The sequence below is a fragment of the Spea bombifrons genome, chromosome 12 (genome assembly GCF_027358695.1).
Source record: "Spea bombifrons isolate aSpeBom1 chromosome 12, aSpeBom1.2.pri, whole genome shotgun sequence".
Classification (NCBI taxonomy): Eukaryota; Metazoa; Chordata; class Amphibia; order Anura; family Pelobatidae; genus Spea; species Spea bombifrons.
The window spans coordinates 16,642,184-16,786,362 of record NC_071098.1 but is presented as its reverse complement, the minus strand read 5'-3'; the positions used below and the strand labels follow the sequence as shown (position 1 = coordinate 16,786,362).

Here is a 144,179-nt window from a genome sequence, read left to right as displayed (position 1 = left end):
TCCAATCCGGTCTTAATTCAGCGTGGGAACTTTCCTTTCACCACATTACTACTGCATTGTGGTCTGTCCATGCTGGAGAACTTTTTTCATATCTAAGAAAATTAAGGACATAAATTATATATTAGCTGACGAAATAATAAAACTCGTGGAAAAGAATCCTAACATCACAAAAATTGTCCAAAGTGGCGTAGTTGATATAAAGCAAGACCCTAATGTTAAAAATAAGGCACACATTAACTGAGAAAAAGAGCTAGGAAAAGAAATACAACAGGACGATTTGTGTAAAATCATGGTAAATTTAAGAAAGAATACACGTTTTTAATTTAATAGAGCTTCAATTTAAAATAATGCATAGGTGGTATTTGGTCCCTGAAAGATTAAAAAAAATGTTTTCACAATGCTCAAATACATGTTGGAGATGTGGAGTAGAAAAGGGCACATATGACCACATTTGGTGGAGCTGCTGTAAATTAAAAACATGTTGGCAAATGGTCAAGTCCGTTTTAGAATCGATGGAAGTCAATAAAATTAGGAAGGACTGTGAAGTAAAAGAGTATTTAACCTCACATATCCTAATAGTGGCTAAAATTTCTATAGCTAGACAGTGGAAAAGCCAAGATATTCCTTCTTGGCTAACTCTAAAAAAACAAATAGAATACCAGCTACAGATGGAAATAGGCTTGATAATGGGGAAGTTCAATGACACAGCAAATAAAGCACATGAATATTGCACCTCACATTGCCTCTGAAGGGGACGTGTTCTCCCCCCCCCAACTAAATAAATTAAGCAACAAAAGGGGATCATAGATTGCCGATACCCAGTCGTGTGTTGTGTGTTATAGATTTGTGTTAGTAGCAGTAATGATGTAAAAATACTCTACTATGAGATTACATATATTTATCTTTATTTTTTATTTCTTTACAACAGTATTTATTGATAAAATGTCCGTAATGTCTTTTATATTTTGACTATATATTTAACTATATTACCCAGGAAAGAAGAAAAAAAAACCCCTAATTAAGCTACTTCGAATTCTGCCATCAGGGGAAAAAAATTCCTTCTTGACTCCAAGGGGCAATCGGATTTCTCCTTAGATCAAGAAGCTCTAAAATATTAATGTTATTCTATTTATATCCCTGTATGTCATGCCTTTCCAAGAAAATATTGAGACCCCTTTTGAAGGTATCTAATGTATTGGATAACACCACCTCCCTTGGAAGTGAATTCCATACCTTTATTGTCCTCACTGTAAAGAATCCCTTCCTTTGTCGTCTATAAAACCTGCGCTCTTCCAGTCTCCAACTTGAATAACAAAAGGAGACATCAAAATAAAAAAAGACATCAGTCTTAAAGCTATACATTATATAATGTGTTTTCATGATATTTATTCATCTCTCCGAGGGACGATGTAGTAATATATAGCCTCAACCCTTTTATGATGTAATCCCCATAAATATAGATTTGAACTTGAGTTTGGTAGCTAAATGTAGAGATCATTTATTATGCTCTAGGACTAGGTGACTTTAAAATAAGAGAACACTCTGAACAATACAGGAAAGGCACATTAATCTCCAAGTTAGGCAATGGCTATAAACTTTTCATAAAAGTCTTAATCTATTAGTTTTCGTTGTAGTGTTTGTTATTAAGACGTTCAAGGCCATTGGAACAATTGTTCCCTTGCCAAGAACAGAACGCAAGATAATATTGCTTCTGTGCATTTTGAAATAACAATAACTCAGGAGACAAAAAATTTTTTAAAACCTAATTGTTGGAGATCTGTTTGATGTTATTACATCAAGAAAAGACAATTTGACAAATACCACCAACAGATTACATGTGTAACATTGATCACAGTGTTCCAAAGAAAAAACTTTTTGAGAAGGTTCGGTGCAGTAAGGTTGCCGTGCATTTGCTAAATAAAATCTCAATTGTTGTATTTTAATAGATTAAGCAGACTAAGCATTTCCAATGTTAAATTCAGATCTAAGAAAAACACTGGTACTTCAGACATGATAATGCATATGTTTTACTTTATAGAACCTTAGCATTTTATTGTCATAGTGCATTTATATGGGTATAAGGCCAATTTATTAGGACATTTGGTATTTTTTTTTAACAATAGCTGTAAAACATACCAACATGTAACTAGTAAATGGCAATATGGTGGAATACTAAGCACTTATCAGAAACACAGAAACATACGTAAAAACACATTTGTAACAGTTTCATTACCCAGAACTAAAGGTCACCACATGTTTAAAAAAATCATTCCTGTACTGTGGGATGAACAACTTCTGGTTATTATGCAGGTCAAGCCAAGTCTCCAGGAATCACCATGTAGAGAGTATATTTCCATGACCTGTTGTGATAAAAAATGCATGGTTCTGTGATTGAAACATAATGTGTTTTGCAACAAAGTAAAATCTCCTGTTTCCATGCTGAAAGACCTGGGGTAGATCTGTGACATCAGGTCTAGATGCTATTTTCAATTGCTACTGACAAGTGTATCAATTAAGTTGCAGACAGTTTGGTTAGATTGTTTGATTTGCCATGTGGTTGATCATTTCTGGGAAAGTTCCCCTCCTGAGGAGATGAGTTGATTGTACACATTTTGAGCAATTTTTCTATAAAGAATAAGATGAGTTGATGAGAAATGTGGCCAGGTTGTTCTTTGAGTTGACTTCAGACTTTAGTGATTATTCAAGTTGTTTCTTTATCCCCTTAACAACCGATGACGGTTTAAGAGCTTAGAAGGTGATCAATGATCACTATTCTCGCTTAAATGGCGTTGCTGATAGTGAGGCATTCAGCAACACCAAACACCCACCCTAGGACGCGTAGTGACCACGTTGTGACCGCATTGTGACCGCCACTGCAAGAGACTTTGCCACTCGCAAGATGGCGACGTCCTTTAAACAAAACAATGAAGTTGAAAAAGTTTGCCAGACGGTCTGGGAACTCTGGCTTCACTTGCAGGTTGAATACAGGTACTGCATTCTATCGTGCAAGTGAATGGAGCCCAGCATTCTAATCACAATGTGAATAGTAAAATACCACAAAAAATATGGAAAAATGTAAATTGCTAAAAAAAAAAAAAAAAATGTGCTAACATTTAAAATAATTATTCAGTGATGTCTCCAGAGGAACTATCCAGTACCAGCAGAACAAAAAAGTCCAAAAAAGAATAAAATAACAAATTTATTATTATGAGCAAGTGCTAAAATTAGCGCTGTCTCTTCTCAAAACTCTCAACATGGAAAGAGTTAATATAAATGCATTTAAAATACCCAAGGGGTGTCTAATTTAATAAAAAAAATGAATGGTTTGATGAGGTAAATTGGAGTGGCCGGGTTGAAACATAGGGCAAAGGCACGGACTGACCAAAATGGAGAAAAAGTGCACTTTCCAAATGTGGCATTTTAAATCCCAAACAACCTGACAAACCCATGCATGTGGGGTATCACTGCACTCGGGAGATGTTGCTGAACACATCTTGAGATGTTGTTTGATAGTGATGCATACCAGGAGCTATGAATTAATTCCTGAAGTACAATTTGTGCGAAAAAATACAAAAGTAATTACTACCGCAAACTTTGGCAAAGGCTGGTGGTAGAATCACATGCATGAAAAAGGTTAAAATACAAGCTTTTGAAATACCTTGGGTGTCTGTTTGATGGGGTAGATTGAATTAGCCAGCTTCAAAGATGTTCCAAAGAGGAGATGGAGGCAGAATGACCAGATTTGAAAAAAGGTTTGAAAATCATAAAACTCTATTTGTACTTATTGCCCCATAACTTACAAAAACAGCAAAAAACATAAAAACATTGAGTATTTCTAAACTCAGGACAAATAGTAGAATCTATTTAGCTAGTTTTTTACTTGCTTTTGTAGGTGAGTAAAACATTTTCAAATAAAACAGTGTTTGTTTTTTTCAAATGTTCACCGTGTTTTAGAATATTTTTTTTTATAGTAAATAAGATGCTATCATCAAAATAATGGAAGAAAGCCCATCTTGTCCTGAAAAAAACAATATATAACATGTGTGGGTACACAAGCAACACAAGTGTTAAAACAGCTTTGACCCCTAAAGGTACAAAAAGAAAAAAAAAGCCAGGTCCTTAAGGGGTTAAACCCAGCTCAACTCAACTGACAACTCAGTTTACACACACACACACACACAACGATCAGCCATAACATTATGACCACTGACAGGTGACGTGAATAACACTGATAATCTTGTTCTCATGGAACCTGTCAATGGGTGGTAATTGGGAATCGGTTCTATTCTGGAAAGGGAGCCTGAAAAACGGCTTCCGCATCCAAGGAAGGCAGCAGGCCCGCAAATTACCGACTCGGGGAGGTAGTTACGAAAAATAACAATACAGGACTCTTTTGACGCCCTGCAATTGGAATGAGTACACTTTAAATCCTTCAACAAGGATCTATTGGAGGGCAAGTCTGGTGCCAGCAGCCGCGGTAATTCCAGCTCCAATAGCGTATATTAAAGTTGCTGCAGTTAAAAAGCTCGTAGTTGGATCTTGGGATCGAGCTGAAGGTCTGCCGCGAGGTGAGCTACCGCCTGTCCCAGCCCCTGCCTCTCGGCGCCTCCCCGATGCTCTTGACTGAGTGTCCCGGGGGGTCTGAAGTGTTTACTTTGAAAAAATTAGAGTGTTCAAAGCAGGCTGGTCGCCTGAATACCTCAGCTAGGAATAATGGATTAGGACTCCAGTTCTATTTTGTTGGTTAAGGGGGCAGGCAGGGGTATTCATATTGTGCTGCTAGAGGTCAAATTCTTGGATGGACACAAGATGAACCAAAGCGAAAGCATTTGCAAAGAATGTTTTCATTAATGAAGAACGAAAGTCAGAGGTTGAAGACAATCAGATACCGTTGTAGTTCTGACCATAAATGATGCTAACTTAGTTGGTGGAGAGATTTGTCTGGTTAATTCCTATAATGAACGAGACTCCTCCATGCTAACTAGTTACGCGACCCCAACTTCTTAGAGGGGCAAGTGGCGTTCAGCCACACGAGATCGAGCAATAACAGGTCTGTGATGCCCTTAGATGTCCTTAGATTCCTGCCGGGCGCGGGAAATGTGGCGCATGGGGACCGGAACCAAACAGCTTCTCTGTGCCATCTTAGCCCCAAACAGCATTTCTCTTTCATATTTGCCCCTAGAACAGCTTGTGCACTCTGCACATCTGCCTCTTACATCTTAGCCCAGAAACCGCTTGTATGTACCACTTTTGCCACACAACAGTTTGTCAGTGCCCTTAAACACCCTGGCTATTTTTGCTAAACAGCTTGTCAGTTCCTCCAAACAAACTGCCTGTGCTATCTTTGTCCCTCTCAAACACTTACACATCCATGCTCACGCATGCAAACGCCAACATAAGTATACACTTATACATACATTCTCATTCTAACATACATTCATACATACTCCCTCCCTTACCCTTCCACTCACTAATTCCCTCCCTGTCGCACCTGCTTTCTCTCAGGTCACGTCTGCCAGTCATCACTGCACTGAATATGACATCATATCCGGTGTGGGGCTGACTAGCATACGCACAGTGGGAGTAATTATACGTGTGCGCACAGCAATCAGTCCATCCAAGTGCAAAGTCTATTTTGATGCCGCAGCTTCATTGGTGGCCGTGTTCACTGCCGCACAATTAGATGGGTGACATTAAGACTGGCCCAAGGGTAGGCTGCCTAATGGTAAATCTCCCAGGATCCCATAAGGCCAGTCACCTTTAATTATAAAGTGATTGTTACAAAGAAATAATGTTTCTGCTTTAGTTTGTATGTTATGACTAAAAAGTACTCAGTGATAGCTTTGGGACTGGTCATTTATTTGGCATTTTGTGAAAGAAAAAATATTTTTTAGAGTGCAAACATCTGTTGTGTTCTTTTATTAATGAATACACCTGTAAAGAGGAGCATGTGGTTGTTCTACAGAATACCCTGATGCCTGATTGGCAAGTATTACAAAACTTTGCACATTTCTAGCTATGTATCTTTTGTATATAATATACTACAACATCTTTCTGTCCATTTCCACACCTACACTTTTTACCTATATCACAATGTGTCTATGTGAATTTGGTCTGGTTGCCATGCTATGCTATATCCTGCAACCCAAAGTCAGCTTCTAATAATAACATCACCACCTTCCTAAAGACTGTGGTTTATGTTTAATTGCCAGCACTAGTACTGTTTAATATCATATAAAATATGGCCAAACTGCCACTTATACTTAATAGTACATCCTGGTGGAGCAGATTTCTAATGACAATGTATACATTTACTTTAAGCAAGTGCCAGCATTCTGATGAAGTTTAACGGTACCCTGTTACACCTCACATTGTTTAATTGTCTAGACTTCCACTTAGGCATTTTCTTCCACATTGTAGAATATTAGTAGACAGGGCCGGCCGAAGACTTAACGCCGCCTGGGGCGAAGTTTAAAATGCCCCCCCCCCGCCAATTGACGCCACTTCTGGCGCCCAGCATTACAAGCCGGCACCGAGACCGAACAGGGAGACTCGCCGTAGCTGAGAGAGAGAGAGAGGGGCGCCGAGCGGGTAAGCGAAAACCACTCGGCGCCCCTCTCTCTCTCCTCCGCTTTAAAACGAACAACAACAAAAATTGCCCCAGTCGGCTCCATTGTAGGGCCGGCCCTGTTAGTAGAGATCCTAGAAGATTTGTCCAGACCCTGATGATATATCTGATCTCTGATACTCCCCTACTTTGCAGGGAGGTACCATAATTTTGTATATTCATCAAATATAATAATACAAATCAAAAGTGAAGTCACTGTTGTAAATATCTGGCTAGCAGAGAGATCCCTGAGTTGAATAAAGACACCAACAAAGATGTGAACAGGGAAATTATAATACAATTATGATTAAACAAACATATGTTTAAAGCTTTTTAGTGCATACTTGCCACAAGGGGTTAAAATCTTCTCTGTTTTTCTTCTTTTTTGGTTATACGGAAAACTTTCCCCATTCATATTCTCCACTACTAACAGGAGTAGATCTACAAATATTTGATTGGGGAAACAGCAGCATCATCACATTGCCTTGTAAGGATGTAGAGTAAGCATCTGTATATAATTTTGCAGAAGTATACTTGCATTCGTAAAAACAGAATCTTTAAAGTGATGGCTTTCAAAGATTTCCTAGCAACGTACAGCATGAACTGGGAGAACCCTTTCTCTAACACAGGTCTTTTGTAGGATGATGCGAGGAAGAACAGTATAAAAGAGAATATTAGAAACATTTACAGCCACCAAACAGCTTGGCAGTTGGGGTTTCTGTCTGTGAACTAAGTAAATATTTTTATCTTTTCATTTACAAAGTCTTCCTGGCAGATGGGCAGGTATTTTGAAGATATGCAAACAGTCTCCTGTGGAGTAGAGTCTTGCACAGAGAGAGAGGGCGGCTATCAAGATATGAAGCAAATCTATAAACGAAAAAGCTCGATTTGTTTGGGAGAGACAAGGATGCTGGCAGCTGCATTGTGAACTCTGACAGTTTCTCTTTGTATGAATGCCAGGCTATTTCTACTGCAGTTTATATATTCACTGAGGAACATACATCATACTGCTGCAAAGTATCCTGATGTGATTTAATATTCTCATGCTTTCTAATATTTCTCCTGGATTGGGAAGCAGGGAAAACACCAGTGCACAATAAAAGCATAATTATCATCAGCATTAAGTACTAGTCATCTGCACCTGCTGAATATTGCTTGAATTAGAGGCAATAAAACCAGGCACATTCCGTGTTTAGAGGGTACGGAAATAACGGTTTCAGAAACATCACACCTTATTTGAACTCTTGTGCAAGAGTTGAATATCTTTAAAAAGTGGGGGCAATTTTACAGAACCAACAGAATTAAGGCTACAGAAACACCAGTTGCTTGTGGCAGATATTTATCAAGGTTCAGTGTGCTCAATACTGGAAAGCTTCTATTTTCATAGACCTGTTGTCTTACTTCTATGCTGTATCATAGGAAGCCTTTGTGATATGGACTTTATCATCAATTTAAAAAAATGTTTTCAGATAACAGTCCTTTAATGTCAAATATCAACAGTCAACCAGATGAAGTGGAGCTTGAGTACTCATTTATATCCAATACATGGAACGTGGCTTGTCATATGAACAGGAAAAGTCTGTCCAACAGAAATGGAAGCCTTGATGTGTCCTGAATCAGGTGATGTTGGAATTCCCCCAATCATTAATGTTATAAGAACGTTACATGCAATACAGAAGGCAGTGGAAATGTTGTTTAACCTGGGCAGTGACATCTATTTAGCTCTGGAAAAATAGGGTTACCATCTGGTGTCAGATAGCAAGCTTGACTTTTCTTGTATTAAGAACTTAGAGTCGCTCATACGGACCTTTGACTCCTGGAGCAAGGAGACTAATGGTTTCCCCGGGCGGAGTTTCGCCTTCAGGAGCTAAAGGTCCATTAGAGCGACTCTATTGGTCGCCGGCAGGGGCCTCCTCTAGCATCAACCAATTGGTTGCACCCTTCGTGTTTGTTTTCATGTTCGCCAAAAAACAAATATATCTAATCTCAATTTAGAATTATAATTATTTTCTGGATGCTACCGCTTGCGCAAAATCTTTATTTTAGGGAACTACATTTGTGGGTGGAACTTATTATATTGTAGCCGAATTACATTTATTCTACTCATTCCAACTTTGTTACATTTTTTAATTTCAAAAAACCTTTACTGATAGTATAAACTTTTCATTACACAAAATGAGCACAGAAAAGGGTGGTTTATATTGTTTAAATTGGTTGATAAAGAAAATTTAAATATATACAGCTCCCTTGATTTTTATTACTGTATGGTTCTATTTTAACTAACTACAGCACTGTGTGAACAGCACGGCAGTTTCCTTATTGGCAGGGAACTATGCAGTAGACTTCAAATAAGGGGATAACCGGAGAAGAGGATAAACGGGGGACCTGCAGGAAGTTAGGCAATAGCTGCGAGGAGCAGTGTAAGTGGATTCAGCAGGTTAACAAAGTAGTCTGATTCTGGATGTGAGCAAAATTGGTAGATTTTTTGGTTGGTAGAATATGGCTGAAGGACTATAGCAGGGAACTGGCTAGGTAGTGGCAGTTCCACAAGGTAGGCTTTGACCAGTTCAGAGGCGTTAGTCTTACTTGGGGGGGCTACCAACCAATATCAGAGTATTTAAGATCAGCAATTCATCAGACCTCAGGGCTAAAGGGTATTCACAATTGTTTCACCACCAACAGATGCCTTTCTTCGCCCAATCCGATTTCAGTTTTCTTTATACAACAGGTCAGTAAATACTGGACACTCAAAATTGTCCACATACAAATGGAACCCGCGTCCTTACAGAGGTTACTCAGATCCCGTAAGTCTTTCCACTTGTTTTATATTACTCTCACACAGTTTTTATAATTGTATATTATGCTCAGGAAGCTTACTGGGTGATATGTACTACTGCAAGTAAACTCTGCCTGCATAAAGTAACAGAGATTTGTGGGAATTCGAGAAGGCTTGTAGTCTTTGAAGAATTTTGTTGACAGGGTTTCAAACAGTATTACTTTATACAGCCTGCCATGTTAATATCTCTTTCTGGTCATGACAGAAGGAAAAGAAAACAGAAATGGTTAAAAAATATGCCTAATTTTATTAATGTGTGTGTATTTGTTTTGATATTTGGTTGTTTCTATTTGGATGCTGGCCCCCTATGAAGCTGACTACAAAGACACCTACTTTAGGGTATTTGTGTAACGTTACTATTTTCTTCTGTGGAAGTGACCAGGGCATTAAAGACAGCCATGGCGGTCGTGCGCTGCATCGGTCACATCAGTGAGCGGCCACACAGCTGTTTAGTTTAGATTTTGGGGCGGCTTGGTTCGGGGGGCAATTGCTGCCATGCGCGATATATATGCAGTTGCCCCCTGAGGTCTACTTTACAGCCACGTCTCGAACATGGTTGCCACTCAAATGAATAAATAAAACACCTCCAAAAAAACCAACAAACAATGGGTACTTTTAATAAACTAGGTGAATAAAAAATGTGTTGCACACAAAAGAAAAAGACACTGAAAACTCCAGAGGAACCTTTTTCAGATGCAAACCATGTTTTATTGTCGAAAATGAGCAATAGTAATCTTTTAACACTACATCATTTCTGTACTGAGAAGAAAAATAATCCCTTAAACAAGTATCTGCACAGCCATATTTATGGGATCTCATCCACCGCCCATGTCCATCCTGTGGCAAAATGTCTGTGATGTTAAACCTAACATTAATAATTTACATCAACTTCAAAGTACTTGGGTCTGTCAAATGAAAGACATTTAATAGTTCCAGAGCATTCCTGAAAGAAGACATCCTAAACTTTCAAAACAGATAATTAAGGAAGCTGATAGTTACCTCTGTAGACCTCTTTGAGAGAGGGGCAGGGAATAAAAATGCTTATAAAATGATTCAGTGACTATGGTTTCAGAGAGATAATGAATAACTACTACGGTGAGAAGGGTGAAAGAAAACGTACTGAAATATTTAACAGGAAAGCGATGAGGGAGAGGAAAATGTGAGTGTAAGAAAACATTGAATATGTAAAACTTGAAGAAAAACACATGATGTGGTAAGGGAATGTATAAGTAAGGAATGGGTGAATTTGACCAAGTGATCAATTTAATAAAAACAATAATAACAAAACAAGTCCTTCATCCCTTAAACACATAACACTATATGGAATTTTAGTGAAGTAGCCTCAATTTTTTTTATAAATACTAATTCATTTTATTGCTTATGGACATATTATCATGATCAATATTGATTTCTTATTTAACACTGTATAGTTTGAGTATAGGGAATACGTATTTGTTTAGAAATACTGTATTATAACACACTGGGATCCTGTGTGTAACTTTCAGAGCTGTAAATATAATCTTCCCCTCACTACATCACCTACACCGGAACCATTTTTGGTTTGTAGAAATGTTATACAGAAATGCCCTTTAACCCCTGTAATGTGTTCATCAGCCCTTGTCATGTCCCTCCAGGCCCTGCCATGTCCCCTCCATCCCCTGATTGTCCCCACTAGCCCATATGTTGTCCCTGACAGCCTCTGTCATGCCCCCAGCACCCTGTATTGTCCCCACTAGCCCATGTCCTATCCGTCTGCAGCACCTGTCATGTCCCCTTCGGTCCCAACTATGTCACCCTACACCCTATAATACCCCCAACTTGCCTAGGCAAAATTAGCATAATCTCCTCTGATACTATGAATGACTGTTTTACATGGGTCTAGAATAGAAATCTTAAATTCTTCATTTGCTATTCTGTGCATTCTATACTATTCTGAAATATCCAATTTTTGGACCTAGTACAGTACAATGCTATTATCTCAGCTACCTCCTTTCAAGTCTTTAAACTATTTGCTTGCAATGTACAGTATATCATACCACCACCACACTGATGACAGATCATTCCAGGAGGAACATAGAAATATGTAGGTGATCACCACAGGATCAAGCACTGTGCCCAAGCAAATAGGTTTATAATCTAGTGTAGTGCTACTCTTCAAACAGCTGTATAGGTTTAGATTATCTAATTAAACACAGATTCCTATGAACACAAACATGAGAAGCATGCTCCGTAATATGTGAGCCCCTAGTGGGGTTACAAGCAAATACAATGACTTTTTTTACCTGGCCGGGAACTAAGTTGTCAACATTGCAAAGCATTGCTGAAATCAGCACTTTGTACCTTGCGTAGGCACTGGTATGAAAACATTCAGGCTTTAAGGCACCATTAGTTTGTTTGAAACTAATGGGAACTTTATTGAGGGAACATGTTGTAACAGAAATCCAACCACTCTCAGATCAATAGTAGGGAATTAATTGAACTATACATGACAGCCTGCAAGGTCCCAGTTGGCAAGTTATATGTTCTGGCGTTCTGAAGCAGAGAAGTTGAAGAGGAATTCAGGGCAATCTAGAATACACATTTTACAGGCTCCCATAGACACTCACTGGCCACTTTATTAGATACACCTGTTCAAATAGCTAATCAGCCAATCACATGGCATCAACTCAATGCATTTAGGCATGTAGAGGCGGTCAAGACAACTTGCTGAAGTGCAAACCAAGCATCAGAATGGGGAAGAAAGGGGATTTAAGTAACTATGAATGTGGCATGGTTGTTGGTGCTAGATGGGGTGGTCTGAGTATTTCAGAAACTGCTGATCTACTGGGATTTTCCTGCACAACCATCTCTAGGGATTACAGAGAATTGTCCTAAAAAGAGAAAATGTCCACTGAGTGGCAGTTGTGTGGACAAAATGCCTTGCTGATGTCAGAGGAGAATAAGCAGATTGGTTTGATATAGGCAATAGTAACTCAAATGACTACTTCTTACAAACCAAGGTATGCAGAATACAATCTCTAAATGCACAACACGTAGCACCTTGAAGCAAATGGGCCACAGCAGCAGAAGACCACACCGGGTGCCACTACTGTCAGCTAAGAACAGGAAACTGAGGCTACAATTCGCACAAGATCACCAAAATTGGACAATGGAAGACTGGAAGAACGTTGCCTGGTCTGTTGACTCTCGATTCCAGCTGCGACATTCAGATGGCAGGGTCAGACTCTGGCGTAAACAACATGAAAGCATTGATCCATCCTGCCTTGTATCAACAGTTTGGGCTGGTGGTAGCATTAGTACCAACTGAGCATTGTTGCTGACCATGTCCATCCCTTAATGACCACAGTGTACTTCCAGAAGGATAATGCACCATGTCGCAAAACTCATATTCTCTCAAACTGGTTTCTTGAACATGACAATGAGTTCACTGTACTCCAATGGCCTCCACAGTCACCAGATCTCAATCCAATAGAGCACTGTCGGGATGTGGTGGAACGGGAGATTTGCATCATGGATGTGCAGCCGACAAATCTGCTGCAACTGCGTGATGCCATCATTTCCATATGGACCAAAATTTCAGAGGAGTATTTCCAGCACATTGTAGAAAGTATGCCATGAAGAATGAAGGTAGTTCTGAAGGCAAATGGGGGTCCACGCTAGGTCAAAATGGCAATTAAAGATGATTTTCCCACACCTGTGGCTTTTAAAATTGCAGTTAGTTTCTCTTGCAGACAATTTGCATTCTTCCGCTTGAAACCCTTTGTAGTTGACTTACCTTCCAGAAGTCCTGCGATGGGAACCCGAGGCCTCTGTCTCCCTGCAGAGCGATTGCTGAAAACTTCATGAGTGACCGCTCGGCACCCCTCTTTCTCCTCCACGTCAAAAAAAAAAAAGTCGGTGTTTCAATTTCAATGCATTGTCCCGGATTGAGGCTGCCCAGGACCTGGGACAGTCCCGCAACGGGACATGTGATCACCCTAGTGGTCACCCTAGGCGCAACCCACAAGTAAGTAAAATATAATTTCTCACTGAAAGGCTACTTCTTGATTTGTAGGGAGATGGAAATGTAGAAGAGTATTCTGCTGTAAAAGAGGTGATCTTATATCATCCAATGGATTGAGTCTCCTGGCTGGACCAAGGGAATTGTCCTTAATATGCAATGCCCATAACTTGCTCCAATGAACCCTGACATAACTTTCATGTCATATTTCTTTTTTTTGTGCAAAGCCATTCATTATACATTGAGAAAATAATTTTAATTTCCCTTTTATTGAATGTAATGTAAGTGTGCTACTGGAATAATGGAAAATCAGATATGAGTAAAAGATGGAAAAAGATGAGGGCTGAAGTCATTTTAGCAACCAATCTATAAATGAAAGATGAATATGTAAGAACCAGTTCAGGGAAGCAAAGGTAGTTAGGGATTCGATTCATTTACATGTTTTGAGCCAGCATCTGCTTTCTGTGGGCATACAGAGATCCTCTGGTAGGAATTATTGTGTCAAGAAGACTACCAGGAAACCTGCCCACTGCAAATACAAACTAATTAAACTGAAATGCAAATGTCACCAAAGAAACACTGGGGAGTTGAATGGAAATAGATTGCAAAAGGTTAGAAATGAAATTGAAAGCACTAAAGCTGAACTGGCTATATGCATGTTATATGTCCAATAAATGTTGTGTTGGCTGAATGGAGAAATGAATAATATCAGTGTAACCATTTCTAGATGGTAAGCATTTATTGAATTGTCTGTTAAATGCTTTTCTTGTCAGAAAGGTAGCTACAATTTGCAAAATATTTTACACCCATAGGAAAATAAGGAAATAAGGTGTTAAAGGACCCAGAGCAGGAACTTTTAAAACACTGCTTTAGAGGAATGTGACCCAGGGAAGTAATGCTTCACCCGGAGACTTTCAGCCAAAGTGGGAGTGTTTTCATGTATGGTATTACCGGTATTTAATAGCAAAAAGACTGCCCATGGGCGGTATGCCCATATAGTGTCTATGGCATAAAGAACATGTTTTTTTTCTGTATGAGAGCTCCCTGATGCCTTCAGTGTCCCCTGAATAGCACACATTGGTTCAGAACCTTTGTGTGCACTAAGCATGTGTAGGTTTTGAGGGCATGCACAGAATGTCCAAGTTGTGAATGTGTTTTACGTAATTTTTTACGATATTTACGTAATATAAATAAGCACACGTGACTGCCACAATCACATGTGTACTGGCAAATTGTAGAAAGCATTTGTAAGGGGGAAATCTTTGTGTTCATAGTAAGGGGTATTTTGTAATGCTTCTTACCCTGTGAAATGAAAAAGGCTAGTACAAAATTGGTATTTGTCTATGGAAATCAAGACAATGGTAGAAACATCTAGTTAGGGGAGGGATATACCCTGCTTATGGGACTTTCCTTCTTAGATCAGGAGTTTTGGTTACTATTTCACTTTCACTAGAGTTTTACTTTTTATGGTTGGAGAGGTATATGACAATTCAGGAGCGTTATCTGAGCTGTTAGATTACATTTTTGTATTTAACTGTGAAACTTCCACTGAGAGTGGAAAATTGCTGCCAATCAGCAACCCCTCTACACTACAAAAAAAAGAGAGGACCCTGAAATACTATCATTTATGAGATAGACCGTTGGCATTCTGGGTCCACTTTGCCAATCACTTATAATATGAATGATTGACACTGAATGGGTTAAACACTACACTTGTATCTGTATTTAGTCCTCCATTATTTGATAATTTTCATGTTCAAAAGCTAAGGAGCGACACTGCTGAGCTACAGTTTGTAATTAAAACTCTATAACATTACATATCAAGAAATAAAAAACAGCATAAACAAATATTTAACTCATACAGATTGCATAACTACAATGAATTAGCATTGCTGGCTATTGTGATGATGGGTCACCACCCTTGCCTTTATTCCCATGAACCTCCTGACTTCTACTTTTTCACCCAGCAGTTTCAAATTTAAATATTCAATTAAATCACAAAGGTCTTTCTTGTCCAATCATTCATGAAAGAACCCTATTTTCTTAGTGGCATCACTCGGCACAGCCACATTACATAATGAATTATCCAATTGAGAATGTTGTATCAGTGTCCTAAAGGTATAATAATACTTTAGCCCAATAGTTTACCCTTGTAGAAAGCTGAATAGGATGAGCTTTCTCCAACTGTTGACAGTTAGTCTTTTGGTTGTGACCATGACAGAGATTGTTCTATGACAGTTCTATAGATTTCTTTCAACCATATGATAGCCAGAAACTGGATCCCTGTACTTCTTTTAGAGGAAAGCTACTAAAATGGTAAGTGGTTTGCAGGAGACAAAGGTATCTTAATATGTACAGCTTGGAGGAGGGAGAAGAAAGAGAAAGAGGAGATCACTTTTTCTGATCTCACCTAGTTGTTTCCCCCACTCCCTTTCCATTGTCTGGTCTGGCTTATGGTCACTTGGGATTTGGCACTAGAGCAGGAGGTAGCACTCACAGGGAGGGATTTAAGAGCACTAGCCTTGGGGCTGTAGCTCACAGTATCCTCATGGGGTGGAGCCCCCGAGGAGTTTGGAGTTTATTGCACCACTGTGCTAGGAGGATTGCAGCCATTGGTTGAGCTTTCATTGAAATACACTGTTACACATAGGCCTAGGCCAATTTCTCGTGGGATCTCGCTGAAAGTTGTTCCTTATAGAGATGGTTTTGTTTTATAGAGGTTGTTCAAAAATAAATGTTCATGAGTGTTTTGATGCCAACGTTACAAAGTGTTTTTAGAAATCAATAGCTGTGGCCTCTTCGAACTCCAACTCTGTGTTTTGTCTTTGTTGGGTTATGGGTTAGTAGGTTATTTTAGGTCCACCTGATTCGATGATGCCTGAGTCAGAAAGGTGACAGAAACATTTAAATATATAAAGAGAGGGAAGAGGAAAAATGTTAGCATAATAAGTCGTAGTCTAAAACTAGAGGGTCAGAGGCTTAGATTAGATGTAATATAAGGAAGATGATAGCTAAGTGGAACCGCCTCCCAGCAGAAGTGGTAGGGGCTAATAAAGTGAGAGAATTTAAATATGCATTGGACATACATAAAGCTATCCTGGATCCAAAATAAGGCCAGGTATTGATTAAGGTTTTAGTCTTTACATCAGGAAAAATGGACAGACTAGATCGGCCAAATGGTTCTTATCTGCTCTCCGGTTCTATGTTTGAATGTCATCCAGTCCCAGTGAGCATACAGTGTATATCTGGCATGATGTCTAACAGTGGCAGGAAAACACTGACAGCTTCTCCGATATGTCCATTTCCCAAAGCAATAACATATTTAATGACCCATCAGGATGATTGTGCTTGAGTTTCCTTTTATATTTACATGTCTGCACATTGCTCTACCTATCTACAACTAAGCAACATAATTGCTTCAGAGTGCGTTCTATCATTTCTTCCTACGGTTCTGCTAAACAGAGCACATAGCTGGGGAAACAGGTCAGCAATTAACAAATATCTCATTCAGGACATTAGCAATTTCGTAAACAACTGATGTGTCTGCTCCAAACTTGGCCTGGTTGGGAACTAGAGTGGCACTGTTGTGATGTTGCTTCTATGCTTACTAATTTATGCGCTACAGAGAGATCTGCAGACTCTTTCAGCTGTTGTAGAGTTCTTGCCAGCAGACCTCTGTAAAACACCTGTAACTTCCATGAGTGGGTTTTTATGTATTATCAGTGACTTCCCAGTGTGGGATGATGCCACTACAGACATAAAGCATTCTGTTTTTTATTCAGTCTTAGTCCAATACAATCCTGAGTGAAACATGTGCAATGTTCAATTAACAATTCTCAGCACTGCAGTCTAAACAATGAACATTATGTTTTATAGAGTTAAATAACAGTATAATGTTATAGTTGTAGTAGTTTAGGTCGAGAAAAGACTTGGATCCATCAAGCTCAACCCTTTTCCTATTCCTTGTTTACCGCTGTTAATCCAAAAGAAGGCAAAGAAAATACTTATGTCATAACCTTATCATATCCCCTCTAAGATGCCGTTTCTCTAATGTGTACAAATGTAAATTTTCTAGCCTTTCTTCATAACTAAAACTTTCCATTCCTCTTATTAGTTTTGTGGTCCTCCTCTGAACTTTCTCTAGTTCCTTAATGTCCTTTTTAAGAAAAGGTGCCCAGAATTTAAATGCATATTCGAGGTGGGGGTCTTACCATGTGTCACGCGCGCTGCCGCGGCTCCCTCTCCGGCTGCTACCGCCGGCTCGCCGGGCGTCGGCAACCCCACCTCCGTCCCGCACGCGGGTTGCCGACGGGTTACCCGCGCTGCCGCTGCACTCACCTTGGCCGCTGGGTCCCCCGACGTCGGTGGTTCCGCCTCCGGTGCTGCCGCGGTGACTCGAGGGGCTTGTGGTTCTTCTTCGTCGGGCGCGCGCACCCGCTCACGCTCCAGGCACGTCGCCACGCGCACACGCCGGGAAACCGGCGGAAGTGCGCCATCTGGTGGTGGTTCCAGATATCGCACCTAATATCAAATTAGGGCGCGACACGCTCTACGGCGCGGCTGATGACGTGAGTGTTACCTTTCCTATTTTAACCCCATTCGTTTGCCTTGTCTTTGCCCGTTCTAAACGTTCTCTAGCGTTGGGTGTGCTATTGTTCTTCTTCTAGTTTGATCTCTGCTTTGTGTACCGAACCCTTGCCTGTTTAAACGACCACGATTCTTCTCTGCCTGCCTACGAACCCGGACCTGTTTACCGTTTTGCACCTGATCTACCTGCCCTGACCTCGGATTGTTTTTGACCTTGCTGCCTGCTGTTGCCCTCGACCTCGGACTGTGTTCTGGACTTTCTTTAGCTGTGCTTACCTGCATTGTTGGATCCCTCGTCTACCTGACCGTAACAGTAGAACGGGCCAACACATGGATCCCGCGGATATGGCACGGCTGCAAGCCCGACAGGATCTCCAAGACCAGCGTCTTGCCGCACAGTCTACACAGCTCCAAACGCTGGAACAAAAGGTCGACGCCATGACCGATCTTCTGCGTTCTCTGACCGCCCTCCCGTCGGTTCATAGGGAGGCCTCCCACGAGGGCATGGGGGCTGTTGCTAGGTTCCCGCTACCCGAGAAGTATTCCGGGGACCCGAAGGAATGTCGCGGTTTCCTCAACCAGTGTATGCTCCACTTCCGAAACCATCCCCAGGCGTTCCAAACATCATCCAAGAGGGTATCATTTATCATATCCCTACTTAAGGGTGATGCATTGCTATGGGCCTCGCCTCTGGTGGAGCAAGAATCCTATCTGCTTGAGGACTGTCCCGCTTTTATGGAAGCCATACGAACAGTTTTTGATGCTCCGGGTCGTAAGGAGACCGCTGAGTCCTCTCTGCTTGACCTCCAGCAAGGCCGTAAAACCTTGGCCCAATACACTGTGGAGTTTCGCACCCTAGCCCATGAGACCAACTGGGAAGAAGGCGCCCTCAAGGCCGCCTACAGAAAAGGGCTCAACGAAAAGATCAAAGACGCCCTAGTGTACCACGACACACCTATGGATCTCGAAGAGTACATCGCCCTCTGTCTCAGGGTGGACAAACGAATCCAGGAAAGGACATCAGAACACAACAGAGGAAAAAGACCGGGGTCCTACACTCCAGGCCCCACAAGATCTTCTTCGTCTCCTCTTCCGTCCGTTTCCGCTTCGGATGAGCCCATGGAAATAGGAACCGTCCGCAAACTCTCCGAGGCCGAGAAAAGATACAGAAGAATACAAGGACTCTGTCTCTATTGCGGTCAAGCCGATCACCTGTTGCCTACCTGTCCTCTCAGACCGGTAAAAGAGAACGCTTAGGGATCACAGGAGGAAGCTCCCTAAGCGCATGCCGTTTCCCTATTCCTCCCAAAACACGCATGACAGTACCCATAACGCTCTGTTGGGAGAACCACTCCGTGGCCACAAGGGCCTTCCTTGACTCCGGAGCAGCTGGCGTTTTTATGGACCAGCAATGGGCACTGACACATCGCATACCACTCCGCACCAAGGAAGCACCCTCTCTGGTGGCTTCTGTCGACGGCTCTCTTTTGGGAACAGGGATCGTCACTCAAGAGACCGAACCATTGACCCTGCAAGTAGGGGTCACACACCAGGAACGACTCACGTTTGAGTTAATCAAATCACCTCACGCCCCTCTTATCCTGGGATATCCGTGGCTCCGTCACCACAACCCGATCATAGACTGGCAAAGAGGCGAGATCTTATCATGGAGTCACCAGTGTCACAACCACTGCATCATACCTTGTCGACGCCTTAATCTCATACTCGAGATCGCTCCTACTGACCCCAGGTCTCTCGTTCCAAGACACTACTGGGACTATTTGGATGTGTTCTCCAAAAAAGACGCAGAGAGACTACCTCCACATCGGGCCTACGATTGCGCCATCAACCTGTTGCCAGGCTCCGATCCACCACGGGGCCGCACCTATCCGCTGTCTGAACCGGAGAACAAGGCTTTAGAACAGTACATCAAAGAAAGCCTGGAAAAAGGCTTCATTCGTCCGTCCTCATCCCCTGCTGGTGCCGGGTTTTTCTTCGTGGCCAAAAAGGAAGGCTCATTGCGGCCATGCATCGACTACCGGGGATTAAATCGCATCACTATAAAAAATCGTTACCCGCTTCCCCTCATCACAGAGATCTATGACCTCCTAAAAGGAGCAAAGATCTTCACCAAGTTGGATCTCAGGGGTGCGTACAATTTAATCCGTGTCAAGTCTGGAGACGAATGGAAGACGGCGTTCAACACCAGATTCGGGCATTACGAATACACCGTTATGCCCTTCGGGTTATGTAACGCTCCTGCTATATTTCAGACTTTCGTCAATGACGTTTTCAGGGATATGCTCCTGTCCCACGTCATCGTGTACTTAGACGATATCCTCGTGTACTCTCCTACGCTTGAAACCCATCGACATCATCTGAGGGCCGTGTTACAGAGACTACGGGAGAACGGTCTGTACGCCAAGGCCGAGAAATGCGCCTTTGAGAAAACCAGTCTGCCCTTCCTTGGATATATAGTCTCTTCCGACGGTCTCCATATGGATCCGGCTAAACTCGAGGCCATCACAGCATGGCCTCTCCCTCGTACTCTCAAAGCCATCCAACGGTTTCTTGGCTTTGCTAATTACTACCGGCGCTTCATCCGGAATTACTCCGCCATAGCGGCTCCCATCACCGCCATGACAAAAAAGGGGGTTGACCCAACCCTCTGGACTCAAGAAGCCAGAAAGGCGTTTGAGAACCTGAAACAAGCCTTCATCTCGGCTCCTGTCCTTCTACGTCCGGACCCAACAAAACAGTATCTCCTGGAAGTCGATGCCTCTGAAACCAGTGCCGGGGCTATATTGTCACAACGCAAAGAACAAACCACGAAATACCATCCCTGTGCCTTCTTCTCCAAGCGTTTTTCCGCAGCCGAACAAAACTATGACGTCGGCAACCGTGAGCTTCTGGCCATCAAAATGGCATTTGAGGAGTGGCGTCACTTACTAGAAGGTACCGAACAACCTGTGGTCGTTGTGACAGACCACAAGAACCTTGCGTACATTGAAAGTGCTAAACGGTTATGTCCTCGCCAGGCACGGTGGTCGCTCTTTTTCACACGTTTCAACTTCTACATCACCTACAGGCCAGGAACCAAGAACATCAAAGCTGACGCTCTATCCCGTCAATTCGATTATCAACACGATCGGCGCTGCGATGACCCCATCATACCCTCCACGCGGCTCATCGCCAGCTTATCTACGCACACGATGAGTCGAATCCGTATGTCCCAAAGGACCATCCCGGCCAATGAACGTCCTCCTCCAGGTCGTCTCCATGTGCCTCCCAAATATCGCACGGACGTCCTTCGCTGGGCTCACGATTCCCTGCTGGCGGGTCACTCTGGCTTCCGGAAAACGATGTTCCTCATCCGTCGTTCCGGTCTTATCTCGCTGCCTGTCATACATGTGCACGACAGAAGTCCCCCCGGACGCGTCCACAGGGCCTCCTGCATCCACTTCCCGTTCCTACGGCTCCCTGGACACACGTCTCTCTGGACTTTGTTGTGGATCTGCCTAGGTCCCAAGGAAACACCACCATCCTGGTGGTTGTTGACCGCTTCTCCAAGCAGGCTCACTTTATCCCTTTGCCGCGCCTGCCTACCTCTATGCAACTGGCCGACATCTTCATCAAAGACATTGTCCGCATACACGGTCTTCCTCTACACATGGTGTCCGATCGAGGCACGCAGTTCGTATCCAGCTATTGGAAACACCTTTGCCGTAAGCTCGGCATACAACACCACTTGTCGTCTGCCTACCACCCAGAGACCAATGGGCAAACGGAAAGAACGAACCAAACCCTCAAGCAATACCTGAGGATGTACAGCAATGTACGACAAGACAACTGGTCATCTCTTCTCCCGCTCGCTGAGATGACGTACAACGGGTCCCTGCACGAATCCATCGGCAGTACCCCGTTCTTTGCGGCATTGGGTTACCACCCGGTGATCCTGCCTCCTCCGTCTTCTCGTTCCTCCTCTGCTGTGCCGGCGGTCGACCGTCGAGTGACTGACATGCGGAAACATTGGAGTTCCCTTCGCAATGTTCTCTCCAATGCACAGCATCGCTGTAAGCGAGCGGCTGACGCCAAGCGATCATCTCCCCCGGATTACAAAGTGGGTGACAGGGTGTGGTTGTCGACTCGCAACATCCGCTTGCGTCAACCATCCAGGTCCTTGGGTCCCCGTTACATCGGGCCCTTTCGCATCAGTAAACGTCTTAACGACGTGTCCGTGTCCCTTGACCTCCCCCCTACCATGCGGATTCCTCGGTCCTTTCATGTCTCCCTGCTCAAGCCTTGCGTCTCCAACCGTCACTCCGTTCCTTTCCGGCCTCCTGCTCCGCTTGTCGTCCGGGGCCATGACGAGTACGTCGTCGAGCGGATCCTCGATTCCCGTCGCGTGCGGAATGGTATCCAGTACCTTGTTGCCTGGAAGGGGTACGGTCCTGAGGAGCGGACGTGGGTGCCTGCTCGCTTTGTTCACGCTCCCCGCTGCGTCGCTCGCTTTCATGCTCTTTGCCCCCTTCGTCCCGCTCCGTCGCGCTCGGTGCGCGCTCCTGGAGGGGGGGGTACTGTCACGCGCGCTGCCGCGGCTCCCTCTCCGGCTGCTACCGCCGGCTCGCCGGGCGTCGGCAACCCCACCTCCGTCCCGCACGCGGGTTGCCGACGGGTTACCCGCGCTGCCGCTGCACTCACCTTGGCCGCTGGGTCCCCCGACGTCGGTGGTTCCGCCTCCGGTGCTGCCGCGGTGACTCGAGGGGCTTGTGGTTCTTCTTCGTCGGGCGCGCGCACCCGCTCACGCTCCAGGCACGTCGCCACGCGCACACGCCGGGAAACCGGCGGAAGTGCGCCATCTGGTGGTGGTTCCAGATATCGCACCTAATATCAAATTAGGGCGCGACACGCTCTACGGCGCGGCTGATGACGTGAGTGTTACCTTTCCTATTTTAACCCCATTCGTTTGCCTTGTCTTTGCCCGTTCTAAACGTTCTATAGCGTTGGGTGTGCTATTGTTCTTCTTCTAGTTTGATCTCTGCTTTGTGTACCGAACCCTTGCCTGTTTAAACGACCACGATTCTTCTCTGCCTGCCTACGAACCCGAACCTGTTTACCGTTTTGCACCTGATCTACCTGCCCTGACCTCGGATTGTTTTTGACCTTGCTGCCTGCTGTTGCCCTCGACCTCGGACTGTGTTCTGGACTTTCTTTAGCTGTGCTTACCTGCATTGTTGGATCCCTCGTCTACCTGACCGTAACACCATGGACCTATAAAGAGACAGAGCAATATCTTCCTCTCGTGAGTCAATAATAATGCCAATATCATATTTGCCTTTGCAGCCGCTAGCTGGCACTGTGCACTGCTGCTAAGTCTATTGTCTACAATTACTTCCAAATCTTTTTCATCAGTAGATTTCACCAAGGAAACACCATTTAAATGATATGTTGCATTTTTATTATTATGGCCAAAATGCATAATTTTACATTTGTCTACATGGAATCTCATTTGTCTACAGTGAATCTCATTTGCCATTTATCAGCCCAGTTACCCAATTTGTCCAAATCCTCCTGCAGTGAAGACACATCTAGTTCAGTCTTTATTACCCTACTTAATTTTGTGTCATCTGCAAACACTGAAGCCTGGCTCCCTATGCCCACTGGGAGATCATCAATAAAAAGAAGAAGCGGACCCAGGAAAGATCCTTAAGGTACTCCACTTATCACTCCTGTCCAGTTTGAGAACTTACTACCACTCTTAGTGTTCTATCTTTCAGCCAATTCTCAATCCACAGACAAACATTTGGCCCTAAGCCTATTTCAGTCTATGTATTGTGTAGGTAACCAACAGGAAGCTTCCCAGCAGACATTAAAAATGACCTCCCATCATAGAGTTCAGTACTACTACATTCATAAAACCAAATGTAGTTTTTACACAATATTTTATGTATGTATGGGGTTTTCTTTTACCTTGGTCCTATCTGGTATCATATCATGGTATCATATACTTCACTATATGGGAAGTGGGAGTGTGTAGTTTTCAACAAAACAACCCTACTATGCATTATGAAGAGTCATAATGTATCTCCTACGAGAAGCTCTCAGCTGGCCCTGTATTAAACAAACTCATGTTTTAAAGAATAAGCTCTAAGTCCTTCTAATTTTTTGTATTGAAACTAAATAACTGATTAAAATACTGCTACATTAATGTACACAATACTGTAATTTTCAAAATAAAATGTATTTTTGTATGGGAATTCACCTTTAAGGGATAAACTTATAATATTTTAATACTCACAGGAGCACTCCTGTAAAAGAACAAAGAAAGCTACAAATTTAAGAAATAACTATTTAAAAGCAAATTTTATTCTTTAAAATTAATAACTAACCCTATGATAAAAATAAAAATGCCTTAAAATATTAGTGCAAATGATGTCTGTACACTTGGTGCAGTAATTGACAGAATTAAACACTAAAACAAATATATTTATTTACCGCTAAATCTGTGTGAAATTATATTAATGATTTTTAGCGGTTTTCAACACTTTTCACTTTGGTTACATTTTTGTATTTGGTTTATACACCTGTTTGTGTTTCTATGCATTTATCTGAATGTATTTCTATTTTTCATGATTTACAACGTTATTTAGAATAAATATTTATATCTACACTGCATGTAACCTTAACCCTTTTGTTTTTTATTCTATGTACCCTTCGTGACAATGGTTTTCACATTTCTGTGGTGTTTTTAGCTGTCAATTTCTTCTTTCTCATTTACTGTACCCACACACATTACATATTGGGTTTTTTTTCAGGACAAGGAGGGCTTTCATAAGAACTTTTGATATCATCTCATTTACTTAAAAAATATTGCTATTTCAAAACCATGTTTCTTTCAAATATGCTCCATATGCTATTTGAAACATCTTTGAAGCTGGCCAATTCAATTTACCCCCATCAGGCCATTTATTTTTGAAAACTATACACAGCTCCTCTTATGTGTCACTGCCAAAAACCAACATATGTGACCATGTCCTATTTGGGATATCTTTGAAAACGGCCAATTCAATACACTTTTGAAAAACATAGTATTTTAAATGCTAGTATTTTATTTCAACATCTTTTTATTTCACATATTTATTTATATATATATATAAATATATATATATATATATATATATATATATATATATATATATACACACATATATATATATAGCACAAAACATAGTCCCATATCTAGAACAGTGACAACTGCATATTCATGTCAGTCTGTACAATGTACATATTGGTAACATTAGTATAATATAGCGTAACAGAAGATCACACTGGCCCCAAGGAGTACAAAAAACATTGCCCAGATTCTCCGTAATGTTTGACACATTGCACATCAAGTTAACGCCCCATTCTATACCTCACTTAATCTCCCAGAGCCAATATACTGACCCCAAGCCAACCACCTCAGTTCGTTCTCAGCCTCAGCCCCTCTGGATGTATGAACCAAATTTTCCATCGCTTTTCTTCTATCCATCTCTCCCACCCATTCCCTGATTGTGGGAGACGACACCTGCTTCCAGTGTCTAGATATAACCGCTTTCGCAGCATTAAGCGAATCGTCAATGACCTCTTGTAATATCCTAAGGATCTAGATGTGTGATGCAGTAAAACTGAGGCTGGGCTCACCTCAAAATTCATATTTGGAACCTCCCTCACGGCCCTAATCACCCCCTCCCAGAAGGCAATCAACCCCGGACATCCCCACCACACATGCAGGTAAGTCCCAAGTTCCTTCATACACCTCCAACACCTATCCGACCTAGAGGGAAAAACTTGATGGATATCTGCCAAGACCTGATACCATCTAGTAAGGAGCGTATACACCTTCTCTTGACTGGCTACGGATACAGAACACTTCTGTGTAATAAGATAAAGCTTGTCTCTCTTTCCCTGCATGAATTCAAGTCCCAAATCCCTTTCCCAGAGCCCCATATAATATGGCACCCTATCCAAAGTCCAGGTATCAGACAGAAATGGGATCAATCAAATCGACCGGGTCAGAGCACATCTTCTCAAACACTGTCATATCTGCTGGGAGAGTCGCCGTATGCTGCAAATCATGGATGTAATGAGTCAGCTGGTGATACGTATTCACGTATCTGGCATTCACCAGCCAAGCACCAAAAACAATCTTTCTAAATATCCTGAACACATGAATGACTGATGAATGCCTGACAGCCAGCCACTGAGATCCACTGTTTTTAGCTGATAAATGTCCAGTTTTCCAAAATGCTAAAATGTTGAGACTGAAGCTCATTCACACAGATGTTTTGATAAACATGTGAATGTTATTTGAAACACAGATATGATATAATACACCAACCTGCAAAATTCACACTATAAAAATCATTGGTGCATTGTAATAAATAAAAATATTACAATGTGGCATGTTATTCATTTACTATTAATATTTGAAGTACTGCTTTTTTTTAATAAACACCCACAAACCAGACTACAAGGCATAATATTTTTTCCTGACTCTCCTCCTAGTTCCATTAAAAGCCCTGGTTGAAAATATTAAGTGACTTATTCCAAGGTAGGAAACCTGCCACACGCAATCATAAAGGTGTTGCTGAGAATGGTGTCAGACACTAGATGGTGCTAAGCGAGTTTCCCCTTACCAAAATAATTTTGGGATCTTGAGAATCCATAAAAACGATTGGCGAAAATATTTGTGGGAATGACAGACGTAAAGTTAAAACTTTTTTTAAAAATCATAACGTGAAGAAGTAAGATAAAGTAATTTATCGGTTACTTGGTTGTATTTCAAAGATAGGATGCAGGGGATTTGTAAAACCCTTAATATTAAGCATAAATAATATTTTCTGTCTTTGAATACAAAGAGACACAGGCTTCATATTGTGGATGCATCAACAACTATCATGAGCTGTATAATGAAGAAGGAACTCTCTAAAGTAGCAGCACTTGCACAAGTAGTAAAAGGCTTTGTTTTGTGTTTTCATTTAATTCTATTTACTTAAAAATATCTCAATATACACTACTGTTCAAAAGTTTGGGGAAAGGAGGAAGGAAAGGTGGGAAGGAAGAGAGGAATGAAAGGAAGGGATGAAAGGGAGGGGATAGACAAGGCAAGGAAAGAGAGAAAGGAAGGATGGGAGGGGATGGAGGGGATGGAGGGGAAGAAGGAAGGGAAGGGATAAAGAAAGGGAGGAAAAAAGGAAGGGAAGAAAGAAGGGGGAGGAAGGGAAAGGAAGGGAGGGATTAAGAAAATAAGGGAGGAAGGAAGAAGGAACCTAATGAAATTAAGGTCATAAAGTAATTTAAGGGGCAGGTTTACTACTATAAGACCAACAGATAAAGGGGGGGGGGCATTGTGGTTCAGGATACTAAGCAATATCTCTCTGAGACTTTTAAACAGTTGTCTATGAAGCCACATTATAGAAGAGTTGAGATTGATTCTACTAGTGAATTACAGACTATTCTTTTTTATCATTAATATTTTGCTATTATAAATTATATAATTACTAGTAAAGCCTTGGTGCAACAACCAATTAATAAAAAAAAATCTTCAATTTTTATTAATTTATTTTATTTCTAATGTTAAGTTTCCAAAAATTCCCTTTTTTATCTTTTTCAACAAAAGATTGATTGACCCACCAGGGTTGCCCGTTGTTTCAGGAATGGGCTCAGTTTTACAACTTTAAAAACATTTCCTCATCAGGAAGATATAGAGGCAATTTCTGCTGCTTTCCAAGAACTCTATTTCTGAAGCTTATCATTTGCTTTTGATCAAGTTACTGTCATTGGTCCTTTTTAAAAATTATTTTATGTTTTAGAATACCTTTTACTTGCACATCCAGGGGACAACCATGGGGTCAAATATTGCCGCTCAATATGCAAATTTGTTTGCAGAATCCTTTGAAGGAGTGTTTGTTTACTCTAATGAATCTTTTGTCAACTTTGTCCCTCTTTGATTTTGTTTTGTAGATGGCATATTTTTCCATTGGACTGGCAGTATAGACCCACTGTTCGCTTTACTCTTGAATATGACTTCACAAATATAGATTTCTATTTTACTACGTTACTGTACAGGAAATTTATAACACATTCAAATTAAATTTATATAAGAAAGACGCTGATCTTAATTCTTTCTTACATGCCAAATGCTTTTATTCACAGCATTTACCTTATCTTCAGTTTGTCAGAATCAAGAGGATTACATCTGATTATGATTCCTTTGAAAGGAGAGCCAATGAATTGGTAACCTCATTATCTTTGAGGGGCTGTGAGCCCAGCACCTCACATGACTGTAAAGACAGCTGCCTGCTATAGTGACCCTGGATTAACCCTTTGTTTGCTGTCAGCTCATAGTCCCACTGCATTTGCACACATATATACAGAAAAAAATAATTGCACAACATAAGTATTCTGCACACTGCAACTACTAAAAATAGAGGGAACGTCGCTACCCAGTCTCTCCTCTCATCTGATGATCTTTGTCTATCCTCCGCACTGTGGTCTACTTCTCAATCATGCATACAAGACTTCTCAAAGGCTGCCCCATCTTCTGGAATGCCCTTCCCCTAGCTTATTTGACCCTCCTATTGCCTTCAGTCCTTCAAGAAATCCCTCAAGTCCCAATTATTCAGACACTTAGCAACTAATAGGTTACCTCCCTTCTTCCCATCAAACTATAGCATTTTTTCCTGCTATTGACCTGGACTTATGTTCAGCAATATTATTATTTATTTTACAATGAGATGACAATGCGACTGGTTCATCACTAAGACTGTCACTTTTACCTCTTGTGTAATACACTCCAACTACTTCTAGATTGAAAGTTCTGCCGAGGCAGGGCCCTCCCTTACCTTTTCTGTTTCTGCAAGTCCAAGTTCTTTTGTAATACACCCTTCGTACAGCACTGCAGAATACAAAGGTGCTATATAACTTAATAATTAATAATGCAGGGCATGGCTAATATAGACAAATGGGGCTAACCAACTGCAATAAGCAGTGTTAAGTGTAACATGGCGCTGATCACAGCAATGGGAGATATCTGGTGCTGATCACAGAAGTCAGTCACCTCCTACAGTACTTAAGTAAAAATACGGCATCTGCATACCTGGGAATTTCTGGGCTCCGGCTACCCGGAGCCTTCCCTTGCGGGACACGTCCAGGACTGCCCACTAATGTCAGTTGGCGGTCCCGTGATGTCGGTGGGAGGTCCTGCTGATATCGCTGGGTGGCCCCATGCCGAAGATTGGGGGTACCGCTGATGTCGGTGGGCGGTTCTGCTGACATCAGAGGCATTGCCGCTGACATCACAGGAAACACCCCCTTTTAAAGGGGAAATGGGCAGGAAGCGGGGGGCGTGTCAAGACCCCGAAGGACCAAACCCCAAGAGTTACCAGGCATGCAGATCGGGCTGATGACAGCCTCACTTTTTTAAGTTTTTGTTTACTATCTAGACTAATAAAGTTAATTGTATTTGGTCACCTTTTATTCTCTTCATTGTACAAACTGCAAATCCTAGATCTGACCATTTTAAAAATGATTGAGTTGCTACACTTTGACTTACAATTCCACAGGCCTTACGAGTCAAGCAACTTGAAAAGTCAGTTCATTTGGCAAATATGCTCCAGTAAGTTGACCTCAGCAAATCAACCTTTAGATAACGGATGCCAAAATGTTTATAGCTCTTGTCTGTAAATAGCCAATACCTTATTGATGACTAGCGTTGTAATGGAAGTCCTACCAAACTGCTGTGCTCTGAATCTACTTCTAAGAAACAATAAATAAAGTTGCTGTCCAAGCTTCAACTGCCAAACTAGGCCATATCTGAATTCAGCAGGTTTGCTTCATAGTCCTCAGCGCTGTTGTTGCATGGATGCATCAATTGTGTCTGTGCGTTCACTCCGGATTTTTCTTCTTAATTATCATCCGACAGAACAAAAGACTGGAGCTTGGGGGAGGGCCTCCATATAATGGGAACAACAGAAGGTTATGCTGCAACAGGTGGAGCGCTTGCAAAAACGCCTGACACATCAGCATGACAGACAGGCAAACAGATATTAAGACCATCTACATTTTGTAGGTGCAGCGAAATATGCACTTCAATATAATTCTGTATAGAAAAGGGATAAAAACTGGCCATCCTAGTGATTGCAGTAGTACAGCGGCACGCACAATCTATTAAAGGGGCACTCCAGAAATCACTTGCACATTAATTCATATGATAGTTGTGTGCCACCTTCACAGTGAAAGTGTTAATGCATAGGATTCATCCGCGCCCCTTCTATGCATGTGTCCCTGTCCCGCAGCTCCTCAACTCGCAGGGAAACCAGCCAGCTGCAGGGATGGCTAATGCCATGGGGGCCCCATAGGAGCCAAGGAGACCCCCACGTGAATATAAATAAGCATCTAGTGCGAAACATGTAAAGCATGTCTGGCTCTCTGCCTCCTTCAATCATGCATGTAAACTAAAGAAGATTTTTATTATTACAGGAGAGCTCATGGAATTTGTTTAATTTAAGTTGAGTGCCGCTTACCTTTGTTGTTTAATCATTTGAAAAAAAAAGTCTGATTCAGTTCCGCAAATATCTATAGAAATGGTGCATTTAAACACAGTAAAAGTATAACTGGTGTATATATATATATATATATATATATATATTTCAACATGGAGTGTCATTTATGGAAAAGTAACCCTATACAGCAGTGTTAAAGCCATCTGCCACTTCCTACAGTCATTATTAATTAATTTGTTTGTAGCCTATGATTAATTGTTTATTTAAATTCCTATTGCAACATATTTATAGATTATTTAATATACAGAACAGGAGCTGAAAACTATGTATATATATATTTATATGTAACAGTATCACATTTATTTGGACACGTAGCATAAAATGGCTATGTTTATGAATGAAAATACTTACATTAGAACTACTACTAAAACCTGTCAAACCAAATAATAAAATTACCGGTTTGTTCGAAGTCCAAGTCTACTACCCCTGCCTTACAACTTCGTTGGCAAAGGGATGCTGAAGATCTTGTAGGGTTGGTGTAAAACCTTCCGCTACTCTATCTGTATTACACATGAATTTATCATCCATTCTAATTCTGAACGTGTCGATTTCTTACAATGCTAAATGCACGGTATTTTACAGGGTATACTGTATGTGCTGTCAGTCTGTGTCAGTGCAATGTATCCACATCAGTAGATCGGTGAGGAACAAATGAACAGTTACGGTGAGGTTGCGCTACGGCTTTTCCTATGGGAAGGCTTAGGCTGCCGCTCTGTAAAACTGCAATCTCGTCCATGTGATTTTTAAACAGCTTATCAAACAACACATGATGTTTGTTCATCACAAGAACATGGATGTGAAGATGTAATCCCGACTATTTTGGCAAGTAGAGTGTTGCTATAGCTCTTCAGAGTCATCTTCCCTAAAAGATTTAGAAAAGGTTAAAATCTCAGAGCAGCAACAGGTGTGTACCGGTCTGAATAATGGATAATGTGCGTCTAACATGCTTACTGACTCAAAATTATGCATAAAATAGTTTCACCGGTTGTCTGCTTCAACCATTGGGATTTTACTACAAAAGGGCACACGGGAAAACAATTATGCCATTTTTGTACTTATCATTAATACTTAATATTATTAAGTAATATTAATTAATATAAAACATAATATTCCCTCAGACAGGATCACCATCAGGAGGGTGCGGCCAGTGTTGCAGTAAGAGGCTTTAGTCCCTCTGTTTCATGGTTGCCGTACAGCAATGCCTTAAGTTCCATACTGCAGTTTTTCTTCCCTTGTAACCCTCACGTTCCAGCGCATGGAACATGACGGCCACAAGGGGGAACATGGGGAACCTGGGCCATTATGAGCAGCCTGGGAGCATCTTTGGACTTGAGGAGCCAGGGGGTGATGGCTGGGTTGTATATAACATAAGGGATCTGGCGTGTGATCGGGCAGCATTGGACAAGGGGTGATGGCTGGGTTGTATATAACATAGGGGATCCAGTGTGTGATGGGACAGTATTGGACAGGGGGTGATGGCTGGGTTGTATATAATATAAGGGATCCAGTGTGTGATGGTGCAGTATTGGACGGGGTGATGGCTGGGTTGTATATAACATAAGGGATCCAGTCTGTGATGGGGCAGTATTGGACAGGGGGTGGTGGATGGTATGTATATAACATAAGGTATCTGGCATGTGATGGGGCAGTTTTGGACAGAGGGTAATGGCTGGGTTGTATATAACATAAGGGATACAGCGTGTGATGGGGCAGTATTGGACAGGGGGTGATGGTTGGGTTGTATATAACATAAGGGATCTGGTGTGTGATGGGGCGGTATTGGATAGGGGTGATGGCTGGGTTGTATATAACATAAGGGATCTGGCATGTGATGGGGTAGTATGGGACAGGGGGTGATAGCTGGGTTGTATATAACATAAGGGGTCTGGCATGTGATGGCGCGGTATAGGACAGGGGGTGATGGCCGGGTTGTATCTAACATAAGTGATCCAGCCGGTGATGCGGAGTATAGAACGCACAGGGTTGACGGTGTTACCCCCGCCCTGAATTGGTTCTGGGCCCCATAATTTGTGATGGCAGAACCCCTGCGCTCTATATGATATTTCTATGAGAAACACTCTGCAGAGCTGCAATGCTCCTCCGTGTAAATGTCATGTAAATGAAATGTTACTGTCATCCATCATTTAACAGAATATAAAGGAAAGAATAATATCGCTGTGGCAGGTAAAGCAATCGTGTGCGCTGGGCGAGGGATTGTTCATTAAAAGTAATCCGCTGGGCCATGGAGGTGTCCAGCAGCAAACTGCATGAGAGGCACAACTTGGTGGGAAAAAAGAAAGAAGAGAGGGAAAGAAACAAAGGAGGAGAGAGCAAGAGGCTGCGAGAGAAGAGACAAGCGAGACATTTCTGAAAGTTGACATTAGTGTTATGGATGAGACTACAGAATATAAAACAATGTGGAGTGAAGCAGCGGACAGAGGCATTTAATACATTTAAAGTCGGTATCTGAGACGTGTTTGAACACGGTGCGCCTCAGACCCTTCCTTGAGAAAATACGGGGCACTCGGCGAACACATTCCGAAATCCGGAGCTGCGGGAGGACAAGTTCGAACAGAGAAAATATTCGTATTGTTCGACGGGAACTGCATGGGGAGGGCTGTATACTTTAACCGTTTAAGTGTCACATAACTCACGCAAACAAACTTCATTGAGGGCTATAATAGGGTCAGTTGGTTAGTTCTTGTTCCAGTGACAAGAATCACAGAAACTTACGGGTGCGGCACATTAACCCTTGCAGGAGCCAGCATTCAGCGCTTCCCCGCGGGGATCGTTAACGAAAGGGTTAAAACCGTGAGAGATTGCCTCCCAAGCCCTGCCCTCCCGCTTTCCAATCACTGACATCATACGGAGAGAGGGGGAGGGGAGAGGAGGCAGGAGACACAGAGGGACTGGCGGACGAGAACAGTGACTGTGAAAAAGAGCCTGAAGTGGCCAGCAGAGCAGCTCCGAGCCGCCGACTGCCGTTAACTCGTAAAGAATAAGCAGGGAGGGCGCGTAGGATCCGCGAACAGGAGCGGCAATCCAACTCAGTTGGGGACCACAGGCGCAGGCTAGCCGGCAACTGAAAAAACACGAGTGGCTAACTCAGTATCCACGCTCACTTATTGTGCTTTTATAATCTGAGGATTAGGCTGCACTCTATACAGTGCGCGATCTTCTAGGGAAGGGGGTGATGCTTTATTAAACTGAACCCCGGTTTTTCTCATCTGCGGGACCCCCTGTTTTCTGCACATGTTCGGGGATCTGTGTGTCTCTGCTTTCCCGTGACTTGTCCCCCAGATCGGGAAGCCAGTGCCAGAAAGTCGCTCCAGCTTCTCTTGCGTGGATTTGATGCTTATCCCGTGGATTATGGCTCCCAGCCGGAGGGGATCCTGCTGCCGCTGCTATCCCTGTTGGCCCCTAACCATCAGCCTGGTGATTTCAGTCTTCCAAGGTGAGATCCTTCGGAGGGTGATGTGGGCTGTTTGGGTAGTAAATATGTCACCGTGCGAGTTCCTAATTAGTTTTGCTGCTATCGGGAGGGTGGGCTTACAGGAAGGTGCTTGCTTACTTAATGGGGTTCCTCCAGCCCGATTTGGGGGTCCCATCGTGGGGTGCGGTGATCAGTACCCCCTGTAGACACCGAAACACTCCTGATGTGAGTCACGGCGATAGAACGGCGGAGATGCAGCGGGAATGGAATTCACATGACAGCATTTATCATATTAAGGACATATTTCCAAATTCATGGTTCGAGGCAAAATACTTTCATTGGCATGCAGTCTGCTTTCTGCATTATATATATACATACATACATATATATATTAGGGAAACCGATGTAAAAAGCATTAGTTATGTTGTTAGGGAATTTGGGAGTCGCATACACAGGGCATCCAGCAGAAGGATATATGCTTCATATAGAAGGTCCCTAAACCCATTCATTGCTGCTGGTCCCCCTTGTAAGATGTGGGGGGGGCACCTGTTGATTAAAGTCAAATGACAGATTTTTTTGTTTACCTATATCTAAAAGTGTAAATGAAAGGAGCCAAGAGATTCATAGCCATTCCCTGGTTCATGTAAAATGTTGGATGTGCCTGGGATTTTAAGGGAAGTTTGAGTGTATGAACTAGGATGGTAGGAAGCCATCCCTGGGATGATGTGTTGGAGTAACAGGATTTGCCATGGGCTAATGAAGGGGCACACGATTGCCTGCTCTGTGGACTGGAAATGAAATCTGGAGGCAAAGATGCAAGATCTTTGTGAGTAGCCCTAGAGGGAGAAGGGAGGGTGAATTAGGAAGTGGCAGCCAATGGCAAGAATGAGAACCCCCCTTCCCTGACAGTAACATAAAGGGCAGGAGAGAGGACATATACATCTTGCTGCTGATGCAGTATGTACAGTTTGAGAGCATGATGAAGATTATGTAGTTTTGCTGTGTGGCGCCCAAAATGCTTTGATGTGCAACCTTGCAGCAAACTTTAGTTCCACCCTATAAAGTGAAGAACAAAGGGATTTAGATGAAAGCAATTTAACCATAAAGAAGAAGTGACAGATCTTAATGAAAGGAGAAACGCCCCCTGCGCTATAAAAACTCTTAATAGTAATTGAAGGACACACAGGCAATAGATCTTATAGCCAATATATCACATAACATCTAATATACAAGGGTGTTAAGTTATCCTCTAGACTGTAAGCTTCTGATCAGGGCCTGTTTTACTTAATGTATCGGATGTCTTAGTGTGACAATTCTAGTTTTGTCATACACTTTGAATGCGTGTACTGCGAGAAGTGCTACATAATAAAAAAAAAATATATAACCCCATACACTGTAACTAGGAATGCTACAAAGGGGTGATTGCGTTATACACTGCCCTTCGGCAAGTCTGCGCCAGCAGTAGGGCGAGCGTTTCAAAATCGCCATCCTCACTGATAATTCAATTATAGTTAAAAGGAAACTGGCCGAGTGCGTTAGATTGGTAGGTTACAGCTAGCCTCTAAATTCTAGCGCATATGGATGAGTTTGGAATCCAATTTGCTGGGATGCCATAAGAGAGCGGTTATAGTACAGGGAGACTGCCGAGGCTTGCATAGTGCTGGAACATAGAATGTTAGAAATTCTATGGCGAGGTGTAAGGTTAAGATGCTATAGTGCTTTGGGAGGGATGGTTTAGATTGCCGTAGTGAAATTCTAACATAGGGATAGGTTATAACATTTTAGGAACGTGTGAAATGTCCAGAGAGGGATAGGTTGAGATGCCCTAAAATGTATGGGCTGATTTATACAGTCTTTAAATTCTGTGGCATGACAATGAATATATCGGCGTTAAAGACGCTGCTTTGACACATCAGCACACTAATATACAATATGTAGGTATGTGCTACCAGAGCATGAAATGCATTTCTTGTTGAGTAACATAATATTTGTTGATTGAAAGCCTTTTCGTGCTAAATAAAAACATTAAAATAGTTGAGATGGAGGCACAATCTGGCAGATCAGAACTATCTTCTTGTTTTATCCCTGGCCATACATTCTCTACCAGACATTTAACTTCAGTTTCTCCTAAATCTTCACCTCAATTGAAATGTCTATAGGATGATTTTTCTTTAATTCCCCCCCAAAGCTAACCTCTGCCTCTGTTGTGGAATATCTGATCGGTTAACCCTTAAATGTTTAATTAATTCTCCTTGTATCATGCTGCGGAATGTGTATTATGTCTTATAAGTAATATTTCTCAGGAAATTACGATTCTAACCTAAAAATGCAGTAGACCCGGACTCTGTATCTCTATGCAGCACACTGTTTTTGGATTATTTACTATGCTCCTGGTATATAAGGAATATTCTAGTTAACCTCCCTCCATCTCCCATTCGAACATTTTCCTGATTCATCGTCCATGTCACAAAATCCACCATGACCTCTAACAACATTAGGGTGCCAGGCTCAGTCCCATCACTCACACCCCAATCGGTTTTAATCAGATTGTTCTATTAATGATGGAGCACACGAGAACGTGGCATAATAGGACAGCATCATCGCATATTTGAGAATACATTTTGGATGTCATGCCCATGCCATAGTGTTGTGTATGTATGTATGTATGTATGTATATATATATATATATATATATATATATATATATATATATATATATGTATGTTGTTGAATATACATAAATTGTGACTTTAGAATCCTAGCTTTAAGTTATCTAACAGCAAGTCAGATAACAAATAAGTCCCGGTCTACCTGTAGCTTGTGCCTTGACATTTTCTTTTATGTGATGGTAAATAGTATACTCCTGAGCTCCCCTGCATTGAAGCAGTACATGCACAAATGTCACAGCGACTTTCATTCATTCGCTTCACACGTTTGAACCTTTTCTGTTAGCCTCTATGGATACACTTACCGTGGCAAACACATAGATTAGTACCCAGTCTATTAAGTGACACAAAGGTCAGCGAAGCCTAGGGGCATCCAGGATGAATGGAACGGGCAGAGTGACCTCTAGGGGAAGATAAGGAGAGTTTATACGATATGGATTTGTTTATCCAATGCACCACGCATAAATACACGGCTCACTTCTTTAGTTACATATCGCATTATAACTTCTTATAGCTTCCTTGAATGTATCAGCAGTGAGTACGCCAGTCGGTAAAATCTTTTATACATATTTTTATTTTATTTTTTTTGCTCATTATGCTCTCCAGTATCCGTTTTCAGTAGTTCATAAAGCTCTCTATACTCTCTCGCTGTCATAAAATGCAACAATAGGTGCGTTCAGAACACACACGTATCCTGCATGTTTCTGCCTAGGATGTAGAAATTTTGGCAGTTGTCATGACAAACATGTCCTATCAGTAATGGCTGGTAAACTCCCTCATTTAATTCCCATGACAAGTCCAACAACACGTCTTTCTCCTTTCTCTTTCTCTTCCCTCCTCCTCCTCCGTGGCAGGAGGGCTGAATGTCTGCGTCTATGCTGCGGTTCTCTGCTACGGTTACCCGGTGTCTGGTCTCTGGGTTAAAAACAAAGGGAAAATGATCATGTAATACAAAGATCATGTCAAACAGCAGTTGTTTGGGCCCCTCAAAAAAAACGACATATTTTTTTTTTTAATGAAAAAATTTGCCTCGTCTAGCTTCTAGTGCTCCGTATGGATGTCGGGATTATTCTTGATGCAGCATGCCACCTGCTAAATGTAATTACTCCTTTAACTGTTGTGAAGAGTTCGGTAATTTCTTTCACACCTCGGAGAGTTGAAAACAAACAAGACTAATTTTTCTGTTCATTATGTTATAGAACTTGTTCAGAGAATCCGGGAAATCATACTGCTGAGAAAGTGGATGGATAACTTGCGTATATTAGACCGAGCATTGGTTTGAATATCCAATTTTTTTTATTTAATTTTTTTAGTAGATTTTCAGTTTTTATTTCAGTTTTATATGCAGAAAAGGATCAGTCTGTTTTAACAGCTGTTGGCGTTTAAGTGTGCATAATTTTCAATATTTGTTGTGTTTATGATGAGGTAAGCAACCCAACTGCTGTTTATTGTTCGACTAGATTGCCATCTCATATAGGAAAACTTAGCCCAGGGATTCAGAGTAACAAACTATCCATTGACTATATTGATTCAGCTTTCACATCAAGTCAAAACAGGTCAGAGCTGTGGTATAGATATATTTCGCTGGCACGTGAATCAAACGCTTTGGCTTATAAGAATATTTACTGCCTCTGTTTGTAACGTGCCTTTCTGTTATACAGACAGCATGCTGTTCTACACACAGGCACATTCATGGCGTGTAACAATCCATTTATACACAAAGTAACAGCACTCATTTCACAGCTAGATGCTGCGGATTGATAAACAAACCGTGCCGTTACAAAATCACAACATTTCCGTTGCATACAAAACAACACTGAAACATGTTGGGCTTACATAGATGCCGGGATTAGGCAGATGGAGCTTGTGAGTTGTTAGTGATGGGGATTAGAGTGTCTGGGACTCACACCCGCACTACAGTTTATGGTATACGTCTTCTACGGATAGATGTGGCAAAAGGGCGTATATATCTTCAGGCGCTAGACACGCTGAAAGGCCGTGTATATCTGTAAACAGAGGGATGTGGTGACAGGTATACTGTGCGGAGTCACTGATATCGTTGCCCATTATCAGATCTTGCATTTACAGACGCAGTACGCTTGTATACAAGTCTCCAAAGACCGTGCCAGGGGATAGGATACGGTGAACAAAGTGGAATTATTGGATCTGCGGTGTCGCGTTCCACAAAGGCAAATTCTATGGAAAATGTGTGCCAAGTCTGGCAATGCACGATTTTTGTAGAAGAATAAAAAACTTAAGAGTGCAGGGGCATGCCCACAAAGGTTTCCCAGCAGCATAGCACTCATAAAAACTATAATTCCTTTAAATGAAGCTCCACGGGGCAGTGACCGCCTTTGCTAATGTATTCATACTTATTATACCCCTATCAAAAGATCAGTGGACTATGTTACTAATAATTAGACCGCACTTAATGCACCTTCCAGTTGTTATACTGTATAGAGTGATATAAATATGAGTGCGCAATAAATAAGAATGTACACAGGTTTTTTCGGGGTTCTCTGCAACACTCCTCTGGCGTTCAATTAGTCGATATATGTACCGCGTTTAGTAAATGTACATTTCAGAGTATTTGCTATACATACAGACATTGTAGAAAGAATGACCGCTTAGACCTCTTCTAATGCTGTCTGGTCTTACGTGATTGTTTGCCTTTAAGGCATCCATTTTATCTATCTGCTTGTTTTAGTTTTTGCTAATTAGCAGGACTTTGTGTAAATTGCTTTCATATGCAAAATCATGATTTCAGTCCTTTTCAGACTTGTGCCTCACCTTGCATAGTTTTGCAGATAATGCTGATGTTTTTTTATGCAAATTGACAGTTAATCAGCTAATGACAAATGCATGCCTTTTGAAACCATTCTGGATCAGAAATGGAGTTAAAACGACAAAACACAGCAAACAAATCCATACATTTCATCTGACTCGCTTATTTGGCATTCAGAGTCCGTCTAGGACTTTGCTATCCCCTAGTACTAACATACACTGGATTAGTAAGCAGTTTTGTTTATACCTTTCCAATATACCTTGCCACTTCTTAGCGTTGACGCTTATACAATAAGTGGGTATAACCGTCGGACTTGTAACTTCCATTTTGAAGACATAATGAGACATGGGTGTCTACTTGTCCTTGAAAACAGAACACACAATAGGTTTTAAGATGATGCATATCATATTGCTCAGAGCTGAACAATAGAAATCCGAAAAACGGCATGTTTAAGCCCCTTGATGACACCGTAAGACACCCCTATGGTGTGGTTGTCCTTCAAACTGAAACATTGAGGTATATTTGTGACAAAGCTTGTTGTTAGAATTGCAGCATATCTGCAATGTCTATGGGGCCGGGGTCTTTTCAGACATTGTGTAAACACTAGAAACGCCATTAAAACATCCCCATTCATATGGAAGTAGTATAAATAACCCTTTACATCTAGTTGTAAAACACAATGACCGCTTTTGCAGTTTTCTCTTTTGACCATGTTTGCTCAATCAAATATATTGGGCTTACGAATGTGTTCATAGAGGTACCAATTATGAATGCTGTGTTTGTAAAGGTAGGTGACTTGCCCTTTGGGAACTTGGCAGGGCCTGTACCGACTTACTATAATATTTAGATCTGACTGGGCACTTCTGTTACTGAGGCTTTTCTTAATACCATTAATATTATTTTCTCCAGCTCACCAAGCAGGGTCATCTGGTACCTGTACCCATGCCACATTCAATGCCAAGTGCCGTATGTAGATATACACAGCCATATCTCTTTACCTATTTCTGCTTCATTTGGGTCTGCTTAAAAGCTGTACTGGTTCCGTTAACTTGCAGCATTTTCAACCCATCTGTGCCAGACAGCACTTCAGCCAACCTGTATGTCAGCTATTGAACTCTGTATAGTGTGGGTAAGGTTATCTCATTTAAGTGTTTGCTGTGAGGGCATGGAGTGTTTAGTTGAAGTTCATGGATTTTATTGGACCAGCATAGAAAAAGATGTACGTTACAAAAGACTCCAGGACCTCAAGAAGCCTCTTCTTCAGATTAACTAACATATAAAGCAAAATAGTACCCATATACAAAAAAAAAAAAAGGCTATGCTTAAAATGCTATGGCTATATCCATTTTAGAAAGAGTTGTAAACTTAACACCATCAAAATAGTTTAATATAAAATCACAGGTAACAGTACAAGCCTGAGCTGATGTCAGAAACGTTCAACGTCAATCCCGCTCGTAAGAACTCTATTCTCCCATAGCAAAGGATCAAGGGTAGGTGAGCGCCCTCTTTGAAAATGACATAATTTTTAATTTCATTCACGCAACTTTCTGCAACAAATACTACATACATATTCCTTCCATCCATTGAACAATAATGAGATTTCACGGTATGTGTGGGTGTTCCTCTTTAAGAAGGATTGATTGCTTCAATTCAGTGTGGATGTTCTGCCAATATCTTTGTATGATCAATTGTTCCAGAAATACAATTAATGTAATTGTTATGGCCTGCTGTGCAAACAGATATTGAAGGACGGGTAATAAAATTTATAAGCAACAAACAGGGAGGTACCATGTTAGCAAAGCCAACGCTTCACAACAAGTAGATGATCTCATGGCTATCATTTTCCAACGGATTTAACAAGATACATAGCTTGTTTTTCATAGAAAGAGGATACTAGGAACAAGAGGCTTTTCCCTGGAATTCTAGGATGTGAACTTTATGGACTTTTTTGAACCACTGGCACTAACTAATGAGACTGAGGACATGTATCACTGTGCCACAACGGAAATAACATGCCCGCTGGAAGCCATCTTAAATGGAGGGTCTATGTATTTCAGTGTTAAATCTTTCAAGGAGGCATCCTCAATACAGTCATACAATCTCATCACCGCTTGTGTTATTGTTTCCTAGGAAGGCAATCCAGTGTGGCAATGAATGTGTTAAATCAATTTGTGGTCATACATCCGCAAGCAGCAATTTTCTCTCCTTATTCCGACCATACTAGTTTCTAGATTTTGCTGTAAACAAGAAACAATCATATTAAAAACCTACTAAACAGCGGCAATGGTGGCTGTTAGTATATAGGTCTTCTCCGGATGCAGCATAGGATATAATAAAACAAGAATTTTGAGATGCTACCGTAATGAAGGTGCTGTATACTAAATTTAAAAAAAAAGACATTTTTTAATGTTACTCTAAAATAGTTTGCTCCGTTTTAGTGTAGATCATCATACCCCCTCCCAAACCTCCACCCTGTATAATTGGCAATGATGCTTTTTGAAGTGGAACCATCATCTAAATAGAGCACAGAACATTGTGATGTGCAGGACATAATAAATTCTGGTTTTAAAAAAGGTCTTGGGTATCTAACATAGTATGTCAAGGAACAAATTAGTTGGGAAGTGATTTGCTTCTCATGGAGCTGATTTTAAACGTCCTGTGTGTCCTGAGATCTGGAGTCCATCATGACACTGTGCTCTCTATCGCTCAAGTACAACAGGTCACAGTAATAAATAATATCCATCTTTTGTTTACAGCGGCACACTGCGGACCTTTAAAGCGTGGACAGATGCAGATTGGCAGTTTCTTTCTGTTTCTTTTTCTTTGCAATATACTTGCTGCTCTCTAAGTCAGGACCCAACATACCTTAAAATGATGTAATGTTGTAAAACTGATGACCAATTTTTGCATTTAGTGCTATGAATACACATAGCTGGATCAACGGTTCTGTTTTAATTCTAGCTCATTGAGTTCTGGGTCGCTATTAAATAGCCTCTTGTGTGACTGGGATTCATTTGCATTACAAAATGCTCGTTCCTTGTAGGCAAAACACAGTGGTATAAAATCTTGAGTAAACCATTGCGTTATTTGAGTCTCTTGGCAAACAATTAGAAATAATACTTTCAGTAAGTGATTTGTTACCTTGTACAAACCGTAACAAAATGTAGATTGATTTTAATATGCCACATAACGGAATACGGTGTCACACAAAGCAGAGAAAATTCTATGGAGAGAAACTTCACAGCATGCAGAACAATAAAATAACAAAATATGGCAACATACAGAAAATTGACACCTATGGTGCTATAAAATATACATAGATATAATAGGCATCTCTGGGAACACGGTAAAAACCCAGAAACTTGGGATCAAACAGGATTCCATTATATTCTATTATCAATTCATTCTCAGCATCCCAGCTGATATTTTTCTCCTTGATATATCACAATTAAAACCCTTCTTGAGTACAGGTGCAGTAATATATTTACATTGTATCGGGTTATAGTTTTAATAAAGACCATTATTAGAACTATTTGCATTCCACAATAACCAAGTCGCTACAGTAGAATCTTTGAAAGAATTCATTATCGTTCAGTATCCCAGGTATGATAACTAATCAACTTAAATGCAACATGGAATAAGTGTAGGTTGTTGTAGTCAAAGAGCGCACAGTTGCAGGTAAACCCCAAGAGCCCCTAGTCTGGCATTAACATGAATCCCTCTTCTGCTTTCTTGCGTGTGTTGCGACACACAGACAGAAGACACTGAATGGTGACATCATATTTCAGACTTCTAAAGTCTCCACCTGGCAAAGGCTGCGGAGAATAGGGAGCTCCAGTTATATACATATACACTTGTATACACGTTACCAATATCATCTGATATAGTTTAATGGCTTGCAAATTGCTTCCAGTAGTCTTACAGTTGCTGTGACCCCGGTTATGATGGAGTGCTGGGGTTTGTTATTGGAAATGCCCAGTCAGCATTGCATTGTAGCGAGCCGGTCGTGCTCTGGGACATAATGTATAATTCAGTCGGCCTTGCTATGTGACCGGGGAGGGGTTTGCTGCTCGTGCGCAGTGGTGGGACCGTCAAAGCCGAGGGCTGACACAGCGTGTACATTCCAAAGATTGATAAGGTATATTTGTTTATCAAATGACTTGTGACTTTACTTCACCTGTTGGCTATGTGGCATGTGAACGTTACACCGAATGTGAACTCCATAAACATGCATGCATTTACAAAGGCATATATGGACATAAATCTATATATCTGTTTGCTGTGCACAAATATAGTTATGCTGGTGTGTGTGTGTGTGTGTGTGTACACTAAATTCAGTTTGTATGACTCTTAAATGCCCACTTTAACTCTTTACTGCATACACCGATCTTAGGGTTTGTGTTCCCTCTTAAATATAACTTCTGAGTAGAAAACTGCTCGGTGTAAGTGTCGCTGCATTTAAAGGAACCAGAACCATCAATAAAAATAGATTTTCTTTTAAGGGTTTTTGTTTCTTTCCATTTTACCTCATGCTACTTCTTGCGGCTGCCTGGGGCTCATAAAGTGCTTGTGTGACCAAGAGGTCCTTTTACTTGTGATGTTGAGATGCACATTGACTATTAATGAAAGGTTTGAAATGGTCCACGTACGATAAAATCTCAATAACATGCTTTGTCCTGTGCGTAAATATATCCACACTTAGCATAGTCTGCTTCATACAAGTAATTATTTACATACAACTGTGTTTTTTACTACTGAATTTGCAATTCCTACTGTAAAACATTGGTATTTTTTCCAAAATGTGTTCCAAGAATAGAAGGATCTTATCAGATCAATTAACTGATGCAGTACGGAATGTATTACATTATTGATCCCCTGTAGCGATGATGTCTTCATGAAGAAGAAAATTGGCTTTTCAGAGACAAATTGGTACATCAAGCAAACTTCTTTCCATTGTTACTTTCCTTTCCCTAATTTTAGCATTCTTCATTACTCCATGTGTTTGCAAAATTGATTGATACCTTGTGGTTAGTTTGTCTCAAATCAAAGGCTGGGGAAAGAAAAGGATAGGTAGTTAACGTGTATGTACAATTATAAACTAAATAAGAAAACATTGTGTAATTGGATTTTGTAACAGAAAGAAATGCAAGAAAACTGAACATTTAGTATAAGGGGAAGGGATAAATGAGCACATTGTTCTATATATATGTACTGTGTTGCATCAAAACAAGAACATTTGTCATACAATTATTCTAGAATAGACATTATAGATCATTTCCTGATCATTTATTTACCCGTCTCCAGACAGCAGAAAGGAAATACAATCAGACATAGAACAATCCTGCATAATCATGCTATGAAATGCAAGCAGCATCTCACATCTCATCTCAAGAAATGTTATCCTTTGTGGCTTTGAACCAAATTTATCAAAAACAACTATAGCTTGGATTTTTCTTTATGTAAAATGGTATTTTACCTCTGAGAAGTTGTCAGAAGTTGGTAAAACAAACTTATCAAATCAATTTCGTGGCTCGAAGATTGGCGATTTATATCCTGTTTTTCTCCCTACTCTCAATCAGTAGTTTAAATAAAGTTGCAAAGGAAAAGAAGGTTTAGATGTTTACATAAAAGGTGGGCTTCTAATATACATTTATTTAATTAAATCATTAAACTTCATTACATGGAGTTAACAAAAAAGAAGCCTTACATTTGTATTTATTTTCCCAGTTTTGGACATCAACACTTTTAGAACCAAATTATAGTGATGTGAGATTTATTACGCACCTTCCATGGATAGGGGCTCCACAAACCAATGAATGCTGCTTATAGTGTGGCGGCCCTGTGTGAAAAGCACCAGGAAACGCCGAAGCTGGAGTACAAGACTGAGACACAAGTGCTTGAAGCTCGAAGAGCTAAAGTAAGATGGCGGTCCTGTGTCAGGCACATACAAATGGCAGTTTAAGCCAAGGACACTTTTTTGGCTGCTGCTCGGATTACCTCACTCTGACTCACCTGTATTTCAACCCCCGTGGCTACTTCATGCATTATGTCACAATATCTGCTCCTGCCAAGTTTGTACAACAGTTTCAGATAGATCTGACCTCATGGTAGAGCAAAGGACAGGAAGCAAATTGCAGCCCTGAGCATTCAGCCAGCCTCTATCTATATGCCAACATTTCCTTCCTTTTCTGCCTCTCGTACATTTTTTTTACACTTAGTTTAATGGTGAAAACTCAGTGTTATTTTGTTGCGCTTCATTATCAAAATAACAATGGTCTGCGGAATAGCATGTAAGGTACTTAACCAGTATCTCACAAAAACTACATATATGGATTTATGACATTTATTCTTTACGTTTAATTCTTTGGTAATGCTTCAAAACATGAAAGTTGAATTTTTTGCATAAATTTTTAATTCTGTCTCCGACTTTGAGGTACCTCAAACAGAATCATGCCAAAATAAACATTTTGAACGACGTAAGGTGCTAACATTATTGCATTAAATGCACAGCAATGTAGTGGTCAAAAACTGTTTTTAGTTTGCATGTTCTTTTCAAATTTCAACCACTGCTTGTTCTAGTATGTAAGAATCCAAATCCCTCTCTTCCAGCAGAAAATCTCCAATTCCTTCTTTTGAAATGCCTCTTCACTTACTCTGGTTCTTTAAGAAATATCGGTAGGTTACACAGAAGTCTCAGTAAAGTCCCGCACTTCCTGGCCTTTTCCTTTGTTGAAGTGTTGAAAGGAACAGGAGTGCAGTCAGGGGTTTTCTACCCATTTGTTCATAAGGTCGCAATATCTTACATTTTAAAATGCCTACTTTTGGTTTTCTTCTCAATACCAAGGTTGTATCCTTTACCTCAAATTCTTTCTCATCCAATCTTCCACATTTCCCGCCTCGTCATTTTTTTTACAGGTCAGATTTTTTTTTTCTCGGTTTAAAAAGCTGAGCTTGTAGGTTTTGTTCTTTGAGGCCTCCTTCATTTCTTTGTGCTTACGGCACAAGAATAGGACACTAGATAATTCCTACTGGGAGCTCAGCAGCTGTTTTAATCCAACAGTCCAGCTGTTATGTACTCTCGTTATCCATCAATTTCTCTGATTTTCATTTCTTTCAACTGTTTTCCACTTTTTTTCACATAATGCCAAGTAGCAGGCATTGCAATAGAAGGACATCTTTGTTTAAGGGAATTGGACAAGTATATGTATTGAAGTATTCATGCATCTGTGCATGCTTTTTAGCATAGCTGGAATTACCCTTTCATTTTGGGATTTACATATTAAATTGTGAATGTTTAAATAAAATTGTAAACTTAGGACATGATTGTGCCTCAGTAATCTAAACTGATATACTGATACTCTAAACTGTACACGGAAGGCATGGCCCATTAAACAATCAAAATGGAATGGGGTTTTCAGTCTGACCAATGTGGACAATACATTAATACTGAAAATTAGACTTTATGGGCCAGACTGTGGTACCATAGATATATTTGTCCCCGGTAATTGCATACCAATTTTCAAACAGCCTGCAATATAAGAAAAAAAATTGGGAAACAAAACAGTGATAAATGTTTAATCCGGTAATAGAATCTAGCCCTAGAATGGCTACTTTGCCTTTCAGCAGCACACAAATACATTATATTCATCTTTCCCATTTTAAAAGCTATTAGTTTCATAGTGTATAAATAAGGTAGGTACCTTGCAAAAGGGGTCTATTATGAAAAAAACTATCATGTGGGCATTAGAGCATGAACAGGAAAAAGCTTTCTCTATAGAAAAATGAGTTAGCCTTAATTATCTGCCATAGCGTGTAAATAGTTGCTCATGCATGCTCACATAGCAGCGCCAAAGAAAAAAAAAATGATGCTCACAGCTCTCATTGCATAGTATGAGGAGAAAACCGACTGGATATAGATGCGTATAAGCTATCACTTTTAATGTTGTCCAAGGCAACCTTGTTAGATATTTAGCAATTATTAAATCGACATCGCCTATGTCACAAACACTCAGTCCACCAAAGTCAGAGATGCTTATTCACTAAAGTAAAAGTTTTCGTGAGAGTCTGCAGAAATCTTGACTGTCAACCCTGCAAGAAATGCAGAGCTGACCCTAGGTGTTGCTTAGTATATTTGGTTAAACAATCTCACTGATTTTAAGTATGTATTTAAGCACAGCCAGTTCGGTCCTCCCTTGAAGGAGAAGCTCATTGTGGTCGGCTCCTCATAAAGCATAATGGAAGTGAGCTGGAATTCCAACTTCTGCTTTAGTGAATAAACCCCAGTGAAACATTTGCAGAGTCTTAAGTATCTACAAATTACTGCAATAGCCATTGCTGTAGAACTGGGTTCTTCAAACTTTGGGATCACCCAACAAAACCCAGCATTGTGTTATGAAATGGCAATTACTGAGTCCCGTCTGGTGATTGTATGTTTCTGCGTAGGTGGGACTGAGTCACAGGAAAAAGTTTGATAAACCCTGTAAGAAAGCCTCATAGCACACAGCTTCCATTTTGGCCCAACCTCTTCATATCTATCTCTTGCTAGTTGAGTACTTGCAGTTTATCCATTTTATACTTCACCTACTTTCGTTCTAAATCATCATGAATGCATCATTCATAGCAGCTGGAGTGCCAGTGTTTTGCATGAAAAAATGATTCATTAAGAAGTAATTGCAATTTAATTTGCATTCTGCATTGTCTTCTTGTAGGTGTTTCTACTTTATTATTTCTTGGTCAGTGGGATGGATTCACGCTGTTGTTGAATGTTTTGTATTTGTAATATTGCACTATATGGATTGCATTATTAGTGGAATCCTAAATGTAATTTGTGATATGAAGCCACTTTGTAGCTGTGGGTCTGTGTTGATGTTTTCAGCTGTAGTCATGACCTGCCTCTCCAGCGCTCTCTTAACCTTTAGTGTTCTTTCTGCCTTTCAATTTTTGTCCCCTCGCCTTGTTGATGGAATTTCAATTAGTTCCCTGGCATCGTATTTTGTTCACAGAGGCAAAAAAATAAAAAAAAAATAAAATCAGTTTCTCTTCATTATAGTAAGTAATTATTAGTAAGTATTCAGAATTGTACTCTTGAATTGTATGATGGCAGGAGGCCTACGTACAAATTCTGTGCGCAATTACAATGCTAGTGGTTTATAATAGAGATCACTAAACTGGAAATGGCTTGAAGTGGGATTTGTTGATCATGGTAAAATGCAGTTAGCAATGCTTCAGGCATAACCAGGCAGTATGTATTTCGAAAATATATATATTCCATTGGCAAAAAATGGTTTTAATAAATAGTATAAATGCATATATACACACTGGAACAAATGCCTATCAATATATTTCGTTATATTAAAAATGCAAAATGCCATTGCTTTCCATAAATTCCATAAGTGTTCCAAAGTGTTCAGAAGCTGCTTTGTGTTAATTAAATAAGCAGTATATGGAATACCAAGCACACATAATGACAGATAAATAAAGTAAATAGATATTTACTAAGCATCATAATGAAAGTAAAATCAGGACAATTCAATGACAGAACATACTATAAGTAAAAATTGACTTAATTGCCAGGTTTTGTTAACTTTAATTTATACAGACAAAAAAAAAAACCACTGGCATTAAAAACTGTACAATGGAAGCTTCATGGAATGGGATTTCATAGCCAGCTGGATGCAGGCCTCACATCAAGTACAATGCCAAGCGTCGGATTGAGTGGTGTAAAGCACGTCGCCACTGGACAGGGGAAACGTGTTCTTTGGAGTGACGAGTCACGCTTCTCTCTCTGGCAGTCTGATGGGCGTGTCTGGCTTTATTGGATTATGCCAACTGTAACTTTTGGTAGAGGAGGGATAATGGTTTGGCGCTGTGTTTCAGGTGTTGGCCCTTTACTTCCAGTTAAGATATTTTGGACAATGCTATGCTTCCAACTTTGTGGGAACAGTTTGGGGAAAGCCCTTTTCTATTCCAGCATGACTGTGTCCCAGTGCACAACGCAAGGTCCATAAAAACAAGGTTTGGATGAGTTTGGTGCGGAAGAACTTGGCTGGCCTGCACCGAACCCCAACCTCAACCCCATCGAACACCTTTTGTAATGGAATTGCGAGCCCGGTTTTCTTGTCCAACATCTGTGCCTGATGCCCCAAATGCTCTATTGGAGGCAAAGAGGGCAGACCCCACCAATGATGTAGGGTCCTTATTGCATGAGTGGGACGCCAGCAGATCCCCATAAATTTATGGCTTGATTTTAAAAAAAAAAAACCCTGAGCGGGTTGAAACATCTTCTCACATTTAATAAAATTGCACTCGTTTAACCTATTGCTGAGCGTCTTTCGAATTTGTTCAAATGCTGTACTGGATGATTTGGCAAAAATTCCCACAAACCCTAAGAACCAAAGAGTGTATGTCTGTGGGTGGAGAAAATTTGGTGCTACTTTTAACATTTGCATGGTTTATCACATATGTTTAGTCATTGATATATATACCGTATTGGCTCGGATATAGGCCGCCCCCGTATATAGGCCGCACCCTAAAAGTTTGGTGCTTTTTTAAAGAAAAAGTTTTTTTTCTTTAAAAAAGCACCAAAAAAAACATGCTGCCACTCTGTCCCCCCCCGAGATATGCTGCCACTGTCCTCCCTCCCCGAGATACGCTGCCACTGTCCTCCCTCCCCGAGATACGCTGCCACTGTCCTCCCTCCCCGAGATCCGCTGCCGCTGTCCTCCCTCCCCGAGATCCGCTGCCGCTGTCCTCCCTCCCCGCGATACGCTGCCGCTGTCCTCCCTCCCCGAGATCCGCTGCCGCTGTCCTCCCTCCCCGCGATCCGCTGCCGCTGTCCTCCCTCCCCGCGATCCGCTGCCGCTGTCCTCCCTCCCCGCGATCCGCTGCCGCTGTCCTCCCTCCCCGCGATCCGCTGCCGCTGTCCTCCCTCCCCGCGATCCGCTGCCGCTGTCGCTGTCCTCCTCTGCCCCCCCTCCTCGACTTACCGGAGCAGACTCCCGGGTGTCTTGCGGGGCCGGCGAGGGACATCTACGCAATACGCGTATGCAACTTCCGGTACCGGAAGTTGCATGCGCGTATTGCGTAAATGTCTCCCGCCGGCCCCGCAAGACACCCGGGAGTCTGCTCCGGTAAGTCGGGGGTGGGCAGAGGTAAAACGCTTAAATAACCTCCCGTGCCGGCACCCCCCCCCGTGGGAAGTGCTGGCAGGGGAGGCTGTCTGAGCGTATCGGGGAGAAGGATGCAGGTCCCCTGCACCGCTGCGGGGGATCTGTATCTTAACCCCGCTGCCTGCCCGGCGCCCGGGACTGCATGTCCCGGGCGTCGGGCGCTAGAGCCCGAATATAGGCCGCACCCCCACTTTAAAAACTTAAAGTGGGGGAAAAAAGTGCGGCCTATATTCGAGCCAATACGGTATATATAACATGTCATGCGGAGGGTGGCAAAAATATTATGTATATATATATATATATATATATATATATATATATATATATATATATATTAAAAAGTAGCACTTTCTATGGAACAGAAGAAAATCCCAGTCTTGTCATGGACGTGTTGCAATGTTTAGGTCATATGACACAAAGTGTCATGGAGGTGTGTGCAATGTGGGTATTTGCAGTGGGTGGGTATTTGCAGTTTCTGCCCACTTTCACAGGTTGTGAGAGGAGAAATCATGAGGTTTTCCGAAGGTAGCACTTTTAGCCCAACTCGGTCCTTAACGTAACAGATGTGCATCAGTCTATGTTAGTTCCTGATAATTATCTATAATTAATACGTTTTCTGAAGTACCATATTGGCGTTCACAAGTAAAGGTTTAATTTAATTTAGAAAACTATCTGCTAATTATTATTGGTAATATTATGCAATTAGCTATTATAAAAGATGGATTTTGATCTACAAGGTGCGGTCAAGAGGAATATGACATTTGCAATGGCTGTTTCCTCAGGTCTCTTCGTTGTGAGATCTAGCATTGACTTTAAGTATATTTGACACGTCTTCGACGCAGACAAAACCTTTGAGCCTTATTTTCCCAAAGTGGTTTGATTCTGCTTAGTGCAGGAAGCTTAGCATCTGCTAAGATGATGTGAGCTTAAACCTCATCTTACAGGAGTACCTTATCAGTCATGGGGTATTTAACTAATGGATGTTTTAGGCATGATTACATGGGGTTATCAAGGACATTTTCCCACAGAAGGATTCAGGAATTTCCATTGAAGTGACAGATTTGCCCTGCCCTAGTGGACTCAAATCCAACTCCCAGCCTAATTATACTGTAATTAGTTGATAACTAGAGGATAGGACCAGTGTCCCCTCTAGTATTCCAGAACTATATATTAAAAAAAAAAAAAAAGTACCAGCCCTTATTTACTTTTCTAAATGCGTCCCTGGGCAATGTATTTTCTTTTTGCCACTTTGTGTAATTGTGTACGTGTCTTGGGGAAAAAATAAGGTATGCCCGTTATTTTTCCATTTGGTGATGACAAATAGCATAGTTTAAATATACTTAATCTTTTGGATAGTCTGTTATCACCCCTTCTTTGCAAGGTATGCTTTACTGCAGGGGTGTCCAAACTGCGGCCCTCCAGCTGCTGCAGGACTACAACTCCCATAATGCTCTTTCAGCTAAGGGGCTGGCTGAGGAGTATGGGAGATGTAGTCCTGCAGCAGCTGGAGGGCCGCAGTTTGGACACCCCTGCTTTACTGCAACGGATACAGGTGCTGCCCTGTACAATATCTATTGCTTTTCAGCAGTATGAAAGAGACTGCAAGGGCTACATAAAAAAAAAAAAAAAAAAAAGCACAGAAAATACATTGAAGTAATGTCTATTTTTTTTTATTTATTTACTTTTTTTTTTAGTGTTTTTTTTTTTTTGTCAAAGCAGTATTTTTGCTTGAAGTTTCATCTGCCAGTACTTGACAGTTTACGTACAAACCATCTGAAAGAACCATTAATTAAATCCCAGGGATATAGCATCATAAATTTCCCACATTTACGAAAATGAGTTGCAACATGCTTATTATTTCCCTAGGGGAAAATATATTCTCCACCCCTTTCAGTATTTTTTTTGTTGTTGCTTTGATAAAAAGAATACATTACAATTTTTTACAGGTGCTGATTAATCTGAACATAACTCGCTAATTAATGTTTTCCTCCATCTCGCCAGTTAACATTGGTGGTCTAATTGCTTAAAACAAAACAGCAGTTGTCGAATTGTGAAGATTAACGGTGCACCTGTGCGTTACAAACTATGCAGTGCTGCTCTTAATGAAGAATATTGACTAAAAAAAACGTAAAAGCTGGTGAAATCGGCTATTAACTGTTCAATGAAAATGGTCTATAAGACATATTTTAACTGATACATTTGTGTAGATATTATGAAATGGGGGTTATTTTGTCCCATTTTTATCATTGTTATGCCCTACATTAACATGGATTTTTGACAGGTGCTTTAACTAGTAAGCATAGTTGGTTTTGATTGATCAACGGCATCTTTTGTATTACTCAGCTATTACTGGTCATTTTAAACGTTGCTGAGATTACATTTTATATTAACTAGTTTTAGTAACATAACATAAAGGAGTCCTGCAGCCCCGTAAAATACTACACACATACATAGATATTTCTGCATAGTCTGATTAACGAATTAAGAGAACCTGTATGAATGATGCCCCGTGTGGTGATATCTGAAACTGCAGTTGGTACAAAGCAGCTGCATCAGGAAATCTATCTAATTTATCCTAATAATAAAAAGCTATGCATGCAAACCTTCTAGCTATTTATTATAACTTCCTTTTACTAAGGCTTAGTTCCATAAATGTGGAGCTTTATATAAAAACATTTTTTTTCTGTACAGCGAATTTGAGGTGTAGCTCTCTTCAACACGATATTCTACTGCTATAGTAAAAAGAAAATGTATAGATCTGTAACTGATATATTTCAAACTAATTTTCCTTAAAAGCAGAACTTGGTTTTCATACATCCTGATTCTTAGCTGATATCATGTTATATCCTGCTACATAAAGAGGCAATTGTTCAGTTTGGCTGTATATAGATATAAATCTATTGCCCCAGCGCAGTACATAGGCTACATATTTTACAATATACCAGCATTCATGTGTTTCGCAAAAGCTGTTTAGATTTTAGACACAGGCTCAGACACATTCTAGTTCCTCCTTCATCTCACACACCTTTGTTCTCCCCCCACATGAGGACAGGTTTCTCTAGACAGGTTACAACAAGAGACCTGGAGGAGCCTGGGAGAGAGGAAGAGTCTGACAAAACCGATTTTTGTTTTTCTTCCCCTATTGATACATGGAAATACAGCAATTATGTATCCTTGTTGCCAACTTGGCATGTGTATATGCTGGTATTGTGCAGTAAAAGCTTCCAGTGAGATGTTGCTGAACAACCCCTGAAATTTGCAAAATTGGGGATATCTATACAGGTGTCACAAATGCACACTGGGTCCAGTGCCTAAAACCGCTGCAACATAATGGCATTTATAAACATACCGCTGCCCTTTATACCTTTATACATACAGATGTGATACTGCAACTTAGGATGTGGGGTTTTTTTTTCCTCTGGCCTGTTTTTTTTTTTTTTTTTTTTTTTTGCATGGGTATTGCAAACCCTTTTGTCACAAGAGTTTATACATTTTAGGGCAATTACATTTTTGGTGGTCTCTCCCCTAATTTTGCCCCTACAGCAGTTTTATACATGTGTTCAGTGTATCGCATAGTGCCAACAGTTCGTAAAGGGACACTTAGCGGTGCACGAGCAGCAAAACGACAGGCGTAATTCCAAAACACCAGTTACTGGAGGCCTGTTTGTATGGCGTAAAAATCAAAATGGCCCTAATTAAAAAATAAAAAATGTATTAAGTGAAAATCTGAAAGGTTAACGTGGCATATTCCCGTATTGAGGCTCCTCAAAAGCATTACTGATGTGGGGGCCTGGGATCCTTTAGCACATGTAACCATTAAGGGTTGAGGGGTGTTAAAACTAAAATTACAGTATCATAGACTAGTGGAGTGATCACAAGGGATAAATCCGAATATCAAAGAGACCACGGATCAAACGGGTTTGATGCTTTGAAGTTACTCTGAAAAGGGTTCTGAACATAGCAAGCATGCTTTAGTCATACCCCATAATATAATACTTTCAAAGACTTATGGCTAAGAACCACCGCTATCCCCAATGCAGTTTGATTGCTGATATGTTGAGACGTGGCTAACACTTCTTAAGATGTGGAGCAGAGAGGGGTTTAAACTTTTATTTCTTTGTGGTACTAGAAGCTTCTATGAGATACCTGGCTGACCAGCTATAAACAAATTGAAAGTTAATGTAGTCCTATTGAGTCTAGAGATGATGTTCTTGATTTTGAAGGTAAAACCTTTCAATGTTACAATATGAAGAATTGGATTTGAAGAACCAATGAAGCCTCAAAAGCTTATATCTCTACATCGTTTTCTATGAAATGAGAATTATTCAGATTATGTGACTACCTACTTATAAGTAAGCCCTGAATGCAAATACTTGCAAAGCAGTTGTGTTTTCCTAGTTGGGGGGGGGGGACATCTCTCTTTCTTTCTCACATAGCCTGCTTTTTGGGGACCTTGTATTAAGATGACCAGAATTTTAAAATTAAATCTGGGTACATTTTAATGCTTTATTGAGTGTCTGGTGTTTGAGCCCAAGTGGTTCATTTTATAACACATGGAAAGCCAGGGACAGATGAAAAATCAACATTACCTAAGCCGTCCCATCATAAAATGTAAGTCTCAAATGTTTACTTAGTGAACATTTCCACATTATTAATGTAATTATGAAGAATATGTCCACATCAGAAAGTTCAACATTTGTTTAGCAACCCTACACCCTGCAAGCTTTCAAGACCAAGTTGCTGTCCCTTCCTCAGACTATTATTATTATTATTATTATTATTATTATTATTATTATTATTATTATGTTCAAACGTAGCCAGTAGATTTTGTCCTGTGAGTTCATGGAAGGGCATACTGGACTTATTTGCTTTGCTCCTCTTTGTGAGTCACAAATTGGTTTGCTTGTTTTGTATGAGATACATATAGATGCCACAAATAACAGAATTACTTGTTAATACGCTAAGTAAGATCATTTTTATGGCGCTAGGTCAAGGGTGTCCAACCTGTGGCCTTCCAGCTGCTGCAGGACTACATCTCCCATAATGCTCTGCCAGCGCCTTAGCTCAAAGAGCATTATGGGAGATGTAGTCCTGCAGCAGATGGAGGGCCGCAGGTTGGACACCCTTGTGCTGGGCTAGGTGGTCGATACCACCACAACTTTCTCTAATCGAGTTTCCCACCTTATATGGTCCTTCCTGTGAAGTTGCGCTTCCTCTCTGTACCCGTATTAGGGTGAGATCATGACCTTTTCTCTATACACGTACATTTTTTGAGAGATGGACAGCTCTGAGGAGCTTTCAGTATTTAAATCAAAGTAATATATTGTTCACGTATATGGAGCAGGATGTGAGAGACACGGTGAATCACCCTCCCCATCCTGAGTTAATGTGTTGGGAAAACATGGTACAGCAAGTTTCATTGTATGTGTACGTGAAGTTCTCAGGACGCGTTGAAACCCGCCCAGCAGCCCTGCCCTTCATTTACAAGCGTTCCCTGGTCTCCTCTCTCAGGCCTGGAGGCATCAGACTGTATAACCCCCCTCCCCTTACTTTCTTCATGATGTGATGTTAGATCTCCCATTATGCCTTTACCCCCCACCATGATGAGAATGTGGGTGAAGCTACCGAATATGACTAATGTGCAGTGTTACTCACAAAAGACCGATGTTTAACATAGGTGTATATAATTTCCAAAAGGATTTTCTAGTATTTTTAATATATATATATATATATATATATATATATATATATATATATATATATATATATATATATATATATATATATATATATATATATATAACTGATGCAATGTAAAGGAATGTTTTTTTTAAAACAAACACTTTGAAGACACAGTAAAAATTGATCCATTGAGGATGACTTGTGAATGAAGTTTAAGCACATGACACTCACACTTTTTGGCATTATGATGTGTATGAATGGACTAACCGGCCTTCATATATATTTCTGTTTCAGACTCCGTGACACCTCTTTGGATGTAGTGGTTAATTCTATCAGTTTTTCAAATTTCTCATAAATCACCCCATCCCTAAAATACAGGTTTCAGTCCATTTTTATCTGTATGACGCTTCACATTGAGGTGGCAGTTAAATCCCAGCCTAATTTTTAGAGTTTTTCCATCTCTTAAAAAGGCGAGCAAATTTACAATTCTAAACAATATGGTTTGTGGAAGTTCAATAAAAGAACTTATAAAAGCACTGCTGGTCAGACAAATGTGGATAGGTCGAGGTTAGTTTTTTCCTCAGTATCCATAGTGTATGTTTACACAGAGTAACAACCTGTCCATGTGGTGCTACAGTCCCCATTCTAAGAGTTAAAGGTCTTTAACCCCTGACTGCGAACCTACGGATTTCCGCTCCCATTATCTACGCAGGATTGCAGGGGTTAATGGGAGCAGAAATCCGAAGGTTCGCTGTCAGGAGTTGGAGTAAAGAACAACTTTATTGGTTACCGGCAGGGGCCTCCTCTAGCATCAACCAATTGGTTTATGGCAGAGGAGCCCTCTGCAGGCCACCAATAGTCGCTTTCACGGCCCTTTAACTCCTAATGGCGAAAATACGGATTTCCTCTCCTGTTAACCCCTGCGATGCTGCCTAGGTAAGGTAGGCTACATGGGGAAAGGACCAGGGAGATTTGTAAACCAAGATTAACACGTGTTGTCTTCGTGTTGTGTCTTCGTATACGTTTTGCCGTTGCCGTGTTCATATGTTCGGTATTCGGTCTGAACAACAAAAAACGCACACTTCAAATCTAAAGTGTGATGAAACGGAAATAAGGTATACGTTATGGAAACAGTATGATGTAAGCATTATGTCATAAACATTTTTTTACAGGATGCTAAATGCTTAACAAATGTATTTATATTGATTTCCTATATAACATAAAAAGTATTGCTAAATTCCTAGGTAGTACCTAATAATCAGATCACTTGCTGCTGATCGGAATAACATTTAAAGCGTTGTGGTATAAATCAGAAGCCAAGGAATATGGATTCTAAGGCACACACTGCCCTAGGAAGGTAGTAATTTATCTCTAAAAGGATATGTTTTATGGTAGGAAATTGTATGAATGCTAAATGCACTGGAAATGTGATTTATAACAAATTATTGTAGGAATTGTAGTGCAATGGCTTCATTCATAACCATTGTTCTGGCTGCTCTTTCCTTCAGCTGTTTCTCCAATAGTACAGAATTATGATTGAAGCAAATACCATCTGATGGGATGCTCGGTATTCAGATACCTAGATCATATGGTAGACAAGTCACAATTACATCCTTGAACAGTTTTGGAGGAAAAAAACTATAGAAGTAGCCATGATATACATTGCATAAGAATAAACATACTATGCAAACATGATTGTTACTAGAAATTAAAGTAATTTTATTCCCAGGATATATTTTATATTTGCTCAATGTCGTTCAAAGTTATGGCTTCAAAACACATAATATAAATTAACCTTTTAAACACACCCTTGTATACACGGCCAATGATTTGTATCGGCTGCATTAGGGATTACAACGCATACACCCAAGAGGCAGATTTGGGCCTTGGCGGCACCACCCTAGAAACTATATGGAAATATAAGGTTTTTTTCGTATCAGATGTTTGAGTAATCCATTTTACAACATTTTTCTTGTCACTGTTGGACAAATACAGTTTCTCTATAAAATATACATGCAGCTCCTTGTATTCTAGATCAGCTGCAATCATTTGTAAACATGCAAAGAAAATTTATTTCTAAATGCTTGGAGGCTCACAATAATACAGGAAGAAAATGCTACATAAATTTACTTACGAAACTGATACAGCCGCTACTTTCATATTTCTTTTTTTACTGCTATTTCCAATTGCTAATAATACTGTTGAATTATTTAGTATCTCTCCAAGGTTAAGCGCAGAACGCATCACTAAACCTCATACACAAATAATGTACGTACATGGAGTGAAACCGGCCATTTGGGTTGACCTTATTTTAGAATGTAAAGCAGGATGTAATGACAAAGATGCTGCCGGGAACATAGTCCAGGGAAGGGACGGTCAGTGATACCGCCTATAGGTGTGCTCGCTGTAACTGACATCTTCCGAACACCTGCTCTTTGTGTCCTGTTGTAGACGACTATTGTTCTGCCACACCGCACTCGGTGGCGCACACCTCAGCACCTGCAGAGGTTATTATACTAAACATGCAGTCTTATTGATCTGTTCCAAGTGGGACTTAATAATGCAGATATGGGTGACTTGTGATTCTGTTAATGTACTAGCGTCTCATATCAGTTGACCGTAAGCTGGCTGATGATAAAGGGAGCTTCTTTTCTGTAGGTGTAGCCACAGGTGGCTAGGCGCTATTGCAAGAATCTTGCATGGAAAATAGACATAATGTGACATTTAGTTAACCCGTTCCTTCCTTTTACACCATCCTATACTAAAAAATCCACATCTAGATTTCTCTCTCTATTCTGTGTCATCCTCTTCTGTCTGTGCATTTTACTTTACTCTCCCACCCCTCCCTCAACCCTAACTGCTTTCTACAGACACAGAACCAGATTTTCCAGTTGGCTTTTGTTTAACAATATTTAAAACATAAATAAAACCAAATAATTGTTGAGTGTGTGATCTGTAAACACAGGATCCTGAAACACCCAAGACCTCAATCCAGACAAAATATATGGACTGGTCTATCCCTACAGTCCAGACGTTTGAACCCCACCTTCTGGCTTTTAACTTTTTACTATTAAAGGGACTCTTCATCTATCATATGCGCTTTAATGCAAATAATAAAAGCGGCTTCTTTAAAATTGTGTATGTCCCCTATTACAAATGCATGGAGGTAGTTTGGAGAATCTTAACCCTCTAGTTACCCCCCCCCCAAAAAAAAAACCCCTCAGTTCTGGCCATCATAGGTAGTATTTAATATTCATCTAGGCTGACTTAGCAAACCAACAGACAGATTAGTGACTCACTTAGTTAATGTTTGCTTATGTTCATGTATCTTTCTTTTACATATAATGGTTACAAAAAACAAAAAACATATAATGGTTTTAAGGTGGTATTAATGTTTTAGGTTACAAACAGATTAACCCTTTATGGTATATATATACAACTGGAAAAGGGAACGATGGCTGGAGTGTTTACAGGATAGTGATGGTTACAACACTGACTTGGCAATTCATTATGAAGGCCTGAGCTACCCCTGTTTAATGCATAATTCAATGAGGAGACTGAATAAATCTAAGGCTTAACTATACATTTCACAGGGCCAGTCAAGCACTTTATGTACTAGAATCAAACTTTTCATAATGAATATACAAGTGAGGGAGTTGAACCGACAACTCTTGTTAATAGACCTCTATTGTAAGAGGTGTGTCACTGTTTAAGTTAGCTATTCACAAAAGGCAGATTTGACAGGAAAGTTGTGGTTCTGCTGTAGGAAGAACTTGGTTGGGCCCGTACATGTGTAATTATTTCTTCTAAATCTCAGCACTTCTTGCTGGGAAAACTTGAGTGTTGTCACTTAATAATGAATAGTGAAGTGTGAGAGTAGGAAACCAAAACTCTCTCCTGCAAACTTTCCTGACAACTCGCTTTAGTCAATTAACCCCAGTGAGATTCAAGAACAGCCGAGATGTACATAAAGTTAATATGTAGAACGGAGTATAATGTGTATTATGGTTCACACAGATTAGATAGGTGAGCGGTTCTTATTAGACTTGTGCATTCAAAAAAAGGCAGATTTTGGCATCTTCTATGAATACCTGAAAATGAGGAGTGCACCACCAACGAAATAAACGAAAAATGAAACAAAGAGTTTCCAATTTTTGTTTGCGTTTTGTTGGTACTTTCACCCACGTGCACTCCTACTCTTTCATTCACGCTCTCGCTATGATTGCCACATATTCAGTCTACTGAAAGCCGGTAGTTTTTAGAATGACAGGAGATATCTGTTACTGTAATCAGAAAACAATTATTTTATTCTATGTAAAAATATTCTAGAGTGCGATAGTTCCCTAATAACTAACAGTTCTCGTAAGTAACTCTGATCTTTCAGTGTACATTGGAAGAAGTATCCTGTGCTAAATACTCCTTGAGTGGTAGTTCAGGAGTGAATGCGTGCTCTGACGTTCAAGGTGGATATATTCTATTGGCATGACAAAAGTAGTGAATACTTTCATTTTTCCCTGCTTATCAGGTTATCCCTTCAAATTATTAATCGACAGGAACTGTAGATGGTGCCTGTTGTGAAAATAGAACCCTGCAAGTTAGTGTGCCTATTACGTGTCTACTGGAACTTTTGATTCATAATCACATATTTTTAATCTTGCGTACCTTTTTTTAGTGTTTAAATATAGAAAGGTTTGGTATGCTGATTACTGGCTCAGGTGGGATTATTTAGCTTTTTGACAGCTGAAGATCATTAGTATAAAGCACCCATGGAGCTTCCTGCTAACTAGATTGACATGTCGCTGAAAGGTAACTGATACAAATGTACCAAGGTGATGTGAATCTCAAACCCAGATGCACAGAGAACTTTCCATCAACAATACGTATCTTTAATATGATATACAGTATTAGACCTATAGGAAAATACATTCTATAAATAAGTGTTAAAATTAACCATGATTATGTAAGGTGTTGGTGATAAGTTTTTCACCTTGAATTTATTTTACTTTTCTCTCTTTATTGCATGGCTTTACGTCCCCACAATGGTCTGGTCTTTTTTCCTTGATTCCCTATTCTGGCATTAAGTAATTATTAATGTTCATAATAATAGGAAGGATGCCATAATAGGTCTTTAACATTTGCAGCTTTAGTCTGTCGCAGACCCTGCACTTTCCTGGATATTCCACCCTCTTCACTCAGTGTATATCAGTGCTTTCACAACATTATGCTAAAGGAATACCTATGTTATTTCCATGATCCTATATACTAAGAAAAGTTTAATGGTACCTCTTTAACATAAACCAAAACACCGGTGACCACGCCCAACACATCAATAAGTGTGACGTACAAATAAAATATAATACCCAAACGGATGTAATACACATTATCCAAGGATAAATCGACCAGATGAATAGCCGAATCCAAATATAAAAAATAAAATTGGACAGAATAAATGGTACCTCTCCCTGCCAACAAAAGAGATGAGGCCTGCACACACATCCACAGCACAAAGAAAATATTAATACCAGGCTCACACTTGTACCACAAAATCAATGGCTTTAAGTGCAAATCATCCAACGTGGTGTACCTCATTGTGTCCGAAATGCCCAACAGCAATGTATGTGGTAAAACCGGCCAAGCATTACACAAACAGTTTAATTCCAACAGACATATTATCAATCAGAAAATAAAATAGATACACCTGTTGGAAAGCATTTCTGTCAGCCTGGGCACAGCATCCAGAATGTGACTTTTGGTGCTGATGGGATTGTTCCGCAGCCTGAGGTCAAACTGATATGTCTGTTTAATGCCGTGCTCGATGGCCTCAGTAGTGACAGGTTCATTTATAACCTTATGAATTAATTCTTTCACAAACACTGAATTACTGCAACTGACTTATTTCTGCTACCGTTTGACACCTTCATGGATCTGGCGTGTGTCAAGTAGTTTTATGGCCCCTCTAATCAGGCAGTAGATTGATCAAAGATGCTCTGACTGAACTCTATCCATCTGTAAGTCTGGCTAATTTAAGGCTGAGACAAATCTCCAATACCTCTGTTTATTTTGCCTTTTTTCAGAAGCTTGGGACTGTGCTTTTGTAATTGGGAAATTCTGTTTTAGGTTCACTATTGCCTGAGGGAGCGACCTAACAACTTGGTGTAGCAAGCTTGCAATCAAGCTGTTAGCCAAAAATTTGTATTTTAACTCACAATTTTCATATGCTGAGATATACGGTATGTTTTAAAGAGGTCAAGCCTGATATTTTTTTGATATGACAGATACTGTGTGTTGGGAAGCAGCATTGACCAATGCTGATCAACAAGGATTAGAGATGGCAATTTCTTCTTGGTTAAATAAGATAACTGAAATACACATTATAGTCGAAATCAATGAATTAATAAACCAGTGTTTTTCTCATTTTGCTAAAATAAAATTTAAAGTTAAGCCATAGGCTCTGTTTTTTATTTTGTTTTCTAAAGTCATGATTAATCGGCATAAAAAATAGAGATAAACATTTTATCCCACCAACTTAACTTTTATACTATATATGTATTTTTTTTTGATGCTAGAGCTGGACAAGCTAGCGTCGGGGTGGAGAAGTCTATGCCTAAGCTAAACCTTCTGCTTTCCATCTTTGTGTTTTCTGGGCACATGTAAGGACCCTTCATTTCCAGCGCTACAGTCTTTCTCTGCCTCATAGGCTGGATTAGCTTTGTGCTGAGCCATGGTCCACTTTCCCAAACTCGACTAAAATGGGTTGGGTTGGCTTTTATCTTCCTAATGTTTTTTTCTTTTTTTTAATTTGTGCAGGAAATCCAGTCAGGCCTGTGTACATGCATGAGCTGACTTGCAAAGGTTCTCTCTCTCTGTTTAATATTTAAAATACAGGTCACATTAGCATGGCTAGACGTTGGAAGAAGCACTGTTCATCTTGCTAATGCAGCGCTGGGTTCAGTTTTCAATTTGTTTTTGAATGAAAATTTAGCTCAGTGTTAAGTTCAGGCAGGCCCGGACTGGCCATCGGGCACACCGGGCATTTGCCCGGTGGGCCGGGCCGCGGCAGGGACGGATTGACTTTGGGGCTGATGGAGCTGCAGCTCCAGGCTCCTACCTTAAAATAGGCCCAGTCAGGACCGGACTGACTGGGCCTATGCGGCCTCTACGGCCGCATTAACGCAGGGCATAAGGGGCACCTGCCCCTTAAGCCCACCGCAACTGCGACCGTGTCTGCCACTCTAAGGTGCCGGGAAGCCCCCACCAGGGCCGGCCTTACGGGTGTGCAGCCACACAGGGTTTAAACTAAAAGATCGGGGTTTTTGGTTTTTTTTTTACTTTATTTAACATCCTCCATGTTAAATAAAGTTTTTGTTAACTTTATTTAACATGGAGGATGTTAAATAAAGTAAAAAAAAACCAAAAACAAAAACCCGATGTTTTAATTTAAGCCCTGTGCGGCCGCAGACCCCTAAGGCCGGCCCTGGTGGGGGCTTCCCGGCCCCTTAGAGTGGCGGACCCGGTCGCAGTTGTGGCGGGCTTAAGGGGCCCTGCGTTAATGCGGCTGTAGAGGCCGCATAGGCCCAGTCCTGACTGGGCCTATTTTAAGGTAGGGGCCTGGAGCTGCAGCTCCATCAGCCCCTAAGTCAATCCCGCCCTGCTGCGGGCCCGGTTGCAGTTGCTGCTTGCTCCGGCAACAAGGTAAGTAGGGTGAGGGAGGGGGGTGCAGTGAGAAGGGGCAGAGGGGGGTTAGATAGTAAGAAATGGGGAGAGGGGATACATATTGAGAAGTGGGGAAGGGGGTACATAGTGAAAAGGGCGAACATAGAAGGGGCAGATAAGATGGGGAGAAGGGGTAGTGTGAATGCGTATGAGAATGAATGAATGAATAAATGTGTGGATGAATTGTGTGAATGCGTATGACAATGAATTCATGTGTGGATGAATTGCTTGAATGATTTGTGAGACTGCATTAATGAATGTGTTAATGATTTGTGTGAATGAGTGAGTAAATGCAAAGATGGTACATGAAGGGTGGGCTTTAACAATAAATAAATAAAAATGGGCTGCTCTGGCTTAAATGCCCGGGCCTATTTTTTGTCCCAGTCCGGGCCTGAGTTCAGGTATTACCTGACACAAGAAAACTAAAATGGCCCATGTTGCACCTTAATCAGATACACAAAGTGATATGTTACATTGCGTTATTAATCATTTCCATTGGTTAACTGTGGGCCAGACATATCATTGTGTTACTTTATATAAACAACATGTTCATTAAGAATACATGCTCAATACGACTTTGCTGCCAATTTTTCATTTTGGGAGAAGAACGAGTTCAGCACCCTGAAGGTCCACCCTGTGTCTACTAAGCCAACAACATTAGCAGTTGAGTACATTCCACCCCATTGCAAAACTATCTGGCATGGCCTATGTTGACAGTACGTACTAATTAACAACAGCTGCTTTTGTGCCCGGTACCCAATTCCAATGCTGTAAAAATATCATTCAGCATTATAACAAGCTATGTTCATATTCTATCTTTGCCAGGGTTTTTTTTTTTTTTAATGCAGTTTTATTCGTTCTTGGGAATTTACAGGAGATGTGTTATGAAATAATAATTCCTTAATGCCATAAGGAGTACGGTATAAAAACGGTGTATTCTATCTACATCTCTGAAGTGAGTACATGTGAAATGTCTTTAAATATTTTTAAAAAAACGTTAAACCTAAATTAACCAAGTCTTGTTTCTGTAAGTCAAATTATGTTTTGCACTACTTGTTGTCTTGTTTACCCATTGTATGGTGGTGCGGAATATGATGGGGCTATATAAAACAATAAATAATATTTAGGTGTATAGTGTGTGTGCTTACAAATGAGCAGAGGGTGGGCCCCATACACATCCTCCACACAATGATCCCAAAATACAAATGGGTTGCATTGCAGGATTATGATTGCTGCGTACAGGAAATGTTACCTACTGCCCCACTATAAGCAGAGTCTCAAAGTAGAGGACCACATTGGGATGCGAGTCCCGCCAAAAAACTTGTGGGAGGTTTTTCGGGTGTTGCAGATGGGAGGGGGCGGTCAGACAATGCATCTGCAGGTCCCGGTAATCCCACGCATTCCCACAAGGCTGCCTTTGCGTTGCTCTCTCACATCGTTTCTCCTCTCTTGTTCCACCCAGCGGAGTCACGGGAAGTGACGTAAATTCACGTGACTCCGCTTGGTTCCTGGGCGGAACGAGAGAAGAGACGCTGTGAGGGAGCAACGCCAAGGCAGCCTTGTGGGAGTGCGCGGAAAACCAGCAGTTCAGGTAAGGGGGCGGGCGGGAGCGGGCAGTAATGGTCACACAATCAGCAGGAGCGGGATTTAAAAAACAGTCCCGCGCTCGATCTCAAGTATAGAGAAATGAGACGTCTTTCGATGTATACATTTGTTAACAATTGGGCTGCTATAGATTAAGTTGAAATATTTGTGTTCTGTTTTTTTCTGTCATGCTTTGGTATTGATATTAATGTATTCCCAGTTGAAAGGTTTCTCTCACACTGTCCTAACTGTATGGACTCACAGTATGTTTTCCTTCTTTCAGGTGTACATTCTCAGACGGTCCTGGTGAATGACTCGATTTCGGGATACATTGGTTCTGATGTCATCCTTCACTGTAGCTTCATCAATCCTCTACCCAGTGTAAAGATCACTCAGGTCACGTGGCAAAAGTCCACCAATGGATCTAAACAGAATGTGGCTATTTACAACCCTGCCATGGGGGTATCCATCCTCCCTCCTTATAAGGGACGAGTTGACTTCCAGAATCCATCATTTCGAGATGGTACTATCCAGCTGAATCGTCTGCAGTTAGAGGATGAGGGCGCATACATCTGTGAATTTGCAACGTTTCCCGCTGGGAACAAGGAGAGTCAACTTAACCTTACAGTACTAGGTAAGAATGCTTTTTTTCTTTACGATATATACCAAATGAGGCGGTGGCTGAGTGGCTCTGATCTGTCAATTTTTGGTGTTTTTTTTATTTTATTTTATATATGTTATATGTGTTTGTGACATACATGATTGCTTCAGGCAATGTGTGAAATGCATAAATTCTTTCATACTTTAAACAAGTTTAGACAAATGTGTGAAACTGGACAAAATGGAAAAACAAACAAGGCATGATTAACGGTTAGATGGCTTGTTTCAACTTGAAGCCCATGCTTTTCTACTTCTAAGCAATACGTTTAGTATTTGATAGCCAGGCCGCGCTGTGGTTTGTGAAATATTTTTAAAGATTTTGTAGTTTTAAGAACCATAGAACGTTTTGCAAACATGTTATTCATTTGCTGCCAAGTGCTGCTGAATATCATGGAGCTAAATACATTTTTATTCCATTTATTATAGCAGGTTCAGTCTCTACCTACGGACCCGAAATATAAATATGTAGAACACCATAACATATCAACATTTACATCAATCGACACACAGACATGTACGCATTGCAAATCACCACCAGAGTATGTTCTTTGCTTCCTTATACTCTGGGTTTTTTTATATTTAAAGAAAAAGAAAAGTAGAGGAATGAGGAGAGTCGATGGAGAAATAGATTTGAAAGTAAAATCATGTAAAGAAAAAGCACAAACTACAAAAAGTAACCGGCTCAAGCTAAATACAACACCTGAATGTTACTCTAAATGTCTGTATTTAGATATGTAATACATGCAACTGTTAATTACTTTTTAAGTGGCTCAATAGATTTTATTATATTTGTTTTAAGTTAATGGATGTGATTTTAGTAGTGCTGTGGGCATGTTGGGCTCTCACTCAACCCTCCACATATTTTATAAAATAGTGATGAATTAAATGGATAGATAGTATAGAGACTTGCAGATATCCTTTCTATGAAACTTATTTTGCTATAAGAATTTAAAAAAACCCTGCGAGCATCACTGTCTAACTGAACCCTTCAGTCGGATTATATATATATCTATAGATATATATATCTATAGATATATACCGTATTGGCTCGAATATAGGCCGCACTTTTTCCCCCCACTTTAAGTCTTTAAAGTGGGGGTGCGGCCTATATTCGGGGTCTAGTGCCCCACGCCCGGGACATGCAGTCCCGGGCGCCGGGCAGGCAGCGGGGTTAGGATACAGATCCCCCGCAGCGGTACAGGGGACTCCCCGATACGCTCAGACAGCCTCACCCTGCCAGCACTTCCCACGGACCGTCCGCACGATGCGTTTTACCTCTGCCCCCCCCCCGGACTTACCGGAGCAGACTCCCGGGTGTCTTGCGGGGCCGGCGGGGGTCATATACGCAATACGCGTATTCAACTTCCGGTGCCGGCACATCCAGGGCCGGCACCGGAAGTTGTATTGCGTAGATGTCCCCCGCCGGCCTCGCAAGACACCCGGGAGTCTGCTCCGGTAAGTCCGGGGGGGCAGAGGAGGACAGTGGTAGCATATCTCGGGGAGGGAGGACAGCAGTAGCATATCTCGGGGAGGGAGGACAGCGGTAGCGTATCTCGGGGAGGGAGGACAGTGGTAGCATATCTCGGGGAGGGAGGACAGTGGTAGCATATCTCGGGGGGGGGCAGAGTGGCAGCATGTTTTTTTGGTGCTTTTTTTAAAGAAAAAAACTTTTTCTTTAAAAAAGCACCAAACTTTTAGGGGGCGGCCTATATACGGGGGCGGCCTATATCCGAGCCAATACGGTATATCTATATATATATATCACACAAGGGTTGAGTGGGGTGGGGAGATCCCACAGGAGTAGCAAATAACTGTGAAGGGCTGGGAGCTTCCAGCCAAGAGGCTAAGCCCAAAACACCATTGAAAACTTAATTTAAGACACTAAAATCGGGAAAAAATCTAGTGGTGTCAGAAAATGTTCAAATAAGAACAGTCTAGGGGACAGCCCTTCCCTGTATAATAATATAGCCCAAAACACATTTGGCCGATGACACATTCTAGGCCTGTCCAAATGAGAAAAGTAGCCCAGAAAGTCACCCTAGTGACTTAGTGTCTTTAATTCATGGCAGCAAAGAGGCAATTTATCCACTATGCCCCTTGCCAGCCCTCATCTAAGCACAAGCACTCTTGTGCGGTAACCTAGTCAAAGTGTGCAGCCTTGTGTGACATCGCATGCAGACATTGATCGCTTCTCCTCCTGTCATCTCTTAACAGGGTTTTGGAGGTGAATGCTGCATGATTCAGCATCACAGAACATTAAAAACACACAGGTGTCTTTACTGTCATCTTTTTTGTTTTTATTATGTTCATGTTTTCATGACTCTTCTTTGAAAATATGCAAAACCGAGCAACTGAATCTTTGGAAGAGGAGTCTTGGTGACATAAAACTATATATTCAGAGTAACTTTTTAATGCAGAAATGTCTATTTTTTACGTGACAATTCCATTATAACTAATCTTAGTTATTCCTGATGTTTGCCGCTAATTGGAAGGGGTTGCTGACAATCCACAGTATCTTTTGTGTTCGAGCAAAACAAGGTGACCTGCAGTAATGTTACCATTGCTTCATACATAAAAATTGTCAAAGTTTTGTGACCACCATAAACCTCCTGAAATTATATATAATAAACAACCGAAGCAGTTACGATTCTGGTATTGCAAGTGTGACTAACAGGCAGTACCCAAGTCCGTCTAGCACCAGCAGTTTCGGTTTGTGCCTTGATCCCTACTTCATTATTTGTGTAAGGATTGCATGCAGACAGTGAAGGACTTTGTCATGTTACCATTTTCTCACCTGGTTCCACATCCGACTTCTGTTTTTTTTTTTTTTCCTTCTTTTTATCACCGGAGCAATTTTTTTCTATGTTCCAACCATACAAATTCTCTACATTTCTTATTATACCCATTCTAAGCATAATACTTGTTAGACGGAAATAAATATCCTGGCTAGGACGCGTTTCAATTTCCATTGTAACCTACTGGTATTTATAATAGCGATCCATTATCCTTGCAATCATTCCCTAATAATTATTAAAATTAATAATTGTGGACATATTTTTGTAGTTCAGGTTACATAATAAATACAATGGAGGTATAATATAATTTTATTACTAGCGACTGACCATGAAAGAGGGGCAGTCTATGACACTGTATTGACACCCAGGCATTTTTGGCCTCAGACATTGCCATTCCTTACTTTGGCTTGTAACAAAATTGTGAGGGCACAACCCTACTTAGCCCTGCCACACAATATCAAGTCACCTCTGTATAACGACCTACTTTGCCCAACTTTTCTCTGAGAAAGATGTATACACAGCAGAAAGCACCAATACGCTCCCGGAAACACACAAACCACGCACCAAATGGGAGCAGTGCAGGGGGAACATATAGAGATGTGTCCCTGAAATGTGGTTCTCAACACTTCAATCACGGCTTCATCGAAAGGAGGGTTGAGACGTATACATAACACCCAGCTTCACTTCTGTTCCGACTTGCTTTCCTCCATAAAAAATAATTCCCAATTATTTCACTTCCTCTTACATTCTTTTACTCCATCCTGCATTCATAATTATGTCTTGTTTTAAACAATGTAACAGTGTGTGCTTTGTTTCACAAATATGATAATCACCACTGTCTCACTGGTCGAAGCAGTAGTAAAAAAAAAAAAAAAGGTGACTGAACTTGAAATGACACGCAAGCAATTCTATGCCCGTGTGGACAGAGATGATCACGTACTGGGTTTATGCTTGAAAATGTGAGAAGGGAGTTTGCAGAGGAGCTGTAGTTTCAAACTCCCAAATTAACTATGCATTATAAACGGTTATCTGTGGTAATTATCTTCAAAGAACGGCCGAGCCGGAGATTTTCATCATGTTTCAGTGATTCCAAAAATTTTACACGGGGCTATTCTAGCAACACAAAGCCACTGAGGCTGACCCTTCTTGATGGGAAGTGATACTACAACTCCCCCAAACTACCTCTTTAGTCAATAAACCCCATAGAGAACAGTCAAAATAAGTCTGTTTGATTTTGAAGTATTCAATCTGCCAAAAACGTAAAATGAAATTAGCTTGAGGAGTAAGAGGGCTTTTTATAGCGGTGGTGAAAAGGTAACTGAGCTCAAAATGACACGCCATGACACGTACATTAATGGGGAGTGCCATTACTTGGATGGCATATTACAAATGTAAAACTGCCACCTATGCTAGTTAAAAAAATAAATAAAAAATACATACATAGATATCTATCATTATATTCCAGTTTTACTTGTGAGAACATTACATAAATTGAATTTCAAATGCATTTAACAGTTCACCGTGTATGCACGCATAACAGAATCTCAGTATCTATGCCTGTCTCTGCGCATAAAGTAGTATACGTTTTACAGCTATAGTGGATTATGAATCCCAAAAAACAAATCCATATCTAGCATATCCAGTAAAAGAATGCAGTTTGGAAAAGCTGTCTTCCAGATTCAAAGCACATTCCTATGATTCAGTGTCCTTTGCACTGACATGTCCCTTCCAAGGTTTCTGCCATAGTCAGGGACACAGTCCAAACTTTCCATCTGTGTATTGTTTACTTTGCCTGAGATTAGCTCTGTCTTCACTGTTCCCTTTTCATCCTCTTTGCGCTTGATATTGTAATTCAGATTTCTTTCCATGCTTCGTTCATTTCCTGATATTCATTTTTTTTTTTTTTTTTTAAGGAAAGATCCCACGTTTAATTCCTTGTGTGTGGCATATTTATATCAGCTGGGAACATAGCGATATCTGCTAAGTAGGCTTACATAGAGAAGAGCAGGGAAACTTGCAAGGGTGTGCTTAGAGCCGGTTATTGCCTCCGTGCGATTCACAGGCAGTACCTCCAATGTTCTCCTTGGCCCTTTCCTAGCTTAACTTTGGACAGTAAGTGGTGGTACTAGCCTGGGGGGACATCAGAAGTGCTGTATGTGAATCCAGAGTATTTTTGCAACAATACATGGCTTGCATCCATTTGTGGCATACATTTTTTCGTGATTACTTCACACCCTGCCTCAGGGGTGACTCAATCGGTGCTGTGTTCTGATCTCTAAGAAGCTTCCAGGTAATAGCTTCTCAAATAGCTGGGAGCATGGGTAGGGGAGTACTTACATTACGTTTATTTATATAGCACCAGCAGATTCTGTAGCGCTGTGACAATCAGTGGAATAATTTAAAGTCACACAAGATAACAAACTGATAAAAAAAGGAGAAGAGATCCCCGCTTTTTCGAGCTTACAATCTGATATGTTCATAGATATCATATATAGATTCATATCTTTGCACGAACATCCTTCAAGCATTTAACTGTTTAGTAACACTCCCACCTATTGGTTAAAAATCTACCTTCTTTGTGCTGCATAGGAATGTATTGATCAGTTTCTTTTTTCTCTACTAAACCAAAGTAGGGATCACTGACAACCTTTAAAGAGTAGATGTATTTACATAGTAATCATTTGAATGTGGTTTGTTAAATTATAAACTAATCGTTTTATTATTTTTTTCTTAAACCATAGCCAAACCAACCAATCAGATGGAAGGGACTTCAAAACAATTGGTTGCAGTTCCTAGATCAAAGGAGAAGGTAGTCGTTGCAACCTGCACTTCAGCAAATGGGAAGCCCCCAAGCAGTTTGAGCTGGGAGACCAAGCTGAATGGAGAGGCAGAATTTCAGGAGATAAAAAATGAAAATGGCACTGTGACGGTGATCAGCCGCTACAGGTTGGTTCCAACCCGAGAGGCCCACAGACAGCCGCTGACATGTGTCATTAACTACCTGATGGACAGGCAAACGGAGACCACCACTCTCAATGTGCTATGTAAGTATTGCACTCGCACCTGTTTTCCTGGGGAATCTTACAGCGTTTACCTCCAAAAGTGGCCTTGAGATTTTAGTGACTACACAATGTTAAATACCTTGGGTGGAAACTTGAACACTATCGCGTTTTGGGTCATCTTACTTCACTTTTTTACTGATGAGTAAAAAACTACAATTATGCAACCCTAATTGTACCAAAACCTAAATATTGATGTGTGCTAAAAAGCAGCATTGTGAGATCCATAAGCTAACCCTACTTTATCGCGTTTTGTATTCTGTACAGCAAAATGAATTGAATAGAAAACTTGCTTTCATTAAAAGTTCAAACTACAAATCACATTAAACACAAAACACTTTTTTTTCGTTTCCTCCTAGATGAGCCCCAAGTTTCGATTGAAGGCTTTGATGGGAATTGGTATGTGAAGCGCGCCGAAGTGAAACTGACCTGCAAAGCAGATGCTAACCCTCCTCCTTCTTCATTCCACTGGAGGATGTAAGTGTCAAATAATGGTGCAGTGCCTCCTAGCCATCATGAAATCATTAATTAGTTAAAATAAATACATAACCTGCACATTTTAATACAATTAAAAATAATGGAACAAAAATAATTAACTACAAGTAGTGAATATTGTATTGCATCATTCACGAGAATCCTTAATTAACATCATAATAAACATGCTAATTATATTTATGGCAATATGATTTTTCTGTTTATCATAGAGGTTAACTAAGGTTTTTTCAGCCATTGAAAGTCATCTTTGTATGAATTCAGTATTAGTTATTTTACGAATGATGCTTAGCATTAAAGCTATACACACACACACACACACACACACACACACACACACACACACACACACACACCTTATACCTCATACATGCGGGGGTACCTTATGTGTGTCATTCTTCTTGTAGGGCAAATGGTTCACTTCCTGACAGTGCTGAGGTGAAGAACAGCACTCTATATTTCCGAGGCCCAGTAACGTACAGCCTCTCAGGAATCTACATCTGCGAAGCAAGAAATACTATCGGTAGTCATACTGGCCAGGTGGAAGTTAATGTGACAGGTAAGAAACAAGTAGACTTCATCATGGTAAATACGCCTCCATACATTCTCGAATTTAAACTGGCATACACATGCTTCCACACTTTTTTTGTGACTTGATGTTTTCATTAAAATTTTTGCTTTTCAAAGTTGTGTCAAAATAGATGCAACACATATGGTGTACAATCTGTCATAGCGTAGCACAACACAGTTTAACGCGAAGAAACATAACAGAAATACAACATTTTGTCTCACAAGTCATGGATGTAGCTAGGCAAACAAAATATACCATACATGTCAGGATTCTACACCTTCTGTTTCTTGTCTATATTTTTCTTTACTTCAGGGAGGCTTAAACCAGCAATAGATTTGGTGTACTTCTGTTGCACAAGTAAATGAGCGATGTTTTTTTTTAATATTTCCTCTTGTAATTTGTACACATTGTATGTATAAGCGAGAGAGAGAGAAAGAGAGAGAGAGAAACTTGTCATAGGAGTTCCTCAGGGTAAAGATAAAGGTTGAAAAGAGTAGGGCATTGATATTGAATGTGGAAGGGAGAGGCTTTTATAAATTACTTTAGATTCTATTGTACAGCACTCTCTAATATGATAGCGCTATATAAATCAATAGGGTAAAATGCAGTGAAAGTGGAAAATCTGGTGTTTTGGATAATTCCTCCATTTTTCAAAATATATTTGACCGTTATCCCCCTTCATGTTATATATATTTTATATTTTTTTTTTAAGGATGTGTGCCTAAGGTCTACATCTGTATGACTGTTTTTTTTTTCTCTTGTCCGTATCTCCCCAGGATTTGGTTGTCTGTTTACAGGACATCCATACTATTTCAGTGCAGAAGTGGTAATTTTGGCAAAGTTAAATATAGTATGCTAGCTACTAATAAAAGTACATAAATTGAAATGGCTGTTAAGCATTCTTGGTATGCACATTTTCCCAGTAGAAAAAGCGAAATGTTGGACCGCTTACAATGCAGACATCTCTTGTTTAATGCAAAGTACCCGAATTAAAGTACAGGTTCTGTGGCTTTGTTTCACGGTGTAGAAATTGTTCCCTTTGTTAACCTGCAGACACTGCAGCAGCTCTGAATAAATGCTGCCTACACAGTTGTATCACAGCTGCCCCACACCTATGCGTTTGCACAGAACAATAGAGTAAATTTGGTCCGTGCCCTTAGGCATGGATCTGTGGTCTGTTCCAGGAAATGAAGGCATTGAAGGTAACACACAGATCGTTCTCAGCCTTTGTTACAATTAGGGAAGCTCACAAGCCTGCACATGCCATACACAAAGACTTTTATATCAGGAATTGCAGGGAGAGGCAGCCAGTCAGAGGCAGAAGCCCCCAAGGGAGTGTTTTGCTTACCCCCGTCCTCCCTTGTGTACATTCCACTCAGTCTGCATACAGTACCTTATATGTGAAGCTGGCACAGTGCGGGAAGTGTGTGTTAGGTGCAGTATGGTAAGCAGCTTTAAAGGGCACAATAAAGAAAAAAAAAATCCACGGAAATGTTTGCATAGAGCAAAATCATTTAATAATGTTTAAAGAAATTATTGCTATATTCATATCATACTCATCCCTTCTAGTTGGCTGATAACTACTTATCTGATTATATCTGGGTCCTGTTTGCCAATTGTTGTTTTACGTATTTTCATCATATTCATCATTTTGCACCGGACTGGCTTGTTATCTTTAGAGAGTTTATAAATTCCAATAAACTAAATTTAAAATCAATTAAATTTAAGCCTTGGTTAAACAGAATACTGGTTACTTAATAGAATATATCGATACTCATGAGTTATTAAATAGAAAAAAAATGATTGCTCTGTACATAATAATATTTTTACACAGTGAAATGTATTTTTGTTTCCAGTTCGATTCTCTACTTGGTTATGTCCACATTCCCCACCTGTTTTCTAGGTATCTTAGATTTTTTGCTTTAATTTTTTTTTTATTATGGATGCTGACTTCCAGTGGGAGATCTGTCCCTGAGAAAGGTGTTAATTAGGTGTATGCCATGAATCACAAAAGAGTCAGTTTAATGATGGCTACATCGAATGTTACACAGTTTTCATGTCCTGCTAATTAAATCCATTTTTTTTTACTTTACATAGAAATTAATCCAAATTGCTCTCAAGTGAGAAGATAAAATAAAAATATGGCAGTTTGCAAATTTGACCGTAATACTCTAGATATTTTTCCTTTGTGCCCACTATTTTGGACAGTCTTGCTCATGGATTATGTAAACGTTAGAGGATGAAACCTGAGAATCCAATCAAATGCAGCCATTAGAACAGAAATATAGGCACACAAATGACCAGGTTTTTTTTTCTTTCCTAAGAACCACTATTCTAGAGCAAGAAGGTATTATTTATGTGCTTGATATAACATGGGTTAAATATTGTAGCACTGATCATACACTCTCTCTATTATGCTGAATGAAGTGTCCCATTATCTGTAGTGAATTTAATGAAAAAAACATGTATGGCTGTCATGTAATGGGCTTTATTATTTCACATTGTCTTCATGGTAGTTTGGATACTTCAGTTGGATTATGCTAATATTATGACTTTTCTGCTTGCTGACTGAAAAAGTAACAATTCTATAAATCTACCTGAGCTCTGGATATATCCTTAGCAAGTGTCTGTTGATCTGAAAGCTGTCTAGCTTATTTTGATTGCTTGGAGCTCACTTGATTGTCTACTGGTCACTAGTGGTCTGTGCATCACCTTCTCCATGAATGGTGGCATGAGCTGCTTCTCATCATTTAACGTTGTACTAAATATTTGACCAGAAGTCTCCGGAATTTCAATGGACACATTCACTTCCTTTCCTGCCTTCCTCCAGTCCATATTATTTCCCTTTTATTTTCCCTTCTACCTCTCCCCACCCAAGCAGGGACGCAATTAATAAAGGTTTGAGAAATGGTTACAAAAGTTACAAATTCTTAGATTTGATTAATTGATGAAGCAACTCAAGTTCTTCCATTGTGACTAGACAAAATTTTGCTTTACACCTTTTTATCATATTATGCAACTGAAAAAATAAATTAAGCGTATGGGAGAAATTTATGAAAATAGTTTGGACAAATGTGATGGGGAAAACATCAGGTATACTGAAGGTGATGGTTAACCTAACAAGAGATACTTTTTGTGATTCTTGCAAAGCCTACTCATAAAAAAGAGCTCTTGTTTGCACAACCTTGAAGCCACTAGGTGATGTCCATAACTCTACAGTAAAAAAAAACAAAATATTCACTGTTTAATACTGTAACTTAAGTTGATATAGGGCACATCATTCACTATTCAGAATGGTTAGGATTAACATTGCTGGTAAACTCCTATTTACAGAAATTGTGGATGAAATAAATAATTGAAACAGCTGCACTTGCGTCTCTGCTTTTGGGTTATAGCATGTAGCCAAAGCCTGATGTTGTCCCTTTCCTTGTCTTTTCCTACCCAGAATTCCCTTTCACCCCAACTCCTACACCGGGTCAGAAACGGAGCGAGTCATCCATGTTATCAACGGCAATCATTGGCGGTGCAGTGGGTGGAGTCCTGCTTGTCCTGGCAGTATCGATATTCCTGTTTGTGGTCCTAAGGCGAAGGCATCATACCTTCAAAGGAGACTACAACACTAAGAAACATATATATGGAAATGGGTACAGCAAAGCTGGAGTGGCACAGCATCCACCTATGGCTCAGAGCCTTCAGTACCCAGATGACTCCGATGATGAAAAGAAGCCCGGCCCAGTGGGCAGCAGCTATGAGGAGGAGGAGGAGGAAGAAGATGGGCGCAAGTTGGGTCCAAAGTATGATGATGAATCTAAGCGCCCCTACTTTACTGTGGAAGAGGGAGAAAGGCGTGGTTATAGCGAGGACAGAACTCTAGGGTACCAGTATGAGCCAGAAGATCTGCCAGACAGTCTGGTCCCCCAAAATGATGGTTCCTTCATTTCCAAGAAGGAATGGTACGTGTGAGAGGTGTATGCCAAAAAACAAGGACGTGTTGCTGGATGCATACATATGTCTCATCCCATCTGCAGGTTAAAAGCCAGAGACTGGTGGTTAAAGAGTTGATTACAGGATCAGTGCTTTGTCTTGTTTCTTGATATATGTATATATAAATATAATCTATCTTTTTTATGCCTCAGAACTGCAAGGTCATTGTGACCTATAAGTAATGCAGATACCTGAATGCCCAACATCCACATTGATACAGTGTACAACATGTTACATTAAGGTCCAAGTAATGTAGATTTTTGTATGCACAATGATATTGTAATTGGTTGAGGTGCATTAGTATATGACATAGGATATACAGGTATATAGCATTTACACTATTACACAAGCAAATTCTCATGCACATACAAAGCAGCTTTCCTCATAGAACAATGAAACTGGCAAAATTACATTTTTACAGCACACCTCCAATGAGACACAATGTTCACATTCTACTGATGTGTAAGAAATACAGCAACATTTTGACAAAAAATGGATGGCAGTCATACTGACTCACATAAACTACATTCCCAAAATACATTTTCCATCACACTATTTCTTTGACACAACAAAACACAAGCACACTCAAACACCAGCAGAATTCTCCAACAGACATCTCACAGCTGTCCAGGAGGCACATTAGAATTGTTGGATTTATATTCCTGACACCCCTGAGCACAAAAAATGGTACTTCCTATGTTTATGTATGTGTATGTGTGTATATATAATATATATATATATATATATATATATATATATATACATACACAAAGTGGGTGATTAATGAGCAAAAAAGGGCCAACCATTCTCAAAAACAGATCATATCAGCCTTCTTAGCACTCATTGTCTATATGTCACACAAGCCACTGCCTTCCTTTATTCCCTAACCAAGACACTGGAATTCATTGTGCTGCGTATAATTGGGGTACTTTTTTTTTTTTTTCCTGAATGTTTTTTATATATATATTTTGAGAATCTTGGTTTATTCCAGGGACTAAAATGAGGCTGCTCAACCTCCTCAGTATCATCCTGATCCTGCATGGTATTGGGTAACTGACAGTTGGATATATGGCTTCTTTAAGGTTTGTGGGTTTTTTTGTATTTTGTGCATATTTTTTTTTTCCTGTTTGGATTACAATTAATTTTTTTGAACAAGGACTATGTGCTGAAAAACACTTAAGAAAAAAAAAAACTTAAAGCTGCCAAATAGTACTCCTCAATGTCTGTTGAAGCTCCATCAGAGAAAAATAGGCATGCCAAAAGACCATACTGGTAAGGCCAGTTGACATCAGCAAATAGCTGGTCGCTCTTGTGTCCTTGTGGTCTTGAGTCTCTCTACGCAAACTTTGTCCTCAGCCAATCTGCTGGAGCAAACTATTTGAAGTTCTGCTGAAACCAGTCAACCTACTTGGAAACACCCAGAAGCATGTCATCTTTTTACTGCTTTAAGAAAGACACTTTCTTGTTTGACTAATCTGCCCAGAGGCAGGCCAATTTATAGTTCTTATAGTGCTTTTTATTTTGAAAAGACAATGCAAAAGCAAAAAATGAGATGCCCTGAAATACACAAGGAGAGTATATGTTAACAGATAAGCATTATGGTTCGTCAACTGATTCACTCTGATTTTGCCCATCTAGTCAGTTGCACATTCCATGCCTCAATTGTCACGCATCTGTACAGTGCACTTCCAGATATATTGTGGTATATTATGGTTCTGATGGGCCAGTTCAATCAGCAGGTACATTCAATTGGTAGCTATAGCAGTAAGAAACATTGCATCACAATTGCTGTTTATAAATATCTGCCAATACGTCTATGCAGGCAGTGTAGCCGTACCATTAGACAAAACATACTTGTGCAATGTATGTGCGTATAATGAGGGGTCAATTCACACATTTTTATTCTGGTTACAGAGATGGTTCCTTCACCACGCATCTGCAGTCTCAGATCTTGTGACCTATTTCAAAGGATATTTCCGTATAATCAGTTCTTATCTGGATTTAAAGGTCTTCATTATTAAATCATGTGTTTATAACCATAATAAATTGTGTATGCTAATCAAAGCATCTATATTCTTATACACATAGCATATCTTTGTGAAGATGCTGTGTCTGCTCGCTTGGACCAGTGAGAGTACAGTTATTGATCATACAGAGCAGTGAGGGTACAGATCAATGTAAACCAACAATGTATTTACATGTCTTCAAATGGGTTCTTTAAGCAGCCTCTTCCACTGAAATTTAAAATATATGGTAATATCTACCATGTTAAGTTATAGGAATGCCACTATTAATAATGTGAGTGGCGTATTTCTGCAGCTCAGTTACATTGCACTTTACAAAGACAAACATTTATAGATAAGCTGCTGGCAGATATTGAAAGTCTGCAGATGTACTGAGCAGATAGTCTCTAATTCTGACCACTCACATTGAACACTATGCAGTCCATAGAAATCTTAATTCATAGCAGCCCAAGGTCCAAAAAATCTATGTAGATCCTGACCGCTAAAATCTTCTTGTTTTGGCAACAGGGGCGAATCCATCCATAGAGATCGCCCCCCCCTGCTGTGCTGCTGCTCAGCGAGCTGACTATTAAGTGATCCATGTATGCTATGGAAGAAATCGGCACATCCTTCATAGACTGCAATAATAGGCGGTGCATGCATTTAAGACATGGAACACTGGGCTATGATGTCATATCCTGGTGCTCCACAATAAAGCGGCAGTGGAGGAGGTGACTGGGGGTGTTGCCGTGGGTCAGGCCTAAGCAAGCACCCCAGATAAATACACCTCTGACCAGCAGTAAAACATTGGAAGACATGACTACCTCACTTACAAGCTTTATTTAGCATTTGTGAAAAATTTTTGGCTGCCTTTTCTCCAAATTTCAACAAAGAGGGTAGTTGTAATTTAATTTTCTGAACCACAATAAAATAAACACATAGTTTAGTATAAAAGTTTATTTGACATAACCTGTTGCTGCCAGTGCCGTAAGGGTAATAGAACACTTTTTCCAGTATGTTAAGAGTGCCGCAAGGTTTACAGGGTAATAGAAAATTCCACCCAGTATGCTTTATGTCTTAGGGATATTCCACTTTACACATGTAAATACATTCAGGTGTTATATGTTATATATTTGTGTGACAGAGGGGTGATTTAATGTAGTTTGCAGCCCTATGGCTTTTGAGAGTAAATGGGATTAATATCATTAACAAAGAATATTGTAGATCATTTGACTGAATTGTTGGGAGATGCCTCAATGAAGTTATACATTTTTAAAATAAATAGGAAATCTAACTGAATTCACAATCCTTCAATGAACTGGAAGCTATTTTTCTTGTAAAGACCTTTTGTAAACCGTATGAGATTGAAAGTTCTGCATTAAATCAACACCCATCGTCTGTCAATAATGCGATTGGTTTCCCAAATGAAGGCCAACTGTTGATGCTGGGTGATTAAGTACTTCATAATGGGCAAGGTTGTAACATACAAAAAGGGTTTCCTGGATAAGCAAAGTTAGCTGCAGCTTACAACTGGTGCCTTAAAGTAGACTATTTTTATCCCAAGAAATGACTTTAATGGTGAATTAACTGAAACACAAATTATATCTGTATCAGAATGTTATGTGAAAATGGCAAACCTTTATTGGCAAAAACATTGGGTATTTATTTTAAAGTTAATTTCTATTAAATAGATCTATTTTCTTATATCTGAATGGGAACATATCTTCTGAATTCCATCAACATATTCATATATAGAAATGTTAGCCATTGAAGAACAGAAGCATAGGCCTCCCAAATTACATGGTAACTAAATGTTAAGAAATCTGTTAGTTGGAATTACATTTCATACCCGTGGTATATTAGGATATAGAGAGAGACCAGGTGTTACCCACTGGCAATGTTCATTAATTACTTTTAATCACCAAGTAGGAAAGCCACTTTAGTAGATCCTTGAAAATTTAAGGTTTGACTGAAATGGTCATCTTGTTAATTATACATTATGAAGGGCTATCCCAAATGAGTTTGTTCTGCAATAAAATCCTGTATAATGTATAGCAGAGTTGCAGTCTCAAATTGTAACTGTCCTGCAAACGCCTATTTTAAACACAACAGACTGCGATAGAAACATTTAAAGACATGTTTGAAACCCATACAACGAGACACTCAAGGAAACCCACGCTATATGGAAAAAAGTATCGGAACATTCTTCTGGGAAGGCATTCCGCAAGATTTTGGAATGTTTCTGTGGACATTTCTGCCCATTCATCCAGTAGAGCATTTGTGAGGTCAGGGAATGATATTAGATGAGAAGGTCTGGGTCACAATCTGTTCCAGTTTGTCCCAAAGGTGTTCATTGGGATTGAGGTCAGGGATCAGGGGCCAGTCAAGTTTTTCCACACCAAACTCATCCAACCATGTCTTTATGGGCCTTGCGTTGTGTACCTGGGCACAGTCATGCTGGAATAGAAAAGGGCCTTCCCCAAACTGATCCCACAAAGTTTGAAGCATAGCATTGTCCAAAATGTCTTGTGAAAGCTTCCCCAAAAGAGTGGAAGCTGTTATAACTACAAAGGGGGAACCAGCTAAATATTAATGTCTATGTATTTATAAAAGTACCTGTTGGTGTAATGGTCAGGTGTCCCAATAATTTTGTCCATATAGTGTATATAGATATAAATGCAGGCAAGTTGTTTATAGCTCAGTGTAATAGGATTCCATTGCTACAGACTTTTCTTCATCAATATCCAATGCCTTCAAATAGTGCTGTTTCAGGCAGGATTTGTTACCCCCACCATATCAAAACTGCTATTTGTTCGCCAGAATAGCACATTACAAATTTTAGGGTAATCTGACATTTTTGCAGTGGTTATCTATCAACTGTTTTATGGTTGTAATTGATCATGCATATAGCCAATGTTTAAAACAGGTTATATCTGCCTTTTGACACAATAACTCCCGTTTGTAATCATTTCTTACGGTTCCATTTACTGTCTCTTAATACGTTTTGCTAAGGGAAAATGCAACCACTTAATTTAAACATGTCTCATGCAGAATATACATGCTCCCTATGATTCCACATTAGATTATAGGTACAAATCTCAGGGCTGTAATGTAGGGTGACCACCTATAATTTTTACATATTGACCAGCCCAGATAAAGTGCTGCCCTGCAGTATGTGGGATGCATAGATTTATGGAAGGGAGCCATTAGTCGCATATACATCCCTCATACTACCGGCAACGCTTTTATTTTGGTTGGTCAGCAATATCTACCATATAAAAATTGTGTCCTGGAAAACATGGCGGACGTGCTCACCCTACTGTAGTGATACAAATAGGAACCCTGATATAGCCACTGGCTGTGTGTTTGCACATTACCTCATGTCACAATTAAGTAAAGCTTGATGAATACAGTGACTAAGTTTATGAATTACACCATATAAAATGTTCTGGTGTACTCACAAATATTGCGAATTGTAGGCCATAAGTACTATTGATGCATTTATGTCAAAGTGTTTATTATGTTGCCCCAGTGCTTGTACAGGTATGATTGTCCTATTCAGTTCTTGGGGCTTCACGTATACATAATGTGTACATACAGGCCGTATGTCTGTAAACATGTATCTCCTCCCTGATGAGAGAATACCTCTCAGTTCAATGTGTTTTGGGAGCATCTCCCTCCTTCCTGTTTTAGTTTTATTTGGAGTGGAGAGAGGGCCTGCGGAATATTCTGGTATATTGTGATGTAATTTCTTAATGGCACTCAGAATTCTGTGTTTCTCGATTTTGTTTTTCTTCTGTGTTGTTTGTTCTGTTGAGAGGCTGACTGTCCAGCTTTGGGATTTGGGAGGACTGTAATTTGGGTCTTGTATATATTTAATGGATACTGTGCAAAATGTGATGTTTTTTTAAATAAAGAACTCAAAAAAAAAAAGTGTGACATTTAATAAACTCTCCAGAAATATATCATGGTTGGGTGCTGTCCTAGGCCTGACCCAGTGCAGCACCCCTGCTGCCCCCTATCAACACGACTGCAACCTCCATCTACCATGCTGAGTGACGCTGTATCGTATATGACATAGTACTCCATAGTGTATTTGGACTGGTTATAAGGGGGATCTCCCCAACCGGCCTAAGGATAAGTAGGGTCCCGGGGAGTTTGATTGCTCAGTAGGGCAATCAGGCACCCAGTTATATGGCTGCCGTCGCTGTGGAAGTGCTGCCCTATGCCTAGTTAACCTAGACAAGACTACACAACTGCCTCTGACCTTGTCATGTCATGCCTATTTACTGAATTTCCTAATTATATTAGAAGGAAACCTTGTTTTAAAAGTATGTTTCCTATTTTTTGTTGCCCTTCCAATTAAGTAAATAGTTGTAACATAGAGAATTCTTGAAGAAATCAGTTGTTTTACTGCATACCTTTTTTTTTGTGGCATCACTACATTTTAAAAATGTAACTTCGGAAAAGACAATAACCCGAACATAAATTTTGAGTATTGCGTTATTCCCAAAACAAAACATTTCTTTAATAATCACAAATAGTTCTCAAACAAAAATATGATTTTCACAATTTTTTGCAATGTATATACATATAATCTATACCCTCTCTTTTCTCTAGCGAGTATGAAACGCCATGCAGAGCTTCTTGGTATTATTCTAGCCTGTCTTACATGTAAGTTTGTCATTGGCAAGCATGGTTACTATCCGAGAAGGATGCATTGGGAAGCACATATTGCACTTCTCTCAAGAAAGTAGCGACTGGTATAGTAAAATAAAATGCTTGTTTCATTGTGACGGAAGGAAAGTGATGTCTGGGTCACTTATGCATAGAAAAAAACAAAGTAGTACTGTCCCTTTCATAGTGACAGACACCTCCCCGTATTAGTAACTTTACCCAGTATCTATGTTGCATATACATATGGACTGTATGCCCATGTAAATCACAGTGCACAACAAGCGTTAAGTAGACATAAATAACATGGAGAAACACATTCTCGCTATACAATATGATGATAACCATTTCATTATTCTGGCTAAAAAATGTGGGACGTTGAGTCAATGTGCATTCAGATGCCCTTGTTTATATAATACTATAAATGTACATATGTGTGTTTTTTGTATATTTTTGTTATGTATAGGTGGCATATGATGTCACAATTGTTGTTGCATGCTGCCAAATAAATCTGTACTCAACTGTCTGAATGCAAGATTTCCTCCATTGGAGGCTTCGCAGATGATTATACACGTGAGGCTTCTCTATATAGCGAGACCTTCAGTGGAGATAAGGCAACGTGTTTTTTTTCGTTAAAGCTTATGCCAAATATGACATGATTTTTTTTAAAAAAAGTTATTGAAACATCTTGCTTCAACTCTTCTGGACTTTATATTTCAAATGCAAGACTGCAATTGTCAGATATCATGCATAACAAGTAGAGGTCCAGTGCAAAATCCAGAATGGAATTACTATGTTATGGCTTCATTAGAATGGCATAAATCTTGAGTACTGTATGGATTGTTTCAAATAACCGCTAACTAGATAAGGCATATATTGACACTCATTTCACACATTTGAGCTGCTGTGTAATCACATTTGTCCCTTGATATATCTACTTATTTGCATTCAAGCAATTACTTTGTGTCCATAGACACACAGACATGGATTAGATTACAGTTCACAGCACGTTATTGATCATGACTAGTACCTTTTTAAATATTAAAATAGTAAAATTGTATTTTATGGTAAATGTCTCCATGACAACCGTTGAAATTAATAATGCAGGGTATTCGGGAATGAATCTGTCATACCACCCAGTATTTCAAATGGCAAACATTTTATAGGATGTGGTTATCAGTAACTAGTTTAATTAGCTAAAAACAATAAATATATGAATATATAAGTTAATTTCTAAAACATTTTCTTCTAATACCCCCAAAATATCATGTGTCTAAAGCAGGGCACCTCTGTCCTACCATAAAGAGCCAGATAGCGATGCTCGGTTTCAGAGTGTAAAAAGGCAATGTCGGAGCGCCAATGGAGGTATGTGCTCTTTCAGCAAATAATTCCACAAGCTCCCTGGACCAGTCAGATCAGTGGAATTAATGTCGTTTCTATACATACAAATATAAGGTTTGGATATATAAAATTCTAAGCCCGTAGAAATTCATATTACCTTTTTATCAATAGGAGTTATCGGTTCTAATGTAATCCATAAAACTTGTGCCTGACATATCGGGTTATATTAAGTCGATATGGTTAGTGTACCAATGGTATATTAGTCTGTGAATGGTACTAGCAGCTGGTTTCAGAGTAGGAGGGGTTGTTAATTGGCTTCTTTATCTGACTCACTAACTGACTCAGAGCTTCATTGAAAGTTATAGGTTGTGCCTCAACTACAGCAAAACCTTGAAGTGATGCTTTTAAATAATAAATTTAAATTATACATTCCAGGTATGCAGCAAAGGGAGTTGTGGCAGACATTTCAGTATATCACGTAGGAATCAATGTCTTCTCACAGACACCGAAGTCCGGTCATGGATGCTTTCGATGTGTCTTAATACCAGTAAACCTTTAGAAAGCATTAAGGCGCTACAAGATGGAATGGCTATTAAAGGATTTAAGCTACAGATAGGGCATTTTAAGTACTAGTGTTTCAAATCTAAGGTATCATCATCCGTAACATAACAATAACTGAGCAGCAAAGGCTTGTTTGTTTTACACAGAGGCTCTAGAGAAAAAAGGCATGGACAATGCTAAGAAGCACGACATCTGTGTACACAGCTGCATGCCTAATGCTGACAGAAAATACCAAGCTGATATGTAAAACCCATATGCGCAGACAGAAATATTAGGCTATAGAGCTTTTATATTTTTTTATGTTTTGTCACATCCTGATGTTTAATATCGCAGTTTTGACATAAGTCAAAAGCGAAGGCATGTTAAAAAAAAAAAGCAACATTGATTACTGAGGTGAAACCACAATATTTCCAAGGTCTCCCTATGAGTTATACATTAATTGTTCTATTATATTGCTTTTATTGACAGGACTTGTCCCTAAAAACGACAAATACTTCTAGTAGGATAAAGATGGGAAGTAAAGGGTTACATGTAGCCACACATGTCTCCAGCTGCATAATTTCTAGTGAATGCCAACAGCTGTTGGTACATTAAACCCTAGTGTATTCAGCCAGCAAAAAAATGTCCCCCCTTCTTTCTCCCCGTTCTATGCATCATGGCCTCCAATGTATGGCTTCCTGAACAGGGATTTTTTTTGCACAAGAACTCCGTGGGATTAAAAAGGGATTTAGGAGAAGAGGATAGTTGTAACAAATGCACAATTATAAAAAAAACAGGTAATTAACGCAATGTTCAAAGCACTGGGAGTGAAATTAAGGGGGTGCCAGGGCGGCTAGGAGACTCCATTACATACTTAAGAGACAACATTTATTCTTGAAATTCTGGTCTCTTTAGTGCTATGTGTGACTGATAGGCATGTTCTTGTAATTAGAAGACAGTTGGAGGTGACATCATTGGTTCAAAGGAAGAAGATAAAAAGAGAGGGAAAATCAGAGAGGACACTTATTAACACTTCTTCATATACTTGTGATGTAGCATGAAAGATCTGATGCTAGTGGCAGATAATTACCTGCAACTAAAAGAAAGCATGCACTGGTTTACTAATAGGTTCAGAAACAACAAAAATAGTTTAGCTCTACTTTTAAAAGAGCATTGTGGGTTACTGAAAATTTTCACATACTACTACAAGCCAGGCAGGTTTTCTTGGCAGATATGGAAATGCAATATCTCTCCTATGTTGCTCCAGCCTAGACACACACAGATAGATGGGTTATATCTTTATTACACAAACCAGGCTCATACACACACACACACACACACGCACACACACACGCACACACACGCACGCAAAGGTCTTATGTATATTCTGTTAGGAGCGACCATTTTAAGTAATTGTTACAGTATTTGTATTGTTGCTCACACACAACAACAGCATTAGCAGTATTCTTACAGGTTAAAAACAAGTGAGTTCTCAACAGGAAGGTAAAGTAGCTGTATAGTTTCTACTCCACATCCTGAAATAGCGTCATGCTTTTTAAATCAAATATGGTAAAATACAAACTAAAAAGTATAAACTGCAGAGAGTTTAGAGAAATATATACAAGCTGTTTTTGTTGACAGATGAGAGTTTGCTGACAGGGACTGTCAAGCAAAGTGAGTAATCATTCCAAATAAGTTCTCTAAGGTATCGGTTCATATATACAGGGGCAAGAAAAAGTAAATTAACCCTTTGGAATTAGCTGGTTTACTGCATTCATTCATAAAATGCGATCTTATCTACATCTAAGTCACAAGTATAGACAAACACAATGTACTTAAGCTAATAACGCACAAACAATGATAATCTTTCATGTTTTTATTGAGCACACCAATTAATAGTGCTAGAGGAAAAAATAAGTGAACCCCTGGATTTAATAACTGGTCTAAACTCCTTTGGCAGCAATAACCTCAAACAAGCACTTCCTTTATTCCCCCTTGCCGAGTTGCTTAAGCTCAGCCATATTCTTAGGATGTCTGATGTGAATGGCTCACTTGGGGCCTTCCACAGCCTCTCTAATGGGTTTTATTTAAGCCATACTGTAATCCAGTTACTTCAATGTTTAGGGTCATTGTCTTGCTGCATCACCCAATGTCTACTGAGCTTCAGCTGGCATTATCCTGTATGATACCTTGATAAACTTGGGGATTCATTGTTCTTTTGATGATGGCACGCTGTCCAGGCCCAAAGGCCAAGCGTAGTGCTGCGTTTTCCTAGTATTGTGGAGTGTCAAGGTGCTCTAGTGTGCAGCAATGTTTTTTTGGAGAGCAGCAGCTTCCTCCATAGTGCCATGGACTCCATGCCTGTTATATGTTTTGCGTATGGTAGACAGAGATGTTATCCAGTTCCAATGATTCTTTCAAGCCTTTAGCTGTTACTCTGAGTTTTTAAGACAAATTTATACATAAATGCTGGTAATTCCAAAGGGGTTACTTACTTTTTCTTGCCACTGTATGTGGAAAGCACCCTCTACCCTTACACAAGTACACAATTATGAACACCAGAAACACAAATCTATTTGGTGAAATCCACCTGTTGTTATACTAAGACATTGAAGCCTAGTGTTGTCCCACTGTGAGATATTATATTTTAACCAGAAATAATGCACTTTGTTGCTGTTACACAGTTGATATGGATCGACATATTTGTGGTGTGGGAATTCTTTTCATGTGAGACATAGCCATATATGTCATATGAAACCCTTATTGGTGGATATTTTTGAATTATTATTTTTTTTGTATTTGGTCTTCTTTAGAGGTCTTTGGAGTCTGTTTTTCTTTGAGTAACGACAAACGACAAAGATTTTGTTTCTTTGCACAGCTTTTCTCTGGGATACAGTTTTTACAATGCATATTGTACAATTTTGATACAGCTAAGACTTAAATTCAACTTTGAATCGTATGGTATCTGATGCTTCTGCCAGGCACATCAGGCAGCTGCCTGGGGCACCAGTAGTCTCTAAAGAAAATGTGTAGAGGTTGGTCTTGGTACCTAACAGAAGGGTAACAGAATCTACCAAAATACACGAGGGACAGGCAAAAAAGATTTATGAATACAATGCTGTTCGCAACAAATAAAAACATTACGATGTGTTCATGGGGGGCCCTGAATCTTGACATGTAACTTTGTTCTTTTTTCTGAGAAAATTACCTCTAAATATCATTGAATAAACCCTTGTGTTAAAGGGTTATATCAGAAATACATGCCTTTTTTCCCTGTTGTTAAGTTTAAGCATTTTATTGACACATTTAATCTCATTAAGAGCAAACCATGAACCTCTTCATCATCATACACCCAGGTTCTCTCTGATTATATCTAATTGGTGGTTGTGAACGCACACCTAGAGATCAATAGAGTAAGGCATTTTCCAAGAAGAAGAACCAAATTAGTGATATCACTGCCTGCTATTTAGCAGAACTTCATAGTAAGCTTTCAAATGCTTTTAATGAATAAAGTCTGGACAAAAGTATTGAGAATTCAGCTACATTGAGATGATGATCAAAAGAATATAATAGCCAAAAACAGTTGCATATACAAATTGCAGTTAGTATAAAACCATACAATTACAGTACACAGCTGGAGGCTGTGTTTCAACATAATTATGGTTTTACTAAAATTCATGTTGGTGTCGATGATAGATCTCTTTCACACCAATACTGCATTGGATTCTGGGCTACTACTCTAAAAAAAAATAAATATATATAATGGGTTTCTTCACATTTCATTATATCCCAAGCGCTATGGAGTGCTTCGAGAGAAGCTCAGTAGAATTTACCCTTCTAAATATTAAGTTCTGCTGTAAACTCATTCTTTAGTGAATAAAGAAATAAAGAAAGAAATAAATAAAGTAGCTGTATATGTAGATAAAGTTTTTCCCTGATCTGGGCCATGTTCTATATGAGTCCTAACAACACAGACAGGCGCAGCTCAGAAATCAGCTCTGAAAAGCAAAGCTTATTCTCTAAAGGGAGAGTTGTCTTCAACTCCCCCACTTCACTATTCATTATGAAGGGGCCATAGCAAGTTTCTCCAGCAAGAAGGTCTCAGCTATCGCTGCATAATGCATAATTCAATGTGTGAGTTCACCTTGAAGAAATCTCATTGAGATAATTATGCATTAAACAGGCCCCAGCCATGCTTTTCCTTCAGTAGAAGCTCACTAGAGTTGTTATTTTGTATGGTATAGTCATACCTGGTCAACACCTGAATCCTCCAGGTCGCGTGAGCAGGGTCTTGACACAACCCACTCCCCCCCAGTTTGCCCTGGGGGTGTTTCTCCACTGACATCAGCAGTAACGCCTCCGTCAGCGGGACCGCCCACCAATGTCAGCGGGACTGACCGCTGACATCATTGGGCAGTCCTGGCCACGTCCTGCAAGGGAAGATTCTGGGTAGCTGGAGTGAAAAGGTTCCCAGATATGGGTATAGTGAAGTCCCTGAGTTGTTATGCAACCTCTCCTGACAATTCTCCCTGTAGTGATTGAATCCTTTTTTAGTGAGATGCCATGGTCCATTCAGGGTCGATTCTGCCCAATAACCCTTAGGTTAACCCTAAGTTGTACATAAACAAAGGAGTATGTGTGTCCCAATAAAATTTAACTTTTATTACTAAATCATTAAAAATGAAAGTACTGTCACGTCTGGAGGATGGAACCCAAATGGCAACCCAGAGGGGGTTCAGGTGGTTCCAAAAGCATCACAACAGGAGAAGTAGACAAGCCATATTCAAGGACAGAACCAAGGTCGAGGCTGACAGCAGGTAGCAAGGTAAAAAAGGATAGTCGAGGTCAGATACCAAGTAAGCCGTATAGAACAATTGGGAATCGGAAGCAGGAACTTGTTATGGGTGTAATAACGCTGATATATCTATGCAGAAAAGCTCAATAACCTAGCACTGAAGGCATGGTGCAGAGGGTTTTTATACTTCCTAGTTTCCAAGGCATGCCTCCGTTTGCCAGGGGGATAGATAGGAGGAGAATCCTATAGGATATGGTGATAGTGTCAGTTCCCCTTTAATTGGATCCTGCGTCTGCCATCTTGGATGGTGGAACGCATGAATCCACCAGTGGAACCCATGGGTCTGCCATTTTGGCTGCTGGAACGCATGCATGTGCTGTTCCAGTGGGCCCAGGATCGGCGAGGACTGGCATTGGTGAGGAGAGAACACCCACGTGGGACCTCGAGGAAGGTAGGATCCGGTCATGCGGGTTGTGGGCCTGAAGACCACGACAACTACCCAAATGGGTATAAAAATAATGAATACACCAAATAACAAATCCCCAAAAAATACAAGCTTTACTGTAACAGCTAAATGGAATTTCAAATAGATTTAACCACTTGTTAGGTCAGACAATGCAAGCTGCCACAAATCATCTGCTTGCTATAGGCTCTGTAGCTTTCCGAGTTGGCAGGCAGGTGAAGCTAGTGGGTGGCTGGAGTAAACTTATAATAAAGGCTAACTTTTCTTATTGGAAGATAACAATTCTAAGCTTTCCCTCTAGTTAACCTCTTTCTCATTTAGTGAACCCATATACATTTATACATCTTTTGTTTCAGAACAGGTAGGACTTTTTTAAACCATATTTATATATGGAAGACATTATTTTTTATTAATAAAATGTACAGATATATAATTATTCACTGCTATTATAAATGGGGAAAAAATACCAAAATATATTCTGTTGCCCTGATCTGAAAACCCTTTATTTAAATATAATTTTAAGGTTTTTTGTTTTCCGTTTTTTTCAGGTTTTCATTTTATTTTTTAACCCCTACCTAACCCTGTCTAATTAATTCCACACCAACTAACCTACACCTCACTGACCACACAATATTATCCGAAAAACTTTATATTAAAAACATTTTTTATGATGTACATGGTACATTATTGGACAAAGGGGTTAGTTGCTATAACGTCTGTTTTGACCGGATCATCATGCGTTATTATTTGCCGGTTTAATTTCTCTTTATAATTATGGGTACTAGTTACTAGTGAAAAATACAAAGAGAAGAAAGGATAGCTAGCAGAAATAACCAACAACCTTCCGCCTTCATAGTGAAAATCAGACTCAGTTGACAACAAGGTACCCTGGTCACTGTGGAGCTCAGCAGGCTCATGTGAGCAGATGCAGGAAACTATAAAGGAAATGCAGGGCAGTCTTCTCCGATAAAGGTTAAGCCCAGCTGCATGCGTGGGTTCCCTGTATTCAGTAAGGATTAATTGTGCTTTCAAAACATCCCATCTTATTGGTTACTAGTGAGGTGTGCCTATTGGTTGTTTGTTGTATTCCATTTACACCCTATTGGTTAATATAAACCAAACACCCTTGTATTTTATTCACACATGGCTTCTCCATTTTGGCTTTATTGTTGTTGAATAAATCATGTCTTATATCTCATATGTTGTTCATCTGAGGTTGTATTTACCTAATTTTTAGACCTCCTAAGGAACAGATGATCGTTATTATGTGCTCATATGTAAAACCATATAATTTAAAGAGGGTGTCTTTTCTTTTTCACATGTGTATAATATTAAATCAGTTCTCCTAGTGAAAAAGTGGGTTTACCCTGTTTGCAAAGGAGCTATCATTACTGTGCTACTTTAGGAACTCCAGAGCAACAGGGCTCTAGCCAGCTAAGGAAGAGGAACTGGTACCGTTACAGAACACAACATAGCAGCTGTTCTGAAGGTAGGCTCTGTGCAAATTAAGTAAGAGTATTTGTAAGTATATGTAAGTAAGAGAGTATGTGTCTAAGTGTATAGTGCAAGAGTGAGTGTGTTGCCGTATGGTGTTAAAGTGACATTACACCCAACTTTCCAACATCCATATCAGATTACATTTGTTAGGGATGTGGCAAGAGGTGAGGAGGGGCGTAACCAGTCCTGGAAGGTGGCAAGGTCTGTCCCAGATGTAGGCTGGTGGGAAGCATGGCTGCCCACCTGCATTAGCCAAATAGTCACCTATCTTCCCAACCAGCCCCTGCTCCCCAATGCCCACAAAAGCGAGGCAGCTGCTTGAGACTGTGTCTTGAAAATCAGGACTGTTGTGGACTGAGTTGTGTTAGGGAGTGAGTATACTATTTGCTTTTCTGTGCTTAATACATTTCTCCCTAGCGTTTGATAAAAATTAACTTTGATACAAATGTAAGTTGTGTCAAAAAGTCTTGGAGCATGCACACACATTTTTGGTACATTCATGAAAACTTTCAGCCATGAATTAGTTTTTTATGTTTAAATCCTATATCTAACATTCAAAAATGTTTTATTATATGTTGTTATAGTGTTTGGTTATCCCGGCTGAACTCTCTAACAAAACTAAAATGTCACAGAACATTGCGATATTTTATAAAAAGGTAATCATGCCTAAATTATATTTTTAGAATAATTATTTTAAAAAAGAAGCATGTATGGGATTCCTAGTAAGCCTACATCAGGTGCTGGGCTTTATAGTTCCCCAGTGATCTCAGGGGAAGGAGAGGCGATGAAGACAACCCCTGAGCCAAGTGTGGAATTACCTGCCTGGAATTGTGTGTCTGTTGTCTGGGGGAGGTTTCCAGAGTCTAGCTTAGCTGGGTCTGGCAGAGAGATATAGTTACTTTGCTAGTTAGTCTGGACCAGCAAAGTATAGCCAGAGATGGCTCCAATTGGAAGCTAGGATTTTCTTTCATGATATGTTTTTGTGGTGTTATGTTTGTGAACTTGCAAATAAATAACAAAGTTTGATTTAAATCTGTGTTCCTGAGTCTTACTGTCCCAGAGAACCATGCTTAGATCCCTAAAAGTATGTAACTCTCCCAGACCTAGGCCAGAACATGTCACTGATACAATGTGGCAAAATATACATTTTAACAAAGGTCCCTAAAAACCTACAGCTGATCCTATAAAAATCAAGAGAACAATAAACAAAATAAAAATACAAAGGAATCCATACATTCCAGCAGGGGTCAATATATTTCTTGACTACGTACAAGCCTGGGAACTTCCCAGGTGTGACAGATAGAGGAGGCAAAATTGGAGTAGTGGTGCACAGCATTGGAAGAGGTATCCCAGGATTTACAACAGGCTGTCGCATACAATAAAGGTTGAGCTGGGTTGCTGGTGCTGAATTAAGAGGACAGGCACTTCTCTTCCTCATAGGAAATGTGTATATTTTACAGCTCTACATGTATTTAGACTAACAAGAGCTAAAGCAGTATTTACTGGATCTCTTTTAGTGTTGTGTAGATTTGGATACTGTACATTGGGCATTATGATGTATAGGGGAGGCATTTTTGGAGTGGGAGTGATGTTGTCCAGTAGGGGAAGGGGTGTTCCAGGATGGGTATTGGGTGGCAACATACAAAAAAGGTTGAGCTGGGCTGCCTGTGCTACTCACCATTGAATAACTTGAAGCGGGCAGGTGTATCTCTAATTGAGCGCCTTTACCCATAGGACAACAGAGAAGGTAGATGCTTATTCTATTGGAGAGGGGAGGCAGTTCATCCATGAGCCCTTTAAATTTGTTAAACACCTTTCCTATTTTTCTGGTACAAAATACCATGTCTCCAAGAGCAATTACAGGTATCACAGATCAGATGCGGGTTTAGAAGAGCCTAATCCAAAGCGGCTGCCTGAGACAGAGATATGCAAGGCAAACGATTCTTACCCTCTGCCGCAGTCCAAGAGAGAAGGTCACAAGGCATAAATGCTTCCTTAGCAGCAGCTGAGGTGAAAGGATCCACAGTGGCATTTGTGGGTGCATGGACTGTATTTGAGGGACTCTCGGCTTGAAGGATTTCTTCATAAGGGGGGCTTTGTATTGTTGTGGTGCCCTAGATACAGGCAGAGGATCCTGGGCCTAACACCACCAGTAAAAAATAAGAAGGTAAAAGCGCTAAGAACAGTAAAATGTCCGTAAGTACACATGGACAGCAATAAAATGTCCTAAAATGCACTTTAGTGAAATTCCAGTCCTACAAATAGCAGCAGCCCACTCACCAAGGTTTCCTCTTCTTGGCTTGATAAATAACTTGGAGGTCACGGGGGATAGTGGTTGCGCATAGACGAGAAGGAAGTCACAGTAGTATAATATGTGGCTGGCAAAGTGTGGTAAAGAGTTAAAGAATGGGTACTCACATTTTACAGGGACTTTAGCAATTAGTCCCACAATACTTGCATGGGCGATATAATCCTCGCCTGGGGATATCTTTAACAGTCCTGTGTCGTTCTTTTTTCGTTCACAGGATAAGGGGCACATGAAAAGTTAAACAAATAGACATAGTGCTTTCTGTATATGTAAAATGAATAAAACAAATAAAAACAGTTCACTATGTACTCACAATATGGTGAGCAATAAATGGATTGCTCACACCTTCTGGCTCACACCTTCTAGCGTAGGTGGAATGATCCCCACCAAGGATATAGTGGTTGCAGGTCAGATGTTAGAACTTGCGTATTTAAAACATTAGAAGGATACCAGGAGCAGAAAAGAATGGTTTTTAAAAAAACATATTTATTTTCAGCTTTCTGGTTAAAAGCCATTAAAAGGTCAGTAAAAATATAAAATTAGCACATACGTGTTTCACCTACGCGTTTCACTTACTAAATAGGCTTCCTCCGAGAGACAGTCTGAGGAAGCCTATTTAGTAGGTGAAACGCGTAGGTGAAACACGTATGTGCTAATTTTTTATTTTTACTGACCTTTTCATGGTTTTTAACCAGAAAGCTGAAAATCAATATGTTTTTTTTTAAAGATATCCCCAGGCGAGGATTGTATCACCCATCAGTGGAGGCTCCTCCATAGGAGCACATGCACATGTGAACCCCCAAGCGCAAAAAGGAAAAAAAAATTGCAAAATTATTAAAAAATTTTGATGAATTTAGCAATTTTTTTCCCTTTGCACTTTGGGGTTCACGTGCCATGAAACCTCCTTTTCCCATCCTGTCCCCTGATGTAGCCTGCCTATGCCTCTTCCTATCGCATGTGCGGTACAGTAAAAGCTGTGCGAACAGGAGGAGGAGCTCCCAGCCGTCAGCTCCTAGCCAACAAACTGCCCGCCCAGCCCGGAGTCTCCCTGCCCTCCCCAGTGTCTGACTGCAATCCCTGCAGTCACTCTAACGATTGGGCCTGCCCTTTTCCTGATAGATTAGTTGCTGAGCAGCGTGGACGCTAACTGTGAGTATAAAATTAATATTCGGGCTGCTGAAAGTTAGGGGAGGTGGGGGTTAATTTAGGGGCAGTTATGGTTGATGGGGTGTTTAGGGTCAGTTTAGGTCCAGTTATGGTTAATGGGGTCTTTTGGGTTAATTTAGGGACAGTGATGGTTGATGGGGTGTTTAGGGTTAATTTAGGAGCAGTTATGGTTGATGGGGTTTTTAGGGTTAATTTAGAAGCAGTTATGGTTGATGGGGTGTTTAGGGTAAATTTAGGAGCAGATATGGTTGATGGGGTTTTAAGGGTTAATTTAGGAGCAGTTATTGTTGATGGGGTGTTTAGGGTTAATTTAGGAGCAATTATGGTTGATGGGGTGTTTAGGGTTAATTTAGGGGCAGTTATGGTTGATGGGGTCTTTAGGGTTAATTTAGGGGCAGTTATGGTTGATGGGGTCTTTAGGGTTAATTTAGGGAAATGTATTTTAACCTGTACATTAAGTTGTGAATGTACATTTAATTTTCAAAATGTATATATTTTGAACCCCCACTGGAATTACCCTCCAGCCACCAATGTCGCCCATGCAAGTATTGTGGGACTAATTGCTAAAGCCCCCGAAAAATGTACCCATTCTTTAACTCTTTACCACACGGTGCCAGCCACATATTATACTACTGTGACTTCCTTCTCGTCTATGCGCAACCACTATCCCCTGTGACCTCCTAACACTGCTAGTACCTTAGCCCAATGGCTTCTCCATGATCATGAACTGTGTAGAACATGCACCATTTCAAGAGGCATATTAGGGAACTGGAACATTGTTTCAATAGACTCATTTCTGCAGCAAATGGAATGCTGATGGATCATTCAAGCAGGAAGAGGCCCAAGAAACTGAAGCAACGTACCATCAGCCACAGAGTTGCTCAGTCAGGAGCAAATAATAAAGGTTGTAATAAAGGTTGAGCCTGGTTACCTGTACCAATCTCCTTTGAATAATATGAAGAGTGCAGGGGCTCCCCTATTGCCATTGTTTAATCACCTTCCCATTGCCCTGGTGTGTATAAAAGGTTTAGTATTATCCCTAATAAATTAGTGGTTGTTTAAGTACTCTCAGTAGGTGTCTAATTAATGGGAAAAACTGAAAGCACTACCATGCACTGGACCTAGCTTGGTACTTTGTCATGCCCAAGAACCAGGGCCCCCCTGGAAAATAAGGAAAGGGGGAATATGACTGCTGGCCTAGGTCAGGTCACTGGGAGGTCAGGTTAGCTTTTGCCTCATTGGTTAGTGGGCGCAACATTGTTGCATGCTAGGGTGTAAAAGTGCAGGACAAATGCAATCCTACCTCTTTTCCTGCCTGGAGCTTAAGGTCAGGCATTGTCCATTTCTCTTTACCTACAAAAAAAAAAATTTCATTAATTCTAAATGGCTGAATCTGGCCAAATGGAAGCTATGATGAGGGATTACATCTCTAAACATGGATGTGCCTCTCTGAAGGATCTCCTGGAGAGGGCACAGACGGCCTCCACAGGGACAGCACCTGACGAAGACCCAGAAGCTGCTACAGGGAGAAGCAGGAGGAGGGCCAGGAGGTCAAGGCCTCCTTCTAGGCTCAGCCCCAGCCCTTCTAGGCGAACAGGGACCAGAACACGGAAGAGTGCTGCAGGTACCCGGGATCCCGTGTCTGGGCGACGTACAGGGCGACGCCATCTTCTATCAGCACAAGAAGCCGGGTTGCCAGACCTGGGGCGGAGCCAACGCGTCGTTCCAGGAGCCCGCGCACGCCTGGTGATGCCTCTGACGGCATGACGTGCGGCGCGCATGCGCGCACGTCACGGATTATGCGACCCGCGCGGAAGAGGGCAGCTGAAGCCGTACAGGTAAGGGCAGCTGAAGCCGTACAGGTAAGGGCAACTGCCGCTTATCGTCGCGGAGTAGGCCTTGGACGCCGGGAGGCCAACAGGGAGCCGGGACATCGACCGAGGGAGCAGCAGTCAGGCACAAGGAGGCACCCGGAACGCCGGGTGGCTGCAGGACGCCGCGAGGATGCAGAGTCGTCATCGGAGTCGCAGTCCTGTGAGGAGGAAGATCCTGCAACTGCAAATCCCGGACCCAGCTCTTCTGGTATGCCGAGACTCAGCTCCAGTGTTGCAGTGGGTGAGTCCTGGGGTAGTAGAGCCTGGGGTGATGGTTCAGGAGAGATGGTTGATGGTAGTGGTTCTAGGGATATTTTAAATGTGCTAAGAGCGGTTGTAGATAGCTTTGCTAGTCCCAGCGATGCTTTGGGTTGTGGTCAGGGGGCTAGGGCAGTTGGATTAGGGCCAACAGCCCCTCCGCGTGTTGTACAGTCTTCTGCTACGGTAGCGGCTCCTGCTGCTACTTGTGAGCTTGCACCGGTAGGTTTACAAGTGTCTGCTGAAGTCCGTGATAAAATATGGAAGGGAGAATATGTTGATATTCTCTCCCTGGTATCACCTGATAGGGAATCAGTTGACAGACCTAAGAGAGGGGAGTTTCATGACGGCGATAAAAACAAGCAATTGCCCCGTACGTTTGGTAATTGGCTTCAAGGTTTTGCTGCCTTTGCTGGTATTATGTGCGAGCGTTTTCCGGATAAAGGCCCTTCTTTGTTTGCTTACTTGGACTTAATTTGGGGTGCTTATAAAGTGTATGGTGGCCAGCAATTTCGCCAGAAAATGGCAGTTAGACCAGGGCTTAGATTTGATATGCAGGATGGTAATTTATGGCTCTTGTTGATGACTCCGGCCCGCCCGGCGCCCTTTCAGGGAGCCCCTGCCGTCCACGGGAGTGGAGCGGCAGGTGGAAACAGACGAGGCTTGTGTTGGCTCTTTAACGAGAGCCACTGCAGGTGGTATTCCTCATGCCGTTTCCGGCATGAGTGCTCACATTTCGGAGGAGCGCACCCTGCAGTTTGCTGTTTTAAAAAAGCAAAGCAGTTTGGTTCCAAGCAGTCAGGAAAGGAGGAGTCGGGAAAACATGAGGACACCAGTGAGCGTTCAAAGGATGCTCCCATGGCTAGAGCGTTACACTAAGCGTCGTGATGCGTTGTTGTTAGAGGATGGTTTTAGTAGGAGATTTTGGATACCGTTCAGTCCTTCAGATAGTCCGGTGTTTGCTGCTAACTTGAAGTCGGTTCTTGATAACGAGGGTATCGTTGAAGAAAAGTTATTTAAAGAGGTTAGGGCTGGTAGGGTTGCGGGCCCCTTTGTTTTTCCCCCTGTCCCTAATCTTAGAGTTTCTCCTTTGGGGATAATACCCAAGAAGGAAGTGGGAAAGTATAGACTTATTCACCATCTATCTTACCCTAATGGCTCCTCAGTAAATGATGGTATTGATAAGGCGTATTCAAGGGTCCACTATACGCCTTTTGATAGAGCTCTGCAGTTGGTTAGGGCAGCGGGTAGCTCATGTCTTCTGGCAAAAGCGGATATCGAGTCCGCCTTTCGCCTATTGCCTATACATCCTGAGTGCTTTCATTTGTTGGGTATTCAATTTAAAGGAGAATTCTTTTATGATATGTGCCTACCAATGGGGTGTTCAATTTCTTGCTATTATTTTGAGGTTTTTGCTACCTTTGTTGAATGGGTTGTGTCTCGTCGGGCTGCTTGCCCCTCATTGTTGCATTATCTAGATGACTTTTTGTTTGTAGGCCCTTCTGAGTCGGGTGATTGTCAGTTGCTTTTGGATACATTTAAAGCTGTAGCCCAGGATTTCGGGATTCCTTTGGCTGTCGACAAGACAGAAGGTCCTCAGACTGTGATCTCTTTGATGTGTTGAGGTGTTGAAATTGATACCATTGGTATGGTTTTTCTTCTCCCTGTTGCCAAAATTGAGACACTTAGGTTGTTGTTACAGTCAGTGGGCAGTTCTAAAAAAGTTCAGTTGAAGCAGATTCAATGTTTGTTAGGGCATTTGACGTTTGCTTGTAAGGTAATGCCGATGGGAAGAGCTTTTTGTAGGCGCCTGTCACTGGCCACAGTTGGCATTAGGGCTCCTAGGCATTTTATTCGTATTACGCAAGGTATACGGGAGGATCTCCGAGTATGGAGTAATTTTCTTGAACAGTACAATGGCCAAACTTGCTGGCAACGGGCTGAATGTTATAATCAGGAGCTAGAGTTGTTTACTGATGCTTCTGGTTCTATTGGCATGGGTGCCTATTTCAGAGGTCAGTGGTGTGCGCAAAGATGGCCTCAGGATTGGTTACGATCAGATATTTGTAAGAACTTAGCCTTTTTGGAACTCTTTCCAATAGTGGTAGCGGTTGAACTCTGGGGTCAGGAGTTATCCAATCGTCGAGTGCTGTTCAGGACTGACAACATGAGTGTTGTTCATGTCATTAATCGATCTACCTCGGGTTCTCGTCCGGTTTTATCTTTGTTGCGCCACTTGATTCTTCGTTGCTTACAATATAACATTTGGATTAGGGCTAGACATGTTCCGGGTGTTCAAAATATCATAGCTGACGCTTTGTCTCGTTTCCAGCTCGACCGCTTCAGGGAGCCGGCGCCAGGTGCGAATTCAACAGGTCTACCTTGCCCCTCATTTTTGTGGAGCCTCGCTTTGCAAGACTCCTAGGATTACTTCGGGCGTCGTTATCAGAGCAATCGGCGCGTTCATATTCCCGGATATGGAGGTACTGGCTGCAGGTGGCAGAAAGGGAATTAGGTGTGGACAGTGAGGAAGATAGGAGGTGGGCTCTTTGGGTTTATCTAGATGAGCTCCAAAGGTCTGGTGTTTCAGGGTCCACAGTCGAACGTAACCTTGCTGCTATTTCTTTCCTTTTTCGGACAATAGGGTGGCAGGATATTACATCAGATTTTGTTGTTCGTAGACTGGTTAAGGGCTGGAAAAGAAGTAAGACTGCTGACAAGCGTCGTCCGGTGTCTAGGGAATTGCTTACCAAGGTTCTGGTACGAGTGGGGGTAGTGTGTTTCTCCAGTTATGAAACTTTGCTGTTTCGGGTAGCCTTTTCATTGGCCTTTTTTGGCGCGCTTAGAATAGGAGAAGTGGTTGCGTCTAGCTCTGCTGGTTCAGGGGGTCTTATGGTCTCCGACATTCAAATTAGGCGTGATGTGCTGTACATTTGGATCAGACGTTCTAAGACTGACCAGATGTCCAGGGGTACTTGGTTGAGCGTTAGGACGATTGGTGGACTATGGTGTCCAGTCAAGCTCCTTTTTGAGTACTTAGAGGTTAGGCCGAAAACGGTGGGTTCTCTGTTGATTCACCTAGATGGTCTCCCACTTACGAGATATCAGTTTTCCAGTGTTTTTCGAAAATGTTTAGTTCAGTGTGATTTAGAGCCTAAGCAATTTTCAACGCACTCCTTCCGTATTGGCGCTGCAACCGAAGCATTTAGGTGTGGTCTTTCTTCTGAGCGGATTAAGAGGATAGGTAGATGGTCATCGGACCGCTTTAAGATCTATGTCCGTCCTCATCTGTAATTGTATTCTGTTTTAGGTGGCCCTCCGCGACTTGTTTGGATTTTAGGACATTCTTATGTTCATGGAAGGAATCTGGGTTTTCCACTTGAAAAGGTTCATGTCCGATGGAGGGGTCTGCGAGGTATGAGATGGGAGCAAGTTTATCCGGAATGTTGTGTTCTTTCAAGGTTTGTCCCGTCATCCATTGTTCTAGTAATCCATGCCGGGGGTAACGATATTGGAAAAATGCGGACGGTGGATTTGATCCACCTAATTAAGTTAGATCTGGCTAGGTTATGTGCAGTTTTTAAAAATGTCATATTAGTTTGGTCAGAGGTGGTGTCTAGGCCGATTTGGAAGAATTGCAACAACCCTAAGGCGTTGGAACGCTGCAGAAAAAAACTTAATGTTGCCATTTCTAGGTTTATAACTAGGATCGGTGGTGTTGCAATTAGGCACAGGGAGTTGGAAGGTGACAACTCCGATGTTATGCGTAAGGAAGGAGTGCACCTCTCGGCGATTGGTTTAGACATCTTTAATATGGGGTTGCACGACGGCATTGAAAGGGCTCTGTCTCTTGGGGGGGCGCAGCCCGGTGGCCAGCTGAGTGGCCAGGGCTGCGGTGGCGGAAGATTCCCCCCCTTTTTGGTTGGAAGTGGTGACATCTGGAAGCTGCGCCCGAATGGGCTTGGGGAGGCGGGTCCAGCGGGTGGCTGATGGCACCCGCTGGGCCAGAACTCTTGGTATCCCGTGGTTTGTAACCGCCTGCTAGGCTTAGGCTTAGCAGCTGGCGGGTTGTTAATGGTTATGTCAATGTTGTGTTTTACGGGAATCTGTTAATAAAGCTGTGGCCAATGCCCTTACCCACACCAGTGAGTTATGTCTTTATTTATGGTGGGTGGGTGAAGGTGTTGGATTGGGTTGTTAAAAGCAACTGGGCCTAAGCAGTCAAGGGCCCCCCTGGAAAATAAGGAAAGGGGGAATATGACTGCTGGCCTAGGTCAGGTCACTGGGAGGTCAGGTTAGCTTTTGCCTCATTGGTTAGTGGGCGCAACATTGTTGCATGCTAAGGTGTAAAAGTGCAGGACAAATGCAATCCTACCTCTTTTCCTGCCTGGAGCTTAAGGTCAGGCATTGTACTGTGGCACCTTTCACTAAAACTTACAATTTCACTGAAGTGAAGCTATACACTTATAGCCTAGCCATCTAGTTGTGGTGTAGGTCTAAGCAACTTCCTTGAGCTAAACAATTACATTTATTCAGTGATTGCTAGAAAAGATCCAGTTCCCTGGGACATGACACTTCCTCACATCTGGTGCTTCGGTTATGGAGAGTGTTGATGAGAAACCACTCTCATGTCACAAGGCATATCAGAGTGACAGCACATAAGATAAATACCAGCTGTTAAACTGATGGTGTAGGCTATCAACATCTCCATTGAGTTAATATGATTGAGTGATTGAGATAACTTCATATTTGGCCCAGGTACTTTTATACACTGGAGAACCCAATATATATTTTTTGTAAACAGATGAATTGTAATCTATTGAATAAGGTATGGCGGCCAGAAATTAAAGTAATTGTATGTGGACTTTAAAAATGAAATCAAACACATTAATCAGCAGATCATTGATTTATTGTTGACACAGTCCAGCAGCTGTTGAACTATTTTAATAATTGATTTCATGCTCTCTTCTGTGTTGAAAGATCACAGTCTTGAATCTTGCACTATTTGTAAAACTAACTAGATTAATGAAAAAAACCACATGCATTAGCAATATGAGAATAATTTACAAACTATTAAGATTAACTGGTTGCTAGTCAAAACAGCCTGTATCAAGTGAACTTTTTAACTAAAATATCCTTCTATATCATAGAAAATATTTAATGTATTGGTGTTTTATGGCCTAGGAAACCTAGGTCTTGTGCCACAGACCTATACAGCAGTGCCTCCATAGCATCCTTAGCTGGCACTGCTCACGTACCCTAAGAAAAATGCCCTTATCCTGGAAGGAAAAACTTTTTTGAAGCAATCACATATTTATATTATTATGTATATTGTGATGTTTTGACATGTATTGAGATTATTTATTTTACTGGTGGCACTCTAGGTTTTTTCTTGTTAAATGTTTTATTCTTGTTATTGTTCTTTTCTTATAGTGAAGAAAAAGAGTTACTACACTCACTTGTTAAGCAGCCTATTTTATTTATATTTTCTTTTTTCCTTTGGGTTATAGACTATTTTGTCTTAGTATTGCTCTTTTCTTTATTGTAATTAATGGCACTGTGCCAACTTAAGAGGCATAGCAGGGACACAGTACATCACATCCTGGAACTCAGCTTAGTGGACCCGGGCCACGCAGCTAAATGCTTGGGGTGGCTGGTACAATGGCCTGGGTCAGGCCTAAGGCAGCATTATTATTCAGTTTAATAGTAACAAATTAACATAATATGCATGCAGTTATCCATTCATGTTAGGATCACCTGTCAGCAAACTATGGGTTTATGCCGTTTATAGTAGTTGTTGTTTGTGATTCCTGTTCCCCCTCATGTATTTCCCAGTGTATGTTGCAATTAAAGTTGTGCTCCTTGTTCCCCCTCATGTATTGCCCTGTCCATGTTTCACATGCCCTGCCCACGGACTTTAACCCCTCATAACCTGGACTCCATTGACTCTACTGGAGCACTCTTTTGCGGAGTTGGCCCCCGGATGTGGGGTGCGAACCAGGGGTGGTGCAGAGAGGGAGCCGCCTGTAGATTCCTGGCAATGGGACTTAGAACTGCTCCCGCTTGGGGTCCCCAAAGCGGATCGTGTCATTTTTTGGACAGGAGACTCTCAGGACCCATATTTCCCCCGGGATTGCCGCCGCAACCTCTGTGAAACTCTGGTGGACTCCATGCCCAAGGGGGTTAAGGCCATAGCCCCCTCTACCCCCCCCTGCCACTGATGAATCCATCTTGGCTTCCGGACACTGCAGGTTTTCAGTGCCAGAGGATGCAGAGCAGCCCTAGTACATCACAGAGCCACCACCATGCTTAACTCTAGGCAAGGTGTTCATACCAGTGATCCATCGGGCCAAATATTTTTAGTTTTGTTTCATCTCTCCACAGAACAGAATCCAAAAACTTATATGATTTTGAATGTACTGGAGCCGACTTTTCTTGTGCTTTTGGGTCAGTAGCAGTGTACGTCTTGGAGCTCTTGCATGGAAACCTTCTGTTTTTACTATGCGTCTTACTGTGGTCACTGTGCATTGCAGCAAGGTTGATTAGATCAGTCCTCACAATTTTGTACCTTCTCACTTAGGCTAGGTTTCCACTTGGGTTTTTGTCCGGCGTTTTTTTCTTGATGAAAAACGCCAGGAAAACTGCCAAGAAAACCGCCACTGCATTTACCTGCGTTTTGGCGTTTTTTCTGCGGTTTTTTCTGGCGTTTTAGCCTTTCTGTGGAAATTGCTTTTTTTGACCTTAGGCAGTTTTTCCAGCCTTTACAAGTTAGAAGTTTCACCCAGCTAAAAGGGATTAGGATAAATGGCAAGTATCTGCCCTCTCCTGATGTCATTTACTTGGTAGACCCTTTTGTCTCTTTTCTGTGGTTTGTAAGGCATGCTTTATTTCGAATGTCTGCTCCTCTGGGAAGATTGGCCCCAAATGATGGTGCAAATTGTTTGCTGTTGCTTTTGGCACGCAGGATCCGGTCGCGTATGTTTGTTTGTAATGGCATGTTTGTTCCAAATGGTGTAAAATTCAATATGAACCAGTCCAGGACTTTGTTTTGTGTGAAACTGTTTGTTTTCAGCCTATTTCTCGTAGGACACACAGATACTGGGTCCATCCTCTGCATTGTAACTGTGGAAAAAACGCCATAAAAAACGCCAAGGCAATAAACCCACATGGCTTTTTCATGGCGTTTTTTCTCTCCCATAGACTTCTATTGGAGAAAAAAAGCCAAGATTTCTTGCAAAAAACGCCAGAGTGTCAACATGCTGCAGTTTTGAAAAACTGCCACAGAGCCCAAAAAAGCAGAAAAACGCCAAAGAGGACTGAAAAAATGCCAGACAGAAAAACGCCAAGTGGAAATGGCATTTTGCGATTTCCTATTGAATTACAGCTAACATCTGTGGCGCTATTGGCGTTTTTATAGGCGTTTTTAGCAAAAAAAACCCAAATGGAAACCAAGCCTAACTCTACTTTTGTTGGGTTATACTCATGTTTGAGGGCATTTATAGACAAACCACTGATGTGGATAATCTTAAATTATCCTGGATATTTCTATATACAGCACCATATTTTATGCTGAGTTAAAAATTAGGGTTTTTTTTTTTTATTTGGAGTTCCCCTATAAATATTGGAGATTCTTTCAGACTATATAGTATTGTCTTATGCTAATGGTATACTGCTTACCATGGAGCTGAAATCAAATACTGTCACGAACCGGGGGAGCAGGTCTATTAGGAGCCCAGGTGCAGGGGATACGAGGGGCTCTGTCTGTACCCCACGATGCATGATAGCCTGGGGTTGTTACAGACAGGCGCAAGAATAAACCACAGACAGAAGATCAGGATCAAGAGTTGTATTGCAAATGATGGTACAACAATATATACAAAGAAAGCCACTTGGCAGGAAGCCCTCTGGTTGGGGCACACACGGCAGGAAGCCCACTTGCAGGGCACACATGGCAGGAAGCCCACTTGCAGGGCACACACGGCAGGAAGCCCACTTGCAGGGCACACACGGCAGGAAGCCCACTTGCAGGGCACACACGGCAGGAAGCCCACTTGCAGGGCACACACGGCAGGAAGCCCACTTGCAGGGCACACACGGCAGGAAGCCCACTTGCAGGGCACACACGGCAGGAAGCCCACTTGCAGGGCACACACGGCAGGAAGCCCACTTGCAGGGCACACACGGCAGGAAGCCCACTTGCAGGGCCCACACGGCAGGAAGCCCACTTGCAGGGCCCACACGGCAGGAAGCCCACTTGCAGGGCCCACACGGCAGGAAGCCCACTTGCAGGGCACACGGCTTGGGAGTCCACTTAGTGGGGCGCTGGCCGCAACTCAGGAACTAAAGCAGGAACAAATCAGGAGCCAAAGCAGGAACAAATCAGGAGCCAAAGCAGGAACAAATCAGGAGCCAAAGCAGGAGCCAAAGCAGGTAGTCCTCAAACATCAATGTCAAGGCCCAGACTGCAGGGCTGGGCAGGTTTATGAAGGCTGTCTTGATCATGGAATCAACTGCAGCTGGACCTGATAATGAGTCAGAGTGGTTCTGAGTGGCAGGGGCGGCCACTAGTGCCTGGAAACATGAAATGAATAACGCAAAGTATAAACAAGTCCAGCCAGCGCATGGTGAAACGTTACAAATACACTTTATAGTCACTGTAAAACTCTCTCTGGGCACTATTATTGAGCACCAGTGTGATAGGAAAGGATCTTAATCCAAAGCATACACAAAGAATACAAAAAGAGAAGCATATTATAACAGGCATATAAATAAATATGCTTGAATTACCAATATGTACATACAACACAGAAAATCTGCACACACCTATTAAATGCTGTTTACAAATGTTAGACAATCACATGCTATGTCTAAGCACTGCAAGCTGGACTGTAGAAGGCATGGGGACATTATCTATTTTGTCTGTAAACTTGTTGTTCTGCTTAAAAACGGGAAGTACCGTATTTGCTCGATTATAAGAAGACCCCCCCAGAATACTACCGTATTTGCTCGATTATAAGACGAGGTTTTTTCCAGAGCAAATGCTCTGAAAAATACCCCTCGTCTTATAATCGGGGTCGTCTTCTAATCAGACCCCAAAAAAATGCTGGCGCCATGCTGCTTACCGGTCACGAGCAGCGTCTCTTCTGTTAGAAGCAGGGCAGGAAGCTTGCAGCGTCCTCACAGAACTCTATCTCCCCCCTCCCTCCTCTGAGGGCGGGGCCAGAGAAGTTGCTACAGCCGGTCCCCTGCAGAAGTCTGCGAGTGGTAGATCTGCAGTTCAGGTGAGGGGGTGGGGGGGGGTTTTTGAGTATGTGTGAAGTGTGTGTGATTAAGGGAATGAATGAGTATTTAAATGTTTGTGAATGAGTGTGAGTGTGTGTGTGATAGCATGGATGTGTAAGGGGGGTGGGGGTTGTAGCATGGCATATGGAGGCTGTAATCCCACTGCTATCATCCCCAGGTTCCAGCATGTACTGGCTGCCTTGGCTTGATAGGAGTGTGATTGCTGTTAGCAGTTTGATATATATATATATATCAAACTGCTAACAGCAATCACACTCCTATCAAGCCAAGGCAGCCAGTACATGCTGGGTTAAAAGGCATATCATGGGGCTGAGTGGCATATAGGGGGTTAAAATGCATTTCTGGACCTCCAGAAATGCATTTTAACCCCCTATATGCCACTCAGCCCCATGATATGCCTATATACCTCCAGAAATGCTTTATACCCCCCTATATGCCACTCAGCCCCATGATATGCCTTTTAACCCCCTATATGCCAGAGTGGCATACAGGGGTATAAGGCATATCATGGGGCAGAGTGGCAAATAGGGGGGTATAAAGCATTTCTGGGGGCAGAGTGGCATAACTGGGGGGGGCAGGTTGGCAAATAAAAGGAAATTTAAAAAATATATTTTTCTCAATCATAGCTTTTATTAAACATGAAAATAATTTACATTAATTAATATTTACTGGTAAAACTTTTTCCCTATAGGGTAGTCTTATATTCAGGCTTTTTGTTTTTTTCCTAAATTAATATTTTGATTTTGGGGGGTCGTCTTATAATCGGGGTCGTCTTATAATCGAGCAAATACGGTAATTTAGGAAAAAAGTTTTACTAGTAAATATGAATTCACATGTAAACTATTTTATATTTAATAAAAACTATGATTGAGAAAAATGCATTTCCATTTATTTCCCAACCTGCTCCCCAATTATGCACATCTGCCCCACAGATATGTCTTACACCCCCTATATGCCACTCTGCCCCCCAGATATGCAGTATACCCCCTATTTACCACTCTGCCCCCAGATATGCCTTATTCCTCCCCCTATTTGCCAATCTATCCCCCTAAATGCCCCCCCGACTTACCGATGCATCTGTAAACTTGTCCCCCGTGCTTCAGACTCCCTTGTGTCAAGTGGGGGGCAGCCAGTGGACGTCTGCGTGATGTGTGCAGAAAACCTCTGCTGCTACCTGGGGCTTCTATGACTGAGCACCAGAAGGTCACGTCACGCCAGTGCTCTGTCATAGAACCCCCAGGCGGAAGCGTCGGGTAGCAGCGGAGGTTGTCTGCGCGCATCATGCGAACGTTCACCGGCTGCAAGAGAGGAGGATCCAGGTCCCCTGCAGCGCTGTCTGTGCAATGCTCGTAGACAACCTCCGCTGCTGCTGGCCGGTACTTCTGCTGGGGCTTCTATGGTGGAGCACTAGCAGGTCATGTCACGCCGGCGATCCGTCATAGAAGTCCAGGCAGAAGTGCCGGCAGCAGCGGAGGTTGTCTGCGAGCATCATGCAGACGTCCACTGGCTGCCAGAGAGGAAGATCCATGTCCCCTGCAGCAGTGTGGGGGATCTTAGTCTTATAGTCAGACCTCTGAAAAAACATTGTCTTATAATCAAGCAAATACGGTACTATCTTTCACTTTATTCTCTATAGTTAAGTGACTGTATTGGTATACTTGATCTGTATCCACTAAAGTAAAGTTTAATGTTAAACCTCTACTTTTATTCAGTTACTCCTCAAAATATAACCAGCAAATATCTTTTTTGTTAGATTTCATATTAAAAACATCATATATTGGTTTTAGTCATTACTATTAACATCACAAAGACTACATTGCATGTGTACACAAGGCTGGTTTGGTCACTCCCAATGTATTCTTCCCCAAAGGCACGACTGAATATTGTGGGTGCTGAACAGACTAAAGACTCATAAAAAAATGGGAAAAAGCTGAGAAACACTTGCTACAGCATGGATGTCTTGGTTGTATTACGGTATTTATAAGTAAATTGAGAAGCCATGTAATACACATTACTGTTACAGTACCTTACAATATTAACTCCTGTTCCCTATTTGCATGGTGCTGGTCTCAGGCAACCGATGCTAATCTATCCTACGCTGTGCCTGTTCTTTGTAACATGCTCAATCACTCATACAGAAAGGTATCCTGCCAACGGCATGACATGTTTTCTAAAATAACACCTTTCTTTCTATCTTTCTAGTAAGAAATAATTGTAGCACCCCCCTAATTTAATTTTAATTATCACATAACTCAGCTTACAGGAATTTGTACCCTACATAAATTTGCACCCCTGATATGTGTACCAACTGCAAAATATTTTCATATAGTGACCTATGAAAAGACTTTAACAAAGACCATCAGTTTTGGTGAACAGATGTTTCTGCATTCTTGGGGGAAATATTTTTTTTCACTTGGTGCTTTGAAGGGGGTTGGGTACATTTAACAAGCTATATTTGTGTTGGAGCTACAAAGGTTAATACATTTCTAGTTTACACACAAATCTGAATTTAGACTTTTTTTTTATTTAATTGATAGTATGGCATGAGTGTCACAATTGAAACTATATAGTTGCACATAATTTGTTAAAAGATTTACACCTGAAAAATAGAATTTCTCTTATAAGCCACTTATTAGCTAAATTAGAATGAAATGCTCCTCATTCTTAGTAAAGCCTTGATTTGTACATTAGTTGAGAGGGGGCCAACTTGTAGGTATTCCCATCCCCCGCACACAAAATAGGATTGTGAACACCGCCTCCAACGTGATAGATCTAATGGAAAAACCACTTGATCTTACCAGATCTAACGAATATCTACCAAAATCAATAAAAAAAATCCAAATTTCAGTTGAGGGGAGACAGCCCCCCTCATAACCAATAACAGTTTGTTGAGATTTTTGTTGAGGGGGCTGGCTACGGGTTAGCCCCCCTGAAAAAGATTGTTAATATTACATATTTTAGAGTAGATCTAACAAAAAACAGTTGATCTAACCAGATCTGACAAAGATCTAACAAATGAAATTATCTTTTGTTAAAATTCTTAATATGGGGGGCTAACCCTGGGGAGGTACTATCTGCACTATAGCTGCTCAACCAAAAGTTGGCATATTACCACAAACGTATTGTCACTATCTGATCTGCATCTTGTTATGCTACCATTACACGCTCGCCATAGTGAAATTGTTGATGTAGAACACATACTAAAATACACAGGGCAATGTGAAAAGGCAGGTATGCGAGATTCATCCGGCTTTTAAATGACAAAGACTGCCATCTGGCACCTGATCAAAAGAACAATACTAGTTTATCCTGGTGCAGGTATTAGGTTTAGGAGATACAAAATGCAAAGGTGGCGGTATATTTTTTTTATAATTATAATTTGTAATAGCAAATGGAAGAATAATTACGAATGGAAGACAATTAGGGGAATATGTGTCATTATGAATACTCGGATCAGGTTTTGTACATTTTTGTGTACTGCATAATTATCATAAGAGGTAAGGGCTCTACATTCATGTGTACTTAAAAGAAATAATTGAATATATACAAACATTACCATCATTCTGAACTTTTGCTACTTTACATTTATGGCTATGGTAATCATGAAAGGGGAAGTCCCATGAAAATAAATATTTTCTCCTTGAGCATAAATACAGTAATGTAGTTTAACATTAACAATAAACTTCCTTTATACACATCCATGAAGGCTTCCATTGTTGTCATTCATATCATCTTTTGGGCTGATGTTCCCTGTGCAAACACCACACTGAGCTGATTCATTATGGCAATGCTAATGAAGTCCAGTATTCTATAGAGTTTCATTACCCAAAGTGTCAGTCTAGATTTGACTAAGGTGACAGATCTAGAACACATACAAATATACAGGGCCGTAGGAAGGGTGAGGTGAGAGAGGCACTCGCCTCGGGTGCAGCTGCGAAGGGGCACAGCCGCTCGATCAGCAGCTGCAGCCTTCAGGATTGGTTGGGGAGATCACGGATCTCTCTAACCAGCCCAACATTAAGGTTGTCCAGCATTCTAGGGGCCCAGTGGTGAATCACATTGCTGCCAGCAATGTGATTCACCATGAAGCCCCTAAAACAGACAGTAGCATATCTATAGGGGGGTAAGCAGAAAGGCCATCTCCCCTGGGCTGGTCTTCAAGGGAGTGCTGAGGCAGCTGCATGATTGTGCTCTCCCCAACCAGCCCTGCTTATCCGGCGCCCCTGTAGGCAGTGCGCTCCCGATGAGCAGGGCTGGTTGGGGAGATCACAATGCCCCTCTAATCGGTCAAACATTAGGGAGCACGAGGTCTGTCACTTCAGACCTCGGCTTCCTGCTCCTCAATCCCTACGCACCGTCAAATTACGCAGAGCCCCGGGATATGACGTCATGCTCTGCATCAATAGCCGGCACATAGTGATGAGGGACCACTAAAGCAGAAGCCTGAAGTCACAGACCTCGCTCTCCCATGAGAGGATGGAAGATAGAAGATGATGGAAGATGATTGAAGATGATGGATGATGAGAAAAGTAAGAGATGGGGAGAAATGGGCGTAAGGGTTGTGTATATGTGTGTTTGTAAGCTTGTGTGTTTGTATGGGCAGTGTGTGTGTGTAAGAGCAGTGTAAGTATTTGTGTGTTTGTACGATGGTGTGTTTGTGTATATGTGTGTGTAAAGGCAGTGTGAGGGCAGTGTATGTGTATATGTGTGTTTACGGGTAGGTGTGTGTAAAGGCAGTGTGTATGGGCAGGTGTGTGTAAGGGCAGTGTATGTGTATATGCGTGTTAATGGGCAGGTGTGTGTAAAAGCAGTGTGTAAGTGTAGTCTACATGTATATATGTGTGTGTTTGTAAGCTAGTGTGTGTATGGGCAGTGTATTTGTATGGGCAGTGTGTGTGTAAGCAGTGTATGTATTTGTATATTTGTAAGCTGGTGTGCGTGTGTGTATATGTGTGTGTAAAGGCAGGGTTGTGTAAGGGCAGTGTATGTGTATATGTGTGTTTACGGGTGTGTGTAAAGGCAGTGTCAGTGTGTAAGGGCAGTGTGTAAGGACCTCTGTAAAAAATAGCTGGGGGGCACAATTTTCCATTCTTGCCACGGGCGCAAAAGGAGCTAGCTACGGTTCTGCAAATATAAATAGAAGAATACACTTTCTTTCGTCCATAACCCTATTCAGCGCCATACTAGCACATGTTCCTTTCCTTCCTGTAAAATAGCCCTTCAACATCCTGCTTCTTACCTTCAACCATTCCCATCCTATATTTCATATCTAATATTCCACCATATACCTATATGCAGTGATGTGTTTACCTTAGAAGCAGCCCTGGTCGCCCCCTCCATAGCCGTCATCTTCACTGTAGAGTGCCGGGATATGAAGTCATATCCTGGGGCTCTGTGACTTAAGGCAGCAAAGCACCTTTAAAAGCAGCATTTGGAGGCTGTGCCAAGTCATGGTCTATGGTGTAAATGGCCCAGTATGGGAGATAAAAGTTCTTCCCTTGGAACTGGCCTATTTAGTAGCGGGATACTGGTGGTGATGGGGGGTTTGTTGTGGTGGGGATGTTAGCAGCCCTGGATTTGCCATTCTAGCAAAATATGCCACTGTCTATACGCCCTCTAAGCCCCATCCATCCATAGTAAGTGTGTTTCAACTCACCATTCAACTGCAACAGCTGCTGTAACCACAGGGGTATAGTTATCCTGATTGGGCCCTTCCTCCCCCTGATTGTATATATTTGACTACTCCTAACCACTACTTAGACAGTAAGCTCCACAGGACCCCCCTATGGCTTCTCCTAATTTGTTCTATACATTCCTAGTGTATTCATACCTTTTGTACGCCAGTCAAAAGACTAAAGACTACTTTAATGTATTGACTATATTTTTTAATAAAAAACAGCAAAAAAAAAAATTTTTTAACTTCACTAACTGATTATTGCAAGAACAATTTTCCAGAATATTAGAAATAGGAATAAATACCTAAGATTACCACTCTGCTGAGTAGTAAGACTTCTGGCAAAGACAAGAGAAGCAAAAACAGTTGAAGGAACCTAATTTTAAGCTCATAGAAGAAGACGTAGTAAAAGCCAAAACATAACGTTGATCCCTTGGTGTTATAAGTACAGTGGCAGGGGGGAGGGAGGTAGAGGTGGCCAATTGAAACGTTGTCCTTTTTTTGTCCAGCCATTGCGAGGAAGTACTGATTGACAGGGAGGAGAGAGGGGCGCCAAGCGGTCGCTCAGGAATAGGTTTTCAGCAACCGCTTGGCCCCCCTCACTCTCCTCCGCGAGGCTTCTGTCTTCAGTGTCTTGGTCGTGGTGCTGGCATTTTATGCTGAGCACCGGAATATGACATCATATACCGGCCCCCAGCAGCGCGCACCGTGGCAAGTGTGAAAATGAGTGAGAGAATGAATTGATGCATTGTGAGAATGATTGACTATGAACAAATTATTGTGTGCATGAATTTTGTGAATGAGTGACAGTATGAAGTAATGTGTGGATGAATTGTGTGAATGAGTGAGTATGAATTCATGTGTGGATGAATTGTGAGAATGAGTGAGAAAACTAATGATTTTGTGTGAATGCATTAATGAATATGTGTAAATAATTTGTGTGAAAGAATAAGTGATTGTGTGAATTAGTGACAGTGAGTGACTGTAAAAGTGTTTGTATGTACAATTGATTTGTGCAAAGGCAAAGATGGCACAAGCAGGGTGTTTAAGCCTTGGGGACCAAGATGGTTATGGGACAAAGATGGCACAGGTGTGCTGTTTGGGGGCAACGTTGACTCATGCTGAGCTGTTTGGGGACAAAGATGGCAAGTTCTATGTGTGTAATTTGGGTGCTGGTCAGGTTCTATGTTGGCAATGTGGATGCCAGGGCTGGCTTTGGCTTGTGCAACCTGTGATCTAATGCCTGTAATTTAGGGGGTCTTATCTATACCTTTAATGCTGTGTTTTTATGTGAATTCCAATTGATCTATACCTGCAAAGCTGGGTTTTTGTGCTATTCTGTTGATCCATATCTGCTATGCTATGTACCCATACATTTTTTATGTATACCTGCAAATACAGGCTTTGTATGTCTTATCAAGTTTCAATGTGTTTTTTTTACTTATACTTGAACTACATGGAGAGGTGTGGTTTAGTGAATGAGGGTACAAAGGGACTGTGGGGATGATTACGGGGGAGAGGACCTCTCAATGTCACAGTAGGGTCAAAAAGAGGGTAGACTGAACTGACTCTGTCTTCCCCTGATCTACAGTCAGTGTGGCAAAAAAAAATGTATGTGGTAACGGAGGGCGTGATTGCACGCTAGGGAGCGTGGAGCAGGGCCTAAGGAAATGGTTACCTGGGGTCCAATTTTTTTCAATATTTAGATCCCCATAGAAGGATTCCTGCATTTAAAAGGAGCGGCATGATTATAGTAGAATAGCAAACAATAAAGCTATCCAATGTGCAAAATATGAGTATAGAGAATACATGGTGGAGCTATATACCGGTATGTGAACTTAGTTTATGAGACATAGGTATTCTCTAGTAAAACTGCAGCAGAAAAAGTAAAAGGGAGTGTCAGGTTGATGTACACAGCTTATCTTTTAAAGTGGGAAAAGGGCAAGTGTTTGCCAGCTGTTCAGTTCTAAAAGGAGACATGCCCAGAGGTACTCTAGACATAGTTTTTGTTTCTCTGATATTGTAAGAGCACCAACATAAACTGCCTTTCAATCTTGTTAAAAACATTTGAGAATGTATATGTGGTTATATATTGTTACCAGTTCATTTTACTCTTGAACAATCCACTTTAAAAGTATTTGTTCCCATTTCCTTCTAATTAATGGCATTTTACATTATTATTTGAGAGCCTTGATACTTCACAATATGTGCTCCCTGCTGCTTGTTACAGATAAGCCACTACGCCAAGGCCCATCTGGAAGCTTGCTGGGGATCATCGGGGGTGTTGTGGCCGCGCTGCTCATAATCACAGCATCAGTGAGCACTTTCCTGGTGCGCAGGAAGAAGCAAAAACAACGATCCAACACAGACAGCGACATGTAAGTGTTCAACTGTATAATATCCACACCTGCTCAAGTGCACCTAGCAGAAGACCAGCTATCAGGTGATTCCACAACATGACACAAAAATGTAATGTTGTAGACCTGGATACCTACATTCACCACTGTGGTTACATCATGCACGTCAGTCCTTCATTAACAGTCTTTACAAAATGCACACATGGCACACAAGTAGTCTGACTTATGACTAAACTACATACCTATGCAGAACTACACATTCACATACAATTATTTTGTAACACACACTAAATGGCTGCACAACAAATATTTCCAGCGAAAATATTATTCTTCATCAAACACATGAAAGTCATCTAAAATGTCTTTGTCAAACTGCAGTAGATGAATTGTACATTGTAAAGCTTTGCAGCTACTATCAACTAAAAAAGAAACATAGGAATAAAGGAAAGATCGGACACAACCATTTATGATTCAGTATAATGTGGACTCATCACCTTTCTGCATCCTTGTAACGTATAAATATATGTATGAAGCTTATAATGCGTACGCAACAAAACTGATGTTTATTGAAACTGTCCATGAGTTTAAAGCATCGAATAAGCTATTCCACAAATTATAAGATGGTAGAGATAAAGTATTTTTTAAGGTTTATTCGTCTGACCAATTTTCCAGAATAATGTCTGGGTATAGTGAATTAGTCACACAGGCTTACCAGTTTTTTCATGTTATGTTGGTGGCTTTGCTAAACTCCTTAAGATGTGCACTATTCTCCTGGTGTAGGTAGGTATATGAACCTACAGTATTTTAATAAACCCTCGTCTTTATGGGTTTTTTTTAAATTCCTATACTCTCCCATCCTATTCCTACTTTTACCTGTCTGCAATTTTAGGTATGCTCCCCTTCTTAACACCTCTCCATTTTCACATTTTGTGTCCTCCAATGCATATTACCATCATTCCCTACATTCACCCACTTCCTTCACAGGAACCATTTGCCATCGATCACCTCTTATCCTTTCAAGTTCCTATTCCAAGAAGACAAGACCCGGATCAGCTTGATATCACATGTTACCACACTCCATAAAATATACCCTTCCCTCAAAAGGAAGAAAATGATTTAATGGTCATTGTCATAAAATGAAGAATAAACAGTTAAGTGTGTTGCCCAGCTGTCCTGAGAGACATGGGGACATGTGAACCTTCAGCCCTTAGATCCATTTTCTTACACACAATGAAAGCACTCTTTTTAATTACTTCTAAGTATTAATATTTCTGCCTCCACATTAAAGTATATCTCCCCTTTGAACAACAAAGCATGATCAGTGTACTCAAGAAATGTGTCCACATATTCCACAAAAATAGCGATTCCTAATAGTGCCTAAGTTCTTAAGCATATTGTAGAATTTATAAAAGTAATTCTCTATATATTTATAAAAGTAAAGTAACAACACAGGCTAAGTTAGAAAGCTTATATTAATGCAATCAGTGGTGCTCATAGCTACAGTACGTAAGCAACAGGTCTTTCTTGAAAAAAATATATTTTACTACACCAATAGCTGAAAAAACAGATTGATAAATTATACCCTGAGTCACTATAGAAAGCAATTAACCAAAGTCACTAAAAACAGCTTGCATCTCAAAAACATCTTTGTGGACCAGGTGTATTAAAATGATTTATCTGACAGTGTGTATACTTATTGAGGATCGACAGGTGGGATTGTCTACCAAAGGCTTTTCAGTCCACTAAAGTCATAATTGTCTTTTTTTCAGTGAAAATTATTTTATGATGCTATCCTACTAGATGATAGTTTATTATCATTTGACCATTATTATCATTTGATTTGATGTTTATTTTATTTATTAAATTACATTTTATTTATAGAGCACAATAAGATTCCGTAGCGCTAATACAATGGGGAGGGTGAAAATTAACAACAACATTAAACTTGACCATATGTAAAACTGGCAAAAACATTAAGGTGCAATATGACATATTGGCACTAAAAACTGTACATTCAACTTGTATGCCCTCACAGTCTCCTCTGCAGTCTTTACTAAATGCTACTGCTATGCTTATCGTCCTTGTACGCCATTCTTCTTCTGCTTCCCCACTCTGTGAATTCCTCTACTGGCTCCCTATTACCTTTATAATTACATTTAAAATACTTGCACTAACATAGAAGGCCCTCCATAACACTGCTCCTCCATACATTTCTGCCCTCATGAAAAAATAATCACCTACTCGTTCTTCCCAGGGGCTAAAGCTTTCCTCCTCACATATCACCTCTTCCTGTCTACAAGATTTCACTTCCACCGAACCTTCAGCTTTCACCCACCCTCCCAACATTCAAGAAAAATCTCAAAACCCACTTCTTCAGAGAAGCCGCACCATCTTAGTTACTAGAATTTCCTTGTGACTGATACAAGCCCCACGCTACCTTTTACCTTTTCTCTGTGCCTTATGTTTGTCCTCACCCTATTCCCTCACAATTGTAAGCTTGAGAGCAGGGCCCTCTCCACCTAATATATATATATGGGTTTGTCTTTGTCAATCCTAGTTTTGTGAAACCGCTTGAATATATGTATTGTAAGAAGCGCTGCATAAATCGTTGGTGCTATATAAATAAAAGATAATAATAATAATTGCAACATTTGACGTCACAGGCATTTTGAATACGGCTGTAAAGCATTATTTACAACATTATTAGATCCCTTCCAAGGTTGTGAAGATCTGGCTGCTGTACATTGGGCATTGTGATGGATAGGGGAAGTGCGAGTATTGTTACCCAGCAGGGGTAGAGGTGTTACAGGATAGATATCGGGCAGCCGCACACTAATGGTCCTCTTCTTCCCAGGAGAGGGGAGACAATGCTCCCATGAGCCACCCTATCCCTTCCCAAAGGGTGTGCAATAATGATTGGTGTCTCCCATGATTGGTTGTTTTTGTCCCTCTGTTAATTTGGAAAGGCCATAATAAAGTAGTGCTTTACTCAGTATTAGTAATTGTTTACTTTATTGGGTGGGAAAAGCTAATAAAAGTCTCTGCAAATAGAGGTTGAACCGTGCGGTCTATGTTAATTCCCATTTTAGGTGTTTTTACTTGTGAATTTGAATTCATACAAATTTTAATCAGAGGCTCTGAATTTCTGTTTGCATTTCATTATTTTTTTTCCCCTCTTACACACACTCTCACTCTTTCTCACATTGTCTGTTTATGTCTCCCTACCTTCTCCATGTCTCCACTTCTTGTTCTCTGTTTCACTCTTCTTTCTTCAGCCTTCTTCAGTGGTCTGCATGTCCCTGCACTCTGTAGTGTTATCCTGGCCTGGTGTAGCAGAGCCTTGCCGCACGCCCTATCCCCTGATAGGAGTAATGGGGAGTGGCTGTCACCATCTTGTGCGTCAAGGCTCTACACTGTTGCAGAAGTAGTACACCAGGCCAGGTAACACAGACGGATCCATTGAGAAAGAGAAGCATTTCTACACTTCTCTCATTCTGTGGGTGGGTCTGCATTATTCTGGCCTGGTGTGCTTCCTGCCTCAGCGCACACCATCTCCCCTGATTGAAGGAATAATGTCCCCCAGGAGTACCAGCTAGGTGGACATTACTTAGATACATCAAATTACTTATGTCAGACCATACTCACTGAGGGACCACTAAGGTTTTATCTCACATACCTCTGATGAAGCCGCAAGGCGAAATTCATTAGGTCATCTGTTACCAGTAAACATAATTACGTTGAAGAATTCCTGTGGATATTAATCAGCTTTTTAACTACAACTGTATTTTTTATATATTGTATTAGTACAGTTTGTTGCATATGGGGGTGTGTATCCTCAGAAAAGTCAGGGTGCCCATGCTGACCCCTGTCCACTGCCGAAAGAGCATACAATGCTCTTGTTATGGGTTATGTGTTTTTGTCAGGGTTGTGCTGAAGCTTACCAGGTATCTAGGGGGTTAATTCTGCAGGGAGAGCATTTGGTTGTACTTGTGGTGGGAGGTTTCCTGGCAGGAGGAGCTGGGAACCTCAGGTCTGGGTTTGGGCATCCCGGCATGTCCTTCCCTGTGTGGTACCTGGATAACCTGGTAAGCTTGGGCTGGTTTTTGTTGCATTAAATGGTTAATGTTAATTATTCATGTTCATTATTTGTTAATTTATGTCATTTATTGGTTTCAGTGTGTTGGTCATTGTGTTAATGCACCTATTTTCGGTTTTCTGCATGGCAATGGCTAGCAAAAATTGGGGGGTTATGTGTTTCTGGGGAAGCCTACCACGGGAGTCCAGGGGGCTGCAGTCATAATGTTATGGCTTATCTGTGTTTCTTTTGAAATCAGTTTTTCAGTAGATTTCTTTTCCATATATATGTGCAAGTGCAAAAAGAACTTTTGTATTCAGCAACATCACCATAAGTACTTCAATATGCCACATGCATGGGTATGTCATGTTTTTTCAGATGTTGAGGGGTCGAAATTGGAACATGTGCATTTTACCTGGGGACCTGACAAGGACATCAACATGGTTTCCATGACAGGCATTATGTCCATCACATGTCCTCAAACTTAAAGTTGCCATCATCCAACAAGCTCAGAGATTTGTGCTTTCAACAGCAGAGATCTTCTTATTTTGCTAGAGATGCAGGGTACCAGGCACTGATGTCATAAACATGTACCATGCATATATGGAGAACAGGCAGCTGTTCTTCTTGCTTCTACACTAAAGCACAATTAAAGTTATCCACAGGGCCGACCTTACCATGGAGCAGAGTGGGGCAATTGCTCCAGGCAGCACTTTTGAAGAGGCGGCACTTTGCCTTTTTGCGCCTTTTTTTTTTTAAGCGAAAGAGAGAGAGGGGTTTTCGCTTACCAAGTTGTCAGTACCCGCTCGGCGCCCCTCTCTCTCCTCTGCGAGCCCTCTAGCTTGGTCTTGGTGCCAGCTTGTAATGCTGAGCGCCAGAAAATTACGTCATTTCCGCCGCTCAGCAGTAAAGCAGCGTGCACCGTGGCAGAGCAGGGAGACTCGCCGCAGGACTGCTGCAAGATAAGTGACGTACAAGGGGGGGGGTAGGGTAGATAATAGGGAGGGAGGGAGAGGAAGGGTACATAATGACCCCTGGCTGCGGTGGCGGGGGGGGCGGCGGCATTTTAAACTTCGCCCAAGGCAACATTATGTCTTGGGCCGGCCCTGGTTATCCACCTTGTGATCCCAGGTGTAGTAACAGGAATAGGTCAGGATCCTAGTGATTTGAGTATAGCAGCCTTACATGTACTACATTTAACATTTCTGTTTGTTCCTCTACTAGACATCTGATACCACCCCTTGGCCACCCTCATCCCATAGGAGATGAGGGTGAAGAAGAAATTTTGGAACATGTGCCTTCCTTGTCTTCACATACTTACACCGCTAACTTATAGGGTACAGATTAGGTTGTTTGACCCATAGGTTAGGGCATATCAGCATAATGCTGTTTTAGCGTTAAGAATTTTTTAAATAAGAAAGTGTCTGATTTTGCATTCACTTACACATTATAGTGGTAATATCAGTACTGTTACTCAGTCTCAGACAATATTTGTCCATTTTAGTTTGCATGGCTTTGTATAGTTACAGAAAACTAGGTTTTGTTAATTTATGGAGTGTTTTGTTTTCTTTGAGAGGCTATCATTTGCAAATGACAATAAATTTGTTACTGGTTTTAATGCTCTTTTTACTGAAGATCTTTTGTTTTGTATTATAATTAGTTTTGATTTTTGTTATGGCACAGCACATATGTCGCTTGGATTTGTATTTTGTTTTAGACTGTTTTAGTTTTTTCAAACAAAACTATATATATATTCATATTTATGATTGGTCCACACATTTATTTAGCAATAATGCCACCTTCAGGTAACAAGATATATAACTGTATTAAAGATCTCAGCAGACTTTATATTTCAATTACCATTTAAGCTAATTTATGGGTTTAGGGGCATACCTAGAGTATTTGGCACCGGGTCAGATACTGTATGTGACACCCCCTCCATTTTAAAGACAACCACAAAAAAGTTAATGTTGGCAAGGATATTTATTTCATTTGTAAACTGAAAACTAGAAACTAGAAATCTAAAAAAAATCAGACTGGGGCCATTTAAATCCAGGAGAAATGGGATTATTTAAAAGTTGAATTATTAAAGGCAACTGAAAATTGTATTTAGGATTGTTAATAAGAGCAAAAAATTGAAGAAACCAGTGTGGTACTTCGCAGAAGTGGCCAGAATAGTAAAAAGTTAGCAAAGTAAGAAAGATCAATCTATCAGATTAGGCAGAAAGAGGCAAAGCAAGTTATAAGCGTTGCCAAAGCACAGACGAATGAATAACCCAGTTAGTAAAAAGGGAGGTAAAACATTTTTAGATACATAAATGAGAAATAGAGGACTATCTGCTTGTCTCAATGAATATGTTTGTTTACAGATGCAAATGAAGGATACATATGAGTTTATTGAGCAAAAATGTTCTGTTTCAGCTCTCTAAGGTAAAGACAAATACGTCGATGGGGCCTGATGGGATACACCTCAAGTTATTAAAAAAGCTTGGTGGTGTACTACAAAAACCATTAACGGATTTATTTAACCAATAATTGTTAACAAGAGTAGTCCGAGAAGATTGGAAATTAGCAAGAAGGGCAGTGGGGAAAGTGATGGAAGCTAGGATAGGATTATTGAGCATCTAAAGTCACATGGGTTTCAAGATCAAAAACAACATAGGTTTACTTCGGGAATATTATGCTAAACTAAGCTTATTTATTATTTTTTGATTATGTATTATTTTTTTATTGGCTGATTAAAATAATTGATTAAGGAGGTGACGTGAACATTACGTATCAAGATTTCAGTAAGGCTTTTGACTCTGTCCCACATAGAATATTTATCAATAAACTTAAACTCTGTTGTTGGATTAGGGAGTTGCTGAGTGACAGACAACAGAGGGTTCTAGTCAATGGAGTATATTTGGAGCAAGGTCTTGTTACCAAAGGGGTACCTCAGGGATCTGTACTTGGACCCATTCTATTTAATATTTGTGTGTCTTTTTGCTGATGACACAATGATTTGCAACAGGGTTGATATGATAGAAAGATTAAAATACTTAAAATGACTCAATCTGATAAAGAAAGAAAGTTTATTTAACCCCTTGACAACAACTGATGCGGCACGTAATGACTTCAAACGGGTGTAGAAAGCAATCTCTTATAATTTTCTTCTCCCAAACGGTGTTGCTGAAATGTCTCGATATAGATGAAAAAACCTTTTGCTAAAATTACAAAGGAATATAAATCATCCTCTAAGGAATTATTTACATTCCTTAGAATAAAAAGTTACCTTCAAAATGTATTGTTAGTTGATTCAGAACCATTCAGAACCATTAAGATTCTTACCTTATTTACTAAACTGTGCTCCAAGACATGGAAACATTGGGAAAGTGATCTTAATTATTTCCCGAGAATCAAAGAATGGGTTAGAGGTAGCTTACTGATTGATTGGGAAACTTACATATTGCTTAGTTTTACAAGAAATGTAATTTAAGTTGGTAAACAAATGGTATCTAGTTCCTCAGAAGTTACATAGATTTAACCCTCAGATTGAAAATAAATGTTGGAGATGTGATCTAGAAATAGGTAGCCAATTGCATATTTGGTGGTCCTGTAAGATAATAACTACCTATTGGACTAAAATGTTTGGAATCCTATGCAATATATTAGGTAAGTTGATTGTCCCCCCCCCCCTTTTAGAAAACTCTACTACACCTCCGCATGAGAAAGAATATGCCCTAGCAAAACATTTTTTTTAGCCATAAAACGGTTGAAATGAAAATGGAAACAACGCAAGGAGATTTGCTGGGAACATTAGATAAATACTCAGTGTTTAATGGAAAATGGGTTCTTTATTAATAAAGGAAAACTGATTGATCATGGGGCAAATTTAAAGAAAAAATTGAAAATAATAATTATGCAGTTATGTCACCATCAGGGGAACCATCCAGTTCCAACTAAATGTAAAACTAAAAAGTCCAAAAATATCTTTAATTAAAAAAAATAAAGCTTATTTTTATGAGCAAGTTTTTAAATTAGTGCTGTATCTTCCCAAAAATCCTGACATACAAAGAGTTGAAATACTAGCATTTCAATTACCCAAGTAATGTCTTGGGTGTCTTCTTAAAAAAAAATGAATTGTTTGATGGGGTTCAAAGATTTCAAATAGGGCTTAGGCACTGGATGACCAAATGAAAAAAAGCGCACTTCCCAAATATGGCCTTTTAGCCCCCAAACAACCAGACAAACCCAAGCGTGGGTGGTATCACTGTACTCAAGAGATGTTGCTGAACACATATTGGGGTGTTTGACAGTGATGTATATCAGGAGTGGTAAATTCAAGTACAATTTGTATGAAAAAAATACAAAATAAATTACTACCACAAAGTTTGACAAAGGGTGGTAGCAGAATTAGTGCAGGGAAAGGGTTAAAACACCAGCATTAAAAATACCTAGGGGTGTCTAGTTTTCAAAAAGATCTGGTTTGAGGGGGATAAATTGCATTTGCACCAGATTTAGAAAAAATGGCTTTGAAATACTAAAACACTACTTGTACTTATTGCCCTATAACTTGCAAAAAAAATAAAACATTGGGTATTTGTAAACTCAGGACAAATGGTAGATTCTATTTAGCAGGTTTTTTCATTAGCTTTTGTAGATGATTTAAATATTTTTCAAATAAAAATTAGAAAAAGTGCAAATAAGATGATATGATCAAATAAATTGTATCTAAAGAATACCCCTCTTGTCCTGAAAAAAACAATATATGACTTGTGTGGGTACACTAAATGGAAGATGAGAAAATTACGGCTAAACAGGAGAACCACAAAAGTGTTAAAACAGCCTTGGTCACGAAGGGTACAAAAAATAAAAAAACAGCCTGGTCCTTAAGGGGTTAAACGTTAGGTTTTGGGCATACCAATGAAACAGCTAACACGATGTTATAATCTTGGATATTTCGTTATTTGTCTACTGTTATAATTTATTATCTGTTTAATGGTTAATATAATTGCATTTAAAATAATAATAATAAATACTAGCTTTTCAAATACCCCTAGTTTTCAGTCAATGGTTTGATGGGGTAAATTGAACTGACCAGTTTGAAAGATGTCCCAAATAGGACATAGGGGCAATATGACCAGATTTTCTTTAAATGGTTTTGAAATAGCAAAACAATGGTATCTAAATAAAGCCCTTTTTGTCCTGAAAAAAATTATATAACTATATATATATATATATATATATATATATATATCACAAAAATGTTAAAACCATTAAAGCCATTGTCACAAAGAGCACAAAAAATAACAGCTCTGTCCTTATAGTGCTAAAAACCACAACAAAAGGACATCATCTTAAGATAGAGGGGCAAAGGTTTAAAAGTAGTATTAGAAAATATGTATTTACTGAGAGCATAGTGGATCAATGGAATAGCCTTCCAGCAGAAGTGGTAGAGGTTAATCCAGTGAAGGAGTTTAAGCAAGCATGGGTAATTTTAATAAGCATAGATATACGATAACACCAGGGACTAAGGAAAGTATTCAGAGGTTGGGCAGACTAGCTGGGGCAATGTTTCTTATCTGCCATCACTTTCTATATTTTTATGTTACAAAGGTGACAATTGTACAATTAGGTTTCATATGAGACTGGTCATGTTACTGGTGACAGATTTTCAGATTTTAACCAACTTTAAAAAACCAACGCTAAAAAAGTAAAAGATAGTATAGAATAGATCCTGTGATGCTGGTTATTTTATCTGTGTATAGTTATATTTCTATCTATTCCCTTTTTATGTAGTTATGGACTAAAGATTGCTTAAAGTTATTGTGTATCAACATAAACTTCTTGGAGGTCATCAATGGACCTATGAACATCTGATTTACAAACCCTTTGGCCCTGAGGGTGTGAAAAGTATTCTTTGGACAAGACTTTAACTGCTCAGTATTTTTTTATGTCTACAATTGGGTATCTTGGCCCGATTGTTAAGTTGCTATTTGTCTTGGACCAGGCAGAAATTAGAGAACATCAGGGCTGAAAACTGATTAAATAATGCTGGCCCTGGATTACAAGGATTAACAAAATTTACGACTATAGGTAGCTTTAATAAATTAGTTTACTAATGCCTAAAAGCTGTAATGGCAGCAGTTCCCCTTTAAGCAGAAACATACAGTAACCTGTATTAAAACAAACCTGACTGCAATCAATGATTTGAATAAAAAGAACAAAATAAATCAACAATCAGATGTAACATGTGCTGTCAATCAACTGTAGGTGCTTGGAAACTTGTTTAAATTCATGTCTTGAATCGTGTCTCAGCATTTAAATAGGAATTCAGGGTTTGATGTAGGAAATTAGGTGCAAACAAAAACAGGCATACGGTTCCTGAGATGTAAAATTAATCATAGCGTACATCAAGAAAGGCTCAAAATCTTTTCCTGCCAACGAGCGTTAATCGAGAATACTGACAGTATTTTTATTTGATGTACAAACATTCAGGTTATGGTGAAGAATATGATGTTCTACTTTGTATAACAGATTATTATTATTATCTTTTATTTGTATAGTGCCAACAACTTAGGCAGCACTTATTACAATACATACGGTTGTGCTCAAAAGTTTACATACCCTGGCAGAAATTGTGAAATGTTGGCATTGATTTTGACAATATGACATATGCAAAAAAAACTGTCTTTTATTTAAGGCTAGTGATCATATAAAGACATGTATTATCACATAGTTGTTTTACTCCTGATGAGCAAATGATAACTGTTAATGATAACAGATATCACCCAAATGGCCATGCGGGGTGAGCGCTGCTTGACATGCCCCACTCCCCGCCCATTTTTTCCTTTAAATGGGGATGTTTTCCGCTGCCATCAGCAGGAACAACCCCGACATCAGTGGGAACTCCCCCGTCAGTGGGACCGCCCACCAATGTCAGTGTACAGTCCTGGCTGCGTCCCGCAAGTGAAGGCTCCGGGTAGCCGGAGCTGAGACGTTCCCAGGTATGCAAATGGCCCTGATCAAAAATGTACATACCCTTGAATGTTTGGCCTTTTTACAGACACACAAGGTGATACACACAGGTTAAAATGGCAATTTAAGGCTAATTTCCCACACCTGTGGCTTTTTAAATAGCAATTAGTGTCTGTGTTTAAATAGGCAGTGAGTTTGTTAGCTCTTACGTGGATGCACTGAGCAAGCTAGATACTGAACCATGGGGAGCAGAAAAGAACTGTCAAAAGACCTGCGTAACAAGGCAATGGAACTTTATAAAGTTGAATATGAATATGCAAACTTTTAATCACAACTGTGTATTCAAGTAGTATGACAAGACTAGAATTGACTGAGGCAAACCGTTACATTAGGTGGAGAGAGCCCTGCTCGCAAGCTTACAATCTTGAGATGAATGGTATGGGCTCCTACAATGATGGGTTAAATCCATACTACCTTTAACAAAAATAATTCTTATTTTGTCCAACTAAATTGTAGGGACAATGCCTATACCTTCGTTGTCCTCCATGCCATGGCTAACCACATCAGCCATATTTCCAGGAGAATCAGACATTTTCCATGTTTCTGCACATGTCAGGTGCGACCCTGCAGTATACAAAGTGTTGTCCCACAATAGGGCAGGGTAACACAATACATGTATGGGTTACCAACATGTGAAATGGATCCTGCAGTAATATTGGCTGATGTGCTCACCTTATCCACACGTTCTAGCTATAGTTATCTATATTTGTTACTAGCATATTTGCCCGTTATTAAAGCGAAATGCACTTTTTTGAGTCTCCTCCACCTCTCTTCTCTGCACACCTCTAACTCCTATTCAATTCACCCCACTCCAGATCGCCACCTCCATACGTCAATCCTACCATCCCTCTTATTGTGTATATCCCCATGACTCTTTTCTTGTAACACATAATCCACTTCTATCAATGCTTCCTTTTGGGATCACTTACTACATCCCTGCCTTTTACTCTGCGTCACACTACCTCCACTTTGTCTCTTACTTCGTCTCCTTCTCTACCTCCATCCTATGATTTGCATCACTTCCTCTCCATAATGACAAGACAATTATATGTATAGAAATTACCTGCATAAACCATTGTACAGTGCTGCTAAATTAATAATATGTAATTGGAATCAGAACCTTTATATATTACATTAATTTCGCTAATTGCTTATCACTACAACATTCACCTTAAGGGTGGCCAGCTCTGTCCTCATGGGCTGTAACAACAGATGAGACCAATTACATTACTCAGTGGTGCAACATGTTGAGTGCATAGTAAAATGTTAATTATAGAAATCCTAATACTCTGCCTGATTATGACAGTGATGGACACCCGAGACATATCCATAGTGCATTTGATGAATATATGTCTGTTGATTAGTTCTTTTTTGTGTTTTATTATTTAAAATTGCTTCTAATTAAATCTAATTTGCCAAATAACATTGGAATGTCGATTTTCTTTTTTTTTTTAAGGACAGACCTTCCTCCCTCCCATAAACCTGTTCCACCACCAAAAAAGAAGCCCGAGATGAAGACACACCTTACAGCTCATGACATTCAGGTATCAGATTTCATATACAATGTAATAAAAGAGACATTGTGAAACTGAGGATTTTAGTACTTCTCCATAATACCAATACACTGTAACAAGCTTTAAGAGTAAACTGTTTTTAGGTTTATTTTTCACATATGTGCAGTGCAAAACATCAAATACCTCTAACCAGTGCATGTTTGGTCCCCCATTGATGTATGGTGAGTATAATTCTTAAAGCATATTGTAGCAACCATTTGGTTACTATGAAGAAACAGGAGCCCTTCATTAGTCTACTATGCTTGTCCTGGTAACAGGACAGGACTGGGAAATGAAACAAAGTAAAAAATAAAATCCCTTTTGTATGGTTATCAGCAATGGGAAATGTTTTGCTTTTTTACTAAGGAGCGAGGAAGAAAGCTATAAATAGATTTTAAATTTTGTTGTGTTTATGCGTAAATAACCATAGTTTCACTAAGATAAGCATCATGTTGGACAAGGCATGGATGACCATGGTCTCTATTTCAGAACTAAAGGAATAAACGGTTTTACCATTTCCTTTATTTACACTTTTATTTCTTGGGTGCTGCTGGAAAAAAAACATTATTTGAAAGTTGCCCTATCCATTTGCCCTATCCATTTTTTATTATCTTACTTTCAAAACCTTCTGTTGAAGAATGCTAACAATAGCTGATGTGAAAAGCTGAAAATCTGCAGATGAAGAGGCTCACAAGAAGAGAGCTACCTCCAGGGTTCTTGTAAGATACTGCAGTATGGCTAATAAGTGGACATGTGCGGAGTTGAGGCACTTCAAGCGTGGAGTGAGCAAATTCTTCAATTTATTTACAGAATTGTGCATTATATTTATGGCACATTGTTCTGTAACTGAAATATAATATTTAAGAATACGTTCCTCATGAAGTTAAAAGATGTGTATATATATATATTGGTTATTTACTTGTAAATAACCAATCTTTAATTAAATAACCAAACTATGAGGTATTTATATATATATATTGAATATCGTTTTATCAGGATTTCAAACATATTTTTCTTTTTTGGATGTAGCAGACCTAGGGTCTGCTCCAACTACACAGTATTGCCTAAATTGTTGTTGGAAATATATATATATATATTCAAATAAATTATATGAAATGGGGCATACATGCAAGTAGTACATGTCCAAGATTACTGCTGTTTACCTGGACTTTTTTTATGACATATTTGTTGGCTTGACATTGGACTGTTGTCTTTTTTTGCATTATATTATACATTATAGTGTATTCTATGAACTTTTCTAGTAATGATATCCAGTGGATATCTAATTAACTTTCAGGATCCATTTCAGATGGCTGCAATCAAGAAGTCTCTGTCTAATCCTCTTTACTGTTTTCGTACAACAACCTACAGAGCTGAATTGGTACTTCTGATTAAGTCAACAGAATAACAAAATGTATAATATAAATGTAAAGTATGCATGTTTTTGGATCCACTAAGTAGCATGCTATCTACTTTTATTTGCCTTCTCTAATGATCAGCAATAGAGTTGTAAAGTCCTTTTTCCAACTCTGAGGTCACTTCACTTTGGGGAAAAAGCCGCAGTATTCTTGGTCTGCTGCTCTCATAGGTTCCTATCAAAGCATTCATTCCCTCTTTCAGAATAGACAAACCAATATAAGAATTTGATCACTTTTTTATAAATCTCATATTGTCGCAGCATTGTTGGGCATTTTGATAAGGTACAGGTGTATGAAACAAAGGACATCTTTGAGTTGTTAGTTCAGTGCAATGAACCTTGGCCCCTCTCCGAAGGAGTGTGTGTGCAAATTTTTAATAGTAAACTATTCAAGGAATGGAAAGAAAGACATGTAGATGGAGTTCAGTCATCTGTTCCTGCATACCAGATCCAAGGAAATAATAGAACATAGGTGTCTGGTGGTTTTCTTTGAAAACATACACTAAGTCTTAAAATGTCATACTTCAAGGATTTGGCAGCATTTATTCATGGATGACCTTTCCATGGACATTGTAATTGCGTTACCACCTAATGGTTATTCTTGACATTTTGGACGAGACCTATGTCTATTCTATCCATAAGTATAGTGCTTACATGCTTGTCAACATTTTGTTTCCAGGAAGTTTGTTGGTACATCGAATTCCAACTCTAAGTTAGTGTTGTGATTTGCTGAAACCTTTTTTAAATCAGATTATCACCTAAAATGCCATTAAGGGAAGACAATGGATCAATATCTAGAATTCTTTGACACCTACCAACATGTTGTCCGAGGTCAATGATATTCTTGGGATCAATTGCAGAAATTAGCCACCCGTGACACCTCAAGGTTTCATTAATTAAAAATATCCATGTTTGTCAATCAGTCTGTACTTATTAAGAAAAAAGAAGTAACCTTATATATTTGCCAACTGCCTAACTTCAGTTTGAAAGTTACTTATGTACAACTCTTATACCTCTTATTTTCCTTGGCCTCTGGTTTTCAAAGAATACAATCAATTATTAAGTGGATTTTTAATTATTACCTCACGGATGACCAACTCCTGTAGCCCATACAGTGATTGGATTAATGAATAGAAAATGGATTGTGGATTATTTTTGGAAAATGCCAACATCCTTCTTTTTCAAATGTTTAATTGTACACTCCATGATTCCAGGAAGAGCAAATCTAAAACTCAGTTCCATGAAACACAGAGATAAGACAATTACCGTCATAAAAAAACACTTTAAAACAAGTCTAGCAGTACAAATGGAAAATGGAACAACATGCATATCCCTGTTACATAAATGGGAAATTTTTATTCAACAACCATATATCCACACAATGTTTTATTCCGTCCGAGAGCCCTTCCTTAGGTTAGTAAACAAAAGAATTAAAGAAACAATTTGGGAATTACTTTGGAAGATTTCAGGAGAAGCTTCTACTTGCAGCACCACAGAGCTGTGCACACGTCACTTCTTTGTTTTTCCTAGGAAAAGAAATGGAAAACAAGATAAATCTCACAAAATCTTACTCTCGCTAAATCTCATCAGTGCAGCAATGGAACAAATATGGCTCGTGCAAGTGAATCTTGAATTGCATCTAGCTAATGATTTTGCTTATGATGGGTGAAGGGTGACAAAAGCCCTCGATCATAATGTTCACAGCAAGCAAAATAAATATACTTTTTTTTATTACTGTATTTGAAATATTAAACTATAAGATTTGATTGCTTTAAAAGATATTGAAAAAAATCTCATCGTCAATAGTTAAGGTTCTAATAAAAGGCTCATACCAACTATATAATAACATAAATATATATATGTATATGTGTATGTGGTATGTCAATGCTTCCTCAGGTTGTGCATTTGGATCCTGTTAAAGCAGAGGAGGAAATAATTACGCTGCCTATACAACAGACTCCGTATTATGATATGTCAGCATCAGACAATGCCCCCTACTGTGAACAAAGGGTAAGATACGTGTATGATTTATTTATATGTATATATATATATATATATATATATATATATATATCATTCACTTGTTGATTGGTTGATATATCAATCAAATCAAACAAGTATCCATATTGTCCATTTCCATTACATTATATTTCTGCCGTGTGAAAGCAAGTCATACTTGTCATGGAATTTCATGTCAACACACTGTAAAGAAACATACACATAAAACATTATTTATTTGCACTGAAACACATTAAATTCACAAAACCAAACTTAACATCACATTATAATATTAACACTTTCTAAAAAAACAATTAACACATTTTTGCCATGCAATAAAAGCTTTATGTTATTCCAGTAATTTGTCATCACAGTTTATAAAGCATTTCTTTAGAAGAGCTTATTCCCAAAGGCAATAACATTTCTAAAAATTGTTCAATATGCTTCTAATGTCAGTGTGGGTGTTAAAGCAATCATCTTTTTATCAGCTATTGGACAAGGACAATATTGTCTCAGTTCTAAACTTCCAAAGAGGGCTAAGCACATCCAGCATATTGCAAGACAAAATGCTGATCATTCCTGGAACTTATCAATACATTGTATGGTGACATTATATACAAACACACCAGTTCTGATTTCCACTCATGCAGTTTCACAATCTACCTGGGCAGATTTGCTGAAAACAGAGAATAGTTTCATGTAGTGCTTGTCCTACCTTAGAGTCACATACTAGTAAATACTATCATGGCATTATACAATGCTTCTTATACACAAGGACACTACAAATTATATTATACCAACTGTTGAACCTTACTGCAAACCATTCTTGCACCTTATACATTAACTGTCTATACCGACCAATGTACTCAGATATACTCTGCAGAGTAATGAATAAGCCAGGTATCAATGTATTATTACAGTACTTGGAAAAAATGTGAATCTACTACAACAGGGTGAGCCTATTGGTATGAGAAACATCCAGTTGTGTCCTTTTAATGTGTTAGTACATGTTTGATAATTAAATTTAAATATATGAACTATTTTTGGTCTAATTTAGTGAATAAACTAGCACATGATGCTCCATGATCACTGGCGTAACTATAGGGGTCACAGTGGTCGCAGCTGCAACTGGCCCATGCCTCTAGGGGGCCCGGTACAACCCCTAAGACCCCTTCTTCCTGTCTCCTCGTACCAGGTCGGAACAATGGCATAGATATTAACATTTTTATTTAAAAAATCTTTCCATTTCCAGAGTATCAGTAATTACATCCATCCAGTTGTAAAAATCTAGCGTAAAATACTGGTAATGCATACAGCAAGATGTGATTATCAGCTCCACACCAAATAGCATTCAAGGCTTTTTGGGAAGAAAATCTCAATTTAGGTATAAAGATCTAATCTGCTAATTATTTGGTCAACCATGATAATGGTTGACATATTTTGAGAGCAGATTTCCTTATGCAGCAGTTTAGTTCCACAACAAAAGTGTGCACACAGTGGCCAAGTCATTTGTTCTACACACATCTGTGAAAAGTCAAAGTTATGCTGTGTAAAAGTAGAGGGTGATTCAAAAAGTGGACTGACTCAATCCAGGCCAAATCAAATCCCAGACACAATTAAGTCATACTCAACTGCCAGTTAAGAAAACTCTGCAAGGACACAAAGACAACATGAAAGAAAGTGCATTAGATGGCTTTCTCAGTTTATGAAATGCCAGAGACAGGTAGACATCAAGCCCATTTGGACCCCACAATTATTCCTCTATACCTTAACAACTGCTGAGACACACAGAACAATTTCATCATGAATGACCTTACGCAATTTTCTTTGTCTTCCCAAATGTGGCACATTTAATTTGTGGATTTTCACTAAAAAGAAACATTTTTCTTCCAGAAGGTTATTTGGCCCATTGCCTGTCCATCTTCCTTGACCTTCAGCTGTGTCATGTGAGGCTTGAACTGCCAGTACAAAATAATTTTAGCAATGCTAGTTTCATGACAAGAAAGAGATTATCAATGGAAGTGCATTCATCATTATTAGTTTGGTACCAATGGAAACTATAAACTTTTCTTTTCTTAATAAGCTATTACACTAACTTTTTACTTATGTGAGTATAATCTATGAAAAGGGCAAAAGGTTCCCAAGATGTTTTTCACAATTGTATTTCATATAAAACAGGGCATTCAAACTTAAAATTTAAAGTGTTTAAATTGATGAAGGTAATGCTACTTTTTGATATCTGGAGCTAACTCAGCTTAAAGCCTACATTGCTCAGTATATTATATCTATCTATCTTTAGGGATTTTAAAAAATAACAATATATATGTTTAATCATCCATTTTATATACTTGTTATCTCTCTTATTATTAGGAAGCTGATTGTCTAATCAATCAAATGTTACCTAAACCATTTGGGAACAAATTAATAAGATAAGCTACTTTTGCCACGGATCTCGGCTTCCCTAAAGTAAAATAATAAGAATAAATAAAATTGTAATTTAAAAATAATAAAAACTCAAATTATGTAGCCATGATATCATAATGGAAACTATTCAGTTCCAAGAAAATGTAAAAAAAAAAAAAAGCCAGCAAAGTACATAAATAATAAAAAAGGTGCATTTTAAACCCTTATAAAATAGCAAAACACTACTTGCAAAAAATAAAAAAAAATGGGTATTTCAAAATGTGTAACAAATATTAGAATTTTGCAGTTTTGTTCATTAGCTTTAGTAGATGAGTAAAAGAGTTTTCAAATAAAAGTCAGAAAAAGTTTTTTTTTTCACCATTTGTTTTTGTATAATACATTATATGATATAATAAAAATAATAGTATGTAAAGAAAGCCCTAGTTTGTGTGGGTACCATAAATGAGAAAGAAGAAAATTACAGCTAAACACATAAGCATAAAAATTCTACGAATAATGTACACCTTATAGTATGTTCCCTATAAGTGCTGGGAAAGTATGGAAAATCTATATAAATTAGGTATTTCTGAAACACTTTAATTGATAATTCAGGATTTTCCATCACTTTACCTAATTTTGTGAAGATTCAGAGGGAACATTTATACAAAGTTAGGTGTTTTTTCTATTTTTTTTTCTAGTTTTTACTAAATTTCTCATCCTAAATTTTCAGCTAATCATCTAACTATGGTATTAAAAGAAAGCTCTATCTCTCCTTGAAAAAAACAATATATATAGTTTACATGGGTACACTATTCACAGGAAAAGAGAATAATGGCTGAACCGACATAGCGCAAAAATGGCAAAATTGCTCTGGGATTTGAGGTACCAAAAACCCCTGGGACTGAAGGGGTTAATAAAGTGAAGAAAACAAATAATATTTATAAATACTGGCAGCAGAGCCCTTTACATTAACACAGAAAGATGCGGAAAGAGGAGTTGCACACCGTGGATTTTACTGAAGGAATAAAAACTACCTTTCATACACTGACCCAGTGTATCCCGCTTCTGTACACATTATCTGCCGACTTTCTCGAGCAATTGAATTTGTGTTATATCATCAGTCAATGACTGCAATCCCTTGACTTATGCATGCAACTCATTATGTAGGAAATACAGACAACGTTTGTTTTCTGAAAGACATGTTTCATATACTAAATTACTTCCAACTTTGATAAAAAAATACTTTAAGTATCCATGTACTCTGCAACAAGGGACTGAATAATTAGCTTGAGGCTTTAAAATGAGATCGGCCTAGGACATAAATTAACTGATTCCATATTTCTCAGAAGGTACGCTTTAAAATGTATTTAGGAAATCATATCATCGGTATAAAATGACTTTAATTAAGTGTACATAACCTTGGGAATGTTCAAATAAAAAGACCAAGAGGAATCTATCCTAATTTAAAACATTTTTTTTAGCAATATCCAATTATTTCCAGTCAGCCAATACAGAGGCCAAACAGCACCGTGCTTGGTAATTGGAGGTCCTGATATTTTCTTCATGATGAAATATTTAACAAAATTTACACTTAAGAAAATAGTATTAATTCTCTTTAAATGTGTATTTTAGAATAATAAAACTGTTAGGATATGGGCCACTTTCAAATGCATCTGCAAACATCAGCTAGAGTGATTGCAACCACATTTACAGTATTACTTACTTTTATTAGAGTCACCTAAGCACTATTTTCATTAATCACTGATTAAAATCCTGATATTGTTTCATTATTAAACTTTATGGTAACAAGGGATTTTAATCATCTGCAACTATATGCTGATTTATCTAGTTATTCAAAACCTTCTCTAACGGTACACTAATTTGTATTTTTACATCCAATATCAAACATCACACAGCCTCCCGTGTAATAGCATTCCATTTTCATTGCAAAATAATTAGTTGTACTTACGTGCAGTATCAGTAGTTGATTACGGTTTAACATTGCTTTGTAAATATAATCCATGGAACTTCATAAAAATCTCATACAACTACAGCCACTGACTTACAAAACAACTCACTTGCACCTCAGCAGCTTATTACAGTGAATGTATTTTATTTTGTATTATTTGCCCTGTATTGATTTTTCTCGTTATGTTTTCCCCATTTGCTCCAAATCCCGTTATTCCTGTATAATATTTTTTCTCTCTGTTATTGCCTTGTCTGTTCCTTCTCGTACTTACTTCCTTGTCTGCTTACCAAAAACCCATCCCCACCTTGCCTTCCCTTCTCACTGTCTCTCTCTCACAGTCTCTAATGCTCTGATCTGCAGAGTTCTGGTCACACGGACCTAGACGTTCAGTACGCTGAGCTGGACACGTCTGCCCTGGCGTCTCCTCCCGACATCGGGAGCTCCATCCACGCCAGCGGAGACCTTGTCGAGTACGCAACTATCCAGCCTCACTTACGCTAACGCATGCAACCTAGGCCCTTCCCCTCAGCCTGGCCTCAAGGTACTCTGCTCCCTGTATCCCCTAGCTGAATATACCTGTGGGCAGCACAATAGTGCAACGCCACTTCATTCCTCCTCACTAATCCTGGTTATGTTCCGTTATTCCCTGGACATGTCCTGGACAGTCCATTCAACATGCATGGCCCTCTTTTTTGCATGCCCCATTTAGCTTTCAAGTGAATTAATGCATACACATTTCCAGATAAATGTTGTCTCTGACAGCTGTGTGATCTCCTCTTGTCATCCTAAACAAATGTTTTCATTGAAATTGCTGTAGTGCTTACGTATAGTACATAGGCATCTGCATAGAAACATATGTTTTGATGGCTGTAGAAATATTAAGTAGTTGCATGACATGTAGCCAACAGAATTATGAACAAAAGTGGTTTCCATATCCCCTTACCAAAAGGCCCTGACAAGTTAGGGGGATTCCTGCTTGAGCATGAATACTTTCAACACAAAATCTTACAGTTCTGGGTGCAAGAAGGGTCAACAGGTGTCTTGCCAGTTATTGAAGATGGGATTTGTCCATTCCATGTACCAATGATCATTAGGAAAAGAACATATGTGTGTCAGTCTTGGGTTTGTGTGACAGCAATATGTTTTTGTAACCTGTATTACTTTTCAAGTGCTTGGAGTTTCCTATTTTGACATTTTGTAAATGTGATGGGTCAGATGTCAGCCTATTAAATGAAACGTTCACACCCCTTATTTAATAATTAAACAGTTTTGTATAAAGTATGTGTTTTAGAGGGAGATATGCTACCCAGATATGAATGGCATTTAATGAAGTGTAGCTATGATGTATGTATGTACCATGGAAGTATGTTTGTTTGATAACTAAATGCACTGGCCTCCCAAACCACGTCTATGTAAATTCTAAATAGCTGCGTAAACGTCCTGATGAGCATGTGATCTGTGATCACGTGATCTGCTTCCTAATCTCTGAAAACCATTAGTTTATGGGTAAGGTCCAATAATAATTTTTCATAGTTGAAATGCTGTAAGGAAGTTTAAGCCTGCAAAATGCCATTATAAAAATGCTTCTCATTATTTTATAGTAAAGCAGTACAATATAATTCAAATTAATGCTCGATGTAATTTAAAACATAAACAAATTATAAAGGATACAAAACAAGTTACAGCGCAATGTACGCCGATATATATATGGTATATGGGTGTTAAAGAAATATATGGCAGTGTTTAAAGGTAAACAGAGCAATAACATAGCAGTATTAATGAAAACTTGCATAAACAGAAAAACACAGACCATAGATTTATTTTTTTATATATAGATAAATTAAAAGTAGTCTAACTCCTAAGGCGACCATAAAGGAGAGGGAAATATGCCTCTAAACAATTGGTTAGATGTAATAAATATCTACTATGTTTTTAAAATGTTGTAAATCTCTTAATGTTTCTTACTTTATTTTCTTAATGCTTTCCTAAAGCATCTATGTAACAGATATATTGAGAAGAATTCTTAAACAGGAAAGACTTGGATAGAGAAAATAGACAACATTTAACATGTTGGTAAAATATATTGTATACCTCTTGAAAGCAAATAAAAAAGATCACAGCCAATGCAAATTAGCCACAAGTTGGAACATTGAAATACAACAGGATATTTGCATTTTCAGGCAGCATTATCAGTCTTTATATTATTAAGAATTACTAGTGATGGTTTACCCCCATATTCCTTTAATTTGACACTTAACAGACACTTAATGAACAGGAGCCATGTAGGGTGCCCCTCTCCTGCATGGACATGCTTGCTAACATGCTAGAGAATCCATTCACAAAGCCCTTCTATCTGCTTAGGGCCCTAGACACCCACCTTGTTGCCTATATAGGAGAGCCAGACCTTTAAGTGAAAGCCCCATAGGTGCTGTCAGAGTCCAATGGGATTCACATTTTGAACACAACACAAACAATATATTGAAAAAAGGCAATCATATTACCTAAAAACATTGCATTATTTGTAAAGCACCAAAAAGTCTACCAGTGCTGTACAATAGGACCAAGCGACAGGTGCAATTGCTTGCCTTAAACTGTCAGGGCCGTTTTAATTCTCCAGTATAAACCCTGGTATACATTTGGCATTATTAATGAAATATATCAAATGTTTTGATGTGAGGCCTCATATTCTAAATTAAGCTTGTAAAGGATTTAGACATAACATTCAGAAACTTGCTTAATTTTAATTAATTTGCTTAATTTTCTTTTATTAATTAATTTGCTTAATTGCTTTAATTAATTGCTTTTTTAATTCAATGAAACTTTAGTTGCAACGGAAAGCAAATGTGACCAGGTGTAGGCTGGCCCAGGGAAAAATTGCACCCGGGACAGGTCCTAATTCTCACTGAGGCAGGGGTCAGTGGAGCCACGTAACAACATTATGTGACCCTGCAGTAACAGTGCAGCAGCTTGCACCATGTGCAAGATGCTCTTAAGACAGGTTCAAACTCCGAGTGAGTGGCTGTGTGTTTGTGCATTATGGTGGTGAGTGTACTGGGCTTTAAATACTTCCCAGATCAGAAAGTGTCAGATCCCCCTGAATGTGACTAAAACTGTAAATCCTAACTATGTTTGGTTTTTAATGCAGGATGTCATACTAGCTGCTATTGTCTTAAACACATCTATTAGTGGCAGTCAAGATGGACTTGTGAAGGACACATTTAACCACACCAACAGGAGTATAGCTCACAGCAGTGTAATCAATGTAGTCTAGTTAACTGTTAGAACATCATTTAATATTGAGTCACATGTGAGGCTTGTTTTAGAAAACAATGGGTCCAACGCACCGAATATCATTTGAACAAACATAAAAACTACCCTAAACAGAAGAGCAGAAAAGTGCTTCGAGTTTAAAATGGAATATTCAAAAGGAATATACATTATTGGAAAAGAAAATGTAGCTCAAAACTTACAAACTTACAGTGTAAAACAAAATAAATGAAATTGATCTAGTAGCAAGTAACTATACAGCACCAATTAAAATTATTGGAAAATAGTTTCAAGTTCAATATGGGAATTGATTTTTTTTACACTGAGGTTTCTGTATTGCACCTCTTAAGAAGTAGTGAATGGGGATATCACCAATTCTGTAACAGAGATTTGGTTATATTTTGTTGAATTACTGATTTGGTCATTCTGCTTTACTCCTGTATTAGTCAAATGTACATCTTGAAAAAAACTAATATAACTTTCAAAGACACTAAATTACATTTAAAACCCATTTTCTGGAAATATTTCTTTTTACTGCATCCTATGAGAATAATAGTTTAGTACGTAGTCTTGTATAATCAATTTCTTAGCAATTCATAACATTATGAGATGTTAAATGATGGATAGTTGAGGGATGATTTACTCTAAATAATTAATTTATTTAAAGGAATATTCTCATATGAAGACATCCTCATTGTCTAAGGAAAGCGACAATGCTCTTCGATGTGCACAATAATATGCAACCCAAGCTCTGCATGTCTACAAGCTTCTTATTTCACATTGTTCTCTGTTCCTCCTAATAGTACCATTCTACTCAGCTCACAGTAAATGTCCGAGCATCTGAATGTGTGTCTGCCTTCTACAATGGAGCCAGAAATCAAAGTAAGATATGCAGAGTGTCTCAGACAGATTATAGCCTATATTTTAATGTTTTTTTTTTAATCCTGGAAATATATATATGGACATTGGATATCTCCAAATTTTGAGTAATTATTTATGGAGATCGGCCTAGAGAACTTTATGTACACAAGTTTACAGTTTGCTTCTTTTTTCAACATCCATCATTTGATGCCTCTAATTACTTTTAAATTCTTCTTCTGGTTCTTATTTTTTTAGTATTTTGATACAATTCACCTTCAATATTGTGGGTAACATATGTTTTCATAGGCAGTGTTATTAGGATTTTAGCACTGGTGTCTGTCTGCTGGAATGTTATACCTCTAAATTGAAAGTGCCCTTATTGAAATACGTTTTGTTAATTCCTATTTGCAGGAATAAAGCAGAATTCCTTCTAAGGCAAACTTATTTGCAGCTCAGAATGACATATGTTGCTAATAATTTAAATTAATCATACACTCTTATTCCTAATTTAATCAAAAAATGTTCATTAAGACTTGCAATAGAATCACTTGAAAAAGGGTTGTTTTCCCTGGTTCACCTCTTCAGGTAAATCAAGCCTGGTGATTAAAATATGTTAACAATATGAAGTTCCAAATAAATTGGAATCATAAACAAGCAAGATAGGCATAATGACCAAATTACAGTTCTGTCTCATGTCCCTTCTTCCTTAACTGATTCTATTGAAACATCCGGAAGTCTTTACTTCCACTAGTATACATGTAGTATATATGTAGTATATAAAATTACAGTGTACTTCAGGGGAAGTAAATGGGAAAGGGGGGAATATGACAGAAGACCATTTTCTAACTCAAATAATAAAAGAAGCATATACATCAATTTGTATAACATAAACCACAAATAGAAAAATAGGGATTACAGTACGCTATTGTCTCTACTAACATTTTTTTTTAAAGTTTTCTTTTAATAACATTTTCATGTATTCATTATACTACAGGGAAAATGAAGGAGCAGTGTAACTATGTGTAGGTAGTTACACATTCCACAAACTTTGTCCTCCCATTGTTATTTGTTCTCGTCTCCCTTTTATTGTTGTGTATGGTGGTGGTGCTTCACATTGACTACTTAACAATGTAATTCAGTCGGCACAAATCTATCTTCTGCTCCTTGACCATCCAGACATGTAGAATTTAAAGTACCGGTATAATATCAAAACTTGTCTCCCTTATTCTCTTGCAACCCATTGTCAAGAGACAGTGGTGCTGACAAAGGCACAAAACGTGCACATCTGCATTCACCTTGTGTACGTGAAAATTTGGCATACCTCTAATCATGCATTTTACTGTAAATGTTAACATCTGTAATTCTATGTTTTTCATACTGTTGCATGAGTGTCGATATGCAATGATTTTTGAGCATGCCACATTTGTGTATTTCTGTCGTACATGTGTCATTGGAACCACGAGTAATAGAAAATTAAATATCAGATACTTGAAATTTACTAATATTCTATCCACATACATCGTTTGTAGTTCAGCAAATCCCATCAATGTAATCCATGTATATATTAGACACACATTATATATGTGTTTATCATTGGGGAAATATGGAATTCTTGTCTCAAAGTAAATTTTTTATATATACTTTTATATTTAATATATTTTGTCAAGTATTACAAATTTAAGCAACAAAGGTGACTGTGGATCATGAAATTTGGGGACTGAAACAGTGCTCTACAGCTTACACTATAAAGGAAGATAGGTCTAATTGCAGAATGTAGCAAACTTATGGTCTACATAATTATATTTTTGGCATCATTTGGCAAGACTCTGGGTCTTTAGTCATTTTACATAAAAAAATATACATGGAAAAGTGGAAAGCATACATTAAGAATCTTTTCTTATCTTCTTTAGATGTTTGGAGACCATTGCCCGGAATTACCTGAATGCCGAGAGTTCCTAAGTGGCCGCTGCCTCCATGAGGATGTCTATCTGGATCAGTTACACCCTGGCTATGTGCCCCTTTCATTCTTCCTACAGGACTCCCTCACTCGACCAACACCAGAATCAACTTTCTGCTACCCCCCAGCTGGCTCACGGGCACCATATGTGTGTCCCAAAGAGCAATATGTGTGAAGCCATTCACTTGATGGATCCTGCACGCCAAACCCCCTCACCTTATAGTGGTCCAGTATAACTCCTGAACTTATTCTCATTCTTTCCTCATAGCCCAACTTCCAACAAATCTTACTTAAAGGGCAGTGAATTGCCAGAAACGGGCTTGCTTTAAATGGAGTTTTCAGACAATATTTCTCAAATATTGTGTGAACAATTAAATGCAGGGTCTACAAAGGAGATTTTCAATGTTTTTTAAGCAAGGTCGATTTTGCAACAATCTAAGATGTAAAAGTTCATGTTTCTGGCAGAAACTCATTCAAAAATTGGGTTTTGGAGCAGGTACATGGAGTGCTAAATATATTCCACAAACCAAGTAAAATACAGGATAAACTGGACACAATGGACAACAAAATACCTTTAGGAAAATGGTCTTCATTTAGGGGGGAATCTCCATTTCCAGAAAGGTAGTGGGAAATGTAAGCAGTGTGAATAATACACATCTGAAAAATAAAAAACAATACATACTACAGAAAGAGATACAGGCTGTGTAAATTTAATCTTATGTACATAGCGGCACGTCATTTTAATGTAAATTGCATAGCTTGACACTTATTACACATATTTAATAGCTGTGCAAACCTGCCAATAGAAAGTACCTTACAATAATATGTATAGAATTAGATACCAGTTCTAGTTCACATTGAAGCCTGAAGGTCAGACACAGTTTAAAAAATTATTTTATATTAAGCCTTTCTTAGGAAATAATTTTTAAAAAACCCAGGGGGGCCACAGCTCGTTGTCTTTTGCTGCTGTTCAAGCTGTGTCCAAGCTTCTCTGTATTGTTGAAGTTCAATCTTAAAAAGTCTTGTATGAGATTTTATGGACCAAACCAATTCACGCAATGCTATGTGTCAGTGAAGCACACTAAAATATTTTGACAAAACATTATTGTAAACACACATACTTACAATATACAGATTATTCCCCTTAAATGTTTAATCGAGCAACTGAAATCTTTATGTATAATTTTAAACGCGAGGAAACTATGAGAGGTCACCAGAGAATCCATTTATACCACATACGTGTTAAATACTGAGGCCAGTATATGAACTTCAATATTCAGTGTAAGCATGAAGAACCAGTGTAAGCATAAGTGCAATTTTCCTATTTAGCACCTTTTTATGCCTGCCAACACAATGGCTACTTTTGCTACTTCTGTTGGCCTACACTTGGAATCATTGATCCTGTTCCAGGTTTGCTGTATGTACCTTTGCATCTACAGTGCATATGCTAGACTGATCAGAGCCAGGGACATTTAGGGAAGAATGATATTAGTACCCTCTACTCAGGAACAGTGATTCGGCACTGTACTTGCGCTGGGTAATGTAGCAGGTATTTCAATCAATTTTCACGTTAAGTAAATATGCATTGTCCATCCCTTAAACCTTTTTAATAATTTAGTGATATCTCACCTTCAATGAACTCTTTGGATTGCCATATTAAACTTCCATCCTCCTTGCTAGTACATCGCTTCAGTCCACCTCTGTATATGTACTAACACAAACATTTGTTATAGCCATCCAAAAGCAGAATGATGGCTTTATTTACTAATGGTTAGTAATTTGAAAGTAATACTGTTGTCTTGATTAGTCAAAGTGTAAGTCATCAAAATTATAAACAAAAAGCAATACAGTATTTACCTTTTTGAGTGATGTGTTTGAATATGCGAAAAGATAGATCCAAATTTTCTGACTTCACAAATGTAGCAAAAACGTTTGCAATACATTTGTTGGCCATGCCAAGTGCAGCGAGAACATGAACTAAGGTAAGAAGAATGAGCAATAGTGTGGAGGTGAAGAGTTGGATAGTATTACTTTACACAGAAGGTAGTAGATAAATCAAACAGACTCCCAACAGAAGTTTAGGAGGTTTAAACACTGAGGAAATGTAACCATGCATGGAATAAGCATAAAGCTGTCCTGAATCTAAGACAAGACTGTAATTCCTTTACAACTGGTTTA

General features: G+C 39.9%; 1 protein-coding gene across 3 annotated transcripts; it reads left to right on the top strand.

Moving 5' to 3' along the window:
• Positions 1–33,551: 33,551 nt before the first annotated feature.
• On the top strand, positions 33,552–142,691 carry NECTIN1 (nectin cell adhesion molecule 1). Of its 3 annotated transcripts, XM_053452624.1 has the most exons (8): positions 33,552–34,089; positions 65,950–66,300; positions 71,863–72,165; positions 72,540–72,657; positions 73,080–73,231; positions 115,355–115,502; positions 128,033–128,120; positions 141,955–142,691. In XM_053452624.1, exons 1-8 carry the CDS (start codon positions 33,987–33,989, stop codon positions 142,174–142,176), a joined length of 1,485 nt encoding a protein of 494 aa, XP_053308599.1. In that variant the 5' UTR covers positions 33,552–33,986; the 3' UTR covers positions 142,177–142,691. The 3 variants fall into 3 exon arrangements, with proteins under 3 accessions (XP_053308599.1, XP_053308600.1, XP_053308598.1); XM_053452625.1 differs by lacking the exon at positions 141,955–142,691 and having other exon boundaries at positions 128,033–128,247; XM_053452623.1 differs by lacking the exons at positions 115,355–115,502; positions 128,033–128,120; positions 141,955–142,691 and adding an exon at positions 76,689–77,806.
• The last annotated feature ends 1,488 nt before the right edge of the window (positions 142,692–144,179 follow it).

Excerpts from the sequence above, each read along its gene's own strand:
- NECTIN1 (XM_053452623.1), top strand. The coding sequence starts at position 33,987 with ATGCTTATCCCGTGGATTATGGCTCCCAGCCGGAGGGGATCCTGCTGC. Across the intron at positions 66,301-71,862 it reads ACTTAACCTTACAGTACTAG|CCAAACCAACCAATCAGATG; the intron begins GTAAGAATGCTT and ends CTTAAACCATAG. Across the intron at positions 72,166-72,539 it reads CACCACTCTCAATGTGCTAT|ATGAGCCCCAAGTTTCGATT; the intron begins GTAAGTATTGCA and ends GTTTCCTCCTAG.